We start from the raw sequence: 121,423 nt of genomic DNA, 5'->3' as shown, positions 1-121,423 counted from the left end.
TTGATCTCAGGGTCATGACTTCAAGCTGCACCCAACATGGAGCCTACAAGAAGGAAGGAAGGAAGGAAAGAAGGAAGGGAGGGAAGGAAGGAAGGAGGAAAGAAAGAAAGGAAGGAAGAAAAAGAAAGAAAGAGGCAAGCAAGTTGAATACAGCACTATATTAAATAGATTATACACTGTAACCAAGTGGAACTTATCCCAGGAATTCAGGGTTGGCTCAACACTTAAAAAAATTAGTGTAATGTATCATTATTAATAGAGTTAAGGACTAGAACCACATGATCATCTCAATTAACATGGAAAAAGCATTTGGCAGAATCCCAGACTGTTTATGATGAAAACAAAATAAACCAGATACAGAAGGAATTTTCTCAACCCAATAAAGAGTATCTGTTCAAAACCCCCCAGCCCACCTCATACTTAGTAATGAAAGACTAAAAACTAAACAGGGATGTCTCATCTTGCTATTTCTATTCAACACTATACTGGAAGTTCTAGCCCAAGAAATTAGACAAGAAAACACAAGGCACCTAGATGGGAAAAGAATAACTAAAACTATTCACAGATGATACGATATTATACTTGGAAAATCCTAAGGAAGCCATCAAAAATTTTGGAAAAATTAGCAGCAAGGTTGAAGGATACAAGATTAACATACAAAAGTCAATCATATTTCTCTGCATTAGTAATGAACAAAATGAAATTTAAAACAATTGAATTTGGGGCATCTGGGTGGCTTAGTTGGTTAAGCTTCTGACTCTTGGTTTTAGCTCAGGTCATGATCTTGGGGTCATGAGATTGAACCCCACATCAGGCTCCACACTTAGTGGAGAGTCTGCTTGGGATTCTTTCCTTCTCCCTCTCCCTCTGCCCCTTGTGTGCGCTCTCTCTCAATCTAAAAGTAAATAAATAAAATCTTTAAAAAGCCAATTGAATTTACAATCATATCACAAAGAATAATTAGGAATTAACAGAAGAAGTGCAAGATTAGTACACTGAAAACTTAACACATTGTTGGAATAAATTAAAGAAGTCTTAATGGAAAGACATTTCATATTCATGGATTGGAAGGTTCATATTGTTTAAATGGTAATACTCCTCAGGTTGATTTATGGACTCAATCCCTATCAAAGTTCCAGTGGCCGTTTTTTGCAGAAACCGACAGGCTGATTCTATAATTAATCTGGAAGGCCAAGGAACCATAACAGTTAAAACAATCTTGAAGAAGAAGAAAATAGTTTGAATACTTTCATTTCCTGAATTCAGAACCTGCTACAAAGCTATAATAATCAAGACAATGTGGTACTGGTATATGGATAGATGGATAGAATTGAGAATTTTAAAAAATCCTTTCGTTTATGATGATGAATTTATCTTTTACAAGAGTATCAAGATCATTCAATAGGGAAAGAATGGTCTTTTCAGAAATCGTGCTGGGACAGTGGGATAGCCATCTGCAAAAGAATGAAGTTAGACCTCTTCCATACACTACAGAAAAATTAACTCAAAATGGATCATAGACCTAACTGTAGGAAATGTGGTATGTTCATACTTTGGAATGTTACTCAGCTATAAAAAGGAATGGAGTACTGGTACATGCCACAACCTAGGTAAAATATGAAAACATTATGTTAAATGAAAGTAGCCAGTCAAAAAAGGCCACATATTATATGATTCAGTTTATATGAAATGTCCAGAATAGGCAAATCCGTAGAGACACAAGGTAGATTAGTGGCTGGGAAAGAGAGGGGAATAGGTAATTTTTGTTAATGAACATGGCATTTCAAAAAAAAAAAAAAAAAAAAAAAAACCAACCCAAACCAAAAAATATATAGTTTCTTTTGAGGGTGATGAAATTTAGATAGTAGTGTTGGTTTTATAACTCTGTGATATACTAAAACCCACTGAACTGTACACTGTGAAAGGATGAAATTTATGGTGTGTGAATTATATGTCAATTAAGCTGTTATATTTTTTAAAAACCCCATCATACAGCTTTAAAATTATGCATTTAATTTTAATCCTACTAGAATTAGACTATGAACTTTCTTCATCTTTACATATTGTAGGTACTCAGTGAACACAATAAATACCTGTTGAACCAATAATTCATTTCTTGACATCCTTAAAAGAAGTTTAAGACCTTGACAGGCAACTGGAATGAAAGATTATTGGTGGCTGAGCAGAGACATGGACAAGGAAAAACACCAGGTTTGAGTGACCTACAATTCTCACCTGGCTAGGAGACACAGAAGAGGAAGCAGTCCAGATGGGAGGTAAGAGTGGTACTACCTACTAAAAGTGTGTGCCATTTTTAATTATCATTAAATATTTTGGTTAATTGATGGTGTCTTGCTAACTGAAAGTATTATCAGACAAAGATGCTGATTCAACCTCTCTCCACTATGCCTTTTCTTCTTTTCTTTCCTTTTTTTACTATTTTTAATAACAAGGTTTATAGAAATAAGTTGTTTAAAACCAAAGACCGATTCTTAGGTCTCATTTAGTTGTTCTCTATGTCTTTTAGTACCCCATTATTTTACTCAAAAGCTAGAAGGGAGGGTGCTCCAATTGGAACAAAACAGGAGGAAAACAATTCCATCTTTCACTGCTCCAACCAGCTCTGTCCACTCTGAAAACCCTGCTTTGAAAGCCTAAGGTGATCATCATGCTTCATTCACACAACCACTCTGCTCTACTTCCACACAATTCAAAAGCCAAAAACCCACTGTTTGCACCTACCTGCCCAACTTCCTTCCTTCATTCAGCAAATATTAATCAAGCATTTACTTTTTGCTAGGTACGGATATAGCAATGAATGTTTTTAATATGTGTCATAGCAACCAGTGATGGGTTGAAGCATTTCCATTGGACTGTTAGCAGCAACTTTCTAGAAAGCTGTTACACCAGGTTCTAGTGAATGTGAGAATACTATCTTACACTTGAATAGAACTATACGATATTCAAGGACCTTGCATACAATATTCCATTTGATACTCAAATCTATTAAAAAGAAAAAAGGGCAGGGCAAATATTATCTTCATGTCACAGATGAGAAAAATGAGATTTGGGTAGGTTAGATGATTCCTTCAAGTTCACACAGATTGTAAGCAGCAAGGCTGGCTTGGGAACTCAACTCTTCCTTCTGACTGACTGCTTTTTCTATTACTTCTTACTGAGACAGGAAGGGTTGACTTTTTTTTTTTAAGATTTTATTTATTTATTTGACAGACAGAGATCACAAGTAGGCAGAGAGGCAGGCAGAGAGAGAGAAGGAAGCAGGCTCTCCGCCGAGCAGAGAGCCCAATGCTGGGCTCAATCCCAGAACACTAGGATCATGACCTGAGCCGAAGACTGAGGCTTTAACCCGCTGAGCCACACAGGCACCCTGGAAGGGATGACTTCTTAAGAGGCAGCTCCCTCACTCTGTGTGTAAATAAGTAATCTCTACACCCAGTGTATAGCTCACCTAGCGCTCACGACCCCAAGATCAGGAATGGCATGCTATTCCGACTGAGCCGGCCAGATGTCCCTCTTTTAAAAAGTGTTTAATAAACTATCAGTGTGCTTATTGTCAATTTTATAAACAGGCAGCCATCAAGAAGTGGACCTGCACATTGTGAAAATATGTTTTTGTAAGACTTGTAAATGCATAATTAATGAGAACGGAAATCAAATCCCAGCTAAGTATGTAGTTCCTGACCCAAAGTTCTCTCTTGGAGATCTTTCTGTTTACCTCAACTGTTAGCCTCTTTGGGAATAATTTCCTAAGTCAATTCAACAAGTGGTATGGGAGTGACAAAATGCCTGGTGCACTGAGAGTATAATCAGGAATGGGGCCCCACCCCAGATCACAGAGCCCCTTGTCTGTACTAGGGAAAATCTGAACACAATGGAAATACATGCCATAATGGGCAAGTGCTATAATGATATGGAAGTTTCCTTAAGAAACAAAATAAGGAAACATTTACTTCTACTTAAAAATAATTCTACATTAAAGTCTTAAATCTTTCTGACAACCTCCAAGCTTTCCAGCTCTCCTAATGAAAATAATATTTTTAATGATTAGCTTTTATGTAGTGAACACTGGGCTGCTTTATAGAAAGGATATCTCATTTAATCTTCCCAATAACGCTGTGATTATTTTTCATTTTACACATGGGGAATCTGAGGCTCAGAGAGGTTAAGGGACCCATTCCAGGTCTCACAGCTGGTAAGTGGTTAGAGCCAGGTTGTGTCCCCAAGTACATCCTCTGAATCAAGATCTCATGGAGCCTCTTTTCCTCCTAAAGTGACTGTTCTTTGATCTTACTGAGCTCTCAGAAGCTTTGATTTCCTTTTTCTCCCCTTCTCCTGGCCATCACTTTTCCTTTCTTTAGTCTCTATTCTCCAGCCATGCCAAACCTTTCATGGTAACCCAACTGGTGGTCATACGGCACTTCTTTGTACACAATGTTCCCACTGCCTGCCTGAGCCAAATCGCAGAGCCACCAAACCCATTTTGAAATATGACAGAGTGAAAGATAAAGAGGAACCATAATAGGAAAGTATATTTGAAAAGTTAAAACGTCACTCCCGTAATACAAAAGAATTAAGGAAATGATAAAGCTAGAAAATTCATGGTAGACTTTACACGTGAAAAGATCTTACTGGTAGAATTTGGGGAACACACGCTCAAAACATTATTTCCCTATATGGCATTCTTTGACAATGACAAAACAAAATTTTAAATACATTCTTAATGTAATATGTTTTAAAATAAATACATGAACATATGTGTCTATGTATATGTACCACACATATACTCTTTTAACCTTTTTTTTTTTTAAAGTAATCTCTACCCCTAAAATGGGTAGGACCCCATGACCAAGAGATTGAGTCACATCATCTACTCACTGTGCCAGCCACGCATCCCACCCACACATACTCTTAAATAAAACCTATGTCATAAACCGAGGGATGCCTGGATGGCTCAGTCAGTTAAGCCTCCCACTCTTGACCACTCAGGTCATGGTCTCAGGGTCCCAAGATGGAGCCCTTTGTGAAGCCCCCTGCTGAGCGTGGAGCCTGCTTGGGATTTTCACTGCCCCTCTTCCTCTGCCTCTCCACTGCCACCCACTTGTGTCTGCTCTCTTTCTCTCTCTCTCTAAAAAAATAAAAATAATAAATAATATAAATAAATCCCCAAATCCTTGGGGCTCCTGGGTGGGTTCAATCAGTTAAGCATCTGACTTTGGCTTGGGTCATGATCTCAGGGTTCTGGGATCGAGCCCTGCATTGGGCTTTTCACTCAGCAGGGAGTCCACTTGGCCTTCTCCCACTTCTTCTACCTCTCCCCTTCCGCATGCTCTCTCTCTCAAATAAATAAATAAAATCTTTAAGTTTTTTTTAAAAAAATAAAGCAAATCCAGCTCACAATATCATCAGTTTTCTTCTTTTTTTTTTTTTAATTTCACATGCATGCGAATGGGGGTGGAGAGAGGGACAGAAGGAGAGAAAGAATCTTAAGCAGCCTCCACAGCGTTCAATTTCACAACCCTGAGATCATGACCTGAGCAGAAAACTGAAGTTGGAGGCTTAACCAGTTGAGCCACCCAGGCACACCATCATGTTTTCTAAACAAAAATTAAAATAAACATATCAGATCCTATTAAGTCAGTATTTAGAGGAAAACCTCTTTGCTCTTAAATGCTCATAGTAGTAAAAAAATTTTGTTTAAGAAAGAGTCATGGTGGGGCGCCTGGGTGGCTCAGTGGGTTAAGCCACTGCCTTCGGCTCAGGTCATGATCTCAGGGTCCTGGGATCGAGTCCCGCATCGGGCTCTCTGCTCGGCAGGGAGCCTGCTCCCTCCTCTCTCTCTCTCTCTGCCTGCCTCTCTGCCTGCTTGTGATCTCTGTCTGTCAAATAAATAAATAAAATCTTTAAAAAAAAAAAAAAAAAAAAAAAAAACCTCTGCTTTCGGCTCAGGTCATGATCCCAGGGTCCTGGGATCGAGCCCCACATCGGGCTCAGCAGGAGCCTGCTTCCTCCTCTCTCTCTGCCTGCCTCTCTGCCTACTTGTGATCTCTGTCTGTCAAGTAAATGGATAAAATCTTTAAAAAAAAAAAAAAAGAGTCATGGTATGAGCCTGCGCACCTGAAGGAAGCAGACGGAGGGCCGCGGTGGGAACGCAGCCTCCCTGGCCTCCCTCCCACACCCCTGCCGGGCCTGCTGGGAGCCCAGACACTTACTGGCTCTCGCCTGGTTTTTTCCTTAGTCTTTTGGCCAAAAAATGCCCCAGGATAATGAAGAAATCTATTTACAGTAGCGAAAAAAAAAAAAAAAAAGAAAGAGTCATGGTAAATTAAGTCTCTAAGGATTATGGAAAGTATTTCTTTTACAGCCCAGTTCTGTCATCCTTAATATTTTGCCATATTTTATATAAATTTGGAGATTTGAAAAATCAGTTTTGTTTGTTTTTAAAGAACCATATTGGTTTTCTCATCAATTCTATTTTTGTCTTTATTTTATTTTGAAGATTTTATTTGTAAGTAATCTGTACATCCAAGGTGGGGCTCCAACTCACAACCCCGAAATCAACAGTTATATGCTCTACCAACTGAGCTAGCCAGGTGCCCCTTGTCTTTATTTTATAACTGATGAAGTATCAGGGTGCCTGGGTGCCTTGGTTGGTTAAGCATCTGACTCTTGGTTTCAGCATGGGTCGTGATTTCCTGATTGTGAGATCAAGTCTGGGTCAGGCTCTGTGCTCAGCCAGGAGTCTGCTTCAGATTCTGTCTCTCCCCTTTGCCCCTCCCCCTACTCATTCTCTGAATGAATGAATAAAATCTATAACTGATGACAAATCAACAGTTTGCCTTGGGGAAAAAAATTGAGAAGCCACTAGCTGAGTTAATAAAAGACATTCAAATTAACAGAATCAAGGACAGAAGAAAGATAACATAACTTGAAGATGTTTTTAATGACAGGAACATTATATTAAGCCACAAGCTTATAAAATGTGCTAAAGGGGCACCTGAGTGGCTCAGTTGTTAAGCATCTGCCTTTGGCTTGGGTCATCATCCCAGAGTCCTGGGACTGAGTTCTGCATCAAGCTGCGTGCTCAGTGGGAAGCCTGCTTCTCCTTCTCCCTCTCCCAAATCCCCCTGCTTCTGTTCCCTCTCTCACTGTCTCTCTCTGTCAAATAAATAAATAAAATCTTTTTTTTTTTTTAAGTGTGCTAAAGAAGAAAACACCTGCTTACGATAGTGTAAGGATATCAAACTCAAGGTAACCAAAGAGAGAAACCATGATTATATATGTAGCAAAGAAAGAAATATGTAATTAACAAATGGTTAATAGAACAACAACAACAAAGAAGGTGAACATTTCAAGCACTATTGCTGGGAGTATAAAGTAGTAGAATTTTTTTTCTGGAATGCCATTTAGAAATATCAAGGTCTTTTTATGGCTACCATTTGACCCATCATTGCACTTTAGATATTTTTACTAAGGAGGTGTTTAATTTTTTTATTTTAGAGAGAGAGGAAAAGAGCATATGAATAGAGGGAGGGGAAGAAGGAGAGGGAGAGAGAATATCAAGCAGGCTCTCTGCTGCAGCATGGAGCCCAGCATGGCTCCATCTCCTGACCTTGAAATCATGACCTGAGGCAAAACCGAGACTGACACTTAGCTGACTTAGGCACCCAGGTGCCCCTAAAGAAGTGTTTTAATGTGAATGTTCTAAAAGTGAGAGATCGTTCACCACAGATTATTTTTATTTTTTATTTTTAAAAAATAATTTTGTTTTTAAAATCTCTCTATACCCAGCACAGGGTTGGAACACCCCTGACATCAAGATCTGCACCCTCCACCAACTGAGCCAGTCAGGAGCCCCTCACCACAAAATATATTGTTTTTTCCAATTAAAAAAAAATTATTTAATTTTTTTTTCAGTGTTCCAAAATTCTTTGTTTATGCTCCACACCCAGTGCTCCATGCAGTGCATGCCCTCCCCTCCTTAATACCCACCACCAGGCTTACCCAACCCCCAACCTCTTCCCCTCCAAAACCTTTAGTTTGTTTCTCAGAGTCTACAGTCTCTCATGGTTTGTCTCCCCCTCTGATTTCCCCCAACTCCCTTCTCCTCTCCATATCCCAATGTCCACAAGTAAGTGAAACCATATGATAATTGTCTCTCTCTGCTTGGCTTATTTCACTCAACATAATCTCTTCTAGACCTGTCCATGTTGGTACAAATGTTGGGTATTCAGCCTTTCTGGTGGAGGCATAATACTCAATTGTATATATCCATTCGTCCATTGAAGGGCATCTTGGTTCTTTCCAAGTTTGGCAACTGTGGCCATTGCTGCTATGAACATTGGGGTACAGATGGCCCTTCTTTTCACTACATCTGTATCTTTGGGGTAAATACCCAGTAGTGAAATTGCAGGGTCATAAGGTAGCTCTATGTTTAATTTCTTTTTTTTTTTTTTTAAGATTTTATTTATTTATTTGACAGAGATCACAAGTAGGCAGAGAGGCAGGCAGAGAGAGAGAGGAAGGGAAGCAGGCTCCCCGCTGAGCAGAGAGCCTGATGCAGGGCTTGATCCCAGGACCCTGAGACCATGACCTGAGCCGAAGGCAGAGCCTTAACTCACTAAGCCACCCAGGCGCCCCTCTATGTTTAAAATTTCTTTTTTTTTTTTTTTAAGATTTTATTTATTTATTTGACAGAAATCACAAGTAGATGGAGAGGCAGCCAGAGAGAGAGAGGGAAGCAGGCTCCCTGCTGAGCAGACAGCCCGATGCGGGACTCGATCCCAGGACCCTGAGATCATGACCTGAGCCGAAGGCAGCGGCTTAACCCACTGAGCCACCCAGGCGCCCTATGTTTAAAATTTCTTAAGGAATCTCCACGCTGTTTTCCAAAGTGGCGGTACCAACTTGCATTCCCACCAGCAGTGTAAGAGGGTTCACCTTTTTCCACATCCTCACCGACACTTGTTTACTGTCTTGTTAATTTGGGCCATTCTCACTGGTGTAAGGTGGTATCTCAATGTGGTTTTGATTTGAATCTCCCTGATGCCTAATGATGAACATTTTTTCATGTGTCTGTTACCCATTTGTATGTCTTCTTTGGAGAGGTGTCTGTTCATGTCTTCTGCCCATTTTTTGATGTGATTATCTGTTTTGTATGTGTTGAGTTTAAGGAGTTTTTTATAGATCTTGGATATCAGCCCTTTGTCTGTAGTGTCATTTGCGAATATCTTCTCCCATTCTGTGGGTTGCCTCTTTGTTTTGTGGACTGTTTCCTTTGCTGTGCAGAAGCTTTTCATCTTGATGAAATCCCAAAAGTTCATTTTCGCTTTTGTTTCCTTTGCCTTTGGAGACATATCTCAAAAGAAGTTGCTGTGGCTGGTGTCGAAGAGGTTACTGTTTATGTTCTCTTCTAGGATTTTGATAGATTCCTGCCTTACATTGAGATCTTTTATCCATTTCGAGTTTGTCTTTGTGTATGGTGTAAGAGAATTTTCAAGTTTCATTCTTCTACACATAGCTGTCCAATTTTCTCAGCACCACTTATTTAAGAGACTGTCTTTTTTCCACTGTATATTTTTTCCTGCTTTGTCGAAGATTAATTGACCATAGAGTTGAGGGTCCATATCTGGGCTCTCTACTCTGTTCCACTGGTCTATGTGTCTGTTTTTATGCCACATCGGGCTCTCTGCTCAGCAGGGGGCCTGCTTCCCTTCCCCTCTCTCTCTGCCTGACTCTCTGCCTACTTGTGATCTCTCTCTGTCAAATAAATAAATAAAATATTTTTAAAAAATTGGTAAAATTAATAAAGATACTTCTGTTTGGGGAAAATGGTTACTTGAAATATTCTTAGAAGAATTTTCCAGACTTCCAAAAACTGTACAATCCCCATATTACATTATATTATACTACTATCTTAAAAAAAAAAGATAGGGATATGTTTTACAGTTTTGCTTATTTTATGAGATTAATGTGTTTATTTTTTCTAGTTATATTGAGGTATGATTGAGAAATAAAAACTGTGTATATTTAAGGTGTACAATGTGATGTTTTGATATGCATATACATTGTGAAATAATACCACAATCAAGCTAATAACCTAACCTCACATGATTACTATTGTGTGTGTGTGTGTAGTGAAAACACTTGAGATCTACTCTTAGTAAATTTCAAGTATATAATGTATTATTATTACCATAGTCACCATGCTATAAATTCTTCATATTATAAATGAAAGTCTGTACTCTGGTCAGTATGAGGCTTATGTGGTTTTAATTCTAAAAGCTTGAGAAGAATAAGCAGAAAGAAAAAAATGTACAGGTTAATCCTGTTTTTGAATATGGGTGTAACCCAGCTCTGCTAGACGGAGGTAACCAAGCCCTCCCCACCCTCCTAAGCAGGTTAGTACTGCAGACATCACAAAAGGCAAAGGGCCTCGGCACTTAAGAAGTAAAAGTAAATCAGATCGTTATCTCAGGGGCCTCTAAGAAGGCTAGTAACAATATCCACCATTTGAAAACTCAAGCATGACATGGTTATTTTTTTAAACATAGAATGTACATATGTATGTAAAATGTGGCAAAACCTTAAGATACGTCCAGGGTGGGTGGAGAATGCCTTGACGTTCATTATATCATTGTACTTTTCAGCATGCTTCAGTGATTTCAAGATATAAAAGATTAGATGACTAAATTTATATATACACATATATAAACATACATATACATCTATCTATCTATATATATATATATGTTTTTTAATTGTCTTTTCAAACCTTCTCTCATTAAGGAAACCTTTTCATGGGCTCTCCTCAAGGTAAAGCCTTGGTTTTTTCCTGCTCTTCTAAGCCACTACCTCAAAAAAAAAAAAAAAAAAAAAAGTATCTTCCTCTTCCTTTCCCAGTCCCTCTTTCAACTTGGCAATCATCTTGTAGCTTTAGGTACCCACACGTTGCTGAAACTTACCCTGGCAAAGGTCACCAATGAGAAGTTGTTCAATGCTATGGCCACTGTTTTGTCCCTGCCTACATAGTCTCTCATAGGTGTATCACTGACTTCTGCTTGGTTTCTCAGGAAACAGTTGGTTCTGATTTTCCTCCTGGCTCTCTGACTAGGCGGTCTCAATGGCCTGCGTGGATTCCTTCTCCTCAGAGCACTGCCTCCCTCCACCACCATGGCTCTAGAGATAGCCTGTTTTGTCAATGGCTGCCAAATCTCTGGTCTCCATGGAGACCTCTCTTCACCCTATCCTCTAGTTCAGAAGCTGGGCTTCAGTCCTAGCCCCACTACCTCCCTTAGACCATTTATTTAATCCAGTCATTCTTTGTCTCATCTGAAAACAAGAGCACCTCTCTAGAAGAGTTGAGAAACAAGGTTAGTAAAGCCCTTCCCACAGTATCTAGTATATTTGGTCAATACACGTTAGCTACTTGGCATCTTCACTCGGCTGTTCCAAATACATGTTCCAATACATATGTTCCAAACAAAACTGATTATTTTCTCTACCTACAAAGCCACTCATGTTTCTAAACTCCCAGCTGGGCCACGCTAGTTAGAATCCTGCACCATGCTAGAGCTTTCTCCTTCCCTGTTACCCCTCTCATTCAGTGTATCACCAGGCCCTGCGGATTCTTCTTCCTCAAAATCTCCTGTCCAGCCCCTCCTTTTTATCTCTGCTTCCTCTTGCCCCATTCAAGCCCTCTGGGTGCTCATCTCAATCACTCCAGGGGCCTCTGCACTGACCTCAGTGGTTCCTGGGTTGCTTTCTTTTTCTTTTTCTTTTTTTTTAAGATTTTATTTATTTATTTGATAGAGATCACAAGTAGGCAGAGAGGCAGGCAGAGAAAGAGAGAGGAGGAAGCAGGCTCCCTGCAGAGCGGAAAGCCCGATGTGGGGCTCGATCCCAGGACCCTGGGATCATGACCTGAGCTGAAGGCAGAGGCTTTAACCCACTGAGCCACCCAGGCGCCCCACCTGGGTTGCTTTCTTAAATCCCTCCTTCACACCTCTCCAGTGACAACCCCCCCCCCCAAAACACCATTCTGGGCTAGTTTGTTTCTAAATCCCACAGTGCTTTTGAGTTAACAAGGAAACTGAGCAAAGGGAAGGCTCTACCCCCAAGAACTCTGAAGATTTCTTGCTCAGTTCTCTTCCTCCACAATGAAAGGCACTTTTATTAGTTCTAGACAGTGACCCTTAAAAGTAATTCAATTCTTTCTGATTAACTTCATGCTCCCTATCACTTTTAAATTGCAAACATTGCAGGAAGGGATAATAAAAGCGAACCCACGTGTACAGATTTCGAGAGAGAGGCCATTGTATGGGACTCCCTGAATGGGGCCACTGAAGAAAATCTCTGCTGAGCGCAGGACTTTTTGTCTAGCAATGTGTGAAGGATTTGTAAGAAGGATTTGTATTTCCCAATTGGACTCCCTGCTCCACAGATATTGGGTCTTAGGTGACCCTTCTGCCACTACTAGAAGGGCTCCCGGTTGCCCACTCGATGCCACCCGGCAGATCCTAGACACTTGAATCACATCTCCCAACAGCTATGACCAGCTCATTCATCAGGTGATGAAAGTCAAGCTTAGAACCCTGTTCTGCTCTTCGGAGTGAACAATTTGTGAGCTGCTCAAGACCTACTGTGATTTCTGGGTGTGGGATTTTATTTTATTTTATTTTATAAAAGATCTTACTTATCTGTTTGACAGAGATCACAAGTAGGCAGAGAAACAGGCAGAGAGAGGGAGAAGCAAGCTCCCTGCCTAGCAGAGAGCCTGACACGGGGCTCAATCCCAGGACCCTGGGATCATGACCTGAGCCAAAGGCCAAGGCCCAACCCCCTGAGCCACCCAGGCGCCCCTGGGTGTGGGATTTTAAAACAAGTGCTCTTTCACCTTTCAACCCCCTCCCCACCTCAGGGCTAGTGGCTCTCAGAGCGGGGTCCCCAGTTCAGTAGCATCACCATCACTTTGGGAACTTGTGAGAAAAGCAAATTCTCAGCCTCTACTTTTACTGTGGCTGGAAGATCGAGAAGAAGGAAGGAAGGGAGGATGATCGCTGAGAGATGGGGACAAAGAAGAGGCTAAGGCCTGCAGGTCTCCCTAAGATCAGAGAACAGTTGTTTTAGGAGGAAAAGAGACCCCGAACTGACTCTGTCGTCTGAGCTGCGGTGGGACCTAGAACACGCCATTTAGCCTCTGAGCCTCAGACTCCTCCTCTGTACAATGAAAAATAATCACAGGGTTGTTTTGGGGAGGCAAGGAGACACACTACCCGTAAAGCAGCTCGTATTAATGTTCAGCACGTGATAGGGACTCCCTAAAAATGTGATTTTCATTAAGGTAGCTGGAAGGTGTGAAGGTGGTCCGAAAGGTTTAAGATTTCAGGGGGGGATGGGGCCCAGGAAACTGTGTTGTAACATACCCTCCAGTTGATTCTGAAGCAAGAGCTCGAGTCTTGCAAACCACACTGGGATCACCTGGAGCGTTTGTGAACTCCCAGGCCCAGACTGTACCTCACACCTTTCAAACCAGAATCTCGGGGGCGGGTGGAGCCAGCGCAGGTGTTTTTAGAGCTACCCAGGTGGTTCCAGTGGGCAACCAAGCTGGAGAGCCCCTGCTTGGGCTCACACTAATATAATTTTTTTTCCCCACACTAATATAATTTAATAGCTTTCATATATGAAGCATCTGTAATGTGCTAAGCATGGAGCTTCTCATTTATTTACATATAATCCCCGCAACAACTCTAGAATTTTAGTAGTATTACTCCCGCTTTAAAGAAATACTGAGCTTCGTGAAGTTTTCCTCTCACCCACAGGCACCAAGTCAACGGGGTCAGGATGCACATTCAGGATTTTCTGACTAAAGACCTGGGCCGGAGCTCCCGCCCCCAGCCCCACAATACAGCATTCCTGGAGCTATCATTAGCATACGGACGAGTGTGGCCAGCGGCAAGGTGAGATTGGGGACTTCCGGGCAGGTAGTAGCTCAGCGGCTGCTAAAAGTACTTAAAAAGAAGCATTCAGCTGTTCTGGGCATTTAGGGTTAGGACTCAGACAACCCAGCTTCCATGGTGGTTCTGGGCAAGGTCCCATGTTGTGACTTAATCTCCATTAAGTGTCCGTTTCCTCAGGTATGAAATGCTGATATTAACACCTTGTTAGGTTGCGGTGAAGATTAAATGAGGCAGCACCCATGAAAGTGCCTGGCACATACTGAGAGCACAATAAATGTATGTCCTGGTGTTGCTATGGGACTCGACCTTGGAAGTGGCAGTTTCATTCTTCAGTATTTTCCACCGCTTGACTCTATTTACATTTTGTTTTTAAGATTTTATATATTTATTTGAGAGACAGAGAGAGGGAGAGAGAGAGAGTACAAACCAGGGTGAAAGGCATAAGGAGAAACAGGCTCCCCAAGGAGCAGGGAGCCGGGTCCCAAGACCCTGGGATCATGACCTGAAATGAAGGCAGATGCTTAATGGACTGAGCCACCCAGGCACTCCTATTTACATTTTCTATGCTTCCCTCTGTCCCTAATGAGAGCCGATTCTTTCTTCTCCCTGACACTGTTTGAATCACCCTACCTAAACCTTTATGCATATGCCTGAAACAAATCACCTCCCTTTCTAGTCTGACAGTCATCCTGCTCAAGTCAGATCCCTCATCTTCTCCGGATTAACCGCCCCCTCTCTGTGGACCGATGCCTACACGCCTTGCCTGCTGCTGAGGCTAAGTGGAATTACAGCGTCAGGTTGATGGCACATGGTTGGATCACGACTTCCTGGCCCACAGGAATACCCAGCCTCTGGGAAGGGCTCCAAATGAAGCAACCTTCCAAAGCCTCACTCTCTACCTACATTCACCCGTCTTTTTTCAGCACTCTGCCGCGCCTGGCCAGGAAGGCTTGTTTCTCTAAACTCAGAAAAAACTTTGAGGGATTTAGAGAGGAAATTCTGAGTCCATCCCTTTGGTTTTGTAGCTGAGGAAATGAAGTGCTGTAGGTCAAGTGGCAAATGAGTGGTGGAGCCCAGGCTGGGACTTGTGTTTTTTTACCCTCAACAAAACACTCCTGCACCCGGAAGCTGTTGCTGCAGTGGAGACGCTTGTGGACGAGCATGAAAGCCATGTGACCTTATGGCAAGCCGTGTACTAGCTGTCAGTGTCTTTCTTGCTACTGTTTGTTTAATATTTTAAAATTGCGTATTGGCACGCCTGGGTGTCTCAGTTGATTAAGCCTCTGACTGCTCATTTTGGCTTAGAGCCTGATCTCAGGGTCAAGAGGTCAAGCCACTCATCAGGCTCCACACTCAGTGTGGAGTCTGCTTGAAGACTGTCTTTCCCTTGCCCTCTGCCCCACCTTCCCACTGGTGAGTGCACACTCTGTCTCTAAACAAATAAATAAATCTTAAAAAACAAAACAAAACTGAGTGTTAATTAAAATGTGGTCATAGTAGAAAAATATAGCAAAAAAGAAGAAAAAGGAAAAATCAAGAAAAAGAGACAAAAGACAGCAGGGGCGGGCACAGCAGGATAAAAAGAAACAGCTGAAATTAAGCAACAGAAGGAAAGGGTAAGTAAAATCTGAGGCCTGGAATAGGTAGACATCAGAGGCCCACCCTCCCCTTTGGGCTCCAGTGTACACATAATCACAGAGAGAATATCACCATCCTCACCATAACCCCCACTGCCCCACCCCACTCCTTTCTCTACTCTTAACATTGTCCCGCACCAGCAGCTGAGCCCAGAAAGTCAGGGAAAACTCAAGAGTGTGTGTGCACCGATATAACTGGCTCAGATAAATTGGGGTTGCTCGACATAGGAAACACTCTGGGAGTTTAATCATTCTGGGGAAACTATTTCCTTGCCTGATGTAAGAATCAGGGTAAAATTTGGATATATCCCCATGGCCAACTCAGTCACTCAAAGAGTACTGAATCAAACTGGGGATTCTAAAAACAAGGTCATGTGTCATTCCATTCCTCTTTGGGGAGGTAAATAATGCACAGGCAAGAAACAGACACACCCTGACTCATTCACTTTTTTTTTTTTTTTTTTTTTTAAGATTTTATTTATTTGACAGAGAGAGATCACAAGTAGGCAGAGAGGCAGGCAGAGAGAGAGAGAGGAGGAAGCAGGCTCCCTGCTGAGCAGAGAGCCTGATGCGGGACTCGATCCCAGGACCCTGAGATCATGACCTGAGCTGAAGGCAGCGGCTTAACCCACTGAGCCACCCAGGCGCCCATCATTCACTTTTTTAAGTGGAAGTTTTTATTGAGATAATTATAGATTCACATGCAGTGGTAAGAAATTAAACAGAGAGATCCTGTCTACCCTTTACCTGGTTTCTCCCAGTGGTAGCATTTTGCAAAACTGTTGTAAAATTTTATAATCAGGATGTTGACAATGATGGAGCCCATTTAACTAGATTTCTCCTGTATTACTTGTTCTCATGTGCGTGTATATTTAGATCTATGCATTTTTCTTACATGTGAAGTTTCCATATTCACCATCACAGTGTAGATATTGAACAACTTTGTCACCACAAAAATCCCTTGTGTTGTTTTATAACCACACCCACCTTCCTCCTGCCCTACCTCGTTCCAGCATACCTAACCCCTAGCAACCACTATTGTGTTTCTTAAACTTAGTCATTTCAAAAATTTTATATAAATGAAATCATAGGGTAAACCTTAGGGGTTGGCTTTTTTCACCAGCATAATTCCCTAGGGAGTCATCCCAACTGTTCCAAGTATCAGTAGTCTGTTCCTTTTCATTGTTGAGCTCATGGACTTTTTTACTCTGTGATTGTGAGCAAGTCACTTAGAAGTTTGTACTTTTTTACCTGATGGATCTTGGAAAGGGTCTTAATCCTTCTAAGCTTTCATTTATTCATCTGTTTTGCTTTGTTTTGTCTTAATCGTGGGAAGTTGGTAAGAGCATAGTTTCTTCCAGGAGTGATAATAAAGATCAAATGAAGTCATAAACATAACAATGTATTGTGAACTGTAAAGTGACATATACAGGTAAGACATTATTATAATTGCCTCTTGGAAGGAAGCTTCTATTTTAAATTTTGTTTTTCCTGCTTCCAGACATATCAAATTACTTCCATTTTGGGATTTTCTTCCTGCCAGCTGAACTCAAGGGGGACTCAAGTTTAGCTTTCAGGGATCCCTTGAGGAAACTAATAACCCGAGCAGAGAGGGAAAGAGGTGGTGGGGTGGGGAGGGAACTAGGGAGTGAGGGGGGAAGAGGAGGAAGAGCAGAGGGAGAGGTTTAATAAGAGAGGAAGAGGGACAGGGAGAGTAAATGAAGATTTCAAGGCTTTTCTCAAGCATTCTCAAACTTGTTCTGATGGTAGAGTAAGTGCCTAAAAGTCTACTTGCAATTTACGTAACACTGTCAAAATTGCTAAAAACAGCTCCACTATCTAGTACAGAACCCAATTTCAATGTCCAAAAAAAAAATACCTCTAATCACAGTCATGAGCCCTCCTATCCATGAAAAGGAACAGGATGTCTAAGCTTGGAAGTCTGTGTCTGAGTTTTTCTGTTAATATTAATTTGTGGGGGCACCTGGGTGGCTCAGTTGGTTAGGTGTCTGCCTTCGACTCAGGTCCTGGGATGGAGACCCACATCAGGCTCTCTGCTCAGTGGGGAGTCTGCTTCTCCTTCCCACTCCCATTCTGTGTTCTCCCTCTCTCTCTCTCAAATGAATACATAAAATCTTAAAAAAAAAATATTCGGTTTGTGTTCTACTGAAGTTCAGCAGAAGACAAGTGATAGCAAGCTCTAAAGGCTGACAAAAACATTTAGGGGAGATAAACATAAAACTTGAAATTTCTGCCTCCCCCAACCCAAACCAGGAGAAGATATTTCTTCTATTGGGTGGGACTATTCCTGCCCAGCTCACCTTGTCTCATTAGCTAAATCAGAATTACTGATGGAGCTTTCATTTTTTTTAATTTTAATTTTTTAAAGATTTTATTTATTTCTTTGTCAGAGAGAGAGAGTGTGCACAAGCAGGCAGAGTGGCAGTCAGAGGCAGAGAGAGAAGCAGGCTCCCCACTGAGCAAGGAGCTTGATGCAGGACTTGATCCCAGGACCCTAGGATCAGGACCTGAGCTGAAAGCTGTAGCTTAACCCACTGAACCACTCAGGCATCCCTGATGGAGCTTCTTTTTTTTAATTTTTTTTAAAGATTTGTTTATTTATTTGACAGAGAGAGATCATAAGTAGGCAGAGAGGCAGACAGAGAGAGAGGAGGAAGCAGGCTCCCTGCTGAGCAGAGAGCCCTATGTGGGGCTCGATCCCAGGACCCTGGAATCATGACCTGAGCCGAAAGCAGAGGCTTTAACCCACTGAGCCACCCAGGCGCCCCCCTGATGGAGCTTCTTAAAAAAATACAGATTCCATTGTCAATTATACTTCAATAAAAAAACAGTTTTTATAAAATACATAGATTCCATTAGTAAAAACTAAATTCAAAACTAACGACAATCAAAAATAATTTACATACATGTATTCCAATTCCCATGCCTACAAGTTCAGTAAATCTGGGAGGGGACCAGAAACTTGTTCTATTTTTTAAGTTCCTAGGTGATTCTGACATTCAGCCAGGTTGCGAACCTCTTCTATTTCTAGTGCCCCTGATGGACTTTATCTGACATTTCTGGGTATTCCTCTCTTTCCTGGAAGATCTGTCCTCACAAGTTTTCCTTTTTGTCAAAAGCTCGTTTCTGGTGGGTTTTCAACCTCACTTCCCGGAACTACATTTATCAAGGTCATTATCACTTCTCTCTTACTCAACAACTCAGCAGCTTTAGACTTGGCGGCACACCCTCTTGGCTTGAAATACTTTCGCCTCTTGATTTAGGCAACGTTGGGCTGTCCGACCTCTCAGATTCTTCTAACTCAGCTCCTTTGCAGGCTCCACCTCCCATGCCTCACTCCTCAAGTTCCCTTTGCTGGAGCCCCCACTGGGCTTCCTTCTCTGTCTGGGCTACATTCTGTCTCTCCATGATCCTATTGAGGCAGATGGCTTTCAATACCATTCATATGGTGTGTTCCCCTTACAGCACAAATACTAATAGCTAATGGCATCTGCAGCTTCACATCTGACCTTCTTCCAGAACTGCCTGCTCCACACCTCCACTGGATATCTACTAGGCATCTGAACCCTAACATGTCCAAAATAGAACTCTAGACCACCCCCATGCCATCAGCTCGTTCTGCAGCCTTCCTTGTTTCATGTTCCAGCCCCTCCACCCATGCGGTTGCTCAAGCGAATCATCTGGCAGTCATCTGTGCTTCTGCTCACCTCATCCACCTATAAAACACCTTTGGAACAAGATGGAATCGTGAGGGAGACAAACCATTAGAGACTCTTAATCTCACAAAACAAACTGAGGGTTGCTGGGGGAGGCGGGTAGGGAGAGGGTGGTGGGGTTATGGACATTGGGGAGGGTATGTGCTATGGTGAGTGCTGTGAAGTGTGTAAATCTGGCGATTCACAGACCTGTACCCCTGGGGCTAATAATACATTATATGTTAATAAAATATTTTTTTAAAAAAACCACCTTTGGAGCCTCTCCACTTCTTACTGTCTGTCAGCTGCTTCTCTGACCATGTCGCCATAATCTCTCTCATCAGAAATTATTGCAGTGACTCCCCAATTGGTCTCTCTGCTTCCATTCTTGCCTCCTTAGAGCTGACATTCCACTGAATACTATTACAAATGTAAATGAGGGGACACCTGGGTGGCTCAGTCAGTTAAGTGTGTCTGCCTTTCAGGTCATGATCCCAGGGACCTGGGATGGAGTCTTTGGGGCTCTTTGCTCAGTGGGGATCCTGCTTCTCCCTCTGCCTGCTGCTCCCGCTGCTTGTGCTCTCTTTCTCTCTCATTCTTTCTCTCTGACAAATAAAATCTTTTAAAAAAGATAAATGAGCTCAGACCACTCTCTTGTTTATTTTTTATTTTTTAAAGATTTTATGTTTATTTATCAGAGAGGGAGCACAAGCAAGGGGAGTGGCAGGCAGAGGGAGAAGCAGACTCCCTGTTGAGCAAGGAGCCCAATGTGGGACTTGATCCCAGGGCCCCGGGATCATGACCTGGATTGAAGGCAGATGACTGAGCCACCCAGGCACCCGCCCCTCCCAGACTCTCCTGTTTAAAACTCTCTAAAGACTTTTCACTGCAAATAGAATAAAATCCAGTTCCTTATTTTGGAACTTACAAAGTCTAAATGACACAATCCTGAACCCTCCTTATACTGCTGTCCTCTCTGCTTGGAAGGTTCTTCCCACAGATCTTTGCGTTGGGGACTCCTCAGCATTTAGGTCTTGGTTTGAATATCGCCTTTAGAGACAGTTTTCTGAGGATTTTCAACCTGCCTGGTCTTTCTCTTTGTTGTTACCTGACATCTTTTCTCCCATTGCCTTTTCACTATCTGAAATTTTATCTATGTGTTTACTTGTTTACTGCTGGTCCAGCTCCATTGGGATGCAAGCTCTAGCACCACAAAGTAGATGTTCAACTAACATTTGCCTAATAAATCACTTATTCATACCACAATATAAATGATTGACAGGTACTCCAAGTATTTCATTTTTCTTGGGCATTACATTTTAATTGGGATCAAAGCTTTAGGATCAGGAAAAAGCAAGCTGGAAAGATTTTAATCATCAATTTACTGACCGAGGAGAATTTCTTCACCACTCCCCTGAAAAATCATCCCTCTCTTTTTATAGGCCACCCCCATTTTCTGTCTGTACTTGCTTCTGGATCCCCTCCAACCTTCCTGGGAGGTTCCCTCAGAAATCTGTTCTTCCCTAGTTGAATCCACCCCCTTCCCCCAACCTTAATAAATGTTTGAACACCTGGGCTGACAGATTCTTGTTTGCAGAAACTACACCTTGGCAACTCTTGTCAGAGGCAACGTCAGGTTCTGGGGGTCGAGGAAGCCCTACTCAGCCTGCCTCTCAGCGGTTTTCAGAAGCCTACTGCCACCTCAGCGTTACGCTCCTGGCCTGTCCACACCCTCATTCTTGCCTACCAGCTCTGCTGAGCCCATATTTCCTGTGCCTTTCCTGGCCTGTACCTTTGCTTGTCTTTCTGCTGGCTGGACGCCTAATTTTGGCTCCTGCTTCTCCGTTTCTGGAAACACTCCACCGTTACCGCTGCTGCAATTCTGCCCCCTAGTAGCTGAAACTGGAAACACATCTCTGATTGGACCCACAGCACTCGGATTTCTACTGCCCCTAGCTTCCATCATTCCCAGAAGGACACAGGTGCTGGAGAATCTCTCCACTCATACGGGCTTCAGGAGAACTGGCTGTCTCTGTGGCATGGTGACAAGGTGACAGTCAAGATATTTCTGTGAAAAATCAAAGATATTTCTGTATTCAAGTCACACTATCCCCATCATCCCATCAATGGTATGTTCTCCCTTTTTTCCTCCCTGTCCCTTGTTCACGACAAGGATGGCAGTTTCTCTCAGGGCTGGCATGAGAATTTGGTAACTCTTCAAATTAATGGATATTCTGTAAGTGTCCAACGTTTACTAAGTGAGGGTGGAAAGAAACTAGTTTTCTCTTAATAAAAATTACTCAAACTAAGGGATTTATAACATGTAATTTCCTAAACCAGAAAACGTCCTGGGAAGGATAATTTTCTTAATGCTCCAGCAATAACCACATATTTATTTTATATAAATTATATAAATATATATTATATAAATAAATTTATATTTACTTTTATATTATTTAATTTATACAATATGTATGGGGGTGGGGTCTGGCTTCTTTCATCAGCATTTTTCTTCTTCTTCTTCTTTTTTTTTTTTTTTGTAACCTCTACACCCAATGTGGGGCTTGAACCTACAACCCAGAGATCAGGCATCACACACTCTATCAACTGAGCCGGTTAAGTGCCCCTCATTCTGCATATTTTTTGCTTTTTTTTGTTGTTGTTGTTTAAGAGAGGTAAGTGGGGGAGGGGAAGAGGGAGAAAGAGAGAGAGAGAATCTTAAGCAGGCTCCACACCCAGCATGGAGTCCCATGTGGGGTTCAATCTCACATCCCTGAGATCATGACCTGAGCCAAAATCAAGAGTCAGACACTTAACAGACTGAGCCACCCAGGATCCCTCATTCAGCATGTTTTCGACATTTATCCATGTTATTGCATATAATTGTTCTTTTTCGTGCTGAATAGAATTCCATCGTATAGATGTAGCATAATTTGTTTATCCATTCTCCTATTGTTCATACTGTTCCCAGATCTTTCCAGGCTGTTATGAATGAAGCCACTCTTTGTGTACAACTTTTCATGGATGTATGTTTTAATTTTTCTAGGGAAATTACTTAGAATTCGCTGAGTCACAGGTATATATTTGAGTTTACTAAAAACCCGCCCAAGGTGGTTGTGTCACTTTACTTTTTTTTTTTTTTAGATTTTTATTTATTTATTTGAGAGAGAGATGGTGAGCAAGGAGGTCAGAGGGAGAAGCGGACTCCCCATGGAGCTGGGAGCCCAATGTGGGACTCCATCCTGGGACTCCGGGATCATGACCTGGGCTAAAGGCAGTCGTCCAACCAATTGAGCCGCCCAGGCATCCCGTCACTTTACATTTTAGGAGATATATAAACCTATAAAATGCAGGTAACAAAATAACTTACCCTCACTATCTTTTGCTCAGTAGGAGAAGTTCATCAGCTGGGGCATCGAACTCCAGGAAACTGTCAGCTGGAAGGTCTTGGAGCTGGAGGCTCATCTTTTAGTTGTTAAGCACAAGTTGCACAATCAGGTCACAAAATTAGTCACTCCAGATTGGTCAGTTCTAGCAAGGCATGACTTTATTTTTCAAAAAAACAAAAACAAAAACAAAAACAAAAACAAAACTGTGCTTTTCATCAGTTCAATAAAGGTGAAATCCCAAGTTAAGTGGTAACAATATTTCAGATTTATTCCAGTGATGTTTTCAGTGTCCTCTCTAGATCACTGCTGGGAACATTCAGATCACATGGGTGTGTTTCTCATGTTGTTCTTCTTGTTCTAGGAGATGGGGATGCAGACACCTTTACTGCATCACCTGAAATATATAATACTTTTTAGTTATAACAATTTTTAAAAAGCATAAAACTAATACACAGTTTAATACATGATTGTAAGGCAAACACTGCAGTAATCACCCTCCATGAAAAAAGCCGGTACCTCACCGTCACTCCAGAAGCCATTCTTCGGCCCTTCTTTTTTTTTTTTTTTTTCTTTTTTTTTTTTAATATTTTATTTATTTGACAGAGAGCACGTGTTCACACAAGCGGGGGGAATGGAACGCAGAGGAAGAGGGAGAAGCAGGCTCCACTAAGAGCAGGGAGCCCGATGCGGGACTCAAACCCAAGACCTCAGAATCATGAGCTGACCCAAAGGCAGATGCCCAACCAACTGAGCCACCCAGGCGCCCCTCTTCGGCCCTTCTTAAACACAAATCGTTTCCCTCACTACAAAGTGTAACCACTCCTGACTTTTACATTCATTGTTACCTTTTTTTTTTTTTTTAAGATTTTATTTATTTATTTGACAGTGAGAGAGGGAACACAACCAGGGGGAACGGCAGAGGGAGAAACAGGGCCCTATGCTAAGTAGGGAGACTGACAAGGGGCTCAATCCCAGAATCCTGGGATCATGACCTGAGGAGCCAAAGGCAGAAGCTTAACCAACTGAGTCAACCAGGTGCCCAATTGTTACCTTTCTTTTATTTGCAGTTTTATTGTCCAACTATGCATCCTTAAACACAATAGGGTTTATTGTTTTGTAAAATATGTCTTCAGTTCTTTAAATATTAAAGTTTCCCTTCACCTCTTTTCTCCCCTTGCAATTTATGTATTAAAAAAACTGGATTGGGGTGCCCGGGTGGTGCAGTCAGTTAAACACCTAACTCTCGGTTTCGGCTCAGGTTGTGATCTCAGGGTTGTGAGATCGAGCCTGGAGTAGGGCTCCATGCTGACTGTGGAGCCTGCTTGCCCTCTCCCTTGCTCTTTCTCTCTCAAATAAATAAATAAATAAATCTTAAAAACAAAACAGAACTAGATCACTTATCTGTAGAATTTCCTGGAATCAGGCTCTTGTTGACTATAACTTCAAAATGTATCTATTTATCATTAACCTCTGCCCTCTATACTTCCTGCAAACTGATAGTTGGGTCTAGATATTAAAGTTTGATTTCTTGGGGAGGAAGAGTCCTTCGTCGTTGGTGATGTCTTCTTCATAAGGAAACCCATACTGTCCAGGTAGCTCTCTCTTTGTGTTGCCAACAGCCACTGCAGCCTGATTCATCAAGGGTTGTGAAATGATGATATTCCAATTCTATCATCTCTTCTTAATTTTATTGTTGAGATGCATCTAGATGTGTTTATACTTTTTTTTTTTTTTTAAAGATTTTATTTATTTATTTGACAGAGAGAGATCACAAGTAGATGGAGTGGCAGGCAGAGAGAGAGAGAGAGAGAAGCAGGCTCCCTGCTGAGCAGAGAGCCCGATGTGGGACTCGATCCCAGGACCCTGAGACCATGACCTGAGCCGAAGGCAGCGGCTTTAACCCACTGAGCCACCCAGACGCCCGTGTTTATACTTTCTATCATTATTTATTTGGCTATCTAGTGACATAGCTATGGGAAAGGCAAGATCCACTTTTTTCTTTTTTTTAAGTGAGCTTAATGTGGGGCTTAGAACTCACAACCCTGAGATCAAGACCTGAGCTAAGATCAAGAGTCAAGCACTTGGGTACCTGGTTGCCTGGGTGGATCAGTCATTAAGCATCTGCCTTTGGCTCAGTTCATGATCCCAGGGTAATGGGATAGAGCCCCCCATCAGACTCCCCACTCAGCAGGAAGCCTGCTTCTCCTTCTCCCACTCTGCCTGCTTGTGTTCCCTTTCTTGCTATATCTCTCTCTGTCAAAGAAATAAAAATCTTTAAAAAAAAAAAAAAGAGTCAGGCACTTAACCTACTGAGCCACCCAGGCACCTCAGGCAAGATCAATTCTTGAGTCTTTTTATTTACCAGTTTTCAAGGTAAAGAGTTGGTGCTCAAGCATCCTTCCAAGATGACCAAATGTTTCTTTAACACTATTATGAAACACATGGATTTAAATATATTTTTATCTGTATTGATACTTAAAATGACCCATCTTTGGTCAACAGGAATGTCTTCAAATTAGATTCCAAATCCTTTTAACATGACTTTATCAATCTTTTTTTATTCTATCAATTTTTGATAGATTTTTTTCCATATCCTCACCAACATTTTTTATTTATTGACTTTCAAAAATTTTTTTTAAGATTTTATTTACTTATTTGACAGAAAGAGATCATAAGTAGGCAGAGAGGCAGGCAGTGAGAGAGAGGAGGAAACAGGCTCCCTGCTGAGCAGAGAGCCCAATGCGGGGCTCAATCCCAGGATACTGAGATCATGACCTGAGCCAAGGCAGAGGCTTTAACCCACTGAGCCACCAAGGCACCCCCACTGACTTCTAATTTTTTTGATAGTTTTTTTTCTTTCTTTGGTATAATGTGATTTTCCAGACTCATCATATACATTTTCTTAGTCCTAGATTAGCCTTTTCCCCCAAAAGCTTTACTATTATTATTATTATTATAGTAATCTCTACACCAAACATGCAGCTCAAGCTCTTCGGACTGAGCCAGTCAGGAACCCCTGTTCTTTTGGGGTTTTTTAGTGGGAAATGATATTTCAAGACCACATTTGGTTCTAGAGTTGTTCATTGCTATTGGATTGGTCATTGTTTCTTTTCTTCTGCTTTCTTTCTCTTTCTCTTCCCTTTCCTTTTTCCCTTTTATTCTTCCTTCCTCCTTCCTTCCTTTCTCCCTCCCTCCTCTCCTTCCTTCTTTCTTTCTTTTCTTCCTTTTCCTTCTTTCCCTCCAACCTCTTAAAAAATATTTTATTTGTTTGTTTATTTATTTGTCAGAGAGAGAGAGAGAGAGGGAGAGCGCACAAGGAGGCAGAGTGGCAGGCAGAAGTGGAGAGAGAAGCAGGCTCTCTGCTGAGCAAGGAGCCTGATGGGGGACTCGATCCCAGGACCCTGGGATCATGACCTGAGCCGAAGGCAGCAGCTTAACCGACTGAGCCACCCAGGCTTCCCATCCTTCCTTCCTTTTTTGATAAAATATTTCCTGAGTCATACTGATACTTTCAATTCAAATTCAGAGCTAGAAGATTTTTACATGTCTTCTAATATATCTCTTCTACGTGATATATTCCTTTCGTACGACCTTCTAACTACATCTGTACCTTATTTTCCCCTCACTAAAATTCTGCTTCACAAGGACACTGGAGATAATAGAACTAGAATATCACATAGTTTCTCATTTGTTTTATTCCTCTTTTTAACTTTTTAAGTCAGGTTTATTGAAGTGTATTTAACATATAGTAAAATTTACCCTTTTTAGGTGTACTGTCTGATGAGTTTTGGCAAATGTATGGAGTTGTGTAGTTATCCTCACAATCAAGCGATAGAACACTACCCGCTCAGAGTCAGTGTGAGAAGGACTAGACAAGGGCTTGAAGAGTGGAAGGCGTGGTTCCTTGGGGTCATCTTTGAAGGCTTGCTACATATCACATCAAGCTTCCATCGAGGCCCTTTCCTCATTACACATACTCTCCCAGGCAATTTCATCTAATTCTTTTCCTTTAATTACTGGCTCATGAGAACTCCTACATCCATATCTCTTGAGCTCTAGGCCTAACATACAGTGATTACCTCCTGGAGGAGCCACATTATCTTTTCCCAAACCTGCCTCTTCCCTCCATGCCCTAGCTTGGTTATTACCAGTTACCACTGATTGGTTTTTCATCTCAGACCATCACCCTCACCCCTCTCTCAATTCCTACCGACAACAGATTTCAAGTCTATCAATTACCTTTTTTTTTTTTTAATATTTTATTTATTTATTTGACAGACAGAGATCACAAGTAGGCACAGAGGCAGGCAGAGAGAGAGAGGAGGAAGCAGGCTCCCCGCTGAGCAGAGAGCCCGATGCGGGACTCGATCCCAGGACCCTGAGATCATGACCTGGGCCGAAGGCAGAGGCTTTAACCCACTGAGCCACCCAGGCGCCCTATCAATTACCTTTTGAAATATGTCTGCCCTCTGTCCTTCCTGCTGCACTTTGCTGAATTTGTGCTTTTTGTTTCTCTAGCCTCTGCTTCCAGTCCAATGCTTCCCTCCTCCCCTTCGCTGCCCTCCGCCTCACACACTTTCACCTTCTCATCTCTTACCTTCTTCCACTCTATCCTCAATAGTCTGCAGAGTTATATTTCTTTTTTAAAAAAGATTTTATTTATTTGACAGAGATCACAAGTAGGCAGAGAGGCAGGCAGAGAGAGAGAGAGGGGTGGAAGCAGGCTCCCTGCTGAGCAGAGAGCCCGATGTGGGGCTCGATCCCAGACCCTGGCATCATGACCTGAGCTGAAGGCAGAGGCTTTAACCCACTGAGCCACCCAAGCACCCCTGCAGAGTTATCTTTCTTTCTTTCTTTTTTTTTTTTTTTTAAGATTTTATTTATTTATTTGCCAGAGAGAGAGAGAGAGTGAACACAGGCAGGCTGAGTGACAGCAGAGGCAGAAGGAGAAGCAGGCTCCCCGCTGAGCAAGGAGCCCCATGTGGGACTCCATCTGAGGACGCTGGGATCATGACCTGAGCCGAAGGCAACGGCTTAACCAACTGAGCCACCCAGGCATCCCCAGAGTTATATTTCTAAATATAAATCAGGCCATATTATTCTGCTAGCTAAAATTCATGAATTACCTGTCACCATTTATAGGATAAATTCCAAACATATCTGAATCCTCTCTGGTCTTTTCCACATTCCAAAATATACTTGCCCTTCCCCCAAAGAAGCCATGATTTTTCCTTCTTGCATATGGTTCTTTTCTTGGTACGTCCTTCCACACTTCTCTATCCATAAATTTCTACTTCTTCAGGAGAAAGAGCAAGAGTTTCTCTTCTCTGAAGCCTGCCTTGATCTTCTCAGACTGACTTAGGATTGTTCTCCATCTGCTCTCATTTTATCTTTTATGTAACTCAGTTATATTGATTGATATAATCCTCACTACTCCCTGTACCTATTCTGGAAAAAATGCTTCCTTAGGAATAAGAACCACATTTTATTGATTGCTTGACTGATTTTAAGAACCACATCTTTTTGGGGCACCTGGATGGCTCAGTGGGTTAAAGCCTCTGCCTTCGGCTCAGGTTATTTGATAGAGAGAGATCACAAGTAGATGGAGAGGCAGGCAGAGAGAGAGAGAGATGGAAGCAGGCTCCCTGCTGAGCAGAGAGCACAATGCGGGACTCGATCCCAGGACCCTGAGATCATGACCTGAGCCGAAGGCAGCGGCTTAACCCACTGAGCCACCCAGGTGCCCTAGTTGTGCATTTTCATTGCTAAGAAGGAGACTGGCTATATTGGTTAGAGTCTTCTATCGATAGTGGAAGACTGACATCGATCAACTTAAACCAAAGGGGATTTAGAGAAGGGATATCAGTTCATAGAGCCAATGGGAAGAATGGTGAGACTAGAAGTAGGAAGGGCACAGGGCTATCCTTGAGAGACAGGAAACAGAAGTGGAGAGAAAATCTCAAAGCTGGAACAAATGGAATGAAGTTCAACTATTTTCTGTCTCTTTGGGCAGAGTTCAAGAAGGAATATCCAATTATAGCTATGCCCCTGCCTAGCCATGACAGCGAGGCCCCTGATAAGTCCCATATAACCAGCCAATGGAAGTGAGGTAATTTCTCTCTCTCTTTTTTTTTTTTTTTTTTAAGAATTACTTATTTTAGACAGAGATGGGGGGCATGAACAGAGAACAGGGTGGAGGGACAGAGGGAGAGAGACAGAATCTCAAGCAGACTCCCCTACTAAGCACAGAGCCTGACAGGGCTTGAGCCAAAACCGAGAGTTAGGTTCTTTTTTTTTTTTTTTTTTTAAAGATTTTATTTCTTTATCTAACAGACAGAGATCACAAGTAGGCAGAGAGGCAAGCAGAAAAAGAGGAGGAAGCAGGCTCGGAGCATAGAGCCCGATGCGGGGCTTGATTCCAGGACCCTGGGATCATGACCCCAGCTGAAGACAGAGGCTTTAAACCCACTGAGCCACCCAGGCACCCTGGGTGAGGGTTAGGTTCTTAACCTACTGAGCCAGCTCCTTAACCATGTTTTAAAATTAGTTTTTAAAATGTTGATTGTTTTTATTAACATATAATGTATTATTTGCTCTAGGGGTACAGGTCTACCAATCTTTGGACCTGTATACCTCACAGCACTCACCATATCACATACCTTCCCCAATGTTCATAACCCAACCACCCTCTCCATATCTCCTTCCCCTCAGCAACCCTGTTTGTTTTGTGAGAATACGAATCTCTTATGGTTTGTCTCCCTCCCGATCCCATCTTGTTTCATTTTTTTTCCTTCCCTACCCCCAACCCCCGACATTGCATCTCGACATCCTCATATCAGGGAGATCATATGATAATTGTCTTTCTCTGATTTACTTATTTCACTCAGCATAATATCCTCTAGCTCCATCCACGTTGTTGCAAATGGCAAGATTTCATTTCTTTTGATGGTTGTATAGTATTCCATTATATATATGTGTGTGTGTGTGTGTGTGTGTGTATCACAGCTTCTTTATCCATTATATATATATATATATATATATATATATATATATATATATCACAGCTTCTTTATCCATTTGTCTGTTGATAGATATCTAGGTTCTTTCCATAGTTTGACTTATTGTGGACATTGCTGCTATAAACATTTTGGTGCATGTGCCCCTTCGGAACACTACATTTGTATCTTTAGGGTAAATACCCAATAGTGCAATTGCTGGGTTGTAGGGTAGCTCTATTTTCACTTGCTGAGGAACCTCCATGCTGTTTTTCAGAGTGGCTGTACCAGCTTGCATTCCCACCAACAGTGTAGGAGGGTTCCCCTTTCTCTGCATCATCTCCAACATCTGTCGTTTCCTGACTTGTTAATTTTAGCCATTCTGACTGTTGTGAGGTGGTATCTCATTGTGGTTTTGTTTTGTATTTCCCTGATGGAAGTGAGGTAATTTCTTGAAAGGAATACAATGATGTTAGGAAGGGAAAATGGATACCTGGTAGCTAAAAAGATATTCATTACACTAGCACATAGGAAATGTTCAATAAATATATTAATTTAAATTAATAATTTAATTTAAAACATTATTTAAAATATTAATTCAAATATTTATTAATGTAAGCTCTTGGTCTTAATATTAATCTAATATTAATTTAGAATATTAATAAATATTAATAAATAAAAATTAAAATATTCATTTAAACTTTTAAAAATATTAAACTATTAATTTAAACTATTAATTTAAAATATTTTAGGGGCACCTGGGTGGCTCAGTTGTTAGGTGTCTGCCTTCAGCTCAGGTCATGATCCTAGGGTCCTGGGATCCCTGCTCAGGGGGACGCCTGCTTCTCCCTCTCCCACTCCCACTGCTTGTGTTTCTACTCTCACTGTCTCTCTCTCTCTGTCAAATAAATAAATAAAAATTTTTTAAAAATAAAAAATAAAATATTTTAAATTAAAAATTAAAAAATAAAACAATTAATTAAAAAGAAATATAATTAATCAATAAATATTTTAAATCAATGAACGAATACTTGAACCTTTACTTCCTGCCATACTAAACTGCAGCCATTCACCAAATGTCTCAAGACAACCTCTTATTTCCCCACATTTACAAGGGCTGCCACCTCTTTTTGGATGGCTTCTCTCCTCTTGTCTGCCTACGAATGGGTTTGTTCTCTACGAGTCACCTTAAGTGAAACAGCCTCTTAGGAATGTTCCATGTCCTTTCTCCAACTTGTGCTCTTCTAGTATATTTTGTGTTCCTCTGTTTCACTGCTTCACTGATTGTATTCTGTTATATATCAGGCTCCCCCAGAGTTGGTTCCTGTTGTTTGTACCAAAAGTATCCTTATGGATACTTTTCCCCTCTCCTACACTTTACATTTTTTTTATTTAGGAATCCGATTATTTTAATTTAAGATTATACTTTTTTTTTTCCAATAAACACTATCCCCAATGTGGGCCTCAAACTCATGACCCCAAGATCAAGAGTCACACGCTGATCTGTACTCTCAGTACAAACTGAGCCAGCATTTGTATCTGGTGCATGTGCCCCTTTGGTTTTTTCCTTAAGATTTATTTATTTATTTGAGAGAGACAGAGAACACGGGGAGGGGAAGAAGTAGAGGGAGAGAGAATCTGAAGCAGACTCCCCGCTGAGCACTGAGTGGGGAGCCCCACATGGGGTTTAATCCCAGACCCAGAGATCATGACCTGAGCAAAAATCAAGAGTCAATGCTTAACCACTGAGCCACCCAGGCATCATGGAAGAGTTCTATAGTCTTAAAATTCAATTTCCAGGGGCGCCTGGGTGGCTCAGAAGGTTGAGCCACTGCATTCGGCTTAGGGTCCTGGGATCAAGGCCCACATTGGGCTCTCTCCTTGGCGGGGAGCTTGCTTCCGCCTCTCCATCTGCTTGCCTGTCTGCCTACTTGTGATCTCTCTCTGTCAAATAAATAAATAAAATATTTAAAAAAAATTCAAATTCCAGTGCTGTGGGTTTGGCTACTACACTCCCATTTTTACCAGTTTGGTCATTGAACAACCAATTTTATTTATTTTATGTATTTTTTAAAGGATTTTATTTTTGAGTAATCTCTACACCCAACTTGGGGCTTGGACTCACAGTCCCAAAATCAAGAGTTGCATGCTCTCCTGACTGAGCCAGCCATGTGCCCATGAACTACCGATTGGAAATCTTGTGCTGAGTCCCTAAAACTAACTATTAAACGATAGAACCTCATGATATTGTAAGTTGTGGCCCATCTTTTTATACATATCCACAAGTATTTCTTGCACTAAGAGGGCTCCATGGAAGAATAAAACCAGCTTTCTGGATAATTTTTATTCCTATCTTCAGGAATTTACATGTAGATTCTATTTGGAGAGACAAGCATTTAAATAATTTAACAGAAGCCAAAACATGCATACACAAACAGGCTGCATAGCTCTTGTGAAACATTGTTAAAAAGTCACTTCTCTAAGCACCAAAAATACGCTTTCTCTCATTTCCAATTCTCACGATGTCTGTCAGTGTGATGTTCATGAAAGGGGCTTGATTAACAGTGTTTAGTTGAGGGGCGCCTGGGTGGCTCAGTGGGTTAAGCCGCTGCCTTCGGCTCAGGTCATGATCTCAGGGTCCTGGGATCGAGTCCAGCATTGGGCTCTCTGCTCAGCAGGGAGCCTGCTTCCTCCTCTCTCTCTCCCTCTGCCTGCCTCTCTGCCTACTTGTGATCTCTCTCTGTCAAATAAATAAATACAAAATCTTAAAAAAAAAAAAAAGACAGTGTTTAGTTGATACTCTGGTATAGAGAAGTTGGTTGATGATATCAAAAAGGACCCTAGGAGAGATTAAGAAAGAGAAAATGAGTTGTAAATAAATATGTTGGAAAATGTCACATACTAATCGATGAGATAATGCTTACTTGACACCTTAAAATTTCAGCTTGAGATTATGCCTTATCTATGTTTTTAAGTATAAACAATATTGTCCCAGTGCTGACTCAGAGGGATTTTTGTCTTCCTAAATCACCTATATTATGTCCTTGAGCACAGTAGGTTTTCCTGAATGTCTCCAAGGATGTCCAGTTTGTTATGCCTAGAAATTAAATTAGTTTGGGAATGTAGCATAAAGGATTAGGGTTCCATTTAGAATTTTTCTATTTCTTTATTTAGTTTTTTAAGATTTTGTTTATTTATTTAAGAGAGAGAGAGAGATCGAGTGGACCAGTGCGGGGAGGGTCAGAGGGCAAAGCAGACTCCCTGCTTAGCAGGGAGCCTGACCCAGGACCCTGGGATCATGATCTGAGCTGAAGGCAGATGCTAAACCAACTTAGCTACCCAGGCACGCCTTTATTTATTTATTTATTTATTTATTTATTTATTATTATTTTTTAATGACAAACATTTCGAGAGAATTAAACATATTTTTTCAGGAAGAATGTTTTTCATTAAGTGTTTTAAGATTTAAAAGATCTCTTTTGGGGCGCCTGGACGGCTTAGTTGTTAAGTGTCTGTCTTCAACTCAGGTCATGATTCCAGGGTCCTGGGATTGAGCCCTGCATCTGGCTCCCTGCTTGGCGGAAGACTGCTTCTCCCTCTCCCACTGCCGCTGCTTGTGTTCCCTCTCTTGCTGTCTCTCTTGCTCTGTCAAATAAATAAATAAAATCTTGAAAAAAAAAAAAACTCTTTTAAACCCACCAAAGTCAGGTGTGAAATAGAGGAAATGAGTCATTAGGAAAAGGACGTAATTTTTGCAACAAAAAGTGTTACATATACTTCTAATTTATTTGAGGTTTAGAAATTAACTTTTTCTTCTTTTAAGTAACTCACTACACCCAACTTGGGGCTCAAACTCTTGACCCCAAGACCAAGAGTCTCATGCTATACAGACTGAGCCAGTCAGGTGCCCCAGAAGTTCCTTCTTTGTAGTTAAAATAGAAAGCTTCTATTAAAAATCTAACAATCTTGGGGCGCCTGGGTGGCTCAGTGGGTTGGGCCGCTGCCTTCAGCTCAGGTCATGATCTCAGGGTCCTGGGATCGAGTCCCGCATCGGGCTCTCTGCTCAGTGGGGAGCTTGCTTCCCTCTCTCTCTCTCTGCCTGCCTCTCCATCTACTTGTGATTTCTCTCTGTCAAATAAATAAATAAAATCTTAAAAAAAAAAAATCTAACAATCTAGAAAAAAATAGGAAATGAAAAAAATGTTTAAATCTTTTAAAATGTAAGGTGTGTCATTGATGGACAAAATGCTTTTGTGGGATAGAATGGCATAGGAGACCTACAAGTCTGATAATTACCTGGCTGCACACACCCAGACATCTATTTTTGAAAACTGGTGGAAGCAGTTTCACTGCAGATGCCTGAATAATTTTGTGATTATGTAATGCCCTGGTTAATTTCAGAAATCACTCAAAGCAGTGTAAGGGATTAACAAAGTAACCAAAAAAGATCAAAATGTAAAAGGGTCATGCCCAGATATGTTTTTTAATGCTCCAATCTGAATCTTTGACTTTTATCCTCTCCTCTTTCTAAGCTGCCAAACTGGCTTTTCTGGAGGCAGGCCTGATCTGGGTGAGTGACAGTTAGTGATATTTCTGTTTGGGTAAAATCTCCTTTGAGTTTTGGTCTTCTTGCTCCCCCCCTCCTTAATTCTTTATCTTTTCTTCCTTTTTTATCTTTTATCTTCATACTGTGTCCTTTTGGCTTTCTTGGTTCCTCTGGGCTCCATGTTTGCTCTCTTCCATGTTTCCCTCCAACTCTTTCTGTCCCCACTTGTCACTTTTCCCATGGCCGGCTAGTTCCACTCCTGTTTTCCTACATGAAGTGTTTAGGAGGTGTCCTGGTGTGGGAAAGTAAACAGCAAACTTGACTTTTCAACTTCCCTGGGCCAAATATTACTTAGTGTGACAAATCTTAACAAATAAGCATAATTATTTATTGGTAGTGTGTCTTCTAAGGATACATAGGACATATAAAATGTGGGTGGCTCTCACACCCAGTGGGGTCACTATAATGAAAGGAAAAAGGCAGAGCAAAAATGGAAAACAACAAGTGTTGGCAAAGATGTGGAGAAATTGGGCGCCTGGGTGGCTCAGTGGGTTAAGCCGCTGCCTTCGGCTCAGGTCATGATCTCAGGGTCCTGGGATCGAGTCCCGCATCGGGCTCTCTGCTCAGCAGGGAGTCTGCTTCCCTTCCTCTCTCTCTGCCTGCCTCTCTGCCTACTTGTCATCTCTCTCTGTCAAATAAATAAATAAAATCTTTAAAAAAAAAAAAAAAAAAAAGATGTGGAGAAATTGGAACCCTCGTGCCTTGCTGGTGGGAATATAAAATGGCACAGCTGCTATGGAAAACAGTTTGGCAGTTCCTTGAAAAGTTAAACAGAATTACCCCATTACTCAGCAATTTCACTGCTAGGTAAATACCCCAGAAAAATTAAAAGTAGAGACTTGTACAGATTCTTGTACACCAATGTTTGTAATAGTATTAGTCACAATGACCTAGCGGTGGAAACAACCCAAATTCATCAATTGATGAATGGATAAACAAAATGTGGTACATACATACAATGGGATATTACTTAGACACAAAAAAGAAGGAAATTCTGTCACATGCTACCACATGGATGAGCCTTGAAAACATTATGCTAAGAGAAATAAGCCATACACAAAAGGACAAATATTGTATAATTCCATTTACACGAGTAATCAACTCTTGGAGAGAGAAAGTAGAAAAGTGGTTGCCAGGGGTGGGGGCAGCAGTATGCAGGTCCAGAAGGGGAATCAAGAGGTTAGTGTTTAATGGGAATAGAGTTTCTGTTGGGGATAATGGAAAAGTTCCAGAAACAGATAGTGGAGATGGTCGCACAACATTGTTAAGGTACTTAATGCCACTGAATTGCATACTTAAAAATTATTACAATGGTAGGGGCACATAGGTGGCTCAGTCAGTTAGGCAACTGACTCTTGATTTTGGCTTAGGTCATGATGTCAGGGTTGTGAAGCCAGGCTCCACATGGGGCATGGACCCTGCTTAAGATTTTTTTCTCCATCTGCCCCTCCTCTCCTCTTAAAAAATGATTACAATGGCAAATTTCATGTTATGTCTATTTTACCACACATACACAAATGTAGGTGGTTTGTGGCCAGCCCAGAATGGGCTCCACTAAAGTACCTTTTCCTAATAAGGGCCAACTTAGGGCCCAGAACTGGCTATGTGTCTGCTTCAATTTCAAAGACCTGGAGGAGGTTGAATCTCTCTTCCCAAACCTCTGCCTGAAGCGGGAATTACTATCATCACTTAGTTATTTTCATAGAGCAGTCCCAAGAAAGTACTATTTAATAAGACTTAGGACTTTGGGAAAAACACAGAGTTGTGCATTGTAACTGGTTGTTATATGGGATTTCCATAGAGTTAATATATTGGAGAATTAAATTTTTATTTTTTTATTTTTTTAAAAGATTTTATTTATTCATTTGACACAGAGAGATCACAAGTAGGCAGAGAGGCAGGCAGAGAGAGAGAGAGGAGGAAGCAGGCTCCCCGAGGAGCAGAGAACCCGATGCAGGACTTGATCCCAGGACCCTGAGATCATGACCTGAGCCGAAGGCAGCAGCTTAACCCACTAAGCCACCCAGGCACCTGGAGAATTAAATTTTTAAAAACCCAAACTTTCACTTTTATTACCAAAACACCACCTGGTTGTTATAGAAAATTTAGAAAATAAAGGTAACGAGGAAATAAAAGTCACTTATAACCCCATCATCCAAAGAGAGATAACTGTAACATTTTGGTATATATCCTTTCAATAATTTACATTTCATCTATATTATATATATGTATGTATCTGTGTATAGTGTATAGATATGTATATGCACTTATGTTTGTGTACAAACTGTTTTGTGTGTGTGTGTATATATGTATACGTATATGTATATATATATGAAATATATATATATAATGAAATTTTATAACCTCCTCTTTGAATTTAACAATGTCTTCATACAAGTAGTGGTTAAAATTTGGATCTGCAGGACGTTACTTTTGTTTAGAAGCTCACTTTGTCACACTCGTCCCTTAGCTGCTTTGGTGGAGCAGTAAATAAATAGAAAAGTCTCCCAGGCATTATATTATGTGAGGAAAAGAGGACTGTGTTTGGCAATTTGGTTCCCTCATTCAGATACATGTTTAGGTTGGAGCAAGTCAAAGACATAGATGACTCCTTGAGAAAAAATGGTAGATGGAGCCTCAGTGGTTTGCCTCGGTCTGGTGGCCGTGTGTAGCTGGTAGAGTCATTTGCAGAATTACTAGTCAGCCTTCAGAGCCTTTTGTTCAAGTTCCTTAAAATAGACATCCCTATTCACACTAAGAAAATAGAGATTGTTTCAGGCTTTTGCTTTTCTTTTGGTAATTTTGTCTTACACGCGGGAATAATGTCTACAGCTCAATTTGAATTTTCCTCCATAGGAAAGCGGACTGTTGGAAGGCCCTGACCAAACTCAAGTGTGGAAGCATAGCAGCAGGGGCAGGGGAGGAATCAGAGCAAAGGTGATTTTCATGGCAGCTTTCTTTGTTTGATGTACCTAATCAGTGAGTGTGGCTGGACCTGTGCACACATTGGGACAGGAGCTGGTTCAAGGTGACTGACGTCTCACCACGGAAGTCCTCTGTGGGGAAATGAGTTGGCTTTCTTTGGAGACTGTGTACCTCCAGGAAGCAATCCGTGGCTGCCACAGATTGACCTCATGCTGTATGCATTCAGTTCAACCCTCCTACAGATTTGCCCCCTCTGTAACATTTTTTCCTCACCCTTCACAGCACTGGTTCCCTATCTTTCAAGGCTCAGCTTAAGGGCTACCTTCTTACTCAGGGTTTCCCTGACCATCATATCTGTTCTCCATCGTGGACCCTATTTGTTTCCTTCCTTGAACTCACAACCGCAAGTTTAAGAGTCATATGCTTCTCTAACTCAGCCAGCCAGGCGCCCCAGGGGAATTTTTTTTTCTAAATCTAGAAACTTTTTATTTTTTAATATGTAAATAAATAAATGAATTTATTTATGATAGGGAGAGAAAAGGAGAGAGGAAGGGGGGGGGAGAGAGAGAATCTCAAGCAGGCTCCACACCCAAAGCAGAGCCTGACATGGGGCTTGATCTCACATCCCTGAGATCATGACCTGAGCTGAAATAAAAAGTTGGACCCTTAACCGACTGAGCCACTCAGGCACTCCTATTTTATTTTATTTTATTATTTGTTATACGTAGGCTCCACACCCAGCATGGAGCCCAAGTTGGGGCTTGAACTCACGACCCTAAGATCAAGATCTGAGGAGACCAAGGGTCAGATGCTTAGCTGACTGAGCCACCAGGTGTCCCTAATCTAGAACTTTTTTTTTTTAAAGAACTTTTTTTTTTTTTTTAAATAAATGAATAATATAGGAGGTCAGGGGCCCCTCATTGCAACTTTCTTACTCTCAGTTGACTTTTTCTTGACCCAGCGTACTCTTCAGTCGCCCTCACGTTGCCAGTTGTTGTGCACGCAGGGAAGGCATGCTATTTAATTTGTGTTTCCTCCACCACCTCTTTTCATCTCCTTTACTCCTCTTCTTTTCTGGTCTATTACCTCCTCTGCTTGCTTCTATGGTTATTCTCTTTAATGCCTCCCCCTTCATTTTTCTTGGACTCACTGTATGATATATTTAAAATGTCTTGATTCCAAAGATATTAGAAAGCATAACAAAATATACACGAGTGCACATATGTGCAGCTGTACCTATAGACACAAATTGACTCATAAACTGGGGTGGAAGGAAAGCTGGCATGGAGGCACCCACTTCCTCATGGAGCCCATCTCACCAAGTCTATAGCCATCTCCAGTCGGGCATTCTAAGGCCCCAGATGTTCTTGCTTTACTTGTTATGGACTGAATATGCCCCATGATTAAAGCTAACTCTTCTATCAACTCCCGTTAAGGACAAAGGCAGAGTTCACTACAAGGGACAGTGTCCTAGTCTGCTAAGGCTGCCATACAAAATACCACAGGCTACGTGGTTTAAACAGCAGAAAATTATTCCCAGTAGTTCTGGAGGCTGGGGAGTCCAAGACCAAGTTGCCCACAAATTCAGTCCTGGTGAGAGTACTTTTCCTGCCTTGCAGACAGCTGCCTTCTTCCTATGTCCTTACACGGGCTTTCCTTGGTTTATGTGTGTGGAGAGACATCATCTCTCTCTTCTCCTCATCCAATCCTATGGATGAGGACTCCATCCTTATGACCTTATTTGACATTAATTACATCCTTATAGGCCTTGTCTCCAAATACAATTACCTTGGAGGTTAGGGCTTTGACATATGAATTTGCAGGGTTGGGGGAATACACAATTCAGCCCACAGTGGGCATGAACTGGATATGACTGTGTGTTGTGCACTTTAGGGATTTTGTAGATCATGTTCTCTGGTTGTGCATATTCTACTTGATTTCTCAATTGTCGCTTTTAAGTCTTTTTTAAAGATTATTTATTTATTTATTTATTTATATGACAGACAGAGATCCCAAGTAGGCAGAGAAGCAGGCAAAGAGAGAGGAGGAAGCAGGCTCCCTGCTGTGCAGAGAGCCCGATGCAGGGCTCCATCCCAGACCCCTGGGATCATGACCTGAGCCAAAGGCAGAGGCTTTAACCCACTGAGCCACCCAGGCGCCCTGCTTTTAAGTCTTTAGTGAAGACTTTATAGTGAATAGCAAATTTAACTGTACAACAAAGCAAACAAGTTGAAATTATATTATTAATATTTCTATTTGTAATAAAGGAGTGTGTAGTCTGCATTTTTAAATAAGTAAACCCTATGCCTAACATGGGGCTTGAGCTCATGATCCCAAGATCAAAGGTCACATACTCTACCGACTGGGCCAGCCACAGGTAACCCTGTAGTCTTGTATTTTTTAAAGATTTTATTTATTTATTTGAAAAAAAGAGAGCACAAGCGGAGGGGAGGGGCAGAGGGAGAGGGAGAAGCAGACTCCCCACTGTGCAGGAAGCTCCATGTGAGTCTGTATCCCAGGACCCTGGAATCATGACCTAAGCTGAAGGCAGACACTTAACTGAGCCACTCAGGTGCCCCTGTAGTCTGCATTTTTAAAACGAAAATAAAATTGATTAAATGTGGCTTGATTTTCACTATCATTATGTGCCAGTAATTCTGAACAATGCAAGCAATAACCTACTCATCTAAAAAGTCTTTAGTTGCTCTTGGTTCTAAAGATTTGCTGTGGTTACTGGTGAAAGATTTTAATAGCCTCAAACTGACACATTTTTATTAGTTATCCTTTAATAAACCTGGTATTCTACATCGAGGTAAAGTGGTAGAATTCAGTGATGCCGCGGACTCCTAGAACACATGGTCTCAGCTATACGCATTTGTTTCAGGAGTAAGTTCATAGAGGCTCAGAATGATCTTAGCTCCCTTCTCGCTCAGTTCTTGTCTCCAACCTTTGTGTTATTACATATTCTGTGTTCAAACAGTAGATTTTAAATAAATAATGATAATACTTTATAGATAGTAATAATTATATAGACAAACAGAATTTGAATTACTTCATTTCTGCATTTGAATCACACTTCATTCTCTCTTTTGCAGGTAGTTCAATTTTATTAAAATTTACTCAGTTACTGGACAATTATTTACACAAAATATTATTATGTTAAGGTATAATCAAGGGATCAAAGTTCAGGTTGGTAGGTATGTATAAAATCTTTCAAATAAACGGTTGTGCTTTTTCCTTTCCTTTCCTGTACTGTAATATTTATCTTATTTAATTTTTAATTTTTTATTTATAGGAATGCATATATAAAGTTCAGTAGAGAAAATTTGTTATTGTCTCTTTCTTTTCTGGTCATTATTGTCATTCAATTTCTTGATTGTAAAAAAATGATCCATTTGTGGTTTCAAAAATGCCCACCCCAACTCTTGTCTCCTAATCTTCTTCCCACTTCTCCCTGATCTTTTATCCCTAATTCACTCACTCCTGCCATTTTTTGGTTTACTTTTTCTTTTTTTTTTTTTTTTTTAGTAATCTCTACCCCTCTGTGTGAGGCTCAAACTCATGACCCTGAGATGAAGAGTCACATGTTTTGCCACCTAAGCCAGGCAGGTGTCCCAAATTCTTGAGCACAGAAATTTAGCTACCTTTGTGAATAAAAGAAAGGCATCTGTGAGTGTCACAGAGTTAAAAGGAAGGGAGGAGTACACCTGTGAAGGGGTCAGAATTTTCAAGGAGTGAATCCAAAGGCCAGCACTGAAGATATTCAAGGGACAATGACGTGGGGTAAACAAGACGAGGCTAGGAGACCCACCTGCCCTTTTCCTGTTGGTAGTTTCCATCCTTTGTCAAACGGAGGTTAGATTCTGTGAGGGAGATAGAAGCTTCCTTCTAATCCAGTTACCGCAAACCCCTTGGAGAGCTGTATGTGTATGTTTCGCTTTCTAGTGTCCTCAGGAACTCATCTCCTAGGGCATAGTTTTAGGCTGAAACTGGTTTTTTCAGGTCAAAAAAAGTCAAACAGTTGCAATTTCACGGTTTCAAGTGTTCCTAGTTACTGGTCATGATGATTATGATGAAGACCATCTTTCGATTCTCTAATATCAAGATATTCTTTTGGTAGGTCCAGCAGGTTTCTGGCCCTGGATACAGACTCAACAGAGGGCCTCACCCTTTGCAATGGGAAAGATCTCTATAGAGATACATAGTTACAAGGAAAAAGGAAGTTCATTGTGTAACTTTAAATTCCGTTCCTATTACCAGACCACATAGTTACGGAATATTACAAATACTTCTTTTTTTTTTAAGATTTTATTTATTTATTTGACAGACAGAGATTACAAGTAGGCAGAGAGGCAGGCAGAGAGAGAGAGAGAGAAGCAGGCTTCCTGCGGAGCAGAGAGCCCGATGCGGGGCTCGATTCCAGGACCCTGAGATCATGACCCGAGCCGAAGGCAGCGGCTTAACCCACTGAGCCACCCAGGCGCCCCAATAAAATCATTTTTGAAAAAAGGATAAAGAGGCTATTTGGGCCAGAAAGGATCACAAAATATTAAATCTTGGGGCGCCTGGGTGGCTCAGTGGGTTAAGCCGCTGCCTTCGGCTCGGGTCATGATCTCAGGGTCCTCGGATCGAGTCCCGCATCGGGCTCTCTGCTGGGGGGGGGGGTGTCTGCTTCCCTTTCTCTCTCTCTGCCTGCCTCTCTGCCTACTTGTGATCTCTCTCTGTCAAATAAATAAATAAAATCTTTAAAAAAATGATTTTATTTTTTAAGTAATCTCTACACCCAGTGTGGGGCTCAAACTCACAACCCTGAGATGGAGAGTCACATGCTCTACCAACTAAGCCAGCCAGGCATTCCACAGAACAGCTTATTTATCCTAGTGGTGACACAGCCCATATAAACTTTTTAAAGATTTATGTATTTATTTGAAGAGAGAGAGAGGTAGGTGGTGCAGAAGGAGAGGGAGAGAGAGAGAATCTCAAACAGACTCCCACTGAGTACAGAGCCCAATGCAGTGCTCCATCCCATGACCCTGAGATCATGACATGAGCTGAAATCAAGACCCGGATGCTCAACTGACTGAGCCACCCAGGTTCCCCACAGCACCTTTAACCTTTTTTAAAAAGGTAAAAATTTAACTAAAAGGAAGTCTTTTCTGGTTTTACTTACAGCTCAAAGGAAAAAAGATTAAATCATATCATGCTTAATATGTATTTTGAAAGATCGAGTTTTGTAGTTTGATCAGTCACTTAAAAAATTCTTTAGATTTGTAGTTTTTTTTTTTTTAAAGATTTTATTTATTTATTTGCCAGAGGCAGAGGAAGAGAGCTCAAGCGAGCACAGGCAGACAGAGAGGCAGGCAGAGGCAGAGGGAGAAGCAGGCTCCCCGTTAAGCAAGGAGCCCGATGTGGGACTTGATCCCAGGACCCTGGGATCATGACCCAAGCCAAAGGCAGCCGCTTAACCAACTGAGCCTACCCAGGCATCCCTAGATTTGTAATTTAATCTTTCTTTGAATTTCCTGGGGTTTTGGAACTAATGGTGGGTTTTTTTTTTTTTTAAGTAGATTTTATTTATTTACTTGTCAGAGAGAGAGAGAGAGAGTACCAGCAGTGGGAACAGCAGGCAGAGGGAGAAGCAATCTCCCTGCTGAGCAAGGAGCCCAATGCAGGCTCAATCCCAAAACCCTAGGATCATGACCTGAACCAAAGGCAGATGCTTAACAGACTGAGCCACCAGGCATCCCTCATGTGATTTTTTTTTTTAATTCCACAGTGCATTAGAGTTATTACATAAATTTATGCTTGTAACATAAAGGATAATGATTGATTGATAAGTATGCTAAAAATACTAAATGCATTAAATAATTAGAATTTTAGTATCTAGGCAGAGGAGACACCGCCGCAGTTGCCGCCACCTCGGGGATTTCTGGCTCTTTCCTCTTCGCCTTAAATTCGGGTGTCTTTTATGAATAATCAAAAGCAGCAAAAGCCAACGCTATCAGGCCAGCGTTTTAAAACCAGAAAAAGAGATGAAAAATAGAGGTTTGACCCTACTCAGTTTCAAGACTGTATTATTCAAGGCTTAACTGAAACTGGTACTGATTTGGAAGCAGTAGCAAAGTTTCTTGATGCTTCTGGAGCAAAGTTTGATTACTGCCGTTATGCAGAAACACTTTGACATTCTGGTGGCCGGCGGAATGCTGGCCCCAGGTGGTACGCTGGCAGATGACATGATGCGGACAGATGTCTGTGTGTTCGCGGCACAAGAAGAGCTAGAGACCATGCAAGCATTTGCTCAGGTTTTTAACAAGTTAATCAGGTGCTACAAATACCTGGAGAAAAGTTTTGAAGATGAAGTAAAAAAGCTGCTGCTGTTCTTAAAGGGTTTTTCAGAGTTGGAGAGAAACAAGCTGGCTATGTTGACTGGTGTTCTTCTGGCTAATGGAACACTTAATGCATCCATTCTTAATAGCCTTTATAATGAGAATTTGGTTAAAGAAGGGGTTTCAGCAGCTTTTGCTGTAAAGCTCTTTAAATCATGGATAAATGAAAAAGATATCAATGCCGTGGCTGCAAGTCTTCAGAAAGTGAGCATGGATAACAGACTGATGGAACTTCGTCCTGCCAATAAACAGAGCGTTGAACACTTCACGAAGTACTTTACAGAGGCAGGCTTGAAAGAACTTTTGGAATATGTTCGGAATCAGCAAACCATAGGAGCTCGAAAGGAACTCCAGAAAGACCTTCAAGAACAGATGTCCCGTGGTGACCCATTTAAGGATATAATTTTGTATGTCAAGGAGGAGATGAAAAAAAACAACATCCCAGAACCCGTTGTCACTGGGATAGTCTGGTCCAACGTCATGAGCACCGTGGAGTGGAACAAAAAGGAAGAGCTTGTAGCAGAGCAAGCCATCAAGCACTTGAAGCAATACAGCCCTCTACTTGCTGCCTTTACTACTCACGGTCAGTCTGAGCTTCTGTTACTGAAGATTCAGGAGTATTGCTATGACAACATTCATTTCATGAAAGCCTTCCAGAAAATAGTGGTGCTTTTTTATAAAGCTGAAGTCCTGAGTGAGGAGCCCATTCTGAAGTGGTATAAGGATGCACATGTTGCAAAGGGGAAGAGTGTCTTCCTTGAGCAAATGAAAAAGTTTGTAGAGTGGCTCAAAAATGCTGAAGAAGAATCTGAGTCTGAAGCTGAAGAAGGTGACTGAATTGTGAAACTATACCCTCAGTAAAGTAAACAGGAGTTGTAGATAAAATGTCATGTCTCATGTGTCCTGGTTCTTACATCTTCCTACCTCCCTATATCAAGCATGATATAAGGGCTTTCATGGCAAATTTTATTTTAACTGTTTCTATGGAAACAGTTGGGTTTAGTTTCTAAAACCATGTTTTAAGTAGCTACAGGAGCTATAGATTTGAATCTAATGTTGCATTAGTCTTTTCAGTTATCTTCTACCTCCTGTATTTTCTACCGTAATAATGTAATTTAAGGCCTTCCACAATGAACAGTTCACTTTATTCCCTAGGTTTTCTATATAAACAGTTTTCAAGATATGATTTGGTTAAAAATAATTTGTTATAAATATTCTGTTTGCAAATTAAACTGTAAAAGTAAAAAAAAAAAAAAAGAATTTTAGTATCTAAAACTGTTCATCAGGGGACGCCTGGGTGGCTCAGTTGGTTAAAACTGTTCATCATGCATGTTGGGGTTCTAGACAATATTTTCAAAAATATGCAAAATACAGCAAGAATATGTATACTGCTAAATAAAAGAAACTGGAAAATCTGCCTAACATGATCATCTTTGCTCTTCCTTGATCACAGGGATGTGAATAAGAATACAGATTTTAAAGGATTGTTTCAATCAATAAAAAAACTAAAGCCAGATGGCCTATCAACTCAGCAATGTTTAGTGCAGGAAATAAGCAAATCAGCAGCTGTCATGTAAAAGGCTGTATACCTAGCTGGGGACTTGAGGATGGGCCTAATGTGATACGTTTTGAAGTCTCTGAAACCACAGTTTAGTGTGAAATAGGGCATTTTATATGAATATACAACTGAAGATATGATGTTGGGGATCAAATGCAGAACGAATATAAATAACCCTATAATGCCGTAGAGCTGTTTAGGTTATGAACCACCATCACACTTGGGAAACTGACACCATTCAACTCTTCACTGGATATTCAAGGGGAATTTTGTCTGAGTCTACATTTCTTCTGCTTTTTGATGGAGAATCATAATTTTCACATTTCTTTTATACCTTACTTACTTTCGGATTTTTTTCTCTAATGCCCTCTAAATCAGTAAGATATTTTGGGAAGAAGTTTCCAAATAGTAATGGCATATGTTTAAAAAAAAAAATAGACAACAGGCTCAAAATGGAGTCACTTGTGTTAAGACCATGTCACCAAACTGAAACTCAATACCTAACCTAATTGCAGTTTCAATCTCCCCCAGGAATATAATCTTTAACTGGTCAGTCTGGAATTTACTGGTCAGCAGTAGTGAGGTAATTCACTTGAGAGACCCCTCCAACACCCCCCTCCCCGAAGAAAGATGAGGTAATCCATTTTTTCCTTGTCCCTGCCCCCTTCTGTCTGTAGAAGTCTCCTATTTTGTGTAATAATTTGGAGCTTCTTTCTATTTGCTGTATGGGATGCTGCCTGATTCATGCATAAAGCCAGTGTGATCCTTAAGTTTATTCAGCTGAATTTTGCTTCTTAACACACATTAAGCTTAATTTTACAGAGATATTCCCACAAGATCTCTTACAGAGACATGCATGAGACCTTTTCGTTTTGTGAAATAGGGATAGGGTAAAGTGAAGAGGTTTTTTTTTTTTTTTTTTTTTTTTTTTTTTTTTTTTTTTTTTTTTTTTTTTTTTTTTAAGATTTTATTTATTTATTTGACAGAGAGAAATCACAAGTAGACGGAGAGGCAGGCAGAGAGAGAGAGAGGGAAGCAGGCTCCCTGCTGAGCAGAGAGCCCGATGCGGGACTCGATCCCAGGACCCTGAGATCATGACCTGAGCCGAAGGCAGCGGCTTAACCCACTGAGCCACCCAGGCGCCCGTGAAGAGTTTTTAATAGGGAACACTTTTGGGGAATCTCAGGAAGTCTGGGTGTCATTTTCCTGTGATTTTGGAACTCTTTTACTTTTAGAGTCTAAAATTTACACTGACAGTGCCCTCAACAGTCTGCCATTCCCAGAGATAGCTATATATTTATTTATTTTTAAATTTAAATTCAATCACTTAACATATAGTGTATTATTAGTTTCAGAGGTAGAGTTCAGTGATTGATCAGTCTTATATAACACCCAGTCCTCAATACATCACGTGCCCTCCTAAATGTCCATCACCCAGTGACCCCATCCTCCCATCCCCCAGAGATAATTATTTAATGTTCATTCATTTCTTTCTAACCACAGTATCAAAACAAAACACAAAAAGATTTGGCACAGCAATCTCTGTCAGACAAAAGGCTAGTGAAATTATGAAACAATCATCTCATGTTGCTAAAATATTGTAAAACAGCATTTAATCTTATGGTTGTTAAATTCACTCCTGGCTCTATACTTGCTTTTTTTGTTTCTTGGTCTTTCCACATTTTTTTCTTAGAGTATATTTAACACACAATGACATGACATCATATGGCTCTGTAATTAACTTGGTAACTAAGTATACACCAATTGCAGCCACTGAAGACAGCCAAGTCTGAAGACATCAGCTGTTTGCCTTGACACAATCTTTTCCAAAATATGTTCCATGGCTGTTAAAGGTGTTCCTTGGAAGAAGGTTTCTTCAGTTAAAGAAGGTTGTGGAACACTTGATTAAACAAAATTCAACAGCCTTTTCGCTGAAGCATTTCTCAAAGCCTTCATTATATTTATGTGCAATGAGAACCTCTAAGAGTAGGTTACAATATATACTATTTGTCAAATATATTTGCTCATAGGACTTTTTAAAAAAAAGATTTATTTATGTATTTGACAGAGAAAGAGAGAGAGAGAGAGAGTGATTACAAGTAGGCAGAGAGGCAGGCAGAGAGAGAGGGAAGCAGGCCCCCGCTGAACAGGGAGCCCAACTCGGGGCTCGATCCCAGGACCCAGAGACCATGACCTGAGCAGAAAGCAGAGGCTTAACCCACTGAGCCAGCCAGGCGCCCCAGACTTTTTTTTTTTTTTTTTGAGGAGCATCCCATAAGACTAATATTTAAACCACACACTCAAAAATGTGATTTTGAGGCAGTTTATGTGGACACTTTTGTCAGTTGCTTTCCCAGCAACATTTTCCTCTTCTCCTTTCTTCTAATCCTCAGTTTCCATTTTCAGAATTTATAAGGTTCTAGGGAGGCTGATTCTGACCCTCAACCCAGGGATAAAACATATGACCTGGGCTAAGCCATTCGGTGTGTTCCATCCAACAGACTTTGGTGATTGGTTGGAGGGGGCAGATATCAGAGCCCAATCCAATCAGAGTTCTTCCTGGAAATGCATGTGGGAGAACTGTGCTGGCATCTTCCTGTTGGATATTGGAGAGCAAGCAAGCTATCCTAGGAACTTTAGGCTACCCTTCTGGAAATGCAAAGAGTGCCAGTTTTATCAGGAAGGCAGTAACAAAGAAGGCAGAAGATATGGTGAGAAACCGGTCCTCAGGGAGCTTGGAGCAAGCTCTCCCTATGGACATTTTATGTAATACCCCCCCAATTTTTTTTATTGTTAAGCCAGTTAAGTTGAGTTGAGTTTTCTTCTTAAAGGCTTTTATTTATTTATTTATTTGTTTGTTTATTTGAGAGACAGCGCATGCAGGTGTGTGGGAGCTGGAGGAGGGTTAGAGGGAGAGACAGAACCTTGAGCAGAGGCCACTGACTGAAGGCCGAAGAGGGGCTCAATCCCACAACACTGAGATCATGATCTGAGCTGAAATCAAGATTCAGATGCCCAACTACGTGAGGCACCCAGGTGCCCCTTAAGTTTTTTTTTTCCCTTTTTTTTTTTTAAAGACTTTATTTATTTATTTGACAGAAAGAGAGATCACAAGAAGTAGGCAGAGAAGCAGGAGGAGAGAGAGGGGGAAGCAGTCTCCCCGCCGAGCAGGAAGCCCAATGTGGGATCCCAGGGATCATGACCCAAGCTGAAGATAAAGGCTTAACCCACTGAGGGATCCCAGTGCCCCTTACGTTTGGTTTTCTATTATTAGATAGCTTGCTTCCACAGTGAGACACACACTGTAAAGGATTACCACCCCTTTTAAGAAAATAAATATCTATTTAATCCTAAAAGGAAGATTTATTCCTCTTTTTTCCTCTCTGCAGTCGATTTTCAGTTTTACTTTCCATTGGGATCTGTAATTGTTTATTGTTGCTATGACAACAATGTTCCAAAAGTGTGCTGTTCTCATTTTTACACTCCTGTACAAGTGTCATCAAAACACTCTGCTCCAGGGGCACCTGGGTGGCTCAGTGGGTTAAGCCTCTGCCTTCGGCTGAGGTCATGATCTCGGGCTCTCTGTGCAGTGGGGGAGCCTGCTTCCTTATCTCTCTCTCTCTTTCTCTCTCTCTCTCTGCCTGCTTGTGATCCCTCTCTGTCAAATAAATTAATAAAAAATCTTAAAACAACAACAACAACAAAAAACCCCACCCTGCTCCAACTTCATCAAATCAGCAACAAATCTACCTACTCTGTACCAGGCAAGAAGGTTCCGAGTTAGGACAGTTCTTGATTCTGAAGAAGCTCATAGTCTAAGTTCCAAATTTTCCAAATAATTTTACTCAAAATTGTGGGAAATAGATATAGAAGTTGGAAACATTATAGATGCCTGTTTTACAAAGACATTTCCACAGTTAGCATGGCTAATCTGTCCTTATTCTCCCTGTCCTGTGGTATTCTCACTCTGGCTCCAAAGAGATGGCCCAAAGCAGCCTGTCTAGGTGCCTCACCTCCTGTCTGCTTCCTTTTCTCTCCATGGAAGAAGCTACCTTCATTCAATACCCAGAAGCAATTTCCTAGGCATTTTGGCTTTATTTATTTATTTAGACAAAATTCACATAATATAAAATTAATTACTTTAAAGTGAACAATTCAGTGGTTTTTAGTACATTTACAATGTCACACAACCACATTTTACTACCCTCAAAACATTTTCATCATCCCTCAAAAAACTTTGTCCACGTGAAGCAGTCATTCGCCTTCTCCTGGCAATTACCTCAATCCCTGGCAGCTACCAGTCTGTTTTCTGATTTTTATGGATTTACCTATTCTGGATATTTCATACCAATGGCATCATTTAGTATATGGTTTTTCTGTCTGGCTTCTTTCACTTAGCATAATGTTTTCTTTTTTTTTAATATAGCAATGAGTCAAGAGCATTCACATTTTCATAGTGCTTCCAAATTTCTAATAGATATCTTCATGATTCAGGAAAAAAAAAAGAAATTCTCAAATCATAAGTAATTAGTATTTTTTCAAAAAGATTATTTATTTATTTGAAAGGAGAGAAAACATGAGTGGGTGTGTGGGGAGGGGCAGAAGGCGAGGGAGAACTGGACTCTCTGCTGAGCAAAGACCTTCCCAGGGGGCTCTGTCACAGGACTCTGAGATCATGATCTGAACAGAAGGCAGATGTTTAAACAACTGAGCCACCCAAGCACCCCCTTATAGCTAGTATTCTGACACAGATTCAGAAGGACATGGTCTTATTTGGAAATATCAAAGAGAAAAGATGAAAATATTCTGTAAATTAGTAAGAACAAAAACATAAAGCAATACACATACTCTCTCTCCACCTTCAGGAGTGCTTAGGTAGAAAAAAAAGGAATGAATGTTTATTGAATACGTGGTATTTGTTAGGGACTTTGTGGCATTTTATGAGACTGACAAACTGCCTAATACACTAAGGAGGCCAGTTAACACCATATGGGTTTTTAACACCATAAAGAAAGGTTGGTTAGAATATAGGAAAAAAACAAAATAAAATTATATTCATAGTCAAACAACCCTCACATTTGGTATATTTCTAAGTTTTCTTTAATATGTATGGATTGTTAACATTTTGTTTAGTTTTATATAGTTTATTATTCATTTACATGACTTTTTCCAAAATAAACACACTTTCCCATGTGATTCTAAGTTATTCATGATATCATTTTGATGGCTGTAAAATACTTCATTTTATGATCACAGCATCATTTATAATTACTATTTTATTGGACATTTAGATTATTTCCAATTTCTTGTTTTACCAATGATGTGATACATGTTTTGTAAATAGAGCTGTTTCACCATTTTTTGATCATTTCACTAAGAAAAACCTCCAAAATGAAAAGTATTGGGTCAAAGGGCATGAATAGATTAAGGATATGCCTCTAGATCCAATATTACCAATATTAACATATCAATGTTCACTTAAATGTAGGATCACTTCAGTATATTTTAAAACATATTACTACAACACAGCAAAAGTAAACACTTTATGGTACTGAATAAAAATTTTTTTAAAGATTTTACTTATTTATTTGACAGAGAGAGAAAGAGAGATAGAGCATGAGCAGGGGGGTGGGACAGAAGGAGAGGGAGAAGCAGGCTCTCCTCTGAGCAGGGAGACCGACATGGGCTTAATCCTAGGACCCAGGACCATGACCCTAGTTGAAAGCAGGCGCTTAACCAACTGACCCACCCAGGCTCCCTGAATCAAAATTTTTTAAAAATCAAATTGTTGGGGCGCCTGGGTGGTATGCACTTGGTTAAGCATCTGACTCTTCGTTTTGGCTCAGGTCATGATCTCAGGGTGGTGAGATCCAGCCCCGGGTTGGAATCTGGGCTCAACTCCATGTCTGCCTGAGTTTCTCTCTCCCTGTCCTTCTGCCCCCTCCCCACCCCCCACCCCTGGCACACACACACACACACACACACACACACACACACACTCTGTCTCTCTCAAATAAATAAATAAATAATAAATCTTAAAAAAAATCAACTTGTAGAACAAAACGGATGTCTGGTACAAACAAAAGAAAAACATCCTTACTTTTCAACAAGTTTTTGTTCTCCATTATTTTTTACAATATTGTGAAAGTAAGTAGCAAACTTCCACTCTTTCAATCTTAGAAGTGAGGAAATCTAAGGAAATCCTGAAACTATTCACACAAATAGAATGAAAATGGGATAAGGCATCATGTCTGATCAACCAGTCACAAATCCATAGGGCTCCTTGAGCTGGGAGTGATATGATTGGGGTATATAATAAAGAATCTATTGCCATTCAGATGCTTGATACTTAGATGACTACATAATGTTAACGATAACATTTTTAGGTTTCACAATTATGAGACGATAGTCTTTCTTCTGTCAGCAGGTGGCAGTAGATACTACAACTAGGTCTTGGAGTCCAAAATGTAAAACCATCTGAGATTTTAATTTTCGGCATGACTTTTTATATTTAAATAATAACAGTAATACCCTGTAGGAAAACAGATGAATTCGTTATGTCACCATCTTGCTTCATCTTTATTTCTGTCATTGGTACCAATCAGAATTTCTGAATGTGAAGTAATCAGTAAACGTTAAGTAGCATGCACTTACATGCTAATCATTAGAGACCATCATTTTAACAAATTTTTATAACAACTTTCTTTTTTCTTTAAGATTTTTATTTATTTATTTGACAGACAGAAATCACAAGTAGGCAGACAGGCAGGCAGAGAGAGAAGGGGAAGCAGACTCTTTATTATTATTAATTTTATTATTAATATATAATTAATTCTATATATTAATTACATATAATTAATATATAATTTTATATTAAAATTTAAAAAGTAATTTTATATAGATAAATATGAATATAATATATTTTTATATTTATTTTAAAATTTATTTATATATTTATTTATATATATTTTATTTATTTATATTATATATTATATATAATAGTTATTTATATTATTTATATATTTGTTATATAAATCTAATATATTTAATATAAAATAAAAATATAAAGAAAGTAATTCTATATTAATAATAATATATAATTAATAATTATTATTATTAATATAGAATTACTTTCTTTTAATGTCTCTTTTCATTCTTTTCTGTTCCTTATCTCCTGCCAACAATCCAAGTCTTTAACCCCCTCAGATGATTTATTTTGGTAACTTTCTTAATGACTTTTTTGCCTTTACTCTCCTCTTATTTCAATTAACTAAACACCACAAGAAGACTAATCTTCCTAATACATCTTTTGTATAATTTAATTCTCTTTCAAAGAGGAGTAGTGTAAGAGCAGTCAGAGGGCTATTGTAGCTCAGTGGACAAATGTGGAGGAACTCAGAGCAGATAGGATATGGGTTGGAGAGGAGGAGCTCCATGTAAATGTCATTATGGCTGTGAGCCCATCAGGACTGACTGAATGGGATAGGAATAGAGAATAAAATATGATTGCCAAGGCTCTGCCTTAAGGAAGCAAATGGAGAGTGGTAGGAGAAGTGAATGGTGGCCTGGTGGTCCCCATTTCTTGTGGGGGTAAGCTGAACTAAGGTTTACTGAGCCTAAGTCACTCTCCAAAGACAGAGAGATCAGTGTGGAAGGAAAGAGACTGAGGAAAGCATGTTCCCCAGCATTTTCCATGCAGAGCTCAAGTTTTATCAGAGATTGAATTCCTTTAGACTGGTGTTTTTCAAACTATCAGTGGTGAATGATTTTTTTTTTAATTTAAAAAATTTTATTTATTTATTTGATGGGACAGAGATCACAAGTAGGTAGAGAGGCAGGCAGAGAGAGAGGGGCAAGCAGGCTCCCTGCTGAGCAGAGAGCCCAATGCAGGACTCGATTCCAGGGCCCTGAGACCATGACCTGAACCGAAAGCAGAGGCTTTAACCCACTGAGCCACCCAGGCGCCTCTGAATGATCTTTAAATTACCATCCCACCACTGACCAATACTTTAAAAAAAAAATAACAAAATGAATTACTAGAAAAGTGAAATTAAAAAACCCAAAGACCTATAAAATGTACTCCCTAGGTTTTACATTGTTTGATTCAACAAACATTAGTCTTAAATAGGTATAGGAGTTTCTAAACACCCACTCTCAAATTCTCTTCTTATTTCTTCCTAGATGGTAATGAATAGTTTGTAGACTCCTGGCCCCAAATTTACGGCTATAGCTCAGATGATTTCCTATGAAATCTCCTCTCTGTACTCATTCAGCCCTAGGGTGATAATGGTGATTGCATGTCCATAGATGTTTTACTCTTGACTTTGCTCACACTTCAATAAACAGTTCCTTCATTAAATATCCTTTAAAAAAGATTTATTAATTTGTTTTGGGGGGCAGAGGGAGAGGAGGAGAGAAACTTAAGCAAACTCTGTACTTGTGACCCTGAGGTTATAACCTGAGCCAAGACCAAGAGTCAGATGCTTAACAGACTGTGCTACCCAGATGACCCAAGCATCCTTTTTTTTTTTTTTAAAGTTTTATTGAAGCATAACTGGCATTCAATAAATTGCACCTATTTAAAGTGTATAGCTTGCTGAGTTCTGACAATTTACACTGTAAACCATCACGGTGATCAATAACCATCCTTACTACCTCAAAAGTCCCATTAAACATTCTTTGTTTCTTTTTAAAAATATCATTAAACATTCATTTTTTTTTTCTTTTTAGTAAGCTTATGCCCAACGTGGTACGTGAAATCAGGACGCCCAGATCAAGGGTCATATGCTCTATCAATTGAGCCAGCCAGGTGCCCCATATCATTAAACATTTTTGAATTAAACATTTGAATGTGCCATCTCTTCCCTATCAAAACTCTGACAGAGTCCTGGGTCTCAAAAATTCAGTTTTTTTTTACTCTAAGTCCAGTGATCTCTTTATATTATAGTCTATAATTTTATGAATAGTGTTAGATGATCAGTTATCTTTCTAACATTTATTTCTGTAACTCTATTGTTAGTTCAACTAAGGTCATAGCCATATTTCTTTTTGTTGCATATGTTCCACTGATTGCAGAAGAACACTTGCTAAGTAGTTGTTTCAATGTAGAATTGTTTGCAAGAGCGATGCCTGGGCGGTTCATTCAGTTGAGTATCCAACTCTTGGTTTCCTCTCAGGTCATGATCTCAGGGTCATGAGATGTAGCCCAGTGTGAGTCTCCATGCTCAGTGGGGAGTCTGCTGGAGGATTCTCTCTCTCTTTTTGCCCCTCAAACTGCTCATGCTTGCTCTCTCTCAAATAAATAAATAAATCTTAAAAAAAAAAAAAAAGAATAGTTTGCAAGAAATAGAGACCCACTCAAACTATTTAAATGGAATGGGATTACAGTAAGAAGCATTAATTTCAAACAAGAGCAGTGATATGGCTGAGCCTAGCTCCGCCCTGGGACCTCAGCACAGGTGACCATCAATGTTTGTTCCAGTTTAATCCTTTGTCAGTAAATTGGCTTAGCTCTGCTCCATGAATGTGCATCCTTCTGTCTCACTGCCAGCTGGTAATTTCACTCCAATCTCTTATCTTTTTGAGTCAGGCCACATAAATCAGAGAGATTGCTGTCAATCGATGACTCTCTACAACCTACCTTGTGCCAAGTGACCATCCTTGGTCAAATTAACTGGGAGACCAGATTATGGTTACTGCACAAACTGAGGAAGATTTAGATGGGGCGGAATCTCTGATGTGGGGGTGTAAGTGGTTCTAGAGAGAGAGGAAAGCAATATTTATTCATCAACTAATATAAAATTCTTATATAAAAGTAAGGTTTTTTTAAAAGATTTTTTTATTTATTAATTTGACAGAGAGAAATCACAAGTAGATGGAGAGGCAGCCAGAGAGAGAGAGAGATAGGGAAACAGGCTTCCTGCTGAGCAGAGAGCCCGATGCCGGACTCGATCCCAGGACCCTGAGATCATGACCTGAGCCGAAGGCAGCGGCTTAACCCACTGAGCCACCCAGGCGCCCCTAAAAGTAAGTTTTTAACCAATTCCTTTCATTCTACCAGCCATCTTCAAATCCTCCTAGCCTTCGTACTTAGGCTTTTATTAGAAAGTGCTGAAAGAAAGAATAATCCATAAGGCTGATGTCACTAGCTCTTAAGGGTATAGAATCCATTGATATTGTTAAGAGCAAGTTTAGACTAAGCTGCAAGTGCTAGTTGTTAAGTCCTAAAAGGTTAGAAAAGTTTCTTCTTTATGTACTTCTTAGAGCTTAAAATATGCATGATGAAATACTAAGAGGGAGACAGGGTATACAGAATTTCTCAAATTATTTTTGATCAAAGAAACCTTTTTTCCATAGGCTTCTTAAGGGAACACGCTTTGAGAGACTGTGGATCTGCTAAACATAGGAGAGCAATTAAAAAAAAAAAAAAAGAAGTACCTCATATATGGCTTATATTCTACATAGTGTAGACTCCATACCCAAGGGTAGAACTGAACCACAAACTTTTGGCTGCTTGCCAATCTTTAAAACAGGCAGGACCCAGAGTGTTATGCCTTTATAAAGCTGCAAAAAAAGTTGGGAAAAAAAATAAAAGCTGGGGTCATTAAATCATTCAGAACAATTGGCACTAATCGGTGTGCTTATTTCGGGATAGTCTGTGTACATAATAGTTTACAATCCATGTTTCTCAAATTCTTAGATAGTCTCTGGACTACATTTTGAAGAATGATATGGAAGTTTCACAGCAAGCCCTTGGCTGTGGGGAATTATCATAATCAAGTCTCATGGAGAAAGGGTGGCAGCTGTTACTTTTAATCACTGTGCTCAGAGAGGGAGGAAAATGAAGGCTCTTTGTGTTCTTGCTGGTGGATGGCTGGCTGGCAGTTGGCAGTTTGCCAGATTACCCAATCACTTTTTCTTGATACACTTGGTCTCTGGAGAGGTTGAAATGCTTGGCAGCTCACAGCAGATCCTCAGCCTGCTCTGTATACTTGTGTGTATGTTAGTAAGCTCAGAAAGGAGCTCATCTGTTACCAAATAAATGCAACATTGAGTTGTCCTGGGCTGGTTAGCTTTCTCCCACCTCTTTGCCTTTTTGTCAAGTTCCTCCTGGAAAGCATTCAGACTCACATAAATTGCTTTTCACACTAAAGGCAATTTTTGCTTTTCTTCAAGTTGCTCTGTTTGCTGCAGGGTGGTGGAAATCAAAGAAGGAAAGACACTATGGCTGGTCAAATAGCAGTAGCTACTACGATGGACTGTTTACAGAGCCATGCTGGGGGTGGGGGGAATTGATAATCTGATGAGCAAGACAGATAAAAATGAGAGTATGGAACGCCTGGGTGGCTCCGTAAGCTAAGCATCTGCCTTCAGCTCAGGTTATGATCCCAGGGTCCTGGGGTCAAGTCTCACACGGGGCTCCTTGTTCTGATGGCAGCCTGCTTCTCCCTCTGCCTGCTGTTCCCTCTGCTTGTGCTCTCTCTCACTCTGTGTTTGACAAATAAAATAAAATAAATCTTAAAAAAAAAGATTGAGAAAATACCTTTAAAAATGAAAGAGGAAGAATTGTACAACCTGAACACATGATATATTATGTGTTCAATATATAATTGTATAAGTGATTCAAAATAGCAAATAAGAAATCAATTCACTCAATAACTATTTTTGAGTGTTTAGATACTAAGATGTATTGGTGAACAATATCAGGTAATGAAGATTTACCCATGACTTCTTCTAAGAGTTTAATGGTTTTCGCTCTTGTATTTAAGTCCTCAACCCATTTTGAGGTGGGTTTGTTTGTTTATTTTTGTTTTGGTATATGGGATGAAGTAAGGGTCTAACTTCATTTTTTTGCATGTAGATACCCAATTATCTCAGCATCATTTATTGAAGAGATTATTCTTTTCCTGTAGAATGGCCTTGGCACCCTTGAAATATATATTAACTATGTACATAAGGTTTATTTATGGTCCCTAATTCTATTCCATTGGTGTGTATGTTTGTCCTTATGCCATTACTACAGTTCTGATTGCTCTAATTTCATAGTAAGTTTTGAATTAGTAATTTGGAGGATTCATGTGTCCTCTAAATGTGTTCTTTTTCAAGATTGTTTTTGTTATGTGGGGTCCCTTGAAATTCAGTATGAATTTGAGGATCAGATTTTCCATTTCTGAAAAAAAGACCATCAAAATTTTGGTAGGGGTTGCATTGAACTTGTAGATCACTTTAGGTAACATTGTCATCTTAACATCTTCTGTCATCTTCTGATCCATGAACATGGAATGTCTTTCCATTTATTTGCCTTCTTTAATTTTCTTTAAAGCGATATTTTATAGTTTTCAGTGTGTAAGACTTTCATCATCTTGGTTAAATTTATTCTTTAAGTATTTTGTTCTTTTGGATGCTATGGTAACTGTATGTAGGGTTTTGTTTTTGTTTTGAGAGAGAATGTGAATGAGCAGGGCAGGCTAGGGGCGGGGAAAGAGAGAGAGAGAGAGAGAAAGAGAGAGAATCTTAAGCAGGCTCCATGCCCAGTGCAAAGCCCAGATACAGCGCTGGATCTCACAACCTGATCATGACCTGAGCTGAACTCAAGAGTCAGATGCTTAACTGACTGAGACACCCAGGCGCCTCATGTAACTGTATGTAGGTTTTTGGAAGCCATATCAAGGGAGTCATATTCAAAGTAGACAAAACCATGTAAGCCGTAGGGCACAGTGTTGTGAAATACCTCTGTATTAAGGGAACCATATCTAGCGGGGAATGGCTGGGAATGGCTGGGAATGCCACATCAAATTGTATGGCAGGAACAAGATGAAAAAGTGAGGAAGGAGAAGTGAATCTGGGGCCCTACACACTATGTGAGGTTACAGACAACCAATTAGGAATTCTAGGCTCTCCTAGAAGTCTGGTTAATACTTTATCTCTTCTATACATCTGACTGTTCTCTCAATCATAGTGGATGATCTCACCGAGATAATAGAAAACCATCAAAAAGGAACTTCCTTGTTTCTACATACTAAATCTTTACTCCTATTTGCATGTATACCCATGGACTCCATCTTGCCCCTGGTCAACAGAGAGCAAGCATTTTTTTGAACAAAGGTCATTTTTTTCTTGGCTACAAGGTAACCTGCCCCCTATACCTACTCAATATTTTGCTGCCTCAGATATCCCCTTTCTCTTTATCATCACTGTTTCTCTCTCCATTGCTTCATTCCACCAGTCTACATGCTCTGTTATTTCCCATTTTAAAACACTTTTTCCTTACCCCAGCACCCCCTCTCACAAACACCTCATTTCTCTGTTCTATGTAACAAAATTTATTGAAAGAATTGTTTGTTCAAATTTTCTTTACTTCTCATCTTTCAAAATTTGCTAATAGGTAATACATGTACATGGAGATAGATTACCTCTATTTCTATACTTTAGCCATCAAGTTCCCCCTCCCTGGAGGCAACTATTACCAGTTTCTTATATTTCTTCCAGAGATAATCTTAAAATTAAAATACACATGTAGTATATATGTACAACACACAAAAAAAGGGCCCCTAATGTAAACTATGGACTTCAGCTAATAATAATGTACCAATACTCATTCAACTGTAATAAATGTACTACAGTAAAGCAAGTTATTAATAATTAGGGAATCTTTGAACAGTGGGAAAGGGGAATATATGGCAACTCTGGTATTAGCTGCTCAATTTCCTGTAAAATTAAAACAACCCTAAGTCTGTAAAACAACCTATAGTCTATTAATGGGGTGACTGGGTGTCTCAGTCTGTTAAGCTTCCAAGTTTTTTGATTTTGGCTCAGGTCATAATCTTGGGGTTGTGAGATTGAGTCCCACCTTGAGCTCCAGCTTCGCTGGGTGTGGAGTCTTCCTCAGAGTCTTTCTCTCCTTCTGCCCCCCCCCAAAATAAATCTTAAAAAATGAAAATAGAAGAATGCTGAGAATAATAAATATGAAAGCAAGAACTAGTTCTTTGAGAAAGCGAATAGTAAAAGATATGAACCATTAGCTAATGAAGGAAACGTGCTGAGGAAGGGACGGATGAAGATTTGTTTTTAAAAATTTTTAAAAAATAATTTATTATTAAATATTTCAGGCTTACCAAAAGGCTCAAACAATAACATCAGGCATGCCTGTGAAACCATCACCAACCTAAAGAATGAAACATAATCAAACAGCATTTGAAGGCCCTGTACACGTCTTGATTTCATCTCACTCGTTTCCCACTATCTTTAAATTTTAGTGTTTATCATTCCAACGCATTTTGTAATTTTATATACATTCCCCCCCAAAGTTGTATTATTTTGCATGTTTTGAACTATATAAATGGTATTTTACACTACATATTCTTCAACCTGTTTGCTTAGCCCTGTTTTTCCCATGTTTATCCATATTATCCATGTTGGTAGGCATAGAGTACATTCTTTTCTACCTGCTATATTCTATTACATCGCATACATATACCACAATTTATTTATTCTTGTTAACGTCAATGAACAGATTTTTTGCAACTATTAAGTTTTATCATTAGCATTATTGTATGCGCAGGCACTTCTTGCGGTCCATATGGGAGACTTATCCTAAAAGCGGGGTAGGCACATGTAATTTTACTAAATAATTCTTAATCGCTCTCCCAAGCACTTGTGTCGGTTTAGACTACAAAATAGTTCCTGTTGCTCCAGTGCTCATCAACACCGAGGCAGTGAGACTTTTCACTCTATATTTCTGTGTTCATGGCATTTCACGTTATACGAATTCTCCAATTTTATTTCAATTAGTTCTCACAATAAGTCAGTGGGTTAGGCATTATTATTCCCATTTGCAGATGAGAAAACAAAAAGAAAATCTCTCCGTTTTGAGACAACAGTTTCTTTTCTTTCTTTAAAAAAAAAAAAAAAATCTAACTTCAGCCTCGCGTATTGAACCTTCTTCCTGTCCGCTCTGGAAAGGCTGCTGGCTTGGAAAGTAGATTGCACTCGGCCGGCTGTCCAGAGTTGGCGGCGTTCCCCACCTCTCTTCCACCCTCCCCAAGACTGCTCGGTACCTCCCCGCCCCAAGGCCGTCGTGGCTCTGAAACGCGGTAGAACAGGGTTTGGACCACTGGCGACGCCGTAGTCCCCTCCTTTTTTCTCCCCCGCCCCGCTCAGAGCTCCGAGGGCGCCCTCCGCCGCGCTGGAGAAGGCGGGGACGGGGACCCCCCAGCAGCACCGCTCTTCCGGATAGGCCCAGGCTTGCGGCGCCAGAGCTCCGGTCACCGGAAGTGCTGCGATCTCTCCCTCTCCTGAGCCGCTGTTGCCGAGGTTGGAGCGCTGCCCCGGAAGTCCTCCCCCTGTCCCCCGCCCGCGGCAAACATGGCGGTAGACTCGGCGATGGAGCTGCTATTTTTAGATACTTTTAAACACCCTAGCGCTGAGGTAAGGCTTCGCGACTTGATTCCGATCCTGCTTCTCGACTTGAGGACCCTCACAAAAGGTCATTAGGCGTGCCTCGATTTTTCCTCCTGCCGATTGCCGCTTTAACTCCTCACATGCCAGCCCCCTCCCCCCAGCTTGGGTGTGGGCAACCACGTCGGAGGGAGGGCGGCGGTAGCCCCCTGGTTTCCCTGCTCTTCGTTAGTTCCCCTTGTCTGTGGTCGAGTCGGCCGCTCAGTTTGCCTTGCTCCTTTGTTGTGCTGTTGTTCCTGTCAGCTTTGGGCGTTGAGAAGGGTCATGGTTCTTAGGTTTACCTCAGGTGCTGTTTGGGAGGGGTCTCGGACAGCCCGAGTTTGACAGTACAGGTGACAGAACAGGTCACGCAGGCTTTGTGGTTCCTAAATCCCTTCTCCTAGGTCTCCTTCCTTGCAGGAGTTGTGTTGCCCAGATGTGACACTCACTCGGTTTAGGATTGCGGCGTTCTCCAGTGGGCCCTGAAACTTTACGACTTAGCGCTGGGAAAGATTTCACACAGTAAGGCACGGATTACTTACATGGAACGTCCTTTGCGTGGAGAGAACTTGCGAAGAGAGAACTGAGAGAATTGTAGTCAAACTGTACAGCATAGTTGCGTTGTCGTTTGTGACGGCGAGGGTGGGGGGGGGTCTTGTGGAGTAATCGTTCCGTAATAACTTGAGTTCCCTTGAACGTATGACTGTTCCTGTGATTATGGAATTGAATATAGCTGGCTAACTAAACGTTCCCGAAAGCTGACAACAATGAACATTAACGAAGTCCACAGAGAGACTAAAACCACCCAGAACTCACTTTTCTCTTTCAGTGTAAACTGAGAGAACTCTTCTTTCCTCGGAGAGAATGATGATAGCGAGTAGTGGCTGTGTCTTCATGCTTTGTTTGGCAAAATAAAAAGTTGACAACTTTGGTCTTCTAATTGTTTCAGCGAATGGTTTATAGGTGTGTAAAAATCGAGACTTCGGAAACTTATAGCGAATGCATTTGTGGTCTCGTTTCTTGTGGTTCAGTTAGTTGTGCTTGTTCAATGACCATATATGTCTGACTGTGCTTCGAGCTAGGCTGTAGAAAACTCTTGGAGTTAGTAGTTGGATCAGAACAGACCTGTCATGTGTACAGTAAAAGAGAAGTATTAAAATGAAAGAAGCATATGATAAGTTAGTGGCATTCTTGTTTGGGAAAATCAGCATTTATTCACTTATAAAATTAAGAATCTAGTGTTTCATTCATTCTTAGACAAACATTGAGAATCAGGAGAAGATAGGACCAGTGTGGGCAGTGTTTGAGGGAGGCTTAGTAGAGATCCCATTTGAACTGAGTCTTGAAGGAAGGTTAAAGGTATGTGGGGGATATGGAACATTGAATTGTTTGTTCCCAGGGAGTTTATAACTAAGTATTGCAGGTTAGGTCCACAAAATTATGATGCAAGTTAGAATCCGTTAAGTACATAAAGAAACAGTGGGAATTCCTTGGGTTTTATCATCTTTCTCTCCCTCTCTCTTTCGTTTTAAAAGTAAGCTAGCTGTACACCCAATGTGAGGCTGAGATCAAGAGTTGTATTCTCTACTGGCTGAGCCAGCCAGGTGCCCTATTCCAAAAATGCCGATTTGTGTCTGACATATTAGGACCTGAGTCAATATTTCTTTAGCTTCCTTAGGTGCTACCAATAAAGGCTATGTGATCTCAGGGGCGGGAGAAATCACTCTTGATTTGAGATTATCAGGTAAGACTTCATCAAGGCTGTGAACTTGGTCCTTGATGGAAGAGGAAATGTTTCACAATTGTAGATAAGAAAGCAGGGCATTTATTCTCCTGGAGTAGTTGGCCCTCTTTAGAGAATGCCAAAAGTCCTAGTATGAAGTGATAGCTGAAGGGCAGTTTGAAGCCAGATCATGGCATTCCTTGAATGCTCAGCAAAGGAGTATGGACTTTATTTTGTAGGAAATAGGTAGTTTTTGAGCAGGCAAATTAATTGACTAGTAAATACATTAAATTGATTAATTGATCATTAATACCTAAAATGTTTCAGAAAAATTAGAGTAGCAGGTAGGCAGTAATCCTTGCCAGCATTTATTGAATGTTTATTTTGTTCAAGACGCAGTGCTTTGGTAATTTAGTTATATTTTCTCTAATTACCTTTCAACAATTTTGAGAGATTCTTATCCTCTATTTATAGATAAGAAGACTTCATGTGAGAGGTTAGGTGACTGTCCTAAAGTGGTGTAGCTGGATTAAGGCATTTCAGTGCATATTTCTTGGCTCTAAAGCAGTGCCATACTGTGTCTCAGTGGGACTAAGTAGGAGGGGATAGACCCAAGATAAATTTTGAATATAGAATTGACAGCATGGCAACTGATTGTGTGAGGGATAAAGAGTAGCTAAAAATGATAAGAGTCCTAGTTATAGAGACTGGAGAACTGGTGGGATCATTGCTAGAAATAGAAATGTCTGGAATTGGGTGTGGTGGGAACAAGATAATTTTAGTTTTTGGTGTGTTTAGTAGTATACCAGAGAGCTTTGCTCAATAGGAAGCTGGGAATCTGTTTTAACAATTTACTTACGAAAAATACTTTTGAAGGTGGAGTGGCAATACAAAGAAGAAAACAAAAAACTCCCAAAATCCATTGCCCTTGCTTCCAAAGGAGTTTGTAATCTGGCAAAAAAGATACTTATTTACTTTCCCAAGAGGAACACTGAAACAAACAGGTTTTGGTAGTCCTAAATGAATTACAAATTGTGTTTGTGGTTTTTATGTCATTTTAAAAAAATTAAATAGCCTATTTTAGTAAATTTTAAATTCATTCTAGAAAAATGAGGAAGTACAGAAAAGCAAAGGCTTTCATAATCCCACCTTTCTTAGTCCGAGCTATGATTAACAGCTTTTTAAATTTTTTTCCAGATCCTCTAGTAGATACATATATACTTAAATGTATACACCATCACCCACATTAACATACCCATACTGTATTACTGTTCTTTTCTCACCTAACAATGTGTCATGCATCTTTATAGATCAAGAGTTATGCTTATATAACATTTTAAAAGTATACTTTATTTTAAAACATTATCTTTTTATTATGACAAGGTAACACATGTATGAGACACAGATTCAAAAGGTACAAAAGGTTATACAGTAAAAAGTATGTCTTTTTCTTATTATTGTCCTCTAGCAATCCTGTTTCTTTCCCTAGATATTCTATATAATACCACTTTTTGGCTGCATAATATTTCTTCAAGACTGTTATTTATATATTCTCATACATTTAGGTTTCTAACTTTTTACAGTGATGTCTTTATTTTTTTATTTCTATTTTTATTTTTTTTTTAAGTAGGCTGTATGCCCAGTGTGGAGCCCAGTGTGGGGCTGAACTCATGATCCTGAGATCAAGACCTGAGCTGAGGTCAAGAGTTGTACACTTCACTGATTGAGCCACCCCAGGCACTCCAATGCATCTTTAATTATTACTTTCTAGAGTGGAATTGCTGGATTAAAATAATAGTCTTACAGGAGTGATTGATGCTAGAAAATCCCACTTTCTTTTATTTATTTTTTTTAGAGAAGGAATAGGCGGGTGGTGGAGGGCAGAGGGAAAAGGGTAAAGAGAGTGTTTATTTATTTATTTATTTTGAGACAGAGAGGGAGGAGAGACTCTCAAGCAGGCTCCAAAGTCAGTGCAGAGTCTGACATGACTCTGAGTTCATGACCTGAGCTGATACCAAGAGTCAGACACTTAACACACTGAGCCACCGAGTCACCCCAGTCCTACTTTTAGAGTTTCTTTAAGAAACCACTTTGGAACTCATCTGAATAAAAGTGATAATGGAAGTGATAGGATTGGATAAGATAGCCTTAGCTTACCTTTAAGGAGAATGTAAAAAGAAAATGGGAAATATTTTCAGGGATAGAAGAGTGAGGAGGGGAATATAGCTATACTGTGGCACAGGAACTCTCTCTGAGGGTAAATGTGGTTCAGAGTCCTGGAATTTGACTGATTTATTCTTCACAATTTCTGTTACCTCCATAATTGTAAATCTCTCATGATTTCCCATTGCCAACCTGTGTTCTTAGGTTTATGTACTCCTCTAGATATCTTTTTTTAAAGTTTTTATTTTATTTTTTTAAGATTTTATTTGTCAGAGAGAGAAAGAGAGAGCATAAACAGGGGGAGTGGCTGGCAGAGGGGAAGCACGCTCCCCACTGAGCAAGGAGCCTGATGTGGGACTCAATCCCAGGACCCTGGGATCCTGACCAGAGCTGAAGGCAGATGCTTAATTGACTGAGCCACCCAGGTGTCCCGATCTTTTTTCTTTTTTTTTTTTTTTTTCAAAGATTTTATTTATTTGAGACAGTGTGCACAGGAGCAGGGGGAGAGGCAATTAGGGACAAGCAGACTCCCTATGAGTGGGGAGCCTGCTGCGGGGCTTGACATGGCTCTCAGTCCCAGAACCCTGAGATCATGACCTGAGCTGAAGTCAGACACTTAACTGACTAAACCGCACAGGCGTCCTGTATGCCTCAAGATAACCTTAAGCCCTTACTTCATTGTAATATTTTTTGACTTTCTGAAAATACAATCAGCTTTTATTAAGCGCTTATTAAAAGTCATCCATTAGTAGGGGGGTGGGGTTATGGACATTGGGGAGGGTAAGTGCTTTGGTGCGTGCTGTGAACTGTGTAAACCTGGCGATTTACAGACCTGTACCCCCGGGGATAAAAATATATGTTTATAAAAAATAAAAAATTAAAAAAAAAAGTCATGCATTAGGGGTGCCTGGGTGGCTAATGGGTTAAACCTCTGCGTTTGGCTCAGGTCATCATAACAGAGTCCTGGGATCAAGCCCCACATCAGGTTCTCTGCTCAGCTCTCTGCCCACTTGTGATCTCTGTCTGTCAAATAAAAAAAAATTTTTTAAAGTTATGCATTAAATGAATATGCTAGGCACTATGAGTGCAACAGTAAACTGAGACTTCATTCTTGTCTTCTTGAAATACCACTCTATTGGGGGAGAGAAAAGAAGCAATTACAGTTTAGTTTGATAGGAGGCTTTGAGTCACAAGGAGAGGCACCTTTTTAGACTTGCTCAGGCACAGCTTTCAAGAGAAAGTTGATCTCTAAAAGGAGATGTGACAGAGGAGTGTGGGAGCAGAGATAATAGCAAGAGTGAGGCATGAAGGTGAGAAAGAGCATGGTATGTTGGAGCTATAAATTTGGAGTGATAAGAAGGAACTGTACTTTTTTTGTGCATGTGTGTGTATACATACATACATATGTGTATATATATATTTTAAAGATTTTTAAAAATTTATTTGAGAGCGAGAGAAAGAGAGCATGAGAGGGGAAGTCAGAGAGAGAAGCAGACTCCCCATGGAACTGGGAGCCCGTTGTGGGACTCAATCTGTGTGTCTGGGATCATGACGTGATCCGAAAGCAGTTGCCCAACCAACTGAGCCACCCAGGCGCCCCTGTACTTGTATATTAGACAAGGAATTTGGCTTGGGGACATTAAAGAACAGGGGAGTTATAAATTCACCTTCTAGAAGGACCATACTGCAAGAGGAGAATGGGTTGGAAAGGGGCAAGAAAGAAGCACAAAACTGGTTAGGATCCTATTGCTGTAATCAAGATTAATGTAAATAGTGTCTAGAACTTGAGAAGTGAGAACAGTAATGGAGAGAAATACACAGATTTTTTTTAAAAAAGATTTCATTTATTTGAGAGAGGATGAGTGGAGGAGGGTGCCTGCTGCTCCCCCCCCCACCCCCACCTTGGCTTGTGCTCTCTCTCTTTGTCAGATAAATAAATAAAATCTTTTTTAAAAAAATTTATTTATTTGATAGACAGAGATCACAAGTAGGCAGACAGGCAGGCAGAGAGAGAGGAGGCAAGCTCCCCGCTGAACAGAGAGCCTGATGTGGGGCTCAATCCCAGGACCCTGGGATCACGACCTGAGCTGAAGGCAGAGGCTTTAACCCACTGAGCCACCCAGGTGCCCCTAAAATATATATATATTTTTAAAGATTTTATTTATTTATTTGACAGAGAGAGAGAGAGAGAGATCACAAGGAGGCAGAGAGTTAGGCAGGGAGTTGGGGGGGAAGCAGGCTCCCTGCTAAGCAGAGAGCCTGATGTGGGGCTCGATCCCTGGACCCTGAGACCACGACCTGAGCCGAAGGCAGAGACTTAACCCACTGAGCCACCCAGGTGCCCCTAAATAAATAACTTAAAAAAAAATTTCTTGTAATTTTATTGATTGTTTTAGCTACTCTGCCCCCCTTCTCTTTCCCCTCCATTTTGCCCTTTTAACATGGTGAACTTTACTTACAGTTTCTTAAACCTTCCAAGTTCTTTTTTGCATTCCTTACCTGCATGCATCTCCCCTTGCTTGGAAAGTTGTTCCCTCCTCCTTTTCCACTCATTCTTGTTCTCCTTTAAGACTTACTTAGCTCAGGTGCTACTTCTTTTGAGAAATCTTTCCTGATACTTTAGTTTTCCTCCTCACACATTTTTGCCCACAACTTGAGTTAGGTAAGTATCCCTTTGACTTTGCACAGTATCCTGTGTGAGTCTGTATCATAGCAATAATATGTCTGCCACAATAGATGATCTCTTCCTTAATGGCTCAAATTATGTCTTTATCTTGGTGTCCTTGAGACCTGGTATTCCTTGGAACATTTAGACATACATTTATTTATGTATTTATGTATTTATTTATTTATTTGACAGAGAGAGATCACAAGTAGGCAAAGAGGCAGGCAGAGAGAGAGAGAGGAGGAAGCAGGCTCCCTGCTGAGCAGAGAGCCAGATGCAGGACTGGATCCTAGGACCCTGAGATCATGACCGGAGCTGACTGCAGAGGTCTAACCCACTGAGCCACCCAGGCACCCCAATAATAGACATTTAATAAATGTTTAGAAATAAATACTGAATAAAAGGAGTAGCAACTTATGCAGAAACTCTTCTACTTAAAAAGAAAATAGATTTTGAAAAGCTATTCATAAAACCTGAAGTTTGGGGGTGCCTGGGTGGCTCAGTGGGTTAAGCCGCTGCCTTCGGCTCAGGTCATGATCTCAGGGTCCTGGGATCGAGTACCGCATCGGGCTCTGTGCTCAGCAGGGAGCCTGCTTCCTCCTCTCTCTCTCTCTGCCTGTCTCTCTGCCTACTTGTGATCTCTCTCTGTCGAATAAATAAATAAAATCTTAAAAAAAAAAAAAATCCTGAAGTGTGTGTTTTTTTTTTTTTTTTTTTTAAGGTCCACAGCAATTACACCTTAACTACTGATACCTTTAATTAATCAGTATAGGGCAGGGTAGAGGAGGATACAATTAATGAAATTTGTTCTAAGTTTCCTTTGTATGTATATATTTTTTTAAAGATTTTATTTATTTGTCAGAGAGAGAATGTGAGCAAGAGAGTGCTCAAGCAGGGGGAGCAGCAGGCTGAGGGAGAAGCAGGCTTTCTGCTGAGCAGAGTCTGATGTGGCACTCGATCCCAGGACCCTGAGATCATTACTGGAGTGTGGAAGGCAACGGTTTAACCAACTGAGCCATTCAGGCGCCCCTTCTTTGTACATATTAATGAGAATTTATAACATGTAAGCAAAGGAGCTTCTATATTGTACCATTTATAAGTAGAGAAGTTTCTTTCAGGGGTGCCTGGGTGTCTCAGTTGGTTAAGCATCCAACTCTTGGTTTCAGCTCAGGTCATGATCGCAGTGTCGTGAGATCGATCCCTTGCATAGCTCTGTGCTCAGCATGGAGTTTGAGATTCTCCCTCTCCTCTGCTCCTTCCCTCACTTGTGGACACGCCTCTCTCTCTCAAGCAAATAAAATCTTTAAAAAAAAAATAGATGAAGCTGCTTATAGGAAGGAATCATAGCACCAAAGGTTGAGACAAAATGCCCATTTCTTTTTTTTTTAATGCCCATTTCTTTTATGTAAATCTATTGTAGTATCTGTGGAATATCTACAGTATACTTGTAATAATTAGGATACAAGTTCAGCTGCTGTCACAAATGTCAAAATAATAGTGGATTTGATAAAATGGGATTTTCTCTCAAGCTAGTTGTAAGTATTCTAGGGCTAATGTGACAGCTCCACAGGTTCCTCCTATACTGTTCCTCTGCCATCCTTAGAGTATTGCCTGTATTGTTTAAGGTAGCTTTTCCGTACCATCAGTGTTCTAGAAAGGCAGCAGAATTTTAGAACAAGAGGTAGGAGTTTTTGAAGTCTGAACCTTCCCTTTAAGGACATGATTCAGAATTGCCTGTATCATTTCCATTTCTGTCCCATCAGTCAGAATTTGTTTATTTGTTTCTCCATTTTCCATTTATCAGAATTTAGTGATCACAAATTCACAATGGCTTCTGGAATCTGTGAAATCCGGTCTTTAGTTAACTTGTGCCTAGTTTGGGCTTCAGTAGAAGAGGGAAGTGGGTATTGGAAGACAGCAGTCAGCTTCATTTTGTATTCATCCTGTTTGTTTTATATCTTTGAGAGTGTTTAAATACATTGAAGATTTCTATGCTTATGTATTTAATTATGATCCTGAGTTTAAAAATGCAAGATTGGGAAGTCATCTTCTTTCACATTTTAGGGAAAACTAACTTGGATAGTCTTTTGGTCTGTTGATATGCATGATATTCTGTGCAGCTTTAAGAGAGACTTAGGATTCAGTCTTGCTGGTTACAAATAACATGAACCATTCTTCTCATGAATTTTGATCTCTAAGTAATCATAGTCACCTGAACTGCTAGGAAAAGTTAATGTAAGTCCAAAATCAGCATGACAAATTCCTTTTTAAATTATTGGTCACAGGGCACTTGGGTGGCTCAGTGGGTTAAGCCTCTGCCTTTGGCTCAGGTCATGATCTCAGCGTCCTGGGATCAAGCCCCACTTGGGCTCTCTGCTCGGCGGGAAGCCTGCTTCCCCCTCTCTCTATCTGTCCGCCTCTCTGCCTACTTGTGATCTCTCTCTCTGTAAAATAAATAAATAAATAAATAAAAATCTTTTAAAAAAATTAAAAAAAATATTGTTCACAAAAGCTATCTTTGTCTGATACTGTGTCAAATAATACATAGAAATAAATGTATGCTAAATACAATTTATGCTGTCCATTTCTTTATTGTGATAAACAGTTTGTGGATTCTTTTTCAAATTTCAGGAAGGGTTTAGCTCAGCTATTAAGAGCCTAAATTACTCCCTTTGATCTCTTGATATTAGGGGTATGTAAGTTTAAATTAAGCTAATTTAAGCATATATTCACAGTCTTTTCTCTATAATTCAGAAATTGAAAAGTGGCAGAAAAATCTACCCTGAATTCATTTGGCCATGGAATCAGATTTGAACTGACATAATAGTTATAGTCTGTAGTGTGAATGTTTATACATGCAGTTAAAGAAATATTAATGCTTTGATTATAAGGTGCTACCCCAGAAGCAGCAGGTGTTAAGTACTGTGCCATATTTGTATTATATTACATTTCTAAAAACCCAGTAAGTCAGGATTGTGAAAGGCATCTTTCACAGTGAGGGATTGTGGATCTGTATTGGCCCAAGCAGAACATCAGCAGAGGGGCAGATATGCTGCAGAAAATGTTAATACACACATGGAGGGATTTAACTATGTAAATTTTATCATCAGCTATTTTCAAAACAGTGATTTCTACAATATCATAAATAATGTAATAGCACTGTTTTAATGATATGAAGTTTAAGAATATTTGTGACATTCTGAAAGAAACAAATTGAAGACGAATAAATTTTGAATAGACAAAAGTGTTTTGCTTACAGTATGTCCTTCTCCTTCCCTTTTTTTTTTTTTAAAGCAAAGTTCTCATATAGATGTAGTTCGTTTTCCATGTGTGGTTTATATCAATGAAGTCCGAGTCATACCCCCAGGAGTAAGAGCCCATAGCAGCCTGCCAGATAATAGAGCATACGGGTAAGTCAGCTTTCTTTTTAAAAGTGTTTGTGACTAAAGTTTGTCTTAGACATACTCTTAAATATAAAAATTTAAGGTAATCTTTTGGAAGTAAGAAAAAACCCAAAAAACTCTAAAACCTTATTCAGTTATAGTTATGTTGCATTGTAATTGACTATAAGCTTTCTGTATAATCCATGTATCATAAATTTGAAAAGCAATTTTTTTGGTCTAAGTACTAGTGAAATTTTTTTCTTCATTTATTTTTTATCTTCATTTATTTTTTAATTGGTAAAATAAGTTTATATTTTCTAAAATATTCTAGGGTGACACAATCTGGTAGATGAAGGTTTTTTTTTTTAAGATGAATTTTTTTTAACCTGCTTTTTTTTCCCTTGAAGATAAATAAGAATTAGTTTGAATATTTAGAAATATATCTTTTATATCATTTTATAATATCAGTTTTCAGGACTTAATGGTGATCTTCTTAGCCTGATACATGTGCCTTTCTATAAATTTTAGATTCACATTATCCTTTAGTTGTAATTAGCAAGTAGTCGTTTGATGCTTTCTCTTTCTTAGGCTCTGTGGGAATAAGCAAAATGTAAGGCATGGTCCCTGATGTGTTGTTGATAACTAACAGATGACCTAAAACAGGAATTTGATCTTTGTTGTAACATGAATAATCATTATCATATTTTAATTACATGAATTGGAAGTATAAGCCAAAATTTTGGTTGTGGAAGCATGAATATATATAATACATTTATTTATGTGAGTTTTTAGCTTATAGTCTCAATACCACATTTCATTATGTGCATGCTGTGATAGCTTTGTTTTTGCTAACTTGAAAGAGTTAAACCAGCTACTTAGTAGTCAGTGTTATGGTACAGATCCAAAGATAAGGGCTCATTTCTTCATAGTTATGAAATGTAGTTGGCCTTTTATAGAAATAGATACAGAATCTGCAGAGGTTTTCAGGTCATTCAAAAGTAAACAAACACAAAACAGTAAGAATATTTAATGTTTATGATGAGAAATCATCGTTTACTTTAATATCTTTTTTCCATGGTTAAGGAAATTAAAACTTACGTTTTCCTATAATTCCTGTGTTTCCCTTTAAAGGAGATGTGTATAGAATGAGAAAGCTGGGAGAATGACAGTGTATCTAACAGTCTTCTCTGTACTGCCTCTGGTCAAGGAAATTCTGTTAGTTATCTATTGCTACATAACAGATTACAGCAAAATTAGCAGCATAAATAATAATAAACATTTATTATTTCACACTATTTCTGAGGGTCAGGAAACCAGAAGTGGATTAGTTGGCTCAGGTTCTGTGATGATGTTTTATAGTCAAGATAAAGCCCGGGCTGCAGTCTCAGAAGATTTGACTGGGGCTGGAGAATTTGCTCACTCGTGGCTATTGTCAAGAGACGTCATTTCCTTGTCAGGAGATTTTCTCCTTGGGGCTGCTCATATCACAACGTGGATTCTTCCAGAGCCAGTGATCCTAGAGAGAGTGAGCATGTTTCTAACTTAGTATCAGAAATGGCATACTGTCATTTTTACCATATTCTGTTGATTATATATTCTGCTGGTACAGTGTGGGAGGGAACTACACAAAGGTGTGAATACCAGAAATGAGGGGTCTTTGGGGCTTATCTTGGACACTGACTAGCGCAGCAGGCAAAATGGATCTCTGTCACTGGCTGCAGTTGGTAAGAGTATTGTTACATATTCCATCCTCTTACCTCTCTTCTGTTTCTTAGCTGGGGGTGAATGGCAGTTCATGTTTTAATAATTCCAGATGTGAAATTATCAGGAACAACTTTATACATGATTAATGTGTTATAGAACAATATAATAAAGTACTAATAGAGTTATGCAAATGTAAGATATTAGGAAGTAATGTTAGAGATCAGGTGATATTTGGGCAGTATATTTTACAGTAGTCTTTTTTCTTACTATAAAACTCAGAGGGGCGCCTGGGTAGCTCAGTGGTTAAAGCCTCTGCCTTCGGCTCAGGTCACGATCCCAGCGTCCTGGGATTGAGCCTCACGTCGGGCTCTCTGCTCAGCAGGGAGCCTGCCTCCTCCTCTCTCTCTTTCTGCCTGCCTCTCTGCCTACTTGTGATCTGTCAGTCAAATAAATAAATAAATAAATAAATAAACAACTCAGAAATGTGTGGGTAAAATTAAAATCCCTTTAATTCTTCCATCCTGAGAAAATCATTACATTTGATGCATTGTGTTAGTTAATGTATATGTGTGTGTTTGTTTATTTTGTTGTTATTTTTTGTAAATGTGGTATCTTACATGAGGTTAGGTTTTAGAGTCAATAAATTTTAAGATGAAAGTCTAGTGCAGTCAAATTACCATTGACTGTTTTCTTTTCTTTTATTTTTGTTTTTAAAAACGATTTTTATTTATTTATTTGTTAGAGGGAGAGAGAGTGCAAGCACATGCACAGAAGCAGAGAGAGAGGCAGGCAGAGGGAGAAGCAAGCTCCTTGATGTGGAGCTCAATCCCAAGATCCTAGATCATGTCCTGAGCCAAAGGCAGACAATTAACTGACTGAGCCACTCAGGTGTCCCACCATTGATTCTTTAAATCACCTTTTAGTCACTAGCACCTGAGTCTTTGGGGATTCAGAAGTAAAGAATTTGCATTCGAGCCTGTTTTCCTGTCCTTGAGGTATTGAAGGCCAGGGTCTAGTTTGAAGAAGGATATGATGGAAAGGCTAGAGATGTTGAACACATATATGGTTGAATTTGGGTAAGGTAAAATTATGCTACTCTGACCCAACTGTACATTATTTTGTGTATTTCTTTATTTTACTTAACAATTACATCAGGACTACTTCACATCATTAAATATTATTTGAAAATATGGTTTCTAATGATTGCATAATCTAATGAATGACTGTACAGTAGTCCCCCCTTATCCACCATTTCACTTTCCGGGTTTCAGTTACCTGCGGTCAACCGCAGTCCAGAAGCAGATGATCCTCCTTCTGACACATGTCGGAAGGTCAGTAGTAGACTAATGCTAAGTCACAATGCCAATGTCACTCATCTCACTTCATCTTATCACATAGACATTTTGTCATCTCATATCATTAGAAGAGTGAGTTCAGTACGATAAGATACTTCAAGAGAGACCACAGTCATGTAACTTATTACAGTATATTATTGTAATTGTTCTATTTTATTATTAGTTGTTAATCTGTTACTGTGCCTAATTATAAATTGTGTATATATATAGTATATATATAATATATATATATTTTAAAAACATAGTATATATAGGGTTCAGTACTATCCATGGTTTCAGGCATCCAGTGGGTCTTGGAACATATTCCCTGTGGATAATGGGGTACTACTGTAATGTATTTGGCTAGTTTCCTTTGTGGGGATCATTAGGTGTTTTTTACTTTTCAGATTACAAGTAAGAGTGTTATGAGCCTCCTCTTGAAAAAAATCTTTGTATATCAGTTTCCATAGAAACACTTCCTAGAAAAAAGTATTTCTGGATCAGATGGTGTGAACATTTTCTCATTCTCCTGAATTTTATTGCCATATTGCCTTTCAGAACGATTGCACCTGTTTTTACTTCTATCAATGCATGAGGGAACCTGTTTGATATACTCTGGGCACAATGCTTTTTACCATTTGGATTTCTTGTAAATAAACAACAAAGTATGTGGGATTTAAAAATTAAGGTTTTCAGTTAAGTCTAAGGAATTTCAGCCAAGGGTGGAATATATCTTAAGTAAGATTTCATTCTAAGAAAAATTAAATAGGGTTTACTCTTAACTATATAAATCTACAAAAGAATAAAAAAATTATGTAAATTGTTGCTATACGAATAGGAATTTATGCTTTAAATCACAATTTAGGGCTCTGATGCTAAAATTATTATAATCTTGTATTAATGTTGGTTAAGTTGAAATCAAATTGTAATTATATAACTTGAAGTTAGTTAACTCCTGATTCTTTTTGCTAATGGAAGGGAGTCATGCTATAAAGAATTATAAAATAATTAGATGTGACAATTAATTAGCATTTTCCTTTATAATACATTAAAATTAAAAATATTTACATGTATTAGAATGGTCCAAGTAGCAGGCTAAAGATACTTAATTATTAAAATTTCACTTTCAGTAATACGCAAAGTGAAGTTGTCTACTTGAGAATTGGATATGAATAAAATTATGGAAAATATTATAATTAACTATTTTTATATAAATCGTAAGATACAATTTTAGAATTGCTTTCAAATTTGTACTTACTTTGTCTTTTGTTTTAATGTAGGAACTGATTATTGGCAAAGACTGATGTTTCAACTTTGTTTCATTCACAGGGAGACCTCTCCGCACACATTTCAATTAGACTTATTCTTTAACAATGTAAGCAAACCAAGTGCCCCAGTTTTCGATAGGTTGGGAAGGTATGTACCTACCAGGTAATCTCAACAGAAACGCAGGAGTTAGTAGGCAAACCTTTGTATTCTTTAGATAAAAGAGAAGGATTTATTTGACATTCTTAAAGAAATGTCAACCTCCTAGGAAGGTGCTGAGTTTCTTTACAAAATAAAAATTTAAATGTGAAACATTAGCCATCTTTTGTTTGCTTTTTGTTGGTATATACATTTCTTATACATACCAAATGATTTGATAATAACCTTCTAACTTGGAAAAGAATTGCTTTTAAATTTCTTTAGAAGAATTGTGTAAACACATTGAGAGCTAATAATTTGTGTCTTTCACATCACACACATAATTTAAAATTCTAGTCATATTTTGTAAAGTGGGAGAATTTTGTTAACAGAAACCCCCATGTTGGATTATCTGATACATGCTTGGTATTATTAAAACCAGTTGTCTTAATATCTGCAAAATAATTGATCATTAAATGAGTTTACTTAGAACTCATTTATAAAATAAAAAATTTAAAAGTGGCTTAAAAATGGAAAAATTTCTATCCCTTTCCAGGAATTAACAGTTTTTTTAGATATTACTTGTTATTTAATTGATCTTTCACTCAGTTATTATTAACTTATATTGGTAATTTAACTTTTTAAAGGAAAAAAAAAGGGAACCTAGATAATCTGAAGCAGCTAATTTTTAATATTATAGAATGTTTTTCTTATGTCAGTACCTACTTGGTAAAAATAAGTACTTTTCTTTATTTGGTCCCATTATACAATTTTGGAAGGCTATAAGGCTACTTTGGCTAAATACTGGAATTACCTGGGATACATTTTTTTTTTTCTTTTAAACCTGGGATGCTTTTTTAAAAAAAGTATTCACACCTATGCCTGTCCCAAACCAGTTAAATTGGAATCTCTGGGGAGTTTGTTTTATACTTGATTAAGTTTTGGGGGGGCATAATTTAAACCTAAAACAATAATCTAGCATTTGGTTTTATTAAAATATAAAGGTTTAGAAAGACTTCTTCATGAACTGTGGTATTCAGTGTTTGAGCCTATATATTTATTCCTACTCTTTTGGCAGCCTGGAATATGATGAGAATACTTCTATCATCTTTAGACCCAACTCAAAGGTAATTGCAGAAGTCAATTTTCATCTTGTTCCTACTGTTTGTTTTCACTTTGATTGAAAGTTTTGATGTAAATGAACCAGTGATGCAGAATATTGGCCTATTTGGTTCTAGTGCTGTAGGATAACATCACTTCTTGTCTGATTCCTCTTGTGTCTAGAAGCTATTTTAAAATGGAGCAAAGACAATGTAATGTTATTGTCTACCCATAAAGCTCTTTCTTCCTCTAATTCTAACGTGAGTCAGGAAGAGGCCAGCATTTGCGCTTTCCCTTCTTTCCTTTAGGTGAGCAAGTTAGGAAGATAACAGGAAGGTAAATTGTTATTAGACACCATTGTGCCTTAGGTTTCTTAACAAATACATATTTTATATCTCTTCCTTTCATATCAGAAGTATGCCTTGTTTCTTGATATACAAAATGCCATTCTGGAAGCATCTAGAAGAGCTAGATCATGGGCAATCAGATATGTAAAAATAATTGTGATCTTATATGGGGACTACTCAGCCTTTTTTTTTTTTTTTTTTTTTTTTTTTGGTGGGGAGGTGTTATTTAATCCTGTGCAGTCTGTTTAGACTAAAAATTATCTTCCTTATCTCTTTATTTGTCTTCCAGTGGGGCTTCTGTTTAGAATCTGTTGATCCCTGGGCATTGTCTTTGAGCCTTTCTTCTGGCCCCGAGCTTTCCTTTACCTGGAGTTTGCTAGAGTTAGCAAGGAAAATAATCATTTCTTTCTTCCTTATTATGCCTTTAGAAGGGGCCCCAGTACTACTTATTACTTCATCTTTACTTTACATGGTTGAATGGAAAGAACTCAGAACAGGGACTCTGGTTTCTAGTTCAGTTTCTTCTACTGACATTCTGATTCGCTTACCTGTGGATAATACTCACTATGGCTACCTGTCATAGTCATTGTGAGAATATGGCAATTACTGTAGATAAGTATTGAAAAACAAAAGAAAATACTGAGGATTGATGGCATTGATAAAGTCTTTGATCTTTTTAGGAGAAAGTTTCTTTGCAAAAACACTTTGTTTAATACTTCTGGTTACCCAGAAGTAGTTTTTAAGTAGTTTAAGTTGGGCATGTGAAAAGAATGCTATAGAATTTTATGGATTTTATAATTCTTCAGACTGGGCACAATTTGTGCTTCTGTGCACTTCCATGACTTCTTTAACTATTGGGGTTTAATTTATTAATTGGCAGTAACTCCCACTTAATTTTGTTCTCATTTCTATTCTCATGATTGAGAATCTGGTTATGCTTTGTAAACAGAGTTGACATATGGTATCAGGGGAGATTGTAGTCTTGAGACAGGTTTATGTATAGCAAGTCTGGAGGGCCATATCAAAGCTATGCCTCTGGGTAAATTTCCACCAGTATTGATCTTTGCAGTTTCAGCATACTTTTAAAGACTTCAGTTTAACCACAAAGTAGTTTGAGATCAGTTTACTTTTGGCATATTAAAACATTAACTTGAAAGATACTTTCCTCCCAACAAATTAGGTGAATACCGATGGTTTGGTGTTAAGAGGCTGGTATAATTGTCTTACACTGGCAATATATGGATCAGTGGATAGAGTGATAACTCATGACAGAGATTCTCCACCTCCACCACCACCACCTCCGCCTCCTCCCCAGCCACAGCCAAGTTTGAAAAGGAATCCAAAACATGGTGAGAATTTTAAATTTGTCTTTGTCAGTGACACTTAGGTTTTTTATAGTAGGAAAAGGTAATTCAACTAGCTCTTTTACCCTTTGAACCTTCCTTAAAACTTGAGAAAATAGAAAATAGGAAAAAAGCTTGAGAAAAACTTGTCAGTCTCCCAGTTCTTTCCTATAGGAGTTTCTTTTTATGTTGAAGTGGTTACATTTTATTTTCTTCCTCTAGCTTCCTAGAATGCTTTTTGAATTAACCTGAGGTTTTTAAAATTTAAGACACGTAAATGTAACCCAGTGGTTACTTGTGGTTTAATATTAAAATTATCACCAAAGGAATTAAGGAATAGGGAGTAAGTTTGGTATATATTCTTAGAATACTCGTCTTGATTTTTTTTTTCTAGGTGTGCATTTTAGGTTTGGTTAGATGTCTAAATACAGATTTTTCCCCATTTTTGAGAACTTTTGCTCATTAACTGGAGACAAGAAAAATATCTCTATTAAATTTCAGTGGCTTTCCTTCTATAAAGCAGGCAGCTGGACTCCTGCATCTTTTCTCCTTATTCCAGTATTATTCACCGTACACTGTTGAAATAAGGAGATTCAGGAATACATTTTGAAATTATAACTGAGGTCACTAGGGGGGAGTCTTTTGCTTTACAATGAACATTTTATGAGCCAATAAAATGACCTCCTCTTAAGCATGTTTTAATAGTGTGATATGCGCTCTTTGTCTCTGATAGTCACACGCTGTATTTTCTTCTCCTTGCTTTTCTTTCTTAAAGATATATTTATTTCAGAGAGGGGAGAGGGCAGAGAGGGAGAAAGAATTTTTTTTTAATTTAAATTTAGTTAATTAACATATATTACTGGTATCTGAGGTAGAGGTCAGTGATTCATTAGTACTTAGATAATACCCAGTGTTCATTACATTACGTGCCCTCCTTAATGCCTGTCACTTAGTTACCCCATCCTCCCACCTTCCTGCCCTCTAGCAACCCTCATTTTGTTTCCTATGATTAAGAGTCTCTTATGGTTTGTCTCAGAGGGAGAAAGAATCTTAAGCAGCCTGTCTCAAGCACAGAATCCCATGAGGCCTCCATTCTATGACTCTGAGATCAGGACCTGAGCCAAAACTAAGAGTTGGTTGCTCAGCTGACTTCACCACCCAGGTGTCCCTTTCATCTCTTCTTAAATCTTACCTATTCAGTGAAGTTAATCTTTATCTTTTCTTTTTTAAAGACTTAGCATTTTAGAGAGAAAGAGAGTAAGAGCATGGGGCAGAGGGTGGGGTAGAGAGAAGGGCAGAGGGAGAGGGAGAGAGAGAATACCAAGCAAACTCCTGCTGAGAGCATGGAGCCTTCCTTACGACATGGGGCTTGTTCTCATGACCCATAAGATCATGACATGAGTGGAAACCAAGAGTCAGATGCTCAATTGACTGAGCCACCCAGACGCCCCATCACTTTTTCTTTTAAGACTTCAGTTTTCTGTGTTCCTTTGTCTTTTTTTTTTTTTTTTTTAAACCAGACTTTGAGCTCCTTGTGGACTGAGAGTATGTTTTACTTGCGGTCGTGTTTCTAGTCTTATCACATCCTTCTTAATCATAGTGCCTAACATATATAGTGGCTACTTAGAATTTTTGTTTAATTTACTGACTTGTTTTAAAATTGACACTTGTGGGGCACCTGGGTGGCTCATTGGGTTAATTTAAGCCTCTGCCTTCGGCTCAGGTCATGATCCCAGGGTCTTGGGATTGAGCCCCACATTGGGCTCTCTGCTCAGGAGGGAGCCTGCTTCTCTTCCTCTCTCTCTGTCTACTTCTCTGCCTGCTTGTGATTTCTGCCTGTCAAATAAATAAATAAAATCTTTAAAAAAAATAAAATTGATACTTGTTCTCATATATTTTCTGTATATGAATGTAAGTATGTTTTTAGTTTTTTATTTTGAAATAATTATAGATTCATAGGAGGTTGCAAAGAACTGCATGAGGAGGTCCTATGCAGTCTTTTCCCAGGTTCCCCCACAGATAACATCTTTTACAAGTGTAGAACAATATCAAAACAAATTTCTCTATAGAGCTCATTCAGATTTCACCAATTGTGTGTGTGTGTGTGTGTGTGTGTAGCTATATACAGCTTTATGTTTTGTATAGCTTTTCATAACCACCATTACAATCAAGATACTTGATTGTACTATCAAATTATTCTGGTGTTATTCTTTAATAGCTATCTGCATGCCACCCATCCCTAACTTTTGGCACTAATCTATTCTCCAACTCTGTAATTTTATTATTTCATGAATATTACATTAATGGAGTCATGCAGTAGGTATCTTTTTGAGATTGGCTTTTTCCAATCTGCATAATTTCTTTGAAGTTTATCCACTTTTTTATGTGTGTCAATAGTTCGTTCTTTTTTGTTGCTGAATAGTATTACATTAGTATGGATATATCAAAGTTTAACCACTGAAGGACACTTAAGTAGTGACTTTTGACTTTTGCAAATAAAGCTGTTATGAACAGCTTTTTGTGTACATCTTCCTGAGGAAAATAAGTCTTCATTTCTCTGGGATAATGCCCAAGAGTATATTTTAGTATGTGGGCAGTCAGAAATTCTAACTTTTGTAATATAAATTAATTAGTAAAATTTGTTAGATGTTGGGAAGGAAAAGTTTATCAATAAATTCTGAAGATGAAAAGTTCAAATAATTTTAAAGTTGTTTTTCTGTCTCTACTAAAAACTAGCTGATGGGGAGAAAGAAGATCAGTTTAATGGAAGCCCCCCAAGACCACAGCCAAGGGGACCAAGAACTCCTCCAGGACCACCTCCACCTGATGATGATGAAGATGATCCCATACCTTTGCCAGGTATGAATAAAATCAGCGCCCCCCCCAGCCTTGATTAGTGTTATAGTGCTTTTTGATTAAAGGAAAAAAGTAGATATAGGTAATCAAATTGTAATGAATGCCCCCAACCCTTTTCCTACGCAGTATTTCCTTATGTTTCTCTGTTGGCAGGTGAACTTATTTTAAAAATTGGTTCATTTATTTGAACCTGTACCAACATTGCTTTGAAAATAAAGTGCTGTAGTAATATGTACAGAAGAGTACCAGTTAAAAATAAGCAGTGTGTATTGGAAGAGTTAATAACCTGTATAATTAATGGCTGAAAAGAAAAAGATTAGTTTCTAGTGTTAGAACATAAAATAGTGTACTTTATTAATTCTCACTGTATAAAATTAAGCAATACATACTCCTAATATTTTTAGAAGGAGGTAATTCTGTCACTTTTTAAAAAAGGGTATTTTTTTTTAAATCATCCAAAAGGTCATTAAGTGGCTGCAGTATCCAGTCTGCTACCTCATGTTATTTAAACCATTAAAATAATCTGTCTCTTAAATCTCATTTTTTCAGTGTCTGGTGATAAGGAAGAGGATGCTTCTCATAGAGAAGATTACTTTGAACCCATTTCTCCTGATCGGAATTCTGTTCCCCAGGAAGGGCAGTATTCTGATGAAGGAGAGGTAGAAGAAGAACAGCAAGAAGAAGGAGAAGATGATGAAGATGATGTGGATGTAGAGGAAGAAGAGGATGACGATGAGGATGATCGCCATACGGTAGACAGTATCCCTGAGGAAGAAGATGATGATGAAGAGGAAGATGGTGAAGAGGATGAAGAAGGTGAAGGTGGGTTATATTTATTAGGACTTTTTGGTTTTAGGTACAAGGAATTAACTTGATGTAGCTTTGAGCAATGCAAGAGAATTTAGAGCAAAGGTAAATGGCTTTCAAGAAACTCAAAGGATAGACTGTAGCTGGGCCTCAAGACTTGACTATTTATGTTTTATGTTTCACTTTTTTCTCTCTGTCAGCTGTCATTTCCCTGTTCACCCCACAGGTTTAATCTCCTCTTTTTAACCAACTAGCCTGAACTTTCTGGTTGTAGCTCAGTCTTATTTGCATTTTCCTGGAAGAAAGATTGTTTGACTTGCTAAAATATCGGTTGCCCCTTGGTACCATAAGTTTTGGCCAGGGAAGCAAGATCACATTGCAAATACCTGATAATTAGAGATTTGGTGGGCTATTTTCAGAGTAAGGCGTGGTGTTGTAAGCTGGATGGAATTCCTAAAGATATCTGCCACCTAGATATTTTAGCAAAATGCTACATTTTTAGAAGTTCAGGGGGAAAGAATGTGAACTATACAGGTTGTATGACAGCATGATGTAGTCCTTTGACTAGGCTTAATTTTTCCTTTTAAAACAAGAAGTGAGAGATATTCAAGCCAATTGACTCTTACTTTGTCTAAGAAATAGCATGTAATATTAAAGCATTTATGTAAAATGACATACCCCATATAGCAATAGGGTGCTAGCCCATTGAAAAGCTTAATAGAAATTGCCTTGTTTTTTTCTAAAATAGTGAAGGTGAGGGTGATTCTGCATGAAATTGAAATTAGATTTTGGTATCACAGGGGCCCTTTATAGAATAGGAATAGTTAGGTTAGTGATAATTTTTTAGCTTCTCCTATTCCCAGATTAGCAAATAATATTTTTTATATTTATTGTATTTGACTGGCAAATAGTAGCTAGATTTCAGGCAGGCTGTTTTCTTTAACCCACTGAACCACCCAGGTGCTCCGGGCAGGCTGTTTTCTTAATCATTTTGTAGAAAGGTGAGACAAAGAGACTAGTTAATTTAGTTTTTAGTAGAAGATATTTGGCCTATACCAGAGTTAGGCCTCTGTAAGCCCATATCTTTTCAGATATGATGAGTATATGGCTAAGGCTAACTTGTTTTGCGCAAAAGAAGTCAAAAGATGGCTGATGCTGGAGGAATACTCTAGAAACATTTCCTTTTTTTACATAGACTGTTATTACTCATGCCAGCTTCCCCACAGCCAGGCAATAGCAATGTTAAAAAGTAAAACCAGGTTTTCTCTCTAATCTAATTTTTGTTTTTAATTAGAGAAAAAGGTTGCACCTGTATAATGATAAGAAAGCTTTGTTTTGGCCCAGCCAAGCATCTTAAGTGAACAACTTTTCCATAAAAATAAAATACAGACCTAGGAAACTGTGTGATAGGTAAATGAAGAGAATTAAAAATTCAGGAATATGAAATTAATGTTAAAAAAAACTTAAAATGTTTTCATTGAAAATATTTGGTTTGGTTTTGGCATTATTAGTTAAATTTAATAGTCTTTCCCATCAATTTTTTTTCCATGTTAAAAATGCTTAAAAATACTCTCATGAGGGCAAGGTTAATTTCTTCCCTTTTGAAGATGTATTTTTGTTACTTTATGACATTTCTAATTTTATTTCTGTGAGGAAAAGGTATCTGCAGTAGAGTTAGTTGTAAAGTTGAACAGATAGAAGACTTTGCTTATGAAGTTTCTCATTAATTATTTTATTAGAAATTACAGGATGTTGATAATTGTTGATAAGGTATTGGGGCAGAAATTAATTTTGTTAAAAAATCATTAATTTTTATATTTTTGCCATATTACTAAATAAAATATTTTTTGATTAGATTTTTGGTATTATACAACAGTGATGTAATATTTAAATATCATTTGAACTGATTTTCAGGGGATGATGGTTATGAACAAATTTCCAGTGATGAAGATGGAATTGCTGACTTGGAACGTGAAACCTTTAAGTATCCGAATTTTGATGTTGAATACACTCCTGAAGACTTAGCTTCAGTTCCTCCTATGACATATGATCCATATGACAGGGAGCTTGTACCACTCTTATACTTCAGCTGTCCCTACAAGACTTCTTTTGAAATTGAAATCAGTAGAATGAAAGATCAAGGTCCAGATAAAGAAAATTCAGGGGCAGTGGAAGCTTCAGTGAAGTTAACTGAACTATTAGATTTGTATCAGGAAGATAGAGGTGCAAAATGGGTAACAGCTTTAGAAGAAATTCCAAGTTTAATAATAAAAGGATTAAGTTATTTGCAGTTGAAAAACACAAAACAGGACTCTCTTGGTCAGTTGGTCGACTGGACCATGCAAGCTTTAAATTTACAGGTAGCTCTTCGCCAGCCCATTGCCTTAAATGTCCGACAACTCAAAGCTGGGACCAAATTAGTGTCCTCACTAGCAGAATGTGGGTCTCAAGGAGTGGTGGGATTGCTACAAGCAGGAGTAATCAATGGATTATTTGAGCTTCTGTTTGCTGATCATGTCTCATCTTCCCTTAAGTTAAATGCTTTTAAAGCTTTGGACAGTGTCATTAGTATGACGGAAGGAATGGAAGCTTTTTTAAGAGGTAGGCAGAATGAAAAAAGTGGCTATCAAAAACTCCTGGAGCTCATACTTTTAGATCAGACTGTGAGAGTTGTCACTGCTGGTTCGGCTATTCTTCAGAAGTGCCATTTCTATGAAATCTTGTCAGAGATTAAAAGACTTGGTGACCATTTAGCAGAGAAGACTTCATCTGTTCCGAACCACAGTGAACCTGATCATGATACAGATACTGGACTTGAGAGAACAAACCCAGAATATGAAAATGAGGTAGAGGCTTCAATGGATTTGGATCTTTTGGAATCCTCAAATATAAGTGAAGGGGAAATAGAAAAGCTTATTAATCTCCTAGAAGAAATTTTCCATTTAATGGAAACTGCACCTCACACAATGATCCAGCCACCTGTTAAGTCTTTCCCAACAATGGCACGTATTACTGGACCTCCAGAAAGGGATGATCCATACCCTGTTCTCTTCAGGTAAGACATTTTTGGTTTGGGAAAACACACTTCACAGATCACTGCAGGCAGTTTTATGTGGTTGATTTTTTTTTTTTTTTTAATTTGTAAGCAGTGCATATCTGTGTAAGGATATTCTGTATTTCAAAGTAGGTTGTAGTGCAATGAGAAGTATACTACTGTGGGAGAGCTATATTTTATTAGCACTTAAAGTAGTAAAAGCATTTTAAGCTAAAGATAGTGATCATCAAAGTCAAGAACACTGCTTGGATAAGCTTGTCTATGAGCAAGAATAAATGAGGAACTGTAGAGTTGTTTCTGGGAAGGTGGTGTGGTACAAGAGGATGGCCCAGGAAAGAGAGAGCTTTTCTGTGTGAACCTGTTTGTATTTTATCTCTCTTAACATTGCAAGTTAAACTTATATTTTACTAATTTAATTTTACAGACCTGGTTAAATATCTTTAAGTTTCAGTTACCACTTATTTATGATCTCTAACTCTGTTGTTGTTGTTTTAAGTGGGCCTTGTGCTCATTGTGGGGCTTGAACTCACATCTGTGAGATCAAGAGTTGTATGCTCTACCAACTGAGCCAGCCAAATGCCCCTATTTAACTCTATTTGTTGATAGAGTTTTGCCATTATTAAGATCAGTGCCCACAGTAGATTTTTAAATTTTTTTTTAATTTTTGATACTTTTTTTTGCGTTTTGCCTGTTAATAATTTTCTAGCTAATGGGAAAAATGACATTTTTAATATGTTATTCCTTATTTCTGTGATTGATTATTGCCTTGATTTGGAGCATACTGCATTAACAGAAAATAGAGTGCTTGTTCATAAAATCTGTATCTATTCATTCCTGTTTTTAACTGAACTGTTAGATCTTGCCTTAGTTTGAGTTCTTTTAAGAACAAAAGATGATAATGCTAGAGCATGGTCTGGTTGGAGATGACATCAAGAGTATAAGTGTGGGGGTTTGGTTTTGAACAGAAGAAAAGAAATCTTTTGTGTGTACAAATATAGATACATTTGTAATATGGAGACCGTAAAGGAGCCAAGGCACTTTGCACTGATCACTTCATTTAAGTAAGAGGTGAGGTTAGACACTGAGGATAAATTAGGGTAGTGACTCTAAGGAGTGGAGTAATGCTTTCAGCCTCTGAAGGTAACTGGTAATTAAAGGCTTATTAAATATTATTTTCTCCTCTGTAACTGGAGAAGGTACATTCAGTTATCAGACTTGAGGAAGTAAAGGGCCTTGAATGCTATGCTAAGGAATTTGGATTTTGTTTTTATTTATTTATTTTTATTTTATTTTTTATCTTTTTAAAAAACATTTTATTTATTTATTTATTTGCCATAAAAAGAGAAGGAGGGAACACAAGCAGGATGAGTGGCAGGCAGAGGAAGAGGGAGACACGAGCTTCCTGCTGAGCAGGGAGCCCGATGTGGGGCTCGATCCCAGGACACTGGGATCATAACCTGAGACGAAGGCACTCAACCAACTGAGTCACTCAGGCACCCCTATTTTTTTTTTTTTAAAGATTTTACTTATTTTCGTAGAGAGAGAGAGAGAGTGAGCACAAGCAGGAGGAATGGCAGGCAGAGGGAGAAAAGCAGACTCCCTGCTAGGCAAGGAACCTGATTGGGGACTTGATCCCAGGACCTTGAGATCATGACCTGAGCTGAAGGCAGACACTTAACTGATTGAGCCATCCAGGCATCCCTGGATTTTGTTTTTAGAATATGGGAAGATCTTGACTATTTCAGCATAGTAGATCTGATAGTATCAAAGTAGTATTCTAAGGTTACATGTTGTAAGATGTATTGCAGTGGAAAAGAAGTTGAGTTATTAAGTCGATGAGCCAGCCTAGATTGTACTGTGTTAAGTACTTACCTAATATAGTAGCATTTATAGGCAATGGTGCTAATAGTGAGAGTTTGTGAAAGAGCAGTTACTAGGACTTGGCAACTGGACCTAATAGCTAAGAGAAAGTGAGAAGGAACTAAAAATGTTTTGAGGTTTCTAGCTAGGGTAACTATTAGAACTGGGGTTTTATTGACAGAAACTGGTAAATTAGAAGGGGCAGTGAATTTTGAAAGGAGAAATAATTTTGGATTTTGGAAGGATTAGTTTGAAGTGATGATAAGGCTCTAATGCCCTCTGTGTAAGTCTCCAAGATTACTCTTAGGATTTGCCAGTGGGACTCAAAGGACTCAGTACTGTACTCATAACTGTGGTTTTTTACAGCAAAAGGATACAAGGCACAATCAGCAAAGGAAAAGTGTCCATGGGGAGAAACCTGAGGAAACCAGTCAGAGACTCCAGAGTCCTTTTCCAATGGAGTCACATAGGACCTGCTTAATTCCCCCAGCAAAGAATATGTGTGAAATGTTGCCTATAGAATCTCAAACCTGAGTTTATTATTGGAAGATAGCCACATAGGCCCCCAATATCTACTGTGTAACAGAATCCCAGCCTCCCAGAAGGAAAGCAGGTGTTCGTATAAACCATATTGTTTGCATAAATAGTTGAGGCATAGTCAGTATTTTTATCTGTTGGGTGATGGGAACCCTCCCTCAAATCCAAGTTCTCAGACACTAACCACGGGCCTGTCTTGTAAGAAGGCGTTCTTAAGAATATAAGTAGTCTGAGGTCTGCAGTGTTAATTATTTTCTGAACACTCCACAAGGTGGTTAAAGATACTCTTTGAGCATAGTAGTCATGGGTTTTTGTCTTCTAGAGGGTTCTGTTTGCCTTAATAGGCAAGAAGTTACTGGGGGATGTTTATTATTCTTAAATAGAAGCCTGAGTTTAAGGAGTAATATAAGAGGCAGTTACGTACTCTGTGATCCCCAATATAGGAAAAGGCAAAATAGGAAGACAGTAAAAAGATCAGTGATTGCCATGGTTAGGGGGAGGGAGAGGAACAAATGGGTGGAGCATGATATTTTTAGGACAGTGAAAATACTCTATATCATTAGCATTTGTGTCTGTTTTGGGGTCTTGAGTAAGCTCACACTTTTTCTGCTAAGACTATATATGCTAAAAAATGGTTCTTGGGTCTGATAAAAGTGCTGTGTATGGGAGTGTTAACTCTTCAAATTCTAAAAATTGATAATTTGAATTTGTTTTCTCTAGAGGTACCAATTCAGATATACTGCCTATAGTAAATATGAATAAACTTTTTATAGTGTATGTACTATATTTTTCCTAGGTGCACTAATTCAGATATACTGGTGTAACATGTGTAGAGTAGGACCATAGTGAAAAAGGAACATTTGGTAAGTCGTCTGGAAAGAAGACCCAGAATTTGAAGTCATGGTTGCTTCTAGAAAGAGAAGACTTGTTAACGGTTATATGTCAAATATCTGTTGAATGTTAGCTAGAAAAAAGCCTCACATAACTTTTACTTTTACTTGACCCAGTGGAAAGAAGACTTGCTGCCACATTATGTTTTTAGTTAAAGTAGTATATTGCTAAGGGTAAGGATTATGGTCAATAAAATTTTTACACCTCTGCTGTCTAATGAATACTGAGTAAATGAAGAATGTTTTGCACTGATGTCTCACATATTAATTAATTTTTCTACAGGTATCTTCATAGTCATCACTTCTTGGAGTTGGTTACCTTGCTTCTGTCAATTCCAGTAACAAGTGCCCACCCTGGTGTGCTGCAGGCCACAAAAGATGTTTTAAAGTTTCTTGCACAGTCACAGAAGGGTCTTCTTTTTTTTATGTCAGAATATGAAGCCACAAATTTGTTGATCCGAGCTTTGTGTCACCTTTATGATCAAGATGAAGAGGAGGGTCTTCAATCTGATGGTGTTATTGACGATGCATTTGCCTTGTGGCTACAGGACTCAACACAGACATTACAGTGTATTACAGAACTCTTCAGCCATTTTCAGCGTTGCACAGCCAGTGAAGAAACTGACCATTCAGATCTCCTGGGAACCCTTCACAATCTTTATTTGATTACTTTTAATCCTGTGGGAAGATCAGCTGTTGGCCATGTTTTCAGTCTTGAGAAAAATCTCCAAAGTCTTATTACTCTGATGGAGTACTATTCCAAAGAAGCCTTAGGGTAATTTTCTTTTTACTCCTTATTTCTTTCATACTGGAAAACTACATCAGTAAAGGGCTAGTTTCTTAAAAGATGTTGCTTTGAAAGTAAAAATTATTACATTTATTTTTTGACATAATACATAATTTGTTAATTAAGGATTAGAATGATAGAAATTTCTAAAATACAAGATATGTCTGTAAAGCAACAAAATGGATCTTTTAGCAGCTTCTTCCAGTTTCCCCTGGATGTTGACTAGATTACAGCTGTAGAACCCTTGCTAATTTGTGTGTAGGGGAATCCCAAGACACCATAATGTATATTTGCAGAGTAATGAGGACTATCTAGCTATCTTGAATTTTCCCTCATGTTTAAACTATGTTGCTGTTGGTTTCAGAAGTACTGTGACTAAATGGGGGCAGGGGATTTAGAATGCCTAATTTTTAATAGCTGCCCGGTAGGGCAGAGGATTGATGTTTAGTGTCTTAGGAGATAAACATGCTCTTCCTAGCTCATGTCATACAAAACAGTGACATCCAGGTAACTGGCCTTACAATAGGGTCTTGATATGACTCCTTGGGGGAACAAAGGAGGTCTTTTGGGGGAACCATGAAAGGCAGTGGCTTCCATACATAGCTCTACCTCAGCAGTTTTAAGGTAGAAGACAGTGATGATGGCAGTAGTTTGATTCATGACACTTACTCCTACTTATCAAGAGTGAACAAACATTTTAAAGGAGACCATTGAAGTATACTTCCGAATTTTTCATTGCTAATGAAGTATACTTGTTAATATTTCATTTTTCTTCTGAGCTTAAAAGAATTTCACTTTGCATTGTGATGCCTGTGCTTCATTTATATACTATTAAGTAGTGTTTCCAACTGAATTGGAGGTGTTTCTTGTCTTCAAGGAGTTAGTCACGTTTCATTGTAAAATTCCTTGGTTTTTTTCTTTAAAGCCAAATAGAAAAAAATGTTTAAACTGTTCCTGGAAAAATTGTTTTCATACCAAAAACTTTAAAACCTTATTTTGTTTCAGTGATTCCAAGTCTAAGAAGTCAGTAGCTTATAATTATGCATGCATACTTATTTTGGTGGTGGTTCAGTCTTCCAGTGATGTCCAAATGCTAGAACAGCATGCAGCATCTCTCTTGAAGCTTTGTAAAGCAGATGAAAATAATGCTAAATTACAAGGTATGGTACTTGAAGTTATTTAAGCATTTATGATATATGAAGGGAAAAAAGCCTTTGAACATAAAAATTCTGAATACAATTTAGAAATCCATTTGCCATTGGTTAACATATATATGCTATCATCAAAAGTGAAGGATAATGAATATGAACACTATTTTCTAAAGTATATAAATATAAATATGTTGAATGAAGTTTATGGCAAACCTTATATTAGTAGTCATGAAGAATTGAAGGTATCTAATCACAGTTTTTAAAATTTTGTTTTGGTTTTTTTCTAACCTTACTAAGTAAAAAATTTGATAACATTGAGTGAATATTGTAAATATTCTTTTCTTTTTCTTTTTTTCTTTTTTTTATTTTTCTGGGAGAGCCTGTAAGTGGGGAGGGGTGGTGGGGGAGAGACAGAAGAAGAGGGAGAGAATCTTTTTATTTTTTTATTATTTATTTATCTGACAGAGATCACAAGTAGGCAGAGAGGCAGGCAGAGAGAGAAGAAGGGTAGCAGGCTTCCTGCTGAGCAGAGAGCCTGATGTGAGGCTCAATCCCAGGACCCTGAGATCATGACCTGAGCCAAAGGCAGAGGCTTTAACCTACTGAGCCACCCAGGCGCCCCGAGGGAAAGAATCTTGAGCAGAGTCCCACTAAGTGCAGAGCTGGAGGGAGAGGCTCGATTTCATAACGCTGATATCCTGACTGAGCCAAAATCAAGAATTGAATGCTTGACCGACTGAGCCACTCAGGTGCCCCTGACTTTTTTCTTTTTAATCTTAAATTTTATGTGTGATACCATCAGTAAAAGTATGAGTTAAACTCAACCTCTCATGAAGGAAATAGTGTGCTTTTATAAAAGGAGGACACACAGCATCTTCAAAGATATCAATTCTTTACTACTTATTCTGGGTGATGGGTACACATAATTGTTTTATTATTTTTCTTGTATCTTTCAGTGGGGCAATATATGCTGTATATATGAAAGAGTTAACTTAAAAACACACTTGAAAAATACTTAGACATACATAGTTGTAATAATCCTCATGGAGAACTGTAGAACCGAGGAGAGACATGACTATATTTCAGTTTCCTTTAGTTATTCCTGAAAAGTGTCAGGAACTGGCATATCACTTTTTTTTTTTAAGATTTTATTTATTTGACAGAGACACAGCGAGAGAGGGAACACAAGCAGGGGGAGTGGGAGAGGGAGAAGCAGGCTTCCCGACGAGCAGGAACCCTGATGCAGGCCTCTATCCCAGGACCCTGGGATCATGACCTGAGCTGAAGGCACCCAGGCACCCGAGGCATATCACTTTTTCTTTTTTTAATTTTAAGACTTTATTTATTTATTTATTTGAGAGAGAGAGCATGAGAGAGGAGAAGGTCAGAGGGAGAAGCAGATTCCCCGCAGAGCTGGGAGCCTGATGTGGGATTCGATCCTGGGACTCCAAGATCATGACCTGAGCCGAAGGCAGTGGCTTAACCAACTGAGCCACCCAGGCGCCCAGCATATCACTTTTTTACATTAGAATGCTTTTCTTAAAATAGTTTTGGTAATAAAGTATGGGTGTTACAGCATAGCTTCTAGTTGATTTTTTTTTCCTATGTTATTCCACTCAGTTTTCTTTTTTTAAAATATCGTTGACACACAATGTACATTAGTTTCAGTCGTACAGCATAGGGATTCCACAATTATATACAGTTATGGTATGCTCACCTAAGTAGAGCTACCATGTCACCATACAGTACTGTTATACCATTGACTATATTCCCTATGCTGTACCTTTCATCCCCATGACTTACTCATTCTGTAAGTGGAAACCTTTACCTCCTACTCCCCTTCACCCATTTTGCTCATTTTTCCATACCCCTCCCCTCTGGCAACCACCAGTTCTCTATATATTTATGAGTCTGTTTCTACTTTTTTTGATTGTTCGTTTTTTTCTAGTAGAGTTTTGAATTCAGTTGTGGTAAATGGTATATTTCATTTGTGATTGTTTTCTAAGCAAAGTTTGTTATTTTGGGATGATAGTGATTACTTTTAATTTTATAAAGGTAAATTAGGAAATTGGCAAAATTTAAAATTCCTGCTAAGAGAAATATCACTCAGCCAACCTCCCTCTCATGGGACTGATCCTGTTAGAAGTTAATAAATTTTGTACATGGTTTTTTGGGGGTGTGGGAAGTGGCGGCAGCATTAGGTAAATAAACACTTTTATTATGTTAGTTTATAAGTAGTCAGTTTTATATACTTTTTTTAATGTTGTAAGTTGATGGTCCTGTTTAAGCGTGAAAACACTTAAGTGTTTAGAAACCAAGTGACTAAGAATGGTCACTTCTTATTTCTAAGCCTGTAATGAAAGGTAGCCCATTTACATTTCACTTTAAGGCTTGTTTAGAGAATTAGACATAAGTTTATCCCTGTATGAAGTTTAGGTTATTGAGATCAATATGAATCTGATAATATTCTTTGGAAAAGAATACCTTTACTTCCTTTGTTATAAAGACTTTTTATTTTAAAATATTATATTATGAATGACGTTTTTGTTTTTAAGAACTTGGCAAGTGGCTTGAACCTCTGAAAAACCTTAGATTTGAAATTAACTGCATCCCAAACCTAATTGAATATGTTAAACAGGTAAGTAAAACCTAAAAGTGCCTTGATTTTTTTTTTTTTAAGACTGTTTTATTTTAGAGAGCCTACACACATGAGCAAGAGGAGAGGAGAGAGAGAGAAGCATACTCCCCACTGCATGGGGAGCGTGGTGTAGGGCTCCATATCATGACCTAAGCTGAAACGAAGTCAGATACTTCAACAGATGAGCCACCCAGGCACTCCTAAAAGTGCCTTCATTTTATGGAACTGTGTGGCTCCAAATATAGTAATATTGCATTAAATCATTTATGTAGATAATGCAGTAATTTTTAAGTGTACTTGATTGATTTGCTAGACATTGTGGTACAGATTGGTATGTGTGGTGGAGTGTATATGTGAATACACTTGCGTACAACCCTGTGTGCTCTACTGCTTCCACTACCAGATCTGTCCTATTTTTTTTTCTCAAATTGGAGTAATAACACCTACCATTTTGATGATCTTTACAACAGCCTTATTTTTTTTTTAAAAGATTTTATTTATTCATTTGTCAGAAAGAGAGAGAGAGAAAGCACACAAACAGGCAGAGAGGCAGGCAGAGGCGGAGAGAGAGGCAGGCTCCCTGCTGAGCAAGGAGCCCGATGCGGGACTCGATCCCAGAACTCTGGGATCATGACCTGAGCCGAAGGCAGTGGCTTAACCCACTGAGCCACCCAGGCATCCCTACAATATCCTTTTAAAGTTAAATGCTTTGATAATTTGACGTATAATTGTATCAGTTAAACCCTAGTGAAAAAGAACTTCCTTCAGAATTTAGGTGAAAATCTACAAGAATCAATTTTAGATAATTACAGTGGGAGCTAGTTCTAATTTTTTTTGTTGTTTTTTTAAAAGATTTTATTTATTTAACAGAGAGTATAAGCCGGGGGAGTGGCAGGCAGAGGGAGAAGGAGAAGCAGGCTCCCCTGCAGAACAGGGAGCCCGATGTGGGGCTCGATCCCAGGACCTGGGATCATGACCTGAACTGAAGGCAGTCTCTTAACCAGCTGAGCCACCCAGATGCCCCCTAGTTCTAAATTTGTTAATTTGGGATAGTCACATCTACAAATAGTCATAAAAGTTGAAAATCCTGTATCATAATAGTACATTTGAAAAATTCATGTACAATTCAAGTAATTAGTAATTTAAAAATTCATCAAAACTGTTGCATTGTTAATTAGTTTTAAAAGTTAGTGTAGCATAGGAAGAAGGACTAAAGGTGGTCATAGGTGCATACAAAATTTTAAGCTAGAGAGAATTGGACCTTGAATTATTTCCTCTTTCATTTAACAGATGAGCTGTGTGTATTTGTTTGTGTGTGTGTGTAACACATCTTGGTTTTGGAGTTGAAATGTGTATTATTAAAATAGCGACCAAGTACTCTTTGAGTTTATGTGCTTTTCATTTTTCTTTACTGACTTGTTGGCCCTTATCTTCTCTTTTTACTCCATCTTTCCTAAGAGTACTTTTACCTCCTGTGGTGCCATTATATTCTTATGTGTTGCTTACTCTGTGCCTCAGATGTCATCTAGAGCTTCTCATATATTCATCTTTTATTTGGCAGAAGTACACTAGATCCTATAAATTTAGATGGTCATATGTTCAGGGTACTTGTGCATGGTCAGAAGAATGTATAAGGTGTCCAATAAAGATTATGTGCTTGGGTAAAAGTTTTTAACCAATAAAAAGTTTAGCTCCCCAAATTTAAATTACATGCTGTAATTTAAGAGTTTTGATTTTTATATAAATGATTATCTATTAATTATAGTTAATAATAAGTGATTCTCATTCTAAGATATACCAAAAATAGTTGATCTGAGATTGAAACTTCTCACTGTGCTCCATGCTGCTTTATGTAACTTGTGGAATTGTGGAAAGACAGCAAGGAAGAAATTAGAAAAAATGTATAGGGGAAAGGAATTTTCTTATTTTTCTTTTTAAGTTTCTCCTCTGGGGGTTAGGAGCTGTAATAGTAACATTTAAAAATATTCTTTCTTTCTTTTTTTTTTTTTCCTAAATATTTTATTTATTTGAGAGAGAGAGAGAGTGGGGGAGAGCATAGAGGAAGAGTGAGAAGGAGAAGCAGACTCCCCACTGAGCAGAGAGCCTGATGTGGGACTTGATCTCAGGACCCTGACCTGAGCCCAAGGCAGATGCTTAACCAACTGGCCACCCAGGCGCCCCTAAAATGTTACTCCTTCAGAATTTTTTCAAAACCGTCTGTGCCGATCTGTGGAAACTACAAAAACAAAGAAACTTAAACAACTATTTGTTGTCGGGAAACATAGCATAGGCAGGTGCTAAGGACTTAGACAACTCTATTTTTTCCTTTAACCATGCCTTAACTGGTCATCACAACTAGATTCCTGTTGTGGCGGTACTTGTGTATCTGCATTCGAGTGCATGTTATGTAGTGCTAAAACATTCCCTTTTGCCTCCTCAGTTTTTTTTTTGTTGTTGTTGTTTTTTTAAAGATTTTATTTACTTATTTGACAGACAGAGATCACAAGTAGACAGGCAGGGAGATAGAGAGGAAGGGAAGCAGGCTCCCTGCCGAGCAGAGAGCCCGATGTGGGACTCGATCCCAGGACCCTGAGATCATGACCTGAGCCGAAGGCAGCGGCTTAACCCGCTGAGCCACCCAGGCGCCCCATGCCTCCTCAGTTATCCACAGGGCTTTGTAAAATCAGTCATTGCTTCATTTTTTGGGGGGAGGGTATATAGAAAGTATATGAAAAAGAACGATTTTAAATTCTTTTATTTTTATTTTTATTTTTAAATTTTTAGACATCTATTTTAAATTCTTAATACAGGGTGTCTCATTCATTTTTGTATTCATTCATTTTGTACTCATTCATTTGCTACTTTCATTTTAATCTGTACTTTTTAATACACTTGAACTTTGCAGTTAATTGATTTTATAAAATAACTTTTATAAAAACTTCATTAGCTTTATTCATGTTTTAAATTTATTTGGGAAACTTAAAATGGTGTAAGTGCTTAACATGAAGCTCATATTTTTAGTTAATGCCTTCTTGGGAATTTTTTTCTTGATTCATATCCAAACATCAAGAAATTAAACTTTTCTGTTCATTTTTATTTTTCAAGAATATTGATAATTTGATGACCCCGGAAGGAGTTGGCCTTACCACTGCCTTGCGTGTTCTCTGTAATGTGGCATGTCCACCACCTCCTGTTGAAGGTAATATGCCTATTATACTTTAAAAACTATTTTTAAAGTTTGGTATAACTGCTGTTTGTTAAATAAAATATTCAAAAATCTTAACTGATTATTAACATGTAAGTAATTAGTTTTTTCTCCCCTTATCCTATATAAAGGTCAACAGAAAGACCTGAAATGGAACCTTGCCGTTATTCAGCTTTTTTCTGCTGAAGGAATGGACACCTTTATTCGGGTTCTACAAAAATTGAACAGTATTCTGACTCAGCCTTGGAGGCTCCATGTCAACATGGGGACTACCCTTCACAGAGTTACTACTATTTCAATGGCTCGCTGCACGCTCACTCTTCTTAAAACTATGTTAACGGAGCTCCTGAGAGGTGGATCCTTTGAGTTTAAGGACATGCGTGTTCCTTCAGCACTTGTGACTTTACACATGCTCCTGTGCTCTATCCCTCTCTCAGGTCGTTTGGATAGTGATGAACAGAAAATTCAAAATGATATCATTGATATCTTACTGACTTTTACACAAGGAGTTAATGAAAAACTCACAATCTCAGAAGAGACTCTGGCCAATAATACTTGGTCTTTAATGTTAAAAGAAGTTCTTTCTTCAATCTTGAAGGTTCCTGAAGGATTTTTTTCTGGACTCATACTACTTTCAGAGCTGCTGCCTCTACCATTGCCCATGCAAACAACTCAGGTATCACTTCCATATAACATGCATCTTATAAATGACTGCAGTAACACTTTTAAAAAAGCCGATGATTTTGTTATTAAAAAAAAAAAACCAAAACCCACAACCCTCATCCCCTTCCCCCAAAAAAGACATAAAATAACTGGATGAGGGTGAGATAAAACTGAAGCAAGTTGGTCATTAAAGAAATATGGGGGCAACATTTTGAATAAATTTTTGTTAATGTGAATTTTATTATGCTGTTCTGTATACCTGTACTTTTGTTATTTTTAAATCCTTTTTTTCCCTTTATCATGTGTTAGAATTTGCCATTAACTAAGTTGGTTCACCAATGGACTCTGCACTACTGACTGCTAACCTGAGAACAATAAGATTTTCTAGATGCATTGAATTCAAGCAAATGTTTAATTGTATAATAGAAGAATGTTTTAAGCATGTAGTAAAGATGTTCTTTTCATAACAGTTCTTCCTGAACAGTTTTTGTGACTATAAATAAATATTAAAAAAATCTACGTACACACACAATATACTTTTTTAACAGGTTATTGAGCCACATGATATATCAGTGGCACTCAACACCCGAAAATTGTGGAGCATGCACCTTCATGTTCAAGCAAAGTTGCTCCAAGAAATAGTTCGCTCTTTCTCTGGCACAACCTGCCAGCCCATTCAACATATGTTACGGCGTATTTGTGTTCAATTGTGTGACCTTGCCTCACCAACTGCACTTCTGATTATGAGAACTGTGTTGGATTTGATTGTAGAAGACTTGCAAAGGTATTTTCATTTTGCATTAAAAATTTTTTCCTCAAGTTATTCTTGACACAGATACATCTTTTTCACTTAGAATTTGGAAACCAGGGTTTAGAATGCTCAGATAATATATATTACATATAAATATATACATATACATGTATATTTATGTGTGTATGTATATTAATATATGTAGATTAATTAGAAAACTATTTCATATGCAAGATACCTTGAAAGTCTTGATTTTGGGTGTTTGAAAGGTGATCTATAAAATACTCTGATTTAAAAAAAGATACTGAAATCTGAATATATAAAACTTTACAGTAATTGTGAAATTCCAGAGAAGTCATTATATCCAAGGAATGAAATGTTTTATACAAGACTTTATACAAGATTTGTATCATGATATGTGTTGAAAAATAAATATTAGTTAAATAATGTGCTAAAAGTAAGAATTTTGTTTACTAAATGTATTGATTTTATTTCAGCACTTCAGAAGATAAAGAAAAACAGTATACTAGCCAAACCACCAGGTTGCTTGCTCTTCTTGATGCTCTGGCTTCACACAAAGCTTGTAAATTAGCTATTTTGCATCTAATTAATGGAACTATTAAAGGTGACGAAAGATATGCAGAGATATTCCAGGATCTGTTAGCTTTGGTGCGGTCTCCTGGAGACAGTGTTATTCGCCAACAGTGTGTTGAATATATCACATCCATTTTGCAGTCTCTCTGTGATCAGGTATTTATGGTTATCTTATAAATTCTGTGTGTTTGTGTGTGGTTTAAAAGCTTCTCTTGATAATAAGTCTTGGCTGTGAATACAGAGATCTCATCTATTTTACTAACCCTGTTGTTTAGGGAGATCAGTTTGACTAGTGAACCAACCATAAAATAGTTTGGTGCTTCATAGCTTTCTTTGGGTTTGTACTTCTCAGGTTTCTCTGAGGTCTCTTTTTCTTCATGAGATTGCATCCTTATTGGCTACTGAATTCTTTGGGGTTGGTTATGTCTGGTATTTGCATTTTCCTTTCACTTACACAGTTTCATTCTTGAATTCTATAGCTTTGTGATTGGTTGAATTAATAATACCATGTTCTCTTGTTTGGACAACTTTTGAAGGTATCAGAGATGACTACAATTTTGGTATGTTTTAGACTACTCTGCATAGAGATGTTCACTAAAAGGAGTAGTATCTCTGCCTGTCTATGTTACTGATTTCCAGTTTATAATTCCATGAGTTAATGATAATTGTTTTAACTTTTAAAAAGTCCATTGTGATTGAGATCTTTGAAGATTTCTTTCTTTCTTTTTTTTTTTTTTTAAGATTTTATTTATTTTAGAAAGCTTACCCACAAGTAGGGAGGGGGCAAAGGGAAGGGAGAGGGAAAGGGAGAGAATCTCAAGCAGACTCTGCGCCCCAAGCGTGGAGCCCAATATGGGGCTCAGCGTGAGGCTTGATCCGAAAACTCCAGGATCACCACCTGAACCGAAACCCAAGAGTCAGTTGCTTAACTGACTGAGACACCCAGGTGCCCAAGATCAAGATTTCTGTACATGTTGGTACTTTCGCTTATCATAATGCTCCTGCTGTCTAATCATCAGATGTCATTTTTTTCAGACAGAATATTTTTTAAAAAATATTTTATTTATTTGACAAAGAGATCACAAGTGGGCAGAGAGGTAGACAGAGCGGGGTGGGGGAAGCAAGCTCCCTGCTGAGCAGAGAGCCCAATGCGGGACTCCATCCCATGACCCTGAGGTCATGACCTGAGCCGAAGGCAGAGGCTTAACGCCCTGAGCCACCCGAGACAGAATATTTTTAATAGGATCCCATGCTGGAAGATTACCTTTTTTCAGCTGACAAAAATCCAGTTTGGTTACATTTAACACTTACGTCAAGAAGGAGCTTTTTTGGTGTGACTTGTTTTCACAAAAAGAAAATCTGGTTAAAAATAGTTTGGGACCTGGTAGAAAGGATATTTGAAGTCCTTATACATTAAAATGTCCATTTGACTGGTGTTTGTTATATAATCCATCTCAGATTTTGTGACTAATCTTAATGACACTGTAGCTCCCTAGCTACCCTGTTCACATAAACCTCATTCTTGGCCTCATCTTATATATTTTCCTTCTGATTCAAACTTTGTTTTATAGTTTTAGCCCATGTTGAATCTTAGGGGGTAGTATGTTGAAGTGATTAAAGGTAATGAGACATACCCTAAAATATTTCTGTAAAATCTACTGCCTTTGGCTCTTCTATAAAAGAGTGGTGGGAATTTTTATTGTTGGTTAAACTTTCTTGAGCATTAAAAAAATTGAATTTTGGGGGCACTTGGGTAGTTCAGGGGGTTAAGCCTCTGCCTTCGGCTCAGGTCATGATCTCAGGGTCCTGGGGTTGAGCCCCGCATCAGGTTCTCCGCTCAGCGGGGAACCTCTTTCCCCCTTTCTCTCTGCCTGCCTTTCTGCCTACTTGTGATGTCTCTCTCAAATAAATAAATAAATAAAGTATTTTTAAAAAATTGAATTTTGAGGGGCGCCTGGGTGGCTCAGTGGGTTAAAGCCTCTACCTTTGGCTCAGGTCATGATCCCAGGGTCCTGGGATCAAGTCCCGCATCGGGCTCTCTGCTCAGCGGGGAGCCTGCTCCCTCTCTCTCCCTCTGCCTGCCTCTCTGCCTACTTGCAATCTCTGTCTTTCAAATAAATAAATAAAATGTTAAAAAAAATTAAAAAAATTGAATTTTGAAAGTATATAAAAACTAGAGGGAAATACTTAGTTGGAAAACTGTCTAAATGTTTATTTGCTCCATTTCTTTCTGGGATGTTTTAAATTGCAGTATGGGTATGTTTACTTATTTATTTATTTTTAAGGTTTTATTTATTTATTTGAGAGAGAGAGAGAGAGCACAAGTAAGGGAAGCAGCAGGCAGAGGGAGAAGGAGAAGTAGGCTCCTTTCTGAGCTTGGAACCGACGTGGTGCTTGATTCCAGGACCCCGTGATTGTGACCTGAACCAAAAGCAGACACTGAAGTGACTGACCGACCCAGGCACCCCAATATGGATATGCTTATTAAATTTATTTCACTGTGGGGTACCTGCGTGGCTCAGTGGGTTAAGCATCCAACTCTTGGTTTCGGGTCAGGTCATGAGATCAACTCCTCCCGCCCATCCAGCTCTGTGCTCAGCAGGGAGATTGTTTGGGATTCTTTTCCTCTTCATCTCCTTCTGCACACCCCCTCATGTGCATTTGCTCACTCTCTCTTTCAAATAATAAAATTTTATTTCACTGAATAATTTCTTTATAAATTAAAAAATACTCAAATGAATCAATAATACAATGATTTAAAATATTTTAGTACCAAAAGTAGTTCACTTAATCATTTGAAGATAGGAACTACATTCAGTATGATGCAAAAAGAAAAACTTTCAGGAGCACCTGGCTGACTCAGTTGGTAGAAGATGCAGCTCTTGATCTTGTCATGAGTTCAGGCCCCACATTTGAGCCATGAATGAATGAGATGTTCTTTTAAAGTAAAAATATTGTAAAGTAAAATATTTGCTTTTATTTCTTTAGGTGTATATCTTTGTATTACATTTTATAGAAGAGCAAAATGAGTCCTTTGTGTTTGAGTTTCTATTTAGGATAGTAAGGTAACAGTATTTTGATGAGGCAGTTCCTAAGGTTTAATTGGTATGTTTTTCTAATATAAAAATGTTAATTGATAACAAAGTAAATTTTTTCCTCTACTCCTCTCCTCCCTCACAGGACATTGCTCTTATTTTGCCAAACTCTTCTGAAGGTTCTATTTCTGAACTGGAGCAGCTCTCCAATTCTCTACCAAACAAAGAACTGATGGCCTCAATTTGTGACTGTTTACTAGCTGTGCTAGCTAACTCTGAGAGCAGTTACAACTGTTTACTGACATGTGTCAGAACAATGATGTTTCTTGCAGAGCATGATTATGGATTGTTTCATTTAAAAAGGTATGCTTAATTTAATACATTCTTGGGTTTAATTTTTTACTCTGTCACCCCTCCCCAAATTGATTAACTCATAGATAATTATAGAAAGTTGAAGATGTGATTTCTTTCATATGGAAAAATTTATATCTATGGAATAGATTTGTTAGCAGTGAAGTGTGCTAGTAATAAAATCTTTAAGATTAAAATTATAAACTGAGTAGATGGACAAATTAATGTGGGCAACTTAACAGTATTTAAGAAGGGAATCTTACTGTTCCAGGGATGTTAATTCATACTCTATTTGCTTTGTTGATACATTTACCTTTTGTCCTTCAGAGGTGATGGTGGTATGATATTATGGACCCTAAGGCTAAATACTTTTTTATGTTTTTTATTCTGTAGAGGAATGGCTGAGATAAAATTAATTTGAGATAATGTAAACTTCAAGTATAATTTCTGCTCCAGTCTCTCAGTCCATGCCCTCATCTTTTTCTTCTCTAGGATGGTAGCTGGGTATTATGGAGATTTCCTTGGGAATTTGTAGAAGTATGTAGGATTATGAGATAGAAGGGAGGAAGAGACATATGTTTGTGCCTCTCATTCATTCTTATAACATTGGCTGAAAACTTATGTTCCAAATACTATGTGGTGCTGGGTCCTACCTCTCTCCTCATTTTTATTCTCTCTCAGTGGGTAGCACCTGCTGAAAATCCAAATTTTCCTTCTCCTCCTGCCCTGTCCCCAGTCTCTCATTATAGTCTTTACATTTTACTTCTGGAATGACCTTTTTCCTTTTGCCTGGATATTTACTGTATATCCTTTAAAACTCATATTCTTCACCTCCAAGAAAGCAAAAAAAAAAAAAAAAAAAAGTTTTCCTTGATTCCTCTATTCCTGGCTCTTACAAGTACCCTTTGCATACATTTGCCATAGCATTTTATGTGATGTTTTTGGCTTTGTTGGATTCATGTTTCTGGTCTTTTTCCTGTTGGTAATCTTTTCCTAAATTGTCTTAATCTATTCCCTTTTCTCCCTCTGGCTCTAATTTTTCTGCTAAGCTCCAAATAACCCATCCATCTTTTGCCATCTCTGTTTGGTTGTTTAATGGATAGTTCAGACTAAATAGACCTAAAGCAGAGCCCTTGATATTCTTGCTTCAAGCATGTTTCTGTCTTGCTCATCCCAGTAAATGTTATCACCATCCACTCAAGTATTTCTTGGTGATATTCACCTTGATCTCTTGACTGAGGTGCTGTCAGGATTCTGCTCTGTAAACCTAATAATTATCTACTTTTAATTACTAAATATTTTAGAGAATGTATTTTGAGACTATGCAAATATCTTATTTCTGCTTAAACCTTTTGTCCACTAAGTTTAGTACTCATCAGTGAATCTTGGCATGTGGCAGTTTTTACTGTGGTATCCTAATGCAAATTTCCTATTTCTCTTATTCCTTTTTAATTTATTACCTTTTTGTAAGGAAGAATTATCACTTTTCCCTCATTTGTTTACTTATTTAGGGATTTATATCAATATAGACTTATGGACATTAATTTTTTCTTCATATGATCTAATGCTATTGTTATTCATTTTGTTGTTCAACTTGTATCACTGATTTAGGTTCTTTTCATTGGATAGAGTGAAGAAATATATGCATGTGTCCTAACTTATTCATATACACATCAACATTTATTTTTGTATGTATTTATTTATGTGTATGTTATTTTTTAAAATTAGTGTATACTGACATTTTGACTTCAATATCAGATGTTGTTTCTAGTTTTCTCCCTTTCCTTGTAACCTCATTCATGTTTCATGTTGTACAGGTCTATGGATTTTGACAAATGCATAGAGTCATGTGTTTATCACCACAACTGCATACAGAGCACTTCCCTCACCTTAAAATTTCAGTGCATTACATTTTTATAGACAACTTCTTTACAAGTTGAGCAACAAAAATAGTAGATTTTGGTATTATTAGTTCTTTAAATTTTAGACATTCTAATAGGTAATGTAGTGAGCTCCAGTTTTTGATAGATCCTATAAGTAAGGCTCATTTGCTTAAAGTTGTATGTAGAAGCTAGTAATTGTTGTAGTCTAATTTTAAACCCATGCTTTATTCATTAATCATATTAGCTGTCTTTGTATTTAATATCATTCCTATTTGTTGTGCCTTATCCATTTCATTATTTTATAAAGTTTTCAAGAACAGGAGTCTTTATCTTTCTCTCTCTTTTTTCTTTTAATTAATTAATTAATTAGTTTTCAGCATAACAGTATTCATTGTTTTTGCATATCTTTCTCTCTTTTATATTACTTTACCAAAGTCTTCTATGATGGCATCTCAGAATCCAACCGCATTTTTCAAATACAAACACTGTATGTTTAGTGTTAATATAGTCTTATTTTCATTTTGACTAATTATGAAGTATTACAACTTAAAGGACACAATTGAATATTAGAATACTTTGCCATTGAAATTCTCTGTTGATCAACAAAGAGCTGTGTAAGTATGTAGAATAATTTTATTAGGACTGTATGTTGTCATGATTGATTGCTATGCTTAAATCTCGCAGTATCAGGAGTTAGGCCACAGGCCAGATCCAGCCTACCACCAGTGTTTGTAAATACAGTTTTATTAGAACATAGTCAGCATTTATGTATTGTTTATGACTGCTTTCCACTACACAAGCAGTTGAATAGTTGTAACTGAGACTGCTTTTGTGTATAGAGAGAAACAGACTGCGTTGTTTCATAGCCTGCAAAGCATAAAATATGTACCATTGGGTTCTTTACATAAAAACTTTGTAGATCCCTAGTCTATACCCTTGATTTCCTTCTGTCAGATTATAGTGCCATAAAGATACTTATTTTTTGTAGTTATTATGTAAATCAGTCTTTCTGGTCAGGTTTCTGAGACCACTATAACCTTATATTAGAGAAATCCTCAGGCTATAAAAAGTGTAAAAATAAGGAACCTTGAATTTTCTTGTGCTAAGTGTTATATCTCTATATTTGGGCTAAATATTTTCTTTTGGTGGGGGGGGAATGTTTTCTTTAAGAACTTGGAGCTTAATTTTAAAAGGCTGCATCTCTAGGTACTGCCTTGTTAAATGGTTTATGTACATAGCCACACCAAAACATTTTTTGAACAGTGGACCAAATGGAGATAATTTATTTCTTATGCGAGATTTATACATTAAAATTTCAAGCATATCCTCTCTATTTATTTACAGTTCTTTAAGGAAAAACAGTAATGCTTTGCATAGTTTACTGAAACGAGTGGTCAGCACATTTAGTAAGGACACAGGTGAACTTGCATCTTCATTTTTGGAATTTATGAGACAGATTCTTAACTCTGACACAATGGTAAGTGTACCTATGTGTATATGTGTATTTTTTAAATTTATAAAGTTCATTGTAAATTAAAAAAATCACTTGTGTTCAAAAGTATCTTAGGATGTGTTTTGAAAGTTTGAACTTAGTGTTTTTCTGTGCCCTTATCTCACTATAAATGCAAGTTTCTGATATATAAAAAAGGTGTTTAAGAGCAGAAATTACTAAACTCTTTTTAAATGTATTAAGCATCATTAATTTTTGAATATTCTGATGTGGCAGCTTAAATAGAGAGCTACTACCCATAGTGTCTTCATTTTTTTTTTTTAAAGATTTCTTTATTTTGGGGCGCCTGGGTGGCTCAGTGGGTTAAAGCCTCTGCCTTCGGGTCAGGTCATGATCTCAGGGTCCTGAGATCGAGGCCCGTATCTGGCTCTCTGCTCAGCAGGGAGCCTGCTTCCTCCTATCTCTCTCTGCCTGCTTCTCTTCCTACTTGTGATCTCTGTCAAATAAATAAATAAAAATCTTAAAAAAAAAAAGATTTCTTTTTTTTTTTTTTTAAAGATTTTATTTATTTATTTGTCAGAGAGAGAGAGAGCACAGGCAGAGTGGCAGGCAGAGTCAGAGGGAGAGGCAGGCTCCCCGCGGGGCAAGGAGCCTCCCCAGGACGCCAGGATCATGACCTGAGCCAAAGGCAGCTGCTTAACCAACTGAGCCACCCAGGCGTCCCGAGATTTCTTTATTTTTTAGAGAGTGTGAATGCATGAGTAGGGGGAGGTGCAGAGTGAGAGAGAGAATCCTAAAACACAGTTCCCTCTGAGCTTGGAGCCTGACTCGGGGCTTGATCCCAGGATGCTAAGATCATGACCTGAGCTGAAATTAAGAGTTGGATGCTTAACTGACTAAGCCACCCAGGTGCCCCTTCTTTGATTTTTTTCTATTATTTTTCTGTTCTCTATTTGGTTATTTCTGCTTTTATCCTTACTGGTTTTTTTCCCTTCTACTTGCTTTGAGGTCAGTTTACTCTTCAGTTTCTAATTTCTTCAGGTGGAAGTTTAGGTTATACTAATTTGAGATTTTCTTTTTATTTATGTGTTTTTCTTCTTTTTAAATGTAGGCATTTATAGCTACAAATTTTCCTCTGTACATTGTGGCATGTCATGTTTTTGGTTTTGTTTATCTCTAAGGATTTTCTAATCCCTCTTGTAATTTTTTCTTTGGTTCATTGATTATTTAGATGTGTGTCTAATTTGCATATAGGTGTGACTTTTCCACATTTCCTTCTGTAATTGATTTCTAACTTCATTCCTTTGTGGTCATAGATCATACTTTGTTGAGGCTTGTTTTACAGTATAGGGTATGTGCTTTCCTGGAACATATGTTCCATGTGCCCTTAAGAAGAAATGTGTCTTCTGCCACTCTTTGGTGGCACCTACTGTACATACCTGTTAGGAGTAGATAGTTTATTGTTGTTCAAGCCTTCTGTTTCGTTGTTGATTTTCTGCCTAGTTGTTCTACCCACTACTGAAAGTAGGGGAGTGAAGTCTCCAACTGTTACTGTTGAAGTGTCTATTTCTCCTTTTACTTCTGTCAGGTTTTTGCTTCCAGCATCTTGAGCTCTATTTGTCAGGTGCATATATGTCCATGTTTGTCTTCCTGATGGATTGATGCTTTTGCTATTATAAAGTGTCTTTCTTCATCTCTAGTAATAACTTATGTTATTACACTTATGTGTAGTAATAACTTATGTCTAAACCTTTATTTTGAATTAGTGGTACAGCCACTTTAGCTATGTTTTATTTATTGTTTGTGTGGTATATATTTTTTCTACCCTTTTTACTTTCAGTCTGTTTGTATCTTTCAATCTTAAGTGTGTCTCTTGGGCACCTGGCTTTTTTAGTTGGTGGTGCATGCAACTATTTATCTCAGGATTGTGAGTTCTGCCCCATGTTAGGTGTGGAGCCTACACACATACATACATAAAAATGTGTCCCTTGTAGATACCATATAGTTGGGTTGTGTTTGTTTTACATTCTGCTAATTTCTTTTGATTGTTATAATCAATTTATTTATGTCTAATTACTGATAGGATTTATGTCTGTGTTTTGTTATTTACTTCCTATATAACCTTTTTTCCTCTTTATTGTATCTTATGTTAAATCGATATTTACAACTTTGCCATTTTAACTTTTTTTTTTTAAGATTGATTTATTTGTCAGAGAGAGTGTGTGCACACACAAGTGGGGGGAAGTGGCAGGCAGAGGTAGAAGCGGGCTTGAGCCCAATGTGGGACTTAATTTCAGGACCCTGGGATCATGTCCTGAGCCGAAAGCAGACATTTATTCAACTGTGCCACCTGGGCATCCCCATTTTAATTTTTTTTTTGTTATTTCTTTTGCTTTTTTTTTTTTTTTTTTTTAGTTATTAGTGGTTTCCTGAATATTACATTTAACACCTTAATTGAATACGGTCTACTTCACATTAATATAACATAATTTTAGTAGTATATAAAAAATGCTACAGTATACCTTTATTCCCTTCCTTTATGCTATAATCATGCAAATTACATTTTTATACATTATGAACCCCTCAACACAGTTTTAGCATCATTGCTTTACTTTGTTGTCTTTTAGTTCAATAGGAAAAGAGAAGAGTTACAAATAAAAATGCTTTAGTATCAGGTGCCTGGATGGCTCAGTGGGTTAAGCCTCTGACTTCAGCTCAGGTCATGAACTTGGGGTACTGGGATCGAGTCCCGAATCAGGCTCTCTGCTCAGTAGGGAGCCTGCTTCCCCCCGCCCGCCTACGTGTGCATGCTCTCTCTGTCAAATAAGTAAATAAATATTTAAAAAGAATATATGATAGTATTGCCTTTTACCTATATATACTTTACTGACATTCTTTATTTTTTCATATGGATTTAAGTTGCTGTTTAATATTCCTTCATGTCATTTGTTTGAAGGACTCCCTTAAGTATTTTTTGTGGAATAAGTTTGCTAGTGGTGAATTCTCTCTTTAAAAAAAAAAAAATCGGGTGCCTGGGTGGCTCAGTGGGTTAAGCTGCTGCCTTTGGCTCAGGTTATGATCTCAGGATCCTGGGATCGAGTCCCATATCGGGCTCTCTGCTCGGCGGGGAGCCTGCTTCCCTCTCTCTCTCTCTGCCTGCCTCTCTGCCTACTGTGATCTCGCTCTGTCAAATAAATAAAATAAAAAAAATCTAGGAATGTCTTATTTCTCCTTCTTTTTGAAGGATAGTTTTGTCAATTATAGAACTCTTGGTTGATAACGTTTCTCTTTCTGCATTTCAAGTATGTCTTCTTTCTAAATTTTGGCTTCCACTGATTTCTTTCTTTCTTTCTTTTTCTTTTCTTTTCTTTTTTTTTTTTTTTTAAAGATTTTATTTACTTATTTGGCAGAGAGAGAGATCACAAGTAGGCAGAGAGGCAGGCAGAGAGAGATGGAGAAGCAGGCTCCCTGCTGAGCAGAGAGCCCTGTGCGGGGCTTGATTCCAGGACCCTGAGATCATGACCTGAGCTGAAGGCAGAGGCTTAACCCACTGAGCCACCCAGGTGCCCCTCCATTGGTTTCTGATGACAAATAGTTAATCTTATTGAGGATCCCTTTGATTAGCTGAGTCACTTCTCTTTTGTTGCTTTCAAGATTCTCTGTCTTTGGGGCACCTGGGTGGCTCAGTGGGTTAAAGCCTCTGCCTTCGGCTCAGGTTGTGGTCCTGGGATCGAGCCCCGAGTCAGACTCTATGCTCGGTGGGGAGCCTGCTTCCTCCTCTTTCTCTCTGCCTGCCTCTCTGCCTACTTGTGATCTCTGTCTGTCAAATAAATAAAATCTTTAAGAAAAAAAAAAGATTCTCTGTCTGGTTCTTAATAGTTTAATCATGATGTGTCTGAGTATGAATTTCTTTGGGTTTATTCTCAGAGTTTGTTGATCCTTTTGGAAGTATAGATTAGTGTTTTTCATTAAATTTGGGGTGTTTTCAGCTATTAATTCTTCATATATTCTTTGTGACTCTTTCTCTGGATTCTTATTATATGTATGATGATGCTCTTGATGGTACTTGGAAGGTCTCTGAGGTTTTGTTTGTGGTTCTTCATTTTTTTCTGTCTGTTCCTTAAAGTGGATCATCTCAGCTGACCCATCTTTAATGTTGAGCCCCTCTACTCAGTTTTTTATTTCAGTTACTGTACTTTTCCACTCTAGAATTTATATATAGGTTATTAAAAATTAATTCTTATACCTTTACTGATATTTTCTTGCAGAGTATTGCATCAGCCTTCTTTCCAGTTTCCTTCCAAACATTTACTTCTCTCATATTTTCTGAAGAGCTCTGTGTGAGTTCATATCTTTGTAAATCAGACCTCAGATCATGTCCCTTCATCTTAAAATAACTTTTGGTATCTGTTAAATAAATTCCAAACTTTTTAGCATGGCATTCAAGACTATTTACTCTATGGCCAAAAAGCTACCTTTGCTACAACTTCTTCCTTAGAAAACATTTTATACTATGCCATCATCCTTAAATTTCATACATATACACATCTTTCCTTGTGATGCTTTTCTTAACTTTTGGTCTCTCTCTCTCTTTCTCTCTCTCTCGATAAAAGTAATCTGTTCATAATTCCTGTTTAATTCATCCCTCTTTGTGAAGCCTTTGAGATCACTTTCTTTCTCTACACTTTAAAACATGTTATTATATTTCTTTTTCATAGATCATTTACAGGCCTTTTTACCATTTCCCACCCCTCTTTCTGAATAGGTCAGAAAGCATGTCTTTCCATCTTTTTCCCAGAGTATTGATACAATGTCCTGTATGATTTAATACAAGCCTTATATTTAATATTTATTTATAATTATACTATATAAAATATTTATAATTAACATTATACTTAATATACAAGCAGTATATTTAATATGAAGCATGTGTTTAATACAAATAGCTGTGCTTGACAAATGAATAGAATTTGATTTGAAACTATGTCACAAATTTGATAGAATTTTCATTTTCATTTTCCTGAAATAATTTTATATAGTATTTTTTTTAATCTTCTTAAAAATTCTTTATTACTATTTCTGTTAGTATTGTATATACAGAATACTTCAAATTGTGCTAAATTTGACCCTAGATTTTGTGAGATGGCTTTCTTTGTATGGTGACAGATGGTAACTAGACTTATTGTAGTAATTAGTTCTCAATGTATACAAATATTGATTCACTGTTGTATACTGAAACTAATATAATACTGTGTGTTAATTAGACCTAAATAAAAATAATAAAATAAGATTGTGTTGTAAAGATTTGGAACTACTTAAGTGTTCTAGCATATGTGACAATGTGGATAGATTTATTTTCATGAATCAGGACTTGGTTAGCTGGATGAATTTTCTAATATTAAATTATTGTCATGCCAAAACTCATTATATTATATTGTTTACTTTTTAAAGCAAGAAATAATAACTTTTTTCATGACAGCATATAGCCATAAATATGGTAGTTACTGTTTTCTCTAGTTGTTTGCCTTAACTCCAGAAAGATAAATTTAGGTTCCATCAGTTCTTTATTATAGTAGGCATTTTATTGAGTATCAGTCAGTATATTACATGTCCTGCAAGTGCCATTGTATTTGCATTGGATGTTTTTGTTGAGAAATCTGCTGCTAGTCAATTGAGTATGTGTGTTTACCTGTTTATTTTTTGAGTCTTACTCAAAGAGACGTATTTCAGTCTTGAGCTGACTTTCTTAAAACTAGCCATTTATATTAATGTAAAAACCAAAATATTGAGGGGAAGATTGCAGCAAATGGCTTAAATATCTGAATAAGTTTGGAAGCATCTTTGCAAATTTCTCTGCTCTCAAATTTAACTTGTATGTGACATTTACAGGGATGTTGTGGAGATGATAGTGGTCTCATGGAAGTAGAGGGAGCTCATCCATCACGGACAATGAGTATTAATGCTGCAGAGTTAAAACAGCTTCTACAAAGCAAAGAAGAAAGTCCAGAAAATTTGTTCCTTGAACTAGAGAAGCTTGTTTTGGTAAAAAAAAAAAAAAAGGAAAAAAATAGAAACAAGATAAAAACAGTTCAATCCCAAGATAAATTTATCTTCTCTTTTTGACTATACAAGTTTTTCATAGTGGCCTTTTTAGATAGTGAACCCTCAGTTGGTACTTAAAAAGTTTGAAATACTCTTTAAATTAATAATTGGGGTGAAATTCTCCATACTAATATGAACTAATATGAATCTTAAGGAAGAGGGCAATAGTTTTTGAATTATCTATTGTTTGAATGCAGGGTACCCCCTGCTACCCTTCTTCAGAAATAAAAGGACAAATGTTTTTCATGTTTGTTTTATTTGAACATGTTTAATATTAAGTTGATAAGTTTTTGATGGTATTCCAAATTTCTTAGTAATCAAAAAATACAACATTTTCTACTAAAGAATCAGTAGATTATGGGCATAAATGTTCAAGTTTTACCTGCATCATCTTACTCTGGTTTTGTCTGTTTCTAGGAACATTCAAAAGATGATGACAATCTGGATTCTTTGTTGGACAATGTAGTTGGACTTAAGCAGATGCTGGAATCATCTGGCGATCCTTTACCCCTTGGTGACCAGGATGTAGAACCAGTACTTTCAGCTCCAGAGTCTCTCCAGAATCTGTTTAACAATAGGTAAAATAAACAGTTTTCTGGTTAAGTAGATAATGTCTATTTAATGACTGGGGTCTAAAGAGGGCCAGTGAACTGTTTTTCTGTAAAGGACCAGATAGTAAAAATTCTAGGCTTTGTAGGTGATGTTTGGCCTCTGTTGCATATTCTTCTGTAGCATCTTGTTTGTTTCTTATGGCTTTTTTAAAAACTTAAAAACTTTAAAAAATAGAGCATTTCTAGCTTATTGGCTATATACAAGCAGGTTTGCAGAATGGGGGCCATAGTTTACTGATCCCTGTTCTAGAGGTTATATGCCTCTTGATCTTTGAAGCACTGTACTTTTGAAGCATAATGACTATTCAGTTTGATGAAATTATTTGGAAAAATTAAATACAGTTTTGTATGTGTTGGTACAATATAATAAACTTGGTTTTTAAGTACTTATTTTGCTAATGGTTTTGAGGGTAGCATTTTTAATTGTACCTTCCACAGATTTTGCTTAGAAGGTATTTGATTTTGGAATATTTGATTTTGGAATTAAGTGTTTTACCAAATACCTCTCTTGTTCTAGGACTGCATATGTGCTAGCTGATGTCATGGATGATCAGTTGAAATCCATGTGGTTCACTCCATTTCAGGCTGAAGAGATTGATACAGATCTGGATTTGGTATAAATAATTTTATTATTAAATATTAGAAAAAAGTTATTGTTGACTTTTTTCATTTTTTATGTGTATTGTTAGCACTAAAACAAATTAGATAGTGTATGGCTGTTAAAAGCCCATGTGAGGACAAGCACTGCATTATTTTTGTATCAATTACCCACTAATGGTATCCAGAACACTCAGTTCTTTCTAGTTAGATTGTATATTTAAGAATGAGATTTTTTTAACGCACAAAGTATGTTTTTGCTAAAGTACTCTGAAGCATTTTTCTTGTATTTTTAGGGTATAAAATAGAGAAAAGTATCCCCCAAAATTACAGTTCATTTGGGGTTTAAGGAGAGGAATAGTATTTTGGCAGTTGGCTCTTAATTTGGGGGAAATGTAAAGAACTTGCTTGTTAGTATAGGTACAAATGCTCTTGAACATAATGCTGCGAACAGGTAAGAGTATAAATAAACATTTAAAATTTAAAGCACTCTGATTTATGCTTCTCAGACTGTATTAGGGAGGATGATTTATTACATATTACTGTACCATGTATTTTTTTTTCTTGATCAAAAAAATAAATATATTTGGATATTCTGTGGTCCAAAGAGTATTAGTATTTATCATATCTCATTGCATATGAGACTAAAAGAATTATTTACTTTACGTTTAAGGTATATTTAATATATTGAAGGCTCCTTTCCCTTTTTAAAAAATATTGCACAAGATTTTATTTAAATTGCGTTAAAGGGGCGCCTGGGTGGCTCAGTGGGTTAAGCCGCTGCCTTCGGCTCAGGTCATGATCTTAGGGTCCTGGGATCGAGTCCCGCATCGGGCTCTCTGCTCAGCAGGGAGCCTGCTTCCTCCTCTCTCTCTCTGCCTGCCTCTCTGCCTACTTGTAATCTCTCTGTCAAATAAGTAAATAAAATCTTTAAAAAAATAAATAAAAAATAAATTGCGTTAAAGAATTAATTCCTCTTGGGGTGCCTGTATGGCTTAGTCAGTAGAACCTAATGACTCTTTTTTTTCTTTTTTAAAAAATTTTATTTATTTTTTTGAGAGAGGGTGAACAAGAGAAACAAGCAGGGGGAGTGGCAGAGGGAAAAGCAGAGTCCCCACTGAGCAGGGAAGCCTGACACAGGGCTCAATCCCAGGACTCTGAGACCATAATCTGAGCTAAAATCAAGAGTCAGACTTAACCAACTGAGCCACCCAGGCAGCTCCAGCATGTGGCTCTTGATCTTGGGGTCATGAGTTCATACCCCATGTTGGGAGTAGAGCTTACTTAAAAATTTAAAAACAAGACTTAATTTCTCTTTTAGTGTAAATTGTTCAATGATTTTTTTAGAACTGCTCTGTCCAATAGAACTTTATGCAGTAACAGAAATATTCAATAACCTGCGCTGTCCAGTATAGTAGCCATTAATCTTAAGTGACTGTTGAGTAATGAAATGTTGCTGATATAACTAAGAAACTGAATTTTATTTTTTATTTAATTTTAATTAATTTAAATAGGCATGTGTGGTTAGTGGCTACCATATTTAGTATCACAGATCGAAAATATTTGTGTTAGAAGTTGTTGTTTCATAACTTTTATGTCGAAACACAACTATCTTGCGATGAAGATTAGAACTTTACATGGTTTGGAAAATTTGGGGTCTTGGGTTTGCTAAATTTAAATAAGACTTAAGTAAACATAATTTTTTATTTCTTTGGAAGTAAACTTAGATTAGACCATCACTTAATGCAGGGAACTTTGAGAACTGTGGCACAGAATCCTTTTATTACAGATATTGTGACTATACAAGGCTTACAAAGTATGTTATTTTCAGATTGTTTTGGAAGAGTTTTGGAGATGCTACTTTGTTAATTTATATAGATAAATCCTGAGTTCCTGTCAGACAGCAGACAGCCCTTCTTTGGGGAGAAATGCCACTCTACCCCACCCCAAAATTCATCTGAATTCCTAAGATTTTTTTCTTTAACTACCAATGATGTTGCTTTTTGAAAAGACGAAGGAAAGGGATGCCTGACTGGCTTAGCTGGCAGAGCATGCATGTTGGGTGTAACGATTACTTAAAATCTTAAAAAAAAAAAAAAAAAAAAAAAAAGAAAGGATGAGGGAAAGGAGCAGACCTATAATTTATTTATTATGAGAGTTAAATATGATCTATAGGAAATACAAATTCCTGTAATAGAATGTTACATTAGTAATTAATGTAAGATGTATTTCTCATTTTGTTTAATTTTTATGACTACAGGTGAAGGTTGACTTAATTGAGCTCTCTGAAAAATGCTGTAGTGACTTTGACTTGCATTCAGAATTAGAGCGCTCATTCTTGTCAGAGCCATCATCTCCAGGGAGAACTAAGACCACTAAAGGATTCAAACTTGGGAAGCACAAGCATGAGACCTTTATAACTTCAAGGTAAAATTTATTATACGGAAGATCTTGATTGTGGTCATGGAAGCTTACTTATTGTTATGTACTTTAAGATAGCCACATAACTATAGAGAAAAAAGGAAGGTGATGTAATACATGAGTCATGAATATTGTTTGGATTTTTTTTTTAAAGATAATATTTTGACCAGGATATACCCAGTACATTTGTCACCTTGTTCTACTTTATGAGACTTTGGAAGGTTTGAACAAGTGGTGAGCTGTATTATTTTAAATAATGGTTAATCATAGCTATAGAATGTGAGTACCATTCTTAGCTAGTTTTGTTGTGTATCCCTGGAGAGTAACAGATATTTGCACCATTAACACAACTGAATGAAGAAGTAATTGAAATGGATTTTTCAGTATTGCAAACTTTAACTTACATATTCACTGGAAATTTGAAAAAAAAAAAAGTTTTCATGGAGTGTTTTTGTTTTAATAGTGGGAAATCTGAATACATTGAACCTGCCAAACGAGCCCATGTTGTGCCGCCACCAAGAGGAAGGGGCAGGGGAGGATTTGGACAGGGTATACGACCCCATGATATTTTTCGTCAGAGAAAACAGAACACAAGCAGACCACCATCTATGCACGTGGATGACTTTGTTGCGGCTGAGAGTAAAGAAGTGGTCCCTCAAGATGGAATACCCCCACCCAAACGGCCACTCAAAGTATCACAGAAGATTTCTTCTCGTGGTGGATTTTCAGGCAATCGAGGAGGACGGGGTGCTTTTCACAGTCAGAATAGGTTTTTCACACCACCTGCTTCAAAAGGTGACTTTTTAGCATTTCTTTTTAGAGTATTGGCATATTAGAGTATTGAATAGAAGTGATTTAGATGTAAATGATTCCAATGAAGTATTTTTCAGTTATTACAATTAAGCTACTACCTCATACCAGTGGTTAACTATTTGCAGAGTACTTTATTGGATAGAAAAAATCTTTAAGTTAATGTTTAATTAATTGCCTGTTTAGTGATAAGTTTAAAAGAAGTCACTTGGCTAATTATGTCCTCTTTCACATTGGGAATTGTATTTATCCTTTTTGAGAAGTATCTATACATTCTGAATAGTATCTGTAAGTTCCACTTACCAACAATTTTTTTAGGATTTTTTAAGAGTTTCTTTATTCACTTGAGAGAGAGAGAGAGAGAGCGAGCGAGCAGGAGCAGAAGCATGAGCAGTGGGGAAAGGGAGAAGCAGGCTCCCTGCTGAACAGGGGGCCCAACATGGGCTCAATCCCAGGATCCTGGGATTATGACCAGAGCTGAAGGCTGCTGCTTAACCAACTGAGCCACTCAGGCAACCCCTCTTAGGATTCTTTTGTGTAGTTCACCATTGGGTCCCTTATCTACTTGCTTCTTGATGTTGTATTTAATCCTTTTTTTCCCCATAATTTTATTTTTTATTTATTTTTAAAAGATTTTATTTATTTATTTGAAAGAGATCACAAGTAGGCAGAGAGGCAGGGCACCTGAGCTGAAGGCAGCGGTTTAACCCACTGGGCCACCCAGGCACCCCCTTAATTTTATTTTTAAGTACTCTCTATAGCCAACATGGGGTTCAAACCTATTACTTCAAGATCAAGAGTTACACGCTTTACTAACTGAGCCAGCCAGGCACCCCCATTTAATCTCCTTTAAATTCCTTCAAGATTTTATCTGTTACTGAATTCCATTTCCAACGTTGTACACCTGTGTCATACTTATTTCAAAATGCCATCCTCCATATGGGACCTAGGGCGACCACTGCACAGCAGAGCTTTAAACACAAATCTTACCTCTTTTTAAAGCTACAGTTATGGAATTAACAAAAAACCCCACAAAACTTGTTTTATGGATTGTTAAAGGTGGCTGCTTTTAGTTATTGCATGATGTTTTTTGCTTCTGTGATTTATTAAACATTTGTTTTTAAGATTGTATTTATTTATTTGACAGAGAGAGACACAGTGAGAAAGGGAACACAAGCAGGGGTGGTGGGAGAGGGAGAGGCAGGCTTCCCACTGAGCAGGGAGCCCGACACATGGCTAGATTCCAGGACCCTGGGATCATGACCTGAGCCGAAGGCAGACGATTAACAACTGAGTCACTCAGGTGCCCCTGTTAAACATTATTCTTGTTTAAAAATGCTTCAAACTTTTAGAAACTATCTGAGTATACTTGTAGAAGTTATACTTTAGGTTATACGTGGAACTCCATCCCAGGACCCCAGGATCATGACCTGAACCAAAACACATGCTTAACCAGCTAAGTCACCCAGGTGCCCCAAGTGTTGAGTTTTTTGTAATACAACTGAAGTAGTAGATCTTGATTGTGTTATCTGTGTTTAGGAAACTACAGTCGTCGGGAGGGAACAAGAGGCTCCAGTTGGAGTGCTCAGAATACTCCTCGAGGAACTTACAATGAAAGTCGAGGTGGCCAGAGCAACTTTAACAGGGGCCCTCTTCCACCATTACGGCCACTTAGTTCTACAGGTATACATCCTTCCTAGTTGATACTGCTGAGAGAGAGAAGTGAATCCTTCTTTTCAAATTGTTGGATGTCATATACTCTCATTCTGGGAGAAAATATTTTCGAATATAGATTTAGTATTCTAAAGGGAGTTTAATTTTGTATCTGCAAATGAATGCTCAATGTGTATTTCCTTTAGGAATAATCAACATTGGATTCTGAATATATATATATAATCTGGGCAGTTTCATAGTTATGTGCTCTATTCTTTGTAATCTAAAAGATTTTATTTATTTATTTATTTATTTATTTGAGAGAGAGCATGAGCAGGAGGGGCGGAGGGAAAGGGAGAGAGAATCTCAAGCTGACTCTGTACTGAACCCGGAGCCCAACACAGGGGTTCAATCTCACAACTGCGAGATCATGACCTGAGCTGAATTAAGAGTTGGACACTTAACTGACTGAACCATCCAGGCATCCCATGCTTTATTTTATATTTCAATAGTGAAAGCCAATCCTTAAGGTACTTTTTTGACCGACGTATTTTAATAATAGATACCTTCATATAGTATATTCTGTTTTTATTTACAATATTGTCTTGTGTGTGTAAGCATGTAACCTGTTTTTCCTAAAACACTACTATATCAAGTTCGGAACTCTTCTGATCAGAAGTAGCTTTTGGCTCCAAAGCACTTTCTTTTTTATAACAGCTTTATTTGAGATACAGTTCTCACATATCATACAATTTAATTTAAAGTGGACAGTTCAGCAATCTTCACCATATTCACAGAACCAGCACACGGATTTTCAAGGGGCAATGAGTAATTTCTGTCTTAATTTGAGTTCAGTTTTATAGATTACATTTCTATAGTGGGAAAGGAAAGGATGTTATGACTAAAAATTATATTTTTTCTTTTATAGGCTACCGTCCAAGTCCTCGTGACCGTGCTTCCAGAGGTCGTGGGGGTCTTGGACCTTCCTGGGCAAGTGCAAATAGCGGCAGTGGAGGCTCAAGAGGAAAGTTTGTTAGTGGAGGCAGTGGTAGAGGTCGTCATGTACGATCCTTTACACGATAAAATTTCTTTTGGGAACATCCTGAGTGTATATGAACATTTCATGAGGACAATAAAAGTAAAATAAGACATTAAAGGACCAACTTAGACTAAGCAGTTATCTGGAGACATCTGAGAGAATATTTTTATCTGAAGAAAGCAGATTTTGTTTGATACCTAACACAAGATTTCAATAAAAATGCAAACTTTGTATGTATGTTTGTATATATTTTTTTCCCTTTCATATATAACTGTTTACAGAATTTTTTAGGTAGAAAATGAACAATGAAGTGACTTTGGTTTTAGTGTATTTTTGCCTATGCCACATATGCCCCCAATAACTTTCTCAGCTCATGGTGCCCTTTAGTGTTTCAGTAACTTTTTCACAGCACACCTAAGCCAAGTTTATTAACAGTTGGGGTCAGACAACTTAATAACAATTTCTGTCATAACCATGAGTAACTGTGAACACTGCCATCTTCTCAAACCTTGGAATAAGCTTGGACACCATCAGTATCATTTTCTCTTCCACTATGCTGTTCGCATAGTACTTTTTATCACAACTATTAAAAACCTGGTCTTGCAAAGATATACTGTCATGGAAAAATATTGAAAATATAAAGTATCTTGAGATAGTAGTTTGTGTTATGTCTAACAGATACGTTTCTCTTAAAAACTTAAAATATCGTGTGGCATCTATATTAATTTACAGGGGTGCCCTGGTATACAGTTTTAGAAATCTTTTGGCTGTACGGAAAGAAGCATGACACTCGTCTTGACATTTGAAAGAATTATGTATGGGGGAGAGAAGAAAGATGTATGTTCTTTGTGTTTCAGCTTTATACCTACTTATGCTATTTTATTATGCTATTTTATAAAGCCTAAGTGAAACATAGTCTAATAATGGTCTTTTGAGAATCAGAAACATCTAATAAAATCTGGACTTAATGTACATAAATGAAGTTTATAACTTTGAGAAAATAGCCATATTTTCCCCAAGAGCTATCTTAACACACTTAGCCTATATAAGTGGCAAAAAATGGAGTTCTGAAACAATAAAGGAGTGTATGAATCTCATTCCATCCTTTTATCACTGTTTGCCAACTATTTGTGAGAGTACAAAGTATGTTTGGAAAATAAAAGCTCAGGAAAAAAAGGAAAGCTCAGCTCTAAAGATTTAAGCGAAAGGTAATGGAAATCTTTTCATAACTAATGGCCTCAAAAAATCTAAGATAACCTAAAACTCTTTCAGTCCTGAAATGTAACGAGTTCATTCTCTCTGAAGATGCATTTTCCACATTAGATAAAATTCAAAGTTTGTTCCTAATGTCTGACATAAATACATGGAAAAATAATTGTTTTTAAAAGTAATTGCACTTTTTAAATAAAGTAACTGCATTAAATAATAACATGGATATATAAATATAGATGCATAATTAACTTGGTTTTTTTAGCTTTAAGTTGAATATAATCTTAGAGTTGTTTCTACTGTTTTTTTGTTGTTGTTGTTTTAAAATTTTATTTATTTTTTTGAGATCGAGAGAAAGTACAAGGTGGGGGAAGCAGTAGAGGGAGAGGGAGAAGCAGGCTCCTTGCTCAGCAGGAAGCCTGATGCGGGACTTGATCCCAGAACCCTGGGATCATGACCTGAGCCCAAGGCAAATGTTTAATGACTGAGCCAACCAGGTGACCCTCTACTGTTTTTTGTTTTTTGTTTTTTTAAGATTTTATTTATTTATTTGAGAAAGAGCACACAAACAGGGGGAGGGGCAGAGGGAGAAGCAGATTTCCCACAGAGCAGGTAGTGCTATGCCGGGCTTGATCCCAGGATCCCAGGATCATGACCTGAATTGAAGGCAGACACCTTTTTTTTTAGACACTTAACGATTGAGCCACCCAAGTGCCCTGTTTCCACTCTTTGCCTTAGTTAATGCCCAATAATTCAGGCTAGCCAAAGTAATAATTTATTAACAAATGCAAATTAATACAGGAAGTTTAAAATGTTCTGAGTAATTAAGTATTTTTTTTTCCCAAAGATTTTATTTATCTGAGAGAGAGAGTATAAGTGGGAGCCAGAGATGAAGTGGGGGAACAGAAGGAGAGAGAGAAGCAGATTTTCCGCTGAGCAGGGAGCGCTATGCCGGCTCCATACCAGGACCCTGAGATCATAACCCAAGCTGAGAATAGACGCTCAAACGACTGAGCTACCAAGGTGCCCCATAATTAAGAGTCTTAGATAAACATGTTGACTATCCCTTTCATGCATATATAACAGTCTTTATAACAATCTAACAAAGGAGGTATACTATAATTTTATAGATGGGAGAAAGCTGAGAGCTTGACTCAAAAGTGATAGAAACAGAATTTAAAACCAGGATGACTAGCTCCCAATTCTTGACCTCTTTTTTATGTCTTGGAGAGGAATGAAGCTACTTTTTAAGTTGAATGAAATTAAAGATCGAAATTAATTTACCATATAGAAATGGAATTCCAAAGGCTTAACACTCTTTCTTCATTTCAGAAGTGAGCCAGATGGGTAACTTGGGGATGGTTGCTGTCATACATATTTAGATCTATATGAATACCACTTACCTTCAAAAATAAATATTAGAAAATCAATTTAGATGTACTTTGATAGAATGGATATATGTGTTATTTGCAAAACTACTTTGTTTTACATAAGATACTCAGGAACTAAGTTTTGAGTGGTATTTAGAAATTAATGAAAATGGAGAATACCTTTGGGAATAAAAACTTACTCTATTTAATATATAATACAAGAAGTTATTGAGTTAATGAGTTAAATCATTGATAGAATGATTCATATTTCTTAAAAATAAGTGTCTGCTTTTGGCTCAGGTCATGATCTCAGGGTCCTGGGATCAAGGCTTGCTTTGGTCTTCCTGTTCAGCAGAGACTCTACTTCTCCCTCTCCCTCTGCCCCTCACCCCACTTGTGCGCTCGCTTGCTCTCTCTCTCAAATAAATAAATAAAAATCTTTTAAAAAGAATAAGAAAAAAGAGGGGTGCCTGGCCAGTTCAGTCAGTAGAGCATATGGCTTTTGATCATGGGTTTGTGAGTTTGAGTCCCATGTTGCGTGTAGAGATTGCTTAAAATATATTTAAAAAATAAGAAAAAAGGGAAGGCATGTGGCTGGCTTAGAAGAGCATATGATTATTGATCTTGGGGTCATGTGTTTGAGCCCCATGTGGGTATAGAGATTACTAACAAAAAGAAAAGAAAAAAAAAAAAGAAATGCTCTTTAATGTGGCCGTACTTCTTAAAAATACTATTTGTGGTAGTAATCCATATGTAAAAGGTAAGTAGCAAGTCCCATTAGTTTAGTCTTACTGCTTTATATAAAAATAACAAAAACCCAGGATATCTGGGTGGCTTAGTCAGTTAAGCATCTGCCTTCGGCTTAGGTCATGATCCCAGGGTCCTGGGATCGAGTCCCACATCAGGGGACTGGTGTATTTTTGGTTCCAGTTGTTTGGGGTTCAAACCTACTACTTCAAGAGTGCATGCTTTACTAACTGAGCCAGCCAGGCACCCCCATTTAATTGCTCAGCTGGAAGCCTGCTTCTTCCTCTACCTCTGCCTGCCTGTGCTCTTTCTTTCTCTCTCTCTGACAAATAAATAAAATCTTAAAAACAAAAACAAAAACTTGCAGATTGAGAATGTAGGAATGAGGGTGTCTCCTGAGTATCTGTTGTGTTCCATACACCCTAGGACAGCCTAGGGAATATAAGGATGAATAAAATCTATTTTCTGCCTTCCAGAAGATCACAATATAATGGAGGAAGCACACATATAAACAAAATTTTTTTAAAGTAAAGTTAATAGGTGAGTTTATAAACATAGAAC

General features: G+C 38.3%; 2 protein-coding genes and 1 long non-coding RNA gene across 4 annotated transcripts; 2 read left to right on the top strand and 1 right to left on the bottom strand.

The window, feature by feature from the left end:
- Positions 1–20,163: 20,163 nt before the first annotated feature.
- LOC123391443 lies at positions 20,164–41,428 on the bottom strand. Its single transcript, XR_006606116.1, has 3 exons — positions 41,056–41,428; positions 22,700–23,112; positions 20,164–21,397 (listed from the first exon to the last, which is right to left on the bottom strand). It is a non-coding gene; the product is annotated as an uncharacterized LOC123391443 (long non-coding RNA).
- A 1,688-nt stretch (positions 41,429–43,116) lies between these two features.
- On the top strand, positions 43,117–45,047 carry LOC101686044 (basic leucine zipper and W2 domain-containing protein 1-like). Its single transcript, XM_045077943.1, has one exon. It carries the CDS (start codon positions 43,376–43,378, stop codon positions 44,465–44,467), a length of 1,092 nt encoding a protein of 363 aa, XP_044933878.1. The 5' UTR covers positions 43,117–43,375; the 3' UTR covers positions 44,468–45,047.
- A 15,298-nt stretch (positions 45,048–60,345) lies between these two features.
- VIRMA (vir like m6A methyltransferase associated) lies at positions 60,346–117,773 on the top strand. Of its 2 annotated transcripts, XM_004768556.3 has the most exons (24): positions 60,347–60,614; positions 70,469–70,584; positions 74,925–75,011; positions 76,078–76,126; positions 77,628–77,796; positions 80,527–80,649; positions 81,196–81,468; positions 83,368–84,508; positions 88,079–88,570; positions 89,588–89,742; positions 92,289–92,371; positions 95,477–95,570; positions 95,708–96,252; positions 96,788–97,023; positions 97,488–97,740; positions 100,765–100,982; positions 104,198–104,330; positions 110,193–110,345; positions 110,823–110,983; positions 111,534–111,630; positions 113,874–114,040; positions 114,498–114,829; positions 116,384–116,527; positions 117,426–117,773. In XM_004768556.3, the coding sequence occupies exons 1-24, from the start codon at positions 60,552–60,554 to the stop codon at positions 117,578–117,580; spliced, it is 5,439 nt and encodes a 1,812-aa protein (XP_004768613.1). In that variant the 5' UTR covers positions 60,347–60,551; the 3' UTR covers positions 117,581–117,773. The 2 variants fall into 2 exon arrangements, with proteins under 2 accessions (XP_044933876.1, XP_004768613.1); XM_045077941.1 differs by lacking the exon at positions 110,193–110,345 and having other exon boundaries at positions 60,346–60,614.
- Positions 117,774–121,423: the final 3,650 nt, after the last annotated feature.

The sequence above is a fragment of the Mustela putorius genome, unplaced genomic scaffold (genome assembly GCF_011764305.1).
Source record: "Mustela putorius furo isolate JIRA1106 unplaced genomic scaffold, ASM1176430v1.1 tig00000228_pilon_pilon_pilon, whole genome shotgun sequence".
NCBI lineage: Eukaryota > Metazoa > Chordata > Mammalia > Carnivora > Mustelidae > Mustela > Mustela putorius.
Note: the sequence above shows the minus strand (reverse complement) of the source record. Positions and strands in the feature narration are given on the sequence as shown.

Coding starts and splice junctions, on each gene's coding strand:
- VIRMA (XM_004768556.3), top strand. CDS start 60,552: ATGGCGGTAGACTCGGCGATGGAGCTGCTATTTTTAGATACTTTTAAA. Junction 70,585..74,924: donor CCAGATAATAGAGCATACGG/GTAAGTCAGCTT, acceptor TTTCATTCACAG/GGAGACCTCTCCGCACACAT. Junction 96,253..96,787: donor TGCCCATGCAAACAACTCAG/GTATCACTTCCA, acceptor CTTTTTTAACAG/GTTATTGAGCCACATGATAT.
- LOC101686044 (XM_045077943.1), top strand. CDS start 43,376: ATGCTTCTGGAGCAAAGTTTGATTACTGCCGTTATGCAGAAACACTTT.